This window comes from Sus scrofa, chromosome 11 (genome assembly GCF_000003025.6).
Source record: "Sus scrofa isolate TJ Tabasco breed Duroc chromosome 11, Sscrofa11.1, whole genome shotgun sequence".
Taxonomy (NCBI): domain Eukaryota; kingdom Metazoa; phylum Chordata; class Mammalia; order Artiodactyla; family Suidae; genus Sus; species Sus scrofa.
The window spans coordinates 33,585,373-33,729,551 of NC_010453.5; positions in this window are offsets into that span (position 1 = coordinate 33,585,373).

Below are 144,179 nucleotides of genomic sequence, written 5' to 3' on the forward strand. Positions count from 1 at the left end.
AACTCAGACACTAATGTAGGTGTTGCTGTTAAGATAGTTTGTAGATGTGATTCAAGTCCATAACCAGTTGATTTTAGGTAAGGGAGATTATTCTAGGTAATCTGAGTAGGCCTGATTCAATTAGTTGGAAGGACCTTAAGAGCAGAACTGAGGCTTCTTTGTTGAAGAAACATTCTTCCTGTGGACAGTAGCACTAGTCCAAGCCTGGAAGTTCCAGTCTGCTCTTCCTTACAGCCTACCCTACAGAAGAGACTTCCCTAGCCAGCCTCTATGCTCATATAAACCAAAACTTGCCATCAATTTCTTCTTATATATTTCCTACTAGTTCTGTTTCTCTGGTTCAACTCTGATTGATACACATATTAATATAGTGAATGCTTATGTATCATATGTGTTGATAAATGCTATCGAAAGCAATTTGCTTTCAATAGACAAAAACAGCAATACTCCTTCAGTGTATTACCTCAGGGTTAAAATTCTTCTCCAATTCTCTCTTATAATCTTGTCCTTAGAGACCCTGTTTACTTCCTCATTCCATAAGATACCATGCTGCTCCAGTAATTTGATGATACTCTGCTAATTGGACTAGTGAGCAGAAAGTAGCAACTGCTTTAGACATTTTGGAAAAACATTCAAAACAGAGAGTAGGAAATAATGCAACCCTCCCAGCCCAAATGTAGAGGCTTGTGAGAGTCCTAGGCATCTCATGACGCATTGATATATCCCTTCCAAATTGAAGGATACATTGATAGGGACAGACAACCACGATAGTGGCATAGCCCTTAATGAGTCTCTGGATTTTGGAAGCAAACAACATAGGCCTTATTTTGGCTTGCTGCTCAGACTCACTGATCAAATAACCCAAAAAACTGTTAGTTTGGGCACTCCAGAGCAAGAGAAACTCTGCAGCTATTTGGAAATGATGAACTGCTCTGCCACTTAGGTTGTATGACTCAAAAGATCCATTGGATGGTGCTTGAAGTAAATGTAGCAGAGAGGGATGCTCTGTGGAGCCTTTGATAGGATACTGTAGGTGACTCACACCACAGGCTTTAGAATTTTGGATCAAAGCTATGTGCCCCCTGCAGATAACTACTATCCTTTTGAGAAACAACTTCCATCTTGCTACTGGGCTCTACATTTGACTATGGATCACCAAGATAACCATCATAGCTTGTTGTATCTCAAGACAATACAATGCTGGGTATGTTGGGTGGAATTCTGTTAACAATTGTAGGTGGTATGTGTGAGATCAGGCTCCAGTGGATCTTGAGATGATACAATGTTGGGTATGTTGGATGGAATTCTGTTATCAATTGTAGGTGATATATATGAGATCAGGCTCCAGTGGGTCTTGAGAACTCAGGTAAGCTGCTCAAGATCACCCAATGCTCAGAGAGAGCATTACCTCCTCTCTCTGACTGGTACTTATGGCCTCATTGGAAGTTTCACATTAACTGATGATTGAAAAAGAAAAGTTAAGGCCAGTTTATAGACGGCTCAATACAGCATACTGACATTACCTCAAAGTAGGCATTGACAGCCGTAGAATTCCACTCTAGGGAGTCCTTGAAGAATAGTGATGAAGAGAAATCCCTTCTATAGGCAGAATTTTTGAGAACTACCCTTGTTTTTATATCTTTCTTGGAAGGTGAGATTGTCAGAGAGAGGTAGACATATACATTACGTCACGGTAAGTGGCTAAAATTGGGCTTGGTGGTCAGGGACTTCAAAGGGACGTGACTGGAAACTAGGCAACAAGGCAGAGATTTGTGGGTGGATCTCTCCAAAAGGGTAGAGGATTTTTGTGTTCCATGTGAATTGTGTTCTATATGAACTGTGTTCCATGTGAATTTTGTGTTCCATGTGAATTATGTTCTTTGCTCAACAAAGAAAAACCTGAGCAGAGAAGTATTTTATTTACTGAGCCTGTCTTATGGATGTTCCCCAGACACCCTTAATCTTCCCCAAAATTCATGAACAAATGGCCTTGGTAGCAGAGGTAGAGGTTATACATGTGCTCAGCAATGTGGACTTCTACTCAACAAGGCTGATTTGCCTACAGCCACTGCCAAGTGTCCAACGTGCCTACAGAAGAGACACACACTGAGCTCCTCATTTGTTACCACTTTTTGGGTTGATTATTTTGGACCACATCCATCCTGAAAGAGGGAGCACTTTGTTCTCATTGAAACAGATGTTTTGTGAATATATTTGCCTTCCTATTTATAATGCTTCTGACAAATCCACCATCCATGGGTTTAAAGAATACCTTATTCTCTATCTGGGCATTTCATGCAGACTCACTTTTGGTCAAGCAACTCATTTTACAGAAAATGAGCTTGTGCTCATTGAGTTCATTGGTCTTACCATCACCTCTTACCATAGAGGGGCTGGTCTGATAGGCTGGTGGAATGTCCTCAGTTATAGCATCATCTGGGTAGTAATATCTTAGAGGGGTGGGATTTGAAATATGCTCTGAATTGTTGGATGATGTCAGATGCTGCTGGCATTTGCTCCCATTTAACACTGCCCCCATTTAATATTTAATTGTTGAACAATGTTAGATGCTCCCATTCAATATTAAGAGAAGTTTGTTACTCTATTGCCAGTGTCTGGCAGCTTAGTGTTTCTCATGCCATTAAAAAACAGCCAAAAAAGGGTTCTTACTCCTTTAGGGTAATTTATCTTCACTATCAAGAAAATAGCTATTATGCAATTGGGCCAGGGAAGAGTATCTCTGGAAACATGAAGATCCATGGGCCATCTTTGAATACTCTCAGGTTCTGTAATAGAAATAATGGAAAGCCACTCCCAATCCACTGGACCTTCAGAAATGAAGGTTTGTATCACTTCATAGGCAAGGAACGATTAGCGAAGCTGAATGTACTTGGTGAGGACAAACTTAATCTAGAATAGGCAGCAGAGGAAAGATACAATAAACACCAGCATGACTATGGGGCTGGTTGTAAAATTTACACAGTTATATATTTTTCTTACTTATTTTTATATGAATATATTTGTATATACAATTAACCAATTAAATAAATTTGTTTCCCCTTCTTACCTTCTACTTGATGATAGGTTAATTACTGCAGCAACTTCTCCTTCTATTCCTATTAACTAATGTAAGATTTTCCTACTAATATAAGATTAATAGTGATTCATTTTCTATTTCAAGATACGAAAGTGAAGATATGATTCAGGTAGAAGAGAAACACATGTTATGAAAAGATGGAGTAAATATGTATTCTCTTTGCAGAAGAGGGTTGGCAGTTTTTGGATGTGTGATTGTTGCATCACATTAAGCAGAAGCATATTTATTTTTTTATTTATTCGTTCATTCATTCATTCATTTATTTTCAGCTGCACCCACAGCACATGGAAGTTCCCTAGGCCAGGAATGGAATTCATGCCACAACTGTGGCAATGCAGGATACTTAACTCACTGTATTAGGCTGGGGATCGAACTTGTGATGCCACAGAAACCACGTCAGATCCTCAACCCACTGCACTACAGTGGGAACTCCCAAAGCATGCTTTATTTATTACTTCATTTGTTATTGCCATTATCTTTATTTTTAAGTTAAGCATGGCCAAAAATGGTGTATGTGGTGGATGCTAAGTGAAATGAGGGTAAAAAGGCCTGGATTGGGCTATTATCAATTTAGCAACTACATTTTCCAGAATCTCTTGTATGGCTAGATTAGAAGTGGCCAAAAGAGGAACTTGCACAAGATTTAGTAGGCAGGAGTAAATTACAGTGGCCATGACTGTTGGAAGGCTGTAGTGCTTAGCACTGTGTTGATCAGATGTTAAGGTGTCTGCTGGGTCTCAGCTGGTCTCTGCTCTCCTCTGCTTCACATCCAGCTTTTCTTCTTAACTGCTGGCCCTGAAGACCAATAATGGCCCTAGGCTGACCACCACATGCTTGGCTGTAAACCCACACAGGTGGTAGCAACACGGAAACAGTGACTTCCCATAATTCTCTTCATGAGATCCTCCTTTGTGGTCCTCATTTGGCAGTAGAAATGCTTGGCTTCTTGGATTTCCCTGCAAGCTCCAAATTATCCACCCATGCCAACTAGGCAGGCTGACCACTCACACTTACTCTTGCTCTGGAAGTGCAAATTTCCCTTAAAGACCATCACTTCCTCAGTATCTTCTACGTAAGTGTAAGATCTAATTTCTATAATAAATTCCTTATTCCCATATTAGTCATCATATCTCTCCTTTGCTCATTGAATCTTAAATGATCCTCTTACAGAACATTGGCATTGTAATTGTATCCTCTCTTCTGCATCAAAAATTATCTTCTCTTTAGCAGATCATCCCCACCAAGCAAATAAAGTAGCTTTCTTCCATTTAAATAACAAACACTCTTAATCCCACATTTTGTTCTAGCCAATATTTAGCCAAATATTTATTTGTTCCCAGTTATTAGTGAAACTCCTCAGACATCATCAAAGTGTCTTAACTCATGTCCATCCTTTTCTATTTGGAATTCGTTTCAGTTAGTTTTCTCCCTAGCACCTTGATTTTCTCAAGTTCCCCAGTGACTCCCTCATTGCTAATTTCAATGGGCAATTATAATTCCTCATATTACTCTACCTATCTATTTTTCATTTATTCCTTCTTGCAACCCTTTCTTCATTCAGACAAAGTCTGTTTCTATCTATCTCTAAAATATAGATGGTTTCTTTTCCATCTCTTTTTCTGTTTGTTCCTTATCTTCCCAGACTTTATTGGTGGAGTGTCCCAGGTTTCCATTGTTGAATTATTTTCTGTCCTTTTTACTCCCACTTTTTTGATAAGTACATCTAGTCTCATGGCCATATTTACTTTCCATGTGCTGTTGTTGAAAAATTTAACCCCCTAGGTCAGGTCTCAACTCTATAGAATCCTTTCTCTAGGAAATAGCTTGATATCTTAATTTGGATGTCTAATAAGGGCTTGCACTTAGGTCCAAAACCAAATTGCTAATCTTCCCTCCAATCCTCCAGATTGTTCCTTCTGCAGCTTTTCCCTCTTCAGAGTTTCAGATATTTAGCCCCAGAATATGGAGTCATCCTTGACTTTACTCTTTTGAATCCCTTATCAAAGGTATCAGCAAATTCTGTCTACTCTATCTTCAAAATACATGCATAATTCAACCTATTCTTACCACTGCTTCCATGCTGGTCTAAATGGCAACAATTTCTTGCCTGAAGAATTGCCATCAACTCATAAGTATAATTATTCTTCCTGGTTCTGTCTTTCTGATCAAGTCAATATTCTGCTTCAAACTTTCCAGTAGCTTCTTATCTCATTCAGAGTAAGACCCAAGTGTGGAGAAAAGAGAACCCTCTTATACCATTGGTGGGGATTGATAAATTGATACAATCACTGTTGAGAAAAGTATGGAGGTTCTATAAAAACCAAACCTAGAGGTACCATATGATCCAGCATTCTCAATCCTAGGCGTATAACAAGAGAAAACCATAATTTAAAAATATACATGCACCTCAATATTTATTGCAATACTATTTACAGTAGTCAAGACATGGAAGCAACCTAAATGTCCATTGACAGAGGAATGGCTAAAGAAGATGTGGTACATATATAAAATGGAATACTACTCACCCATAAAAATGAATGATATAATGCCATTTGCAGCAACATGGATGGACCTGGACATTATACATTATACAAAATGAAATAAGCCAGATATTATACACAAAGTGAAACAAGCCATACAAATATCATATGATATCACTTATATATGCAAACTAAAAAATGATACAAATGAACTTACTTATAAAACAGAAACAGACTCACATACTTTGAAAACAAACTTATGGTTACCAAAGAGTAAAGGTGGGGGTGAGGTATAAATTAGGAGTTTGGGATTAACATACTTATACTATAATATATAAAATACATAATCAACAAGGACCTATTGTATAGCACAGGGAACTCATTATTCTGTAATAAATAATATTGGACAATAATCTAAAAAAGAATGGATATGCATATTATAATTGAATCAATTTTCTGTATACCTGAAACTAACATTGTATATCAACTATACTTCAATGTAATACAAAAGTTAAATTAATTTGAAAAAAATGCAAATGAATACTCTTTTTTTTTTTTTTTTTTGGTCTTTTTGCCATTTCTTGGGCCGCTCCCGCGGCATATGGAGTTCCCAGGCTAGGGGTCTAATTGGAGCTGTAGCTGCCAGCCTATGCCAGAGCCACAGCAACGCGGGATCTGAGCCGCATCTGCGACCTACACCACAGCTCATGGCAACGCCGGATCGTTAACCCACTGAGCAAGGGCAGGGAACGAACCCGCAACCTCATGGTTCCTAGTCGGATTCATTAACCACTGCGCCACGATGGGAACTCCTACTCTATTTTTAATACACACATTTATACAAAAGATGTGCTATTATGATTCATGTAGGAAATCTAGATAAATTTGTGAAAAGCCTATGACATTGTATTGTAAAAACTTAATTTAATATCTGGCTACATCAACCATTTATTTTATTTTTATTTATTTATTTTTTTGTCTTTTTAGAGTGGCACCTATGGCATATGGAAATTCCCAGGTTAGGGGTCGAATTGGAGCTTCAGCTACCGGCCTACCCACAGCCACAGCAATGCCAGATCCAAGCCACATCTGCAATTTATGCTATACCTTGTGGCAATGCCAGATTCTTAACCCACTGAGCAAGGCCAGGGATTAAACCCACATCTGCATGGATAGTGGTTGGGTTCATTATCGCTGACATGACAGAAACCCCAACATCAACTGTTTATGATCAGCTACATATTTGAAAGGAAAGTATTCATAAATAGAAAACAAAAGGAAGAGCTCTGAATATTTCCTCGGACTCTCGTCCACACATTACCCCAAGAGAAAAATGTCAATGAATACCCATTCTAATTGATATCAGCTAGTAACTTTGCTTATAAAATTATTATTTTTCTTTTAGTGTTAATATATTTATTTGTGATGGTAAGGGTAAATTTTTTTTCTTTTATAGCTACATTTGTGGCATATGGAAGTTCCTGGGCTAGGGATCAAATTGGAACTGCAACTGCTGGAATACACCACACCCCCAGCTAAAAGGATCTGAGTCACATCTGTGACCTACACCACAGCTTGTGGCAGTGCTGCATCCTTAACACAGTGAGAAAGGCCAGGGATCGAACCTGTATTCTCATGGACACTATGTCATGTTCTTAACCTGCTGAGCCACAGCGGGAACTCTGGTAACAGAAAATTTTAAAATCACTGCACATGTTAAAAACAAAAACAAACCAAAAACCAGAGGAAAGCCCAAGATCTTTACAAGATTCTCAAATCTCCTGAACAAACTACTTTGTCTACCTGTCTGTCTTAAAACCCCTGGCTCATTCCATTCTAGCAACACTGGGCTTCATGCCATTTTTTGGGAAGTGCTAAACCTACCTTGGGCTCAAAGACTTCAAACTTCTCCTTTCTTGTAAAGCTCTTTCCCAGATATCAAAGCTGCTAATGTCCCTCCTTCAGGTCTCTGTTCAAATGTTGCTGGATCAACGAGGCCTTTCATGATGACTTTATTTAAAGAGCAACCTCACCTCACTCCTCCCTGGGTTTTTTTTTTTAAGCTCTTTTTTCTACTGTATTTTTCCTCCATGTAGTGTGCATGTGTGTGTGTGTGAGACACTCATTATATATATTATAAATAATGTATCCAATATTATTATATCTGTTATTTTTATCACAAAACATAGGAGTATTAGAAGGTGACCCTTCCCTGAGGCTCTCCTGGATTCCATGTAAATGCTTCTGTTATACAACTGCCAATAGCTATTCTTGTGATAGTCACGGCCAGTCGCTCCAGCAGTAACAGCTTATCCTCCTCCTCTTCTTCCTTCTCTTCCCTCTGTTCCTCTCCTTTTTCTCTTTTAGCAGTTAGGCAATATTTTAGCTTTGTTTGTAATTTGTCTTTCTCTTCTAGACTGTAAGCTCCACCTCCTATAATGTATGCATTTTCCCTCTTACCCAAGACAGCAAGAATCTTTTTTAAATAAAAATTTTTTTAATGCATTTGTATTTTATTTTCTTCTAAATTTTATTTATTTATTTATTCATTTATTTATTTTAGTCTTTTTTCTTTTAGGGCTGCACCCGTGGCATATGGAGGTTCCAAGCTTGGGGTCGAATCCGAGATGTAGCTGCCGGCCCACACCACAGCAACAGCAATGTGGGATCCAGGCCACATCTGAGACCTACGCTATAGCTCATTTCAACGCCAGATCCCCAACCCACTGAGCAAGGCCAGAGATCGCAAATGCATCCTCATGATGCTGGTCAGATTCATTTATGCTGAGCCATGACGGAAACTCCTATTTATTCTTTTTTAATTGAGGTATAGTTGACATACAGTATTGTATTATTTTCAAGTATACAACAGGATCTGACACTTCTGTACATTAAGAATTGATCACCATAGTTCCAGTCACCACACAAATTTATTACAACCTTATTTATTATGTTTCCTATGCAGTATGTTACATCTCCATGACTTATTTATTTTATAACTGGGGATCTGTAACTCTTCATCTTCCTCATCTATTTCTTTCTCCCCCAACTCTCCTCCTATCTGGCAACCACCTGCTTATTCTTTGTATCCATGACTCCATTACAGTTTTATTATGTTTGTTCACTAGTTTTTTTTTTTTTAGATTCCGCAAATGAATGATATCATACGGTATTTATCTTTTGCTGTCTGACTTATTTCACTGAGCATAACATCTAGGTCCATCAAAATTGCTACAAATGGCAAGTTTTCATTCTTTCTCATGGCTAAATAATAGTTCATTTTATATGTATTCCACATCTTTATTCATCTACAACAGGTATTTAGATTGCTTCCACATCTTGGCTATTATAAATAATGCTGCAATGAACATAGGGGTGCAAAACCTTCTTGAATTACTGTTTTGTTTTCTTTGGAAAAATATCCAAAATTGAAATTCCTAGATCATATGGTAATTCTATTTAAAATTTTTGAGGAACTCCATATTGTTTTCCATAGTGGCTGTACCAACTTACATTCCACCAACAGCTCATGAGGGTTCCCTTTTCTCTACATTCTTACCAACACTTACTATTTATTGACTTTTTGTTAATAGCCATTCTGACGGTGTGAGGTAATATCTCATTGTGGTTTTGATTTGCATTTCCTTGATGATAAGTGATGTTGAGAATCTTTTTATGTGCTTGTTGGCCATCTGTATGTCTTCATTGGAAAAAAGCCTACCCAGGTCCTCTGGCCATTCTTAAATCAAGTTGTTTTATTTTGATATTGAATTGTATGACTACTTTATACATTTTAGATATTAATCCCTTATTGGATATACGAATGCAAAAATCTTCTATTCAGTTGGTTCCCTTTTCATTTTGTTGACAATACCCTTTTCTGTGCATAAAACACAGCTTTAGGTTCACAGAAAAATTGAGAAGTAAGTCCAGAGATTTATATTTGCAACCCATACATAGGCATAGCCCTCCCCACCAAGACATAGCCCCCCCACCCCCATTATCAACATCACTTGCAGGTGTGGTGCTCTTTTTATAACCAATGAACCTAAATTGACACATCATTATCATTCAAAGTCTATAGTTTATGTTAAGGTTTATTCCTACTGTTGTACATTCTATGGGTTTTGATAAATGTTTGATGACATGTATTCACTATTATAGTATCACAGAGAGTACTAACTTATAAAATCCTCTGTTCTCTGCCTATTCATCCCTCTCTCCCCACTAATTCCTGGCATTCCCTGGTCTTTTTGCTTTCTCATAGTTTTGTGTTTTCCAGAATGTCATATAATTGGAATTACACAGAATTTAGCTTCTTTCAAATTGTCTTATTTTACTTAGTAGTATGGGTTTATGGTTTCTCTATGTCTTGTCATGGCTTAAAATATCATTGGGGTTGAATAATCTCCATTGTCGGGATGTATCACAGTTTATTTCTCCATTCACCTATTGAAGCTGCAGTTTTGTTTAGTGCTGTAATACTAGCTCCTAAAACACCACCTAGCACATAGTAGGTGTTCAATACATGTTCTTTATTCTCTCTGTGAATGGCATTGCTCTCAAGTAAGTTACCTAATCCTATAGTCAACTGACACCATATTGTTGGGAATTTGAGATACTTCCATGTGCCGCGTCAGTCATCCTCTCAAATGTACCTCTTGATTATCTCTTAAATTCATCCTTTCCTCTTCATCTTCATTGTCAGTGACATGACTCAGCCTTCATTAATGTATCCCAAGATGATACAGTAGCCTTCTGACTTGTCTTTCTGATTCATAGGCATAATCTAGGCTCCTGGAACATATACCTTACTATATTGATCTCTTGCCCAAAATATCTAACAGCTTAAAATTTAAACTCATTTGCAGCTATTCCCAATTTCTTCACATCTGATGCTTTACAGTGTGCACAACCACCTGTTCAGTCTCTTTTCCTGAACTTCTACCTCCTACTCAGTGTGCTCTGAGTTATTTAAAATATTTAGAGCAAAATGTTAAGTCAGGAGTGCTTGGGTGAGTCATAAACTGCTCCCTGTTTTCTTCATGGCTTCTCCCTGCCTTATTTGGCTTTTTTTTTTTTTTTTCTTGGCTGTGCGCATGGCATATGGTCCTTGGTCAAGGATCAAACCCCTACCATAGAAGTAACCTGGGCTGCTGTAGTGACAATGCCAGATCCTTAACTCACTGTACAAAAAGGGAACTTCTGGCTGTTTTTGTAATAATCAATTCCACTATTAATAACATACTTAAGAGATGGATTACAACTAATTATAGAGAAAAATGTGGAGGACTTGAAATCTGAGGATAATGACGTTGGCTTCTGTATTTCTGCAAATAGTGGATGAGTGACCATTTCATTTGGTTACAGGCTAGAAGATCAAATTCCTGTAAACTCCCAGAAGTTTTATGGCTGGTACCTAGAGAAGAGCTATACAAGGAAGGACTCCAGATTTTTCTGTGGGGTAGCAGCGAATACTTAGAAACTGGGCTGATCAGTCCTTCAAATAAATCTCCATTTTAAAATGCTTATGTCATTCATCTTTCAGTATTGTAATACCCACAATTCTGATGTCAGATTTTTATCTTTGTGAAATAAATGTGAAAGTAGAAAGAAACTTTTTGAAAATATGTGTATATAAAAAGGACTGAATTTCCTGCTATGAAAACAAGAAAGAGTGGGTTTCTAAGATTCTATGAGATTCCACCTTGCTTTGAACTTTGAACATTACACACACACACACACACACACTACACACACACATACAAGTAAACACACATATCATTAAATCTGAGTTCTGGAATAATGTTAAGAGACAAGTGTATAAGTTAATGGAGCGTGAAGGGAAGAATGTCAGCCTATCTTCTGAACAGACAGGGTGGGTAATCTTTTTTTTTTTTTTTTTGTAATAGTTGCATATCCTAGTAAAAGGATCTGATGTAATGAGATACAGCTGAGCTTTGGAAAATTGCATCAACTATTTGATCTCAAGTGATTTTATTCTATCCTTAACTCACAGCATTGGACTTTGATATTGAAATAGGAATTGAACATTGAATCAGATATTTTTCCTTCTAGTACTTGCCATTTCAAAGAACTTTACGTTATTATTCCATTCCCAGGAAGCAGGTAGGATTAATGTCCTTATAAAGTGCTTTGGTTTTCTATTGTTAGAGTATGAAAAATCCTAAAGTGATAAATGACTTGAACATTAGCATAGAGCAAACGAAGGCCTGAACAATGTTTTAAAATTCAGATTTCCTAGTTTACAGGATTATAGTCACTCAACTGATCTACTTTCCTCTATAGTTTCCTGGGGTTCTGTGTGGTGAAGTCAAAGTCTAGTAAGGCTAGACTTTTTTTTTGACTTTTTTTTCCTATCAAGTCAGGAATTTTGAGTTTTCATTCTCATTACAACTCCTAATTTTCATTAACACTAATATTTCTGAAATTAAGTTGTGTAATCTGCAAGAGGATTTTTCTGAAATATTGATGGGCATTCAAAACTTTTTTCTTCTGGTTTTACTGAGCTATGAAGGACATATAGCACTGTATAAGTTTGAGATATATAGCATAATTATTCAACTTACATACATCATGAAATGATTACCACAATAAGTTGAGTGAAGATTCATCATCTCATATAGGTAGAACATGAAAGAAAGAGACAAAACATTTTCCATGTGATGAGATCTCTTAAGATACCTCTTTTAAAAGATCTCTTTTGACAAATTTCATGCATAACATAATTTGTAGCTCTAAACTACCTTCATCCAATTTCCCCCCTCCCACCTTCCTGCTTCTGGTAACCAAAAATATGGTATCTTTTTCTCTGAGTTTGTTTGTTTTTGAAATATAGTCGATCTGCAATATACTATATAAGTTCCTGTTACACAGCGTAATAGTGTAATGATAATTCTATGTTTCACTCTGATCATCATGATAAGTCTAGTTACAATATGTCACTATACAAAGATATTACATTGTTACTGACTATATTCCCCACACAATACAATTTCCAGTTGTAAAACAACTTTGTTATTTTTGTTACCTTATCATCAGAGAAGATTAAGTATCTAATTTTAGGATGCAACTATAGATTCAACTGAAAACAGAGTCATAGTTAGCACCACCAACAAACAAGAATACTCATTAATTAATCAAAGCTTTACTGCTCTAGGTGGATTATACGCATGAACTCATTTAATTCTCATAACATTTCTATGAAGGTAGTCTCCATTATAATATTCTCTCCACAGGTGAGAAAACAGAAGCATGTTGATTTAAGTAATTTTTCTATGGTCACACATCTAGTTAAGGCCAGAGCTGGGATTTGAGAAGCTCGTTCCAAATCCCAAGTTCTTGGCTACTATACTAAACTGTTGAGCCATATATCCTAAATACTACCAACATTCTAAGCCATGTTGATGTGGGCCCATAATCTATACAAAGAATAGAAATACAGGATAGAAGATTAAATGCTCAGAGGAAGATTATATATGTGGTAAATGCATATCAAGGATGGGATTCACAGTAATTTTTTTTTTTGTCTTTTGTCTTTTTTGTTGTTGTTTTGTTGTTGTTGTTGTTGTTGCTATTTCTTGGGCTGCTCCCGCGGCATATGGAGGTTCCCAGGCTAGGGGTCGAATTGGAGCTGTAGCTGCCAGCCTATGCCAGAGCCACAGCAACGCGGGATCCGAGCCGCGTCTGCAACCTACACCACAGCTCATGGCAATGCCGGATTGTTAACCCACTGAGCAAGGGCAGGGACTGAACCCGCAACCTCATGGTTCCTAGTCGGATTCGTTAACCACTGCGCCACGACGGGAACTCCGGATTCACAGTAATTTAACTTCACAATGGAGTTGATAAGAGTTTTATGTTTACTCCTGATTACCAAAAGAAAATTAAAATTCTAAGAATTGTGAAGTTAGTACTTTCCTCGCATTTTCTTCGAGTCAACTACTTTACACACATCAAGTTCTAACTTAATAGAAAAGCAACTTCAAGATTTTATTACTATTTTAATTCATTTTTTTATTTTTTATTACTCAATGAACTTATTGCATTTATAGTTGTACAATGATCATCACAATCCAATTTTATAGGATTTCCATCCCACAACCCCAGTGCATCCCCCCACCTGCCAAACTATCTCCTTTAGAGACCATAAGTTTTTCAAAGTCTGTGAGTCAGTACCTGTTCTGCAAAGAAGTTCATTCTGTCCTTTTTTCAGATTCCACATGTCAGTGAAAGAATTCGATGTTGGTGTCTCATTGTATGGCTGACTTCACTTAGCATGGTAATTTCTAGGTCCATCCATGTTGCTAAGAATGCTGGTATTTCATTCCTTTTAATGGCTGAGTAATATTCCATTGTGTAGATGTACTACATCTTCCTGATCCACTCCTCTGTCTATGGACATTTAGGTTGTTCACTTCTCGTCTATCTCCTTCACTGGTCTGAACTTTAAAGGCAAGGTTTTGGGAGTTTCTGTCATGGCTCAGCAGTTAATGAAATTGACTACCATCCCTGAGGACATGGGTTCCAATCCTGGCCTTGCTGAGAGGGTTGAGGATCCAGAATTGCTGTGAGCTGTGGTGGAGGTCACAGACGTGGCTCAGATCCAGCACTTCTGTGACTTTGGCATAGGCTTGCGGCTACAGCTCTGATTTGACCCCTAGCCAGGGAACCTCTATATGGTGAGACTGCAGCTGTAAAGTGACAAAAAGACCAAAAAAAAAAAAAAAAAAAAAAAAAAAGCAGGCTTTTTTCTTACTCATTTTGCAGCTGTCTACCTAGCAGAAACTTTGTCCATAACAGGCACTCAATGAGTGTGTATTGAAATAAAATAAAGGTGTATTGAACTTCTGGATTGAGAATCATTTATTTTCTTATTCTACATGAGTCTAGATTTTACTGTTCATATTGAGCATCTACTTTATGCCGACATAGATATGTAGGCACACCTACCTAGCATTTATACAGAGTAGACATTTATAATGTATTGTTAATTGAATTATAATGAAACTGGTTCTTCATATGCATTAAAGAATTAGAATTAGCTTAGTCAGTTTAGGCTAGGTTTGGTTGTGGTAAGAAACATATCTTTAAATGTAGATGACTTAACACAAAGTTTTATTTCTCAGTCATGCAAAATGCACCACAGACCTTTGACTCTCTAGAGCAAATCCTTTCCAAATGGTGACTCCAAGGTCCAGGCTTCTGGCATCTTGCAGCTCTACTACCTAAAACAAGAGGTTTCCAGGTCCCCATGGCAGGAAAAGAGAGAGCTGTGCACTGGCTCCCAAATATTTGGGTCTGGAATGACTCATATTACTTCTACTCGTAACCCTTTGGCAAGAACCAGTGGCTTGGCTCTGCCTACTGCACGGGGGTGAGAAAGGGCTGGGGGAGAGGTGAGAGAGAACAGCAGGAAATGCCTTTTCTTTATATCTAGAGAGAGCAAGGCAGGGTCCATTCATTGATCAGTATTTACATTTAGTTTTCAGTCTCATGCATTCATTTAAATGAAAATTTATTAATTTTTTTTGGAATAAGTAATACATTAGTTCAAAGGAATTTCTCACCTAAAGACCAGGAAATACTCTTCTTAACCCCTTCTTTCTCTTTTTTGTTTGCAGGACAAACACGGCTCAGCAGGAGTCCAGAATGTGCCTTGTGTGATTTGGGGAGTGTGAGAGGACTAAGTGTGAGTCTGGATGAAGGAACAGAGAGAGGATGGGCTGGGGTGCTCTGAGAGTCAAGGGCGGCTCAGGGAATGGCAGAATCAGGCCTGAAACACTGCAGCGTCCACCACTCTTCCCAGGGGAAACCTGATCTCACAGTACCTTGGGAGTTCTAAGGTGGTCAGTAGTGGAGCCCCAGGATGAGAAACACATCATGACCTGCGTGCTGGAGACCCTGTATTCCAGATTTGTCTCTAGGAAATCTGGCTCACACCACCCATCAGGCAAACCTCACTGCTCTTGGACTCCTCATCCCCACTACCCCTAGTCACAGTGCAGTGGTATCCCGTCCCAGAGGTCTGGCCAGGTCCATGGGAACAGGCTCTGGACCAAAGACGTGGCAGAGGAGAAACCATCCCAGACCGGACCGGGGAGTAAATTATGCATGCGCCCCAGCAAGTCTCTCGCCTCCAGGAGTGGGAAGGGCCTAAGGCGACTGCGTGGGATTCTGCCCAGAACCTTGTAGTCTTACTCCTCCATGGCCCTAGGTGCTTTACACTGCCTCCTTGGGTCCAGTTGTTTCTCCCAGCTGCTACAAGTTGTCTACAGTTTGACCTGGGAGACCATTGCCACCTGCCTATTCCTCTTTCCCTAAATAGCCTGTCTCAGGGGAGGACTCTCTCTTTCTGACACAGCCCATCCATCAACACCCTGAGAAGGGGAAGATGGCACCTTTACTCAAAACCTTCCACCAGGGGATTGTACAATGAAATTGTCAGTGAGAGGTGGCTCTCTGCAATATTAAAAAAAGGTATTGTATATTATAATTAACAGTGTTGACATTAATAGTTTTTTTTTCTTTTTTTGTCTTTTGTCTTTTTGTTGTTGTTGTTGTTGTTGCTATTTCTTGGGCCGCTCCCGCGGCATATGGAGGTTCCCAGGCTAGAGGTCCAATCGGAGCTGTAGCCACCAGTCTATGCCAGAGCCGCAGCCACTCTGGATCCGAGCCGGGTCTGCAACCTACACCACAGCTCATGGCAATGCCGGATCGTTAACCCACTGAGCAAGGGCAGAGACCGAACCCACAACCTCATGGTTCCTAGTCGGATTCGCTAACCACTGTGCCACGACGGGAACTCCGACATTAATAGTTTTTTAAATGTGTTAACAAGCGGAAAAGATAAATAAGTTAGAAGAAATTTTCAGCCTCCAAGCTTTTCTTTAAAGTCATTGATATCAGGAAATCAGTAGACATTACCTGTACTGATTCTTAGCCCCAGATGAGGTTTCTGTCCAAGCACGGATTTGTGACCTCTCTCCTATCTTCACAGTCCAGGAGAGTTGGGCAAACAGAGGCTTGTCCATGGCAAAGTGCTGTCTGTATAACTTGGTCACTATTCTCTCTCTAGGTGACCTGCATTTCCTTTTTTGTATTGGAGAAAATTGCCCATGAAAATATCTAATCACAGCTTTAAAGTTTTCATTTGGAATGCTGAGATGTGAGCTGTCTTGACTTTTAATTTAATTTAATTTAATTTATTATTATTATTATTATTATTATAGTTATTTCCCCAATACAGATTTTTTTCTACTGTACAGCATGGTGACCCAGCTACATATACATGTACACATTCTATTTTTCCACATTATCATGCTCCATCATAAGTGACTAGACATAGTTCCAAGTGCTACACAATAGGATCTCATTGCTAATCCATTCCAAAGGTAATAGTCTGCATCTATTAACCCCAAGCTCCCAATCCATCCCACTCCCTCCTCCTCCTCCATGGCAACCACAAGTCTATTCTTCAAGTCCATGATTTTCTTTTCTGTGGAAAGTTTCATTTTTGCCATATATTAAATTCCAGATATGTGATATCATATGGTATTTGTCTTTCTCTTTCTGACTTACTTCATTCAGTATTAGAGTTTCTAGTTCCATCCATGTTGCTGCAAATAGCATTATTTCATTCTTTTTTTTATAGTTGAATAGTATTCCATTGTGTATATATACACCACATCTTCCTAATCCAATGTCAGTGGACATTTGGGTTTTTTCCATGTCTTGGATATTGTGAATAGAGCTGCAATGAACATGTGGGTGCATGTGTCTTTTTTAAGGAAAGTTTTGTCTGGATATATGTCCAAGAGTGGGGTTGCTGGGTCATATGGTAGTTCTATGTATAGTTTTCTAAGGTACCTCCATACTGATCTCCATAGTGGTTGTACCAGCTTCCATTCCCACCAACAATGCAGGAGGGTTCCCTTTTCTCCACACCCCCTCCAGCATTTGTTATTTGTGGATTTCTTAATGATGGCCATTCTGACTGGTGTGAGGTGGTATCTTATGGTAGTTTTGATTTGCATTTCTATAATAATCAGGGATATTGAGCAATTTTTTCTTGTGCTTGTTGGTCATCTGTATATCTTCCTTAGGAAAATGTCTGTTCAGGTCTTTTGCCCATTTTTCAATTGGGTTGTTGGCTTTTTTGCTGTTGAGTTGTGTAAGTTGCTTGTATATTCTAGAGATTAAGCCCCTGTCAGTTGCATCATTTGAAACTATTTTCTCCCATTCTGTGAGTTGTCTTTTTGTTTTCTTTTTAGTTTCCTTTGTTGTGCAAAAGCTTTTAAGTTTGATTAGGTTCCATTGGTTTATTTTTACTCTTATTTCTGTTGCTTTGAGAGACCTACCTGAGAAAATATTAAGGTTGATGTCAGGGAATGTTTTGCCTATGTTCTCTTTCAGGAGTTCAGCGGTGTCTTGTCTTACATTTAAGTCATTAAGCCTTGACTTTTTAAATTTTTTTTTTCATCTTTTTAGGGATGCACCTGCAACATATGGAAGTTCCCAGACTATGGGTTGAATTGGATTGCAGCTGCTAGCCTATGCCACAGCCACAGCAACCCAGGATCCAAGCCTTGTTTGTAACCTACAACACAGTCATGCAATGCTGGATCCTTAACGCACCGAGCAAGGTCAGGGATTGAACCCATGTCCTCACGGATACTAGTTGGGTTTGTTATCACTGAGCCAATGAGAAATCTTCAACTCTTGAATAGAAAGGTTAAATAGAATCTTATGACACTTACGATAGAGTGTAAGATATAAAGACTGAAGAACTAAGCTCTAATACTTTTTATTTGTTGTATCTTATCAGTTATCTGATAGAACAGCCTAACCTTGAACTATCATGCTTTTGTAGAGGCAGTTTCCTAAACCTGAATATCCAGTGTTAAAGGAAACACAGTGAGATGGCAAATGGCCAAGAAAGCAACCAAAGCCTATTTCTTCCTGATTGTCTGAGGTCCCAAGGCATCATAAAGAAGCACAAATATTTATCAAGACATTTCATTTTGAGATCACGTGGCTGAACTACATTTCCCAGGTCCCAGCATCTCAGTGGGGTCATGTCCCTGAAATGTGAACAGATGATGGCAGGTAAGAGAGGGTATGACTTTTCTATCCTTCTTTCTCTCACTGGTGTAGGAGTTGGCAGCTGGAAATAGTCTGTACTCTTGAGTCACCTTGTGGAGGAGCTGCAGGCAGTAGAGTCTCCGTCAGACTCTGATGTCAATGAGAAAGGAACTGCTGATGTGTTAAAGCTCTGAGATTTCAGGGCTAATTGATCACCATGCACTACAACTAGTTTTGCTCATCAGACATGATATATGCTACAGGACATGCAGAGACACACCATTCAAGAGGTTTAAAAGGTTTCAACATCCCCTTTGCTAGAGGCAACTACTATTATTAATTTTTTATTCATCTCTAAAGAGATATGTGCTGATAACAAAAACAATAATAATTATGATAATGGAACCAAACACTGAATAAGAGCTTGCTGTAAAAATTGACCCTAAAAATTTATTCTTCAGATCCAACAGAAAGTGATCTAAAGTCAGCAATGTGTTTATGGTAGCCAAAGTCAGTCTTTAAGAGCCTCCGCTCTCCCCTCCCAAACAGAGGCTTTGTAGTCTTCAGTCTATGTCTTTGAGATTGACCTGGCCTCAGTATCCAACTGGTGAGAAGGGCAAAGAACGTAGAAGACAGCATGTAAGAGGCCTTTATAGGCAAGGTCTGTCATTCACTGGCTAGAATTCAGTCACATCCTCATCCTTGCTGCCAAAGAGTCTGGCAAATATCGTCTAATGTGTACCAGGAAGAAGAGGAAATGTGTTTGGTGATCACCTAGCACTCTTTGCCTTACTTAAATATTAATTTATTTAATTCTTAACAGCATCTTTATGATCTGGGGACTACTATTATGCCCACTTTACAGACTGATAAAGTGAGGGACTGGCAAGGTAATTCATTTGCTGAAGATCAGCTAACAATGGCAGAGTCCAGAAGTGTCTGGCATCAGAGCTGGGCCTCACCATTCTGTATCCCTTCTTTATACAATATAGTATATTATGTAGACTTTTCTTCACCTTTTACTGATTTTTTTTTTTTTGTCCATTTAGGGTATTTAGTTGAGATTATTCAATGCTAGCACATACAGGGCTGTACAGTTGACCCTTGAACAATGCAGTGGTTGGGGCACTGACCCTCACAGAGTCTAAAACTTGTGGTTGGCCTTCTGTAAATGTGGTACCTTCACATTGGCGGTTTGTACCTATGGATTCAACCAACTGTGGGTCAGGTAGTGCTGTACTATCCACTTTTGAATGAAATCTGCCTGTAAGTAGGCCCATGCAGTTCAAACCCATGTTGTTCAAAGGTCAACTGTACATATCTTTTTAGTAGCTATATGCTGTGTTGTTTAAATGAGTCATAATTTAACCACTCTTATGATAAAAGTGTTTTCATTTCTCCCTCATTTCAAATAGTGATGCTGTGAATTGCCTCAAAAGTTTGTATTTGTACACATGTACATGTATATGGAGAAGGATGATTTCTAAAAGTAAAATTGCTCAGCCAAAATGATATATGCATATTTACTTTTTATAAATGTTGGCAAATTTCCCTACAGTAAGAATCTTTTTTATGCAAAAAGTACAATTTACATGCCCTTGAACCAAGTATGAAGTGTATATTTCTCCACTCATACAACATAAAGATTATTTACCTTTTTCCGTTTTCTGAATTACAAGTAAAAATGGTTCTTGATAGTTTTAACTTTTCTTTTTATTAATAAAACAGATGTTAAACATTTCTAGATGTAATTGACATTTTAATCTCTTTTTAGCAGTGGTTCATGTCCTTTACTCGCTATTTTCTTGGAATAGATATTATCTTACTGATTTATAGAAACTCTTTATATATATTCTATTTATAGAAGATTTTTATATATACATTTATCTGTAATGTATGTTGCTATCTTGTTTTGGTCAGTTTTTTGTTTCTCTTTTGATTTAAGTCATGGTGATTTTTTTCCCCTAGGCATTATTATTTTTTTTTTTCAATTATGTAGTTGAATTTTATCATACTTTAATATCTTTGCTTTTGGTTTTCTTGGGTTGGGTATAGAAAAAGTCTTTTTTTAATTCTGTGGTTACTACATTTCTTTTGTATTTTCTTCTATTTTCTTTTTGATTTCCTTTTTATAGCTAACTCTTTGTACCATATGGGATTTATTTTGTTATGAGTGGAAAGACAGAAATTCAATTGTAGTTTTCCTTATGGCCCTCCAACTCCTAACATCATTGAATAAGTACTATATTTTTTCTCATCTTAAAATGTCACTTTACTACATATTCAATTCCATTAAGGTCTGTTTATGCATAGTCCATAGATCTCTCTATTTATATTTTCCTACACTACATTTTTACTTACTGTAGTTTTAAATATGTTTCAATATCTTATTGTAAATACCTCCACTATTTGGGATTTTCTTGGAGTGTCTTTCCCTTTTATTTTTCTGTATGAGTTTTGAACATCAGCCAAAACAGCTTTGAATAAAGAAGCCTATTATTTTTCTAGAGATCTTGTATATTTACAGATTGATATAGAGCTGACCTTTCTACTCCAGAATAGATTATACCTTTTTTAGGAGTCTTCCCTTTAGTTTCTTCAAATGCATTTTAATATTTTCTGCAACTAAACTTTTAAAGCACATTACATTTAATCTTTTTTCTTACTTTTATTTAAATTCTTCCATTATGTTTTTAATTGATTGTTGTTTTTATATAGAAAAGCTACTTATTTTTGTATGTAAATTTTGTCCCCCAGTCATATTACAATGATTATGATTAAGAGGCTGTGCATATAGTAGGTCAGATCACATAGATCTGTGCCAGATAACCTGGGTTTGAATCCCAGCTCTGCCATGTACTGGCTTTTACTGTAAGAATTAAAGATAATGGGGGGATGTGCTTGGGCTGTGGGATGGAAATTCTGTGAAATCAGATTGTTATGATCATTATACAACTACAGATGTGATAAATTCATTTGAGTAATTAAAAAATAAATAAATTAGGTTTAGATGATTAAAAAATAAAGATAATTCATGAAAATTGCCTAGAATAGTGCTTAATCAGTTTAACCATTATTCTTAAGCATGTATTGGCCCAGAAGTTTGCCTACTTCAGAAAAAAATTTTTGATGCTTTCTAGTTTCTATACTTGGGGAAAATTTGTGTAGAATACATTTTCTTTCTTGATTGGAACTCTATACTATCATTAAACTGTTCATTTGATCCTCCAGTTCTCCTTTGATGGAAGAATAATTATGCTAATTTTATAAATGTGGAATCTACTACACAGAGTGGTTAAAAAAGCATATGAGCCAAAATTTGAATCCATGCTCCCTATCAAAAAACAAAATTGAGATTTAAATGTGCCAACATAGTAAAAGAAAAGCATTAGAGACTTAGTTATTTGAAAATATATGACTTTCTAATCTCAGAATTTACTCTTGCATTTCTACATTCATTGATTCATGGAATGTTTTTTCTTTAACACACTTTAGTATAAAATGTATTTTTCACTTAAGTTCAATTTATGAGAAAGTCTTAACTATGGCTTCAAAGAAAGAAAAAAAAGTGTAAAAAGAGTACTACCAATTTTGACACTTTTATATCTTTTCCTTTTTTTTTTTTTTTTTTTTACCTTTCCTCCCCTTTATCTCTATTACTACTCATACCTCTAGCCCATATAACACCTAGACTGGGTTACTACAACAGCCTGTAAAATGGTTTCTTAGACTCTAATCCTGTCCTCTTTAAAGCTATTCTCTGCATGTCACCAGAACGATATATTGCCAATCAATCACATTTCCCCTCAACCAGAGTTAGAACTCATAAGGGTGGCCTTAGGCTCTCCCAGGTTAAATCCCTTACTTCTCCAGCCTGGAATCTTGCTAGAATGCTCTAGCAATGTGAGATTTTCAAAGTTCTTCTGGACACACTGCAGTGCCTTTTCTTCTCGGTGAATTTTACTCCTTAGTGCCTTGCTGCCTTCTTCCCCAGTAACTAGTACAGTGCCTTAAGTATGGGAGGTTCTGAAAGAATAAACAAATATCCCCACCTCCTGTTTTTTTCAACCTTTTAAGAAAGATATTTGTATTGTGGAAAGTCTTGAGATAGTTAAGTGTCAGGAGTTTTGGCATTTAGTCCATCTTCTGTCTTTGACACAGTGTGGGAAGACGTGGACATGTGTCTGTAGATTTGCGTACATAAGTCTCCAATCAGATTATTGGGGTGAAACTAGAAGAGCACCAAATAGGCAGGAAAGCTTTGCATATTATTTTATTCAATTCTGAGAACAACATATTGGGTAGGAATTAATATCCTTATTATACCAATGGAGAATGGTGACAAATAATTTGAGCATTGTGCCTAAAGGGAAGAAGAAAAACTCTTCTGATTCAGGGTCCTAGCAGAGGGAAGAGGAGAAAAGTCAGACTGAGTGTCTTCATTCCTGACTTTATTCCCCCACAATTAAATCTTTTGGAAGAAGGCAAAGGGTAGAGAGGGCCAGAGAGATTTGGAGAATCCTGGAGCATGGTGCATCCTTGTTTCTCAGGGCACATCCTGGTGAAATTGTAACCCCCTTCATAAGTCAAGCATTCTGAGTATTTGGTTTGCAGAGCTCTAAGCTGTGGTTGATTTGAAATGCCTGAAGAAGAGTCTAGGCAAATAAGCCTTTCTAGCACCTCTGATTCCCATGGCATATGTGTGTCATTTGGTAGTCCAGAATTTATGGTGGCACTTGTGGGTGGTGCACAAGTGCTGGGAGAACTGGAGGAGGCATAGGCTCAGGACAAGGAGGCTGAAGAATGTGGGGATTGTGTGATTGTGTAACTGAGCAGGATCCTATGGGGCCTTCTGGGGACAGACCCCCTCCCCAGTATCCTCTGCTATAGCTCTTCTCTGAAATACCTGGGTAATAGCATCTCATGCACATTTCCTGAGTCTTTCAGATGCTAAAAACTACCACCAAATGGAAGAAATTAACTGCTTGGTGATCATGACAGACCTTTTGGTACCTAAGTATTGATCACCATCAACCATTCAGAGAGTTGTACACGAGCTGATCACATACCCTGGGCTGCCCCTCCTTCATCTGGCCTTTAAAAATGCTTTGCTGAAACCCTTCGTTGCATTTGGGAATTTTTGAATACAAGCCAAGGGTTCTGCTTGCATGGCCCTGTAGCAAACATTTCTCTTCTCCAAATGTCGATGTTTCAGTGTTATTTGGCCTCACTGTGAGAGGGGCACATGAACTTGTGGCTGGTAACAACTGGAGTCTATGGTAGGGTCTACCCATTTCAGCAGTGAGCATGAGCTGGAAATAGGTGGACTCAGCCTCACTTTAGCAGAACATGCAGCCAGGTGGACAAGCTGGACCAGAGCACATTAATGCCAGAACATCTCTGCCTCAAGTCTGTAAGCACTTAGAAAATCCTTGGGAAGGAGGTCATCAGGAGGGAGAAAAAAAAAGATATTATTTCTGAGATTAAATCCTGAAGCAACTGAGATTGAAAAGCATTGGCTGAAACAGGAATAGACTGAGTTATATTCATTGAGGAATTAAAGATAGTTGTTTCTTTTGAGTTGGCTCAAGAGCAAGATGAAATTCCTCATAGAAAATAATTATCTTTTTTCATATTTATAAATTTTCTTTATTTAACTTTTTACTTTTTAGGGCTATATGTGTGGCATATAGGAGCTACAGGTGCTAGCCTATGCCACTTATAGCAATGCAAGATCCGAGCCATGTCTGTCACCTACCCCACAGCTCATGGCAACACCAGATCTTTAACCCACTGAGCGAGGACAGGGGTTGAACCTGCATTCTCATGGATCCTGGTTGGGTTCATTACTGCTAAGCCATGGTGGGGGGGCTGCCTATTTAACTGTTTTTTAAATTCTTATTTATTTTTAGAATGATTTTTATTTTTTCCATCATAGCTGGTTTACAGTGTTCTGTCAATTTTCTACTGTACGTCATGGTGACCCAGTCACACATACATATATACATTCTTTTTCTCACATTGTCATGCTCCATCATAAGTGACTAGTTATAGTTTCCAATGCTATACAGCAGGATCTCACTGCTTATCCATTCCAAAGGCAATAGTTTGCATGTATTAACCCCAAATTCCTAGTCCATCCCACTCCCTTCCCCCTTCCCCTTGGCAACCACAAGTCTGTTCTCTAGGTCCGTGATTTTCTTTTCTGTGGAAAGGTTCATTTGTACCATATATTAGATTCCAGATATAAGTGAGATCATATGGTATTTATCTTTCTCTTTCTTTTTTTTTTTTTAACCTATCAAAAGTAAATTTTTATTTATTTATTTATTTATTTATTTATTTTTAAATTTTATTTTCCCACTGTACAGCAAGGGGGTCAGGTTATCCTTACATGTATACATTACAATTACAGTTTTTCCCCCACCATTTCTTCTGTTGCAACATGAGCATCTAGACATAGTTCTCAATGCTATTCAGCGGGATCTCCTTGTAAATCTATTCTAGGTTGTGACTGATAAGCCCAAGCTCCCGATCCCTCCCACTCCCTCCCCCTCCCATCAGGCAACCACAAGTCTCTTCTCCAAGTCCATGATTTTCTTTTCTGAGGAGATGTTCATTTGTGCTGGATATTAGATTCCAGTTATAAGTGATATCATATGGTATTTGTCTTTGTCTTTCTGGCTCATTTCACTCAGGATGAGAGTCTCTAGTTCCATCCATGTTGCTGCAAATGGCATGATGTCATCCTTTTTTATGGCTGAGTAGTATTCCATCGTGTATATATACCACATCTTCCGAATCCAATCCTCTGTCGATGGACATTTGGATTGTTTCCATGTCCTGGCTATTGTGAATAGTGCTACAATGAACATGCGGGTGCATGTGTCTCTTTTAAGTAGAGCTTTGTCCGGATAGATGCCCAAGAGTGGGATTGCAGGGTCATATGGAAGGTCTATGTATAGATTTCGAAGGTATCTCCAAACTGTTCTCCATAGTGGCTGTACCAGTTGACATTCCCACCAGCAGTGCAGGAGGGTTCCCTTTTCTCCACAGCCCCTCCAGCACTTGTTATTTGTGGATTTATTAATGATGGCCATTCTGACTGGTGTGAGGTGGTATCTCATGGTAGTTTTGATTTGCATTTCTCTTATAATCAGCGATGTGGAGCATTTTTTCATGTGTTTGCTGGCCATCTCTATATCTTCTTTGGAGAAATGTCTATTCAGGTCTTTTGCCCATTTTTCCATTGATTGATTGGTTTTTTTGCTGTTGAGTTGTATAAGTTGCTTATATATTCTAAAGATTAAGCCCTTGTCAGTTGCATCATTTGAAACTATTTTCTCCCATTCTGTAAGTTGTCTTTTTGTTTTCTTTTGGGTTTCCTTTGCTGTGCAAAAGCTTTTCAGTTTGATGAGGTCCCATGGGTTTATTTTGCTCTAATTTCTATTGCTTTGGGAGACTGACCTGAGAAAATATTCATGATGTTGATGTCAGAGAGTGTTTTGCCTATGTTTTCTTCTAGGAGTTTGATGGGGTCCTGTCGTATATTTAAGTCTTTCAGCCATTTTGAGTGTATTTTTGTGCATGGTGTGAGGGTGTGTTCTAGTTTCATTGCTTTGCATGCAGCTGTCCAGGTTTCCCAGCAATGCTTGCTGAATAGACTTTCCTTTTCCCATTTTATGTTCTTACCTCTTTTGTCAAAGATTAATTGACCATAGGTGTCAGGGTTAATTTCCGGATTCTCTATTCTGTTCCATTGGTCTGTCTGTCTGTTTTGATACCAGTACCACACTGTTTTGATGACTGTGGCTTTGTAGTATTTCTTGAAGTCTGGGAGAGTTATGCCTCCTGCTTGGTTTTTGTTTCTCAGGATTGCTTTGGCGATTCTGGGTCTTTTGTGGTGCCATATAAATGTTTGGATTGTTTGTTCTAGTTCTGTGAACAATGTCATGGGGAATTTGATAGGGATTGCATTGAATCTGTAGATTGCTTTGGGTAGGATGGCCATTTTCACAATATTGATTTTTCCAATCCAGGAACATGGAATATCTTTCCATTTCTTTACATCTTCTTTGATTTCTTTGATTAAGGTTTTATAGTTCTCGGCATATAGGTCCTTTACCTCTTTGGTCAGGTGTATTCCGAGGTATTTGATTTTGTGTGGTACAATTTTAAAAGGTATCGTATTTTTGTATTCCTTTTCTAATGTTTCATTGCTGGTATACAGAAATGCAACTGACTTCTGAATGTTAATCTTATATCCTGCTACTTTGCTGAATTTATGAATCAGTTCAAGGAGTTTTGGGGTTGAGTCCTTAGGGTTTTCTAGGTATAGAATCATGTCATCTGCATACAGTGCCAGTTTTATCTCTTCTCTTCCTATATGGATGCCTTTGATTTCTTTTGTTTGTCTAATTGCTGTGGCTAGGACTTCCAAAACGATGTTGAAGAGCAGTGGTGAGAGTGGGCATCCCTGTCTTGTTCCAGATTTGAGTGAGAAGGCTTTCAGTTTTTCCCCATTGAGGATTATATTTGCTGTGGGTTTATCATAAATGGCTTTGATTATATTCAGGAATGTTCCCTCTATACCCACTTTGGCGAGGGTCTTGATCATGAATGGATGTTGAACTTTGTCAAATGCTTTTTCTGTGTCTATTGAGATGATCATATGATTTTTGGCTTTTTTTTTGTTAATGTGGTGTATGATGTTGATTGATTTGCGTATGTTGAACCATCCTTGTGAACCTGGGATGAACCCAACCTGGTCATGGTGTATAATTTTTTTGATATGTTGTTGGATTCGGTTGGCTAAGATTTTGTTGAGAATTTTTGCATCTATATTCATCAATGATATTGGCCGATAGTTTTCTTTTTTGGTGGTATCTCTGCCTGGTTTTGGAATGAGGGTGATGGTGGCCTCATAGAATGTCTTTGGGAGTAATTCCTTCTTCTTCAACCTTTTGAAAGAGTTTAAGGAGGATGGGCACCAATTCCTCTTTATATGTTTGATAGAATTCACCTGTGAAGCCATCTGGTCCTGGACTTTTATTTGTAGGGAGTGATTTTATGACCTCTTCAATTTCATTTCTAGTGATCGGTCTGTTCAGTTGGTCTGTTTCTGCTTGATTCAGTTTTGGCAGGCTGTAAGATTCTAGAAAATTGTCCATTCCTTCCAGATTGTCAAACTTATTGCCATATAGTTGTTCATAGTATTCTCTTATGGTTTTTTGTATTTCTGCTGTATCCGTTGTGATTTCTCCTTTTTCATTTATAATTTTGGTGATTTGGGTTCTTTCTCTCCTCTTTTTAGTGAGTCTGGCCAGGGGTTTATCAATTTTGTTCACCTTTTCAAAGAACCAGCTCTTGGTTTTATTAATTTTCTCTATTGTTTTTTGAGTCTCTATTTTATTGATTTCTTCTTTGATCTTTATAATTTCCTTCCTTCTGCTGACTTTAGGACTTTTTTGTTCTTCTTTTTCTAATTCGTTTAGGTGGAGGGTTAAGTTGTCAATTTGGGATCTTTCTTCTTTTTTGAGAAGGGCCTGGATTGCTATAAATTTCCCTCTGAGCACTGTTTTCGCAGCATCCCATAGATTTTGAGAGGTTGTGTCTTCATTATCATTTGTTTCAAGGTAGTTCTTAATTTCCTTCTTGGTGTCCTCATTGACCCATTGGTTTTTTAGTAGCATGTTGTTTAGTCTCCATGGAGTAGGTTTTTTCTCTTTCCTTTTCCCATGGTTGATTTCTAATTTCATGGCATTGTGGTCAGAGAAGATACTTGAGATAATTTCTATGCTCCTAAATTTATTGAGATTCGCTTTGTGTCCCAATATGTGGTGGATTCTTGAGAATGTTCCATGAGCATTTGAGAAGAATGTGTATTCTGCTTTTTTTGGATGTAGTGTCCTGAAGATATCAATTAAGTCTAACTTTTCTATTGTTTCCTTTAGGATCTCTGTTGCTTTATTGGTTTTCTGTCTGGAGGATCTGTCCATTGATGTGAGGGGGGTATTTAGGTCTCCTACTATGATTGTATTCTCATCAATATCTCCCTTTATGTCTGTTAATATTTGTTGTATGTATCTGGGTGCTCCTATATTTGGGGCATATATGTTGATGATAGTAACATCCTCTCCTTGGATGGATCCCTTAATCATTAAATAGTGTCCTTCTTTGTCTTTCTTTATGTCTTTTGTTTTAAAGTCTATTTTGTCTGATATGAGCGTTGCAACTCCTGCTTTTCTGTCATGTCTATTGGCATGAAATATTTTTCCCCAGCCTTTCACTTTCAATCTATATGTATCTTTTGTCCTAAGGTGAGTTTCTTGTAGGCAGCATATTGAAGGTTTTTGCCTTTTTATCCACTCAGCCATTCTGTGTCTTTTGATTGGGGCATTCAGTCCATTGACATTTAAGGTGATAATTGATAGATGATTATTTATTGCCATTTGATCCTCGTGTTCCAGTTGATTCTATGGTTCTCCATTCTTCTTTTTTTTTTTTTTTTTGGTTGGATGGTCTCCTGTTATTATCTGCTTGAGTGTTTTTTTTTTTTTTTCATTTTTTGCAAATGCAATATTTGGTTTTGGCTTGTGGTTGCTCTGTTTTTTAAGTGTGCTAACCCCTTCCCATAATTGTGTGTTTTAGCCTGATGGTCCTGTAAGTTCAAACACTTCATTATTATATTAAAATTAAGAAGAGAGACATACATACAAACAAAAAGGATTATTTACCTCCTAACATCCCTTGCCCACATTTTATGGTTTTGATGATTCTTTTATTTTTTTCTTTTTAATTTTATTTTGTTTGAAGCATGTTCATGATTAAATCTGTATGCTGGCTTATTTGAGTGACTGCTCTCTGATTGCAGTTTCCTCAGTCCTAGTTCTTCCTCTTCTTCTTCTTCTTTTTTTTTTTTTTTCTTTTCTTTTTTCTTCCCTTTCCTTCCTTTCTTTTTGGTTTAGAGAAGCCCTTTCAATATTTCCTTTAACCTGGGTTTTGTGTTGCTGTATTCTTTAAGTTTTTGTTTGTTGGAAAAAATTTTTATTTCCCCTTCTATTTTAAATGATATTCTTGCTGGATAAAGTATTCTAGGTTGCATATTTTTTCCTTTGAGCACTTTAAATATCTCTTGCCATTCTCTCCTGGCCTGTAGTGTTTCTGTAGAGAAATCAGCTGATATTCTTATGGGGGTTCCCTTGTAGGTAACATTCTATTTTTCTCTTGCTGCCTTTAGGATCCTCTCTTTATCACTAACTTTTGCCATTTTTATTATGATGTGTCTTGGTGTGGGTCTGTTTGGGTTCAGTTTGTTTGGGGCCCTCTGTGCTTCTTGTATCTTGAATCCAGTATCCTTTAGATTTGGGAAGTTTCCAGCGATAATTTCTTCAAATATATTTTCCATTCCCTTATCTTTTTCTACTCCTTCTGGAATTCCTATTATGCGTAGATTGGCCCGCTTTATATTATCCCATAGGTCTCTTATATTGCTTTCCAGTTTTTTGATTCGGTTTTCTGTCTGTTGACCAGATTGAGTGATTTCCATTATTCTATCTTCCACATCACTGATTCGTTCTTCTGCATTATTCATTCTGGTTTTTACTGCCCCTAGTTCAGTTTGCATCTCTGCAAATGAATGTTCTAGTTTTTCTTGGCTCCTCCTTATATTTTCTAGCTCCTTTCTGAGGGTATCTGCATTACTGTTCATATCTTCTCTTAATCCCTTCAGTATTTTCAGTATTTCTCTTTTGAATTCTAGGTCTGTCTGACTGCAGAGATCTGTTTCATTGTTGACTGTTTTAGGTGAGTTCTCCTGTTGGTTTGACTGGGGGTGGTTTCTCAGCTTCTTCATCTTGCTTGTTGTCTTCTTTCTCCTGAGGGAGTTGTACTCTCCGTTATCGGGTAGTGTTTGCCTTGTCACTGCCGTGGAATATTTCCTGAGGGCTGTCGTTGTTGGTCAATCTTTTTTGAGGCAGTGTGGCTTTTCTGGAGTGTTGATGGAACTAACAGTGTTTCTTTGAAGCAAAGGAGGACTTCCTGAGGGCAGACAGGATTGGGAGGTCCACCCCACGATGGTAGCAGATTTCACTTGGTTCTCAGCACCCCCTGGGGTCTTGGGCAGGTAGCAGGGCCCTTGGAGACTCAAGAAGCTCCTCCCCAGGGCAGCCCGATTCAGAAAGACCGTCTGAGATCTTTTCCCGATTCGGCCAGGCTTGTTGCAGCTTTTCTGGGCTGCAGGGGGTCCTGCCTGGAGCTGGCAGTCCTATGCAGCTGGTTCACTAGGTCTCAGCACCCCTTGGGGTCTTGGGCGGGTAGCAGGGCCCTTGGAGACTCAAGAGGCTCCTCCCCAGGGCAGCCCGACTCAGAAAGACCGTCTGAGATCTTTTCCCAAGTCGGCCAGGCTTGTTGCAGCTTTTCTGGGCTGCAGGGGGTCCTGCCTGGAGCTGGCAGTCCTATGCAGCTGGTCCACTAGGTCTCAGCACCCCTTGGGGTCTTGGGCGGGTAGCAGGGCCCTTGGAGACTCAAGAGGCTCCTCCCCAGGGCAGCCCGACTCAGAAAGACCGTCGGAGATCTTTTCCTAAGTCGGCCAGGCTTGTTGCAGCTTTTCTGGGCTGCAGGGGGTCCTGCCTGGAGCTGGCAGTCCTATGCAGCTGGTCCACTAGGTCTTAGCACCCCCTGGGGTCTTGGGCGGGTAGCAAGGCCCTTGGAGACCCAAGAGGCTCCTCCCCGGGGGAGCCCGTCTCAGAAAAACCGTCGGAGAATTAGGTCGATCTATTCACGGCCTGGCTAGGCTTGTTCTAGCTTTTCTGGGCTGCAGGCCTTTTCTAGGGGGCTGGTGGTGTTTGGTGCTGCTCTGTGGAAGTGTAGCCCCTCCAAAGGGCAAGCAGGCCTGTGCAGGGAGAGCCCCTGCGGTGGTAGGCTTCAGGCAATTGTTGAGGCCAGCCCTCCTGGATGGCAGGCAGCCCCAGGTTCCGCGAGAGCCTAGGGGGTGGCGGGGGTGGGGGGAGGGAATGCACTGGGAAGCACAGCTTTTTGCTAGCTAGCGGGCCTGTACGCTTGCTGTGGCGTGGGGGGTATTCTATGGGAACCCACCCCTTCTTCTCTCCGCTCCCCAGCACGGGCGCAGACCAGGCTCTTCTCCCAGGTTCCCTCTGAGGCGGCTTTCCACTTCCCCGCCCCTAGAGTATTGCTCCCTTCCTCTGCGACAGCTTTGTTTTCTAGTCTCCCAGGCAGTCTCTGCCCCGTCAACTGGTTTCTAGACCTCCCAAGCAGTTTCCGCTCTTCCCCGCCCCCCTAGCCCGGGGACTAATCTCTGGAGCCGAGGATTCGGTGCCCAGCCCCCACCCAGGCGTCTCAATTTTTGGTGACTGTGCCCGTAGTTCAGATGGCCCGTTGGGTTCTTGATCCGTTTTTCCGTACTCCGACTTACTGCTACACTCTTCTCTGCATCTGGGGATTCCTCCGGTTCATTTGATCTTTCACCCGGTAGGAGACTTTCCAGGGTGCAGGATCTCTTTCTCCTCCGCAGTTCCCTTTCGGGAGCGCCCGTCCCGCTCGGATTCACCTTCTCTCACTCTCCTCTTTTCTCCCGTTCTGCCCAATAATGTCACGAACTTCTTGCCATTATTGGAGTTTAGGTTCCTCTGCCAGCGATTGGTTGCTGTTCTGTGCGAGTCATTTCTTCTGTAGATGTGCTTTTTTTGTTGTGTTTGTGGGAGAGGGCGAGCGTGTCCCCCTACTCCTCCGCCATCTTGTCCTCTATCTTTCTCTTTCTTACTTCACTTCTTACTTACTTCACTTACTTACTTCTTACTTCACTCAGTATGAGAGTCTCTAGTTGCATCCATGTTGCTGCAAATGGCATTCTTTTGTTCTTTTTTATGGCTGATTAGTATTCCATTGTGTATACATACCACATCTTCTGAATCCATTTATCTGTCAATGGACATTTAGGTTGTTTCTATGTCTTGGCTATTGTGAATCATGCTGCAATGAACATGTGGGTGTATGTGTCTTTCTCAAGGGAAGTTTTATCAGGATATATGCCCAAGAGTGGGGTTACTGGGCCATATAGTAGGTTCTATATTTAGTTTTCTGAGGTTCTTCCATGCCATTTTCCATGGTAATTTTACCAATTTACATTCCCACCAACAATTTAGGAGGGTTCCCTTTTCTCCACACCCTCTCCAGCATTTACTATTTGTGGACTTATTAACTATTTATAAGCTTACGATGCTTGCTGAGGTCTTCAACATCCTGTTTGAGATCCTGTGACCATATGTTTTCTTGGAGGCTCATATAGGCCTCCTAAGATCAGCTTCTGGAAACCCAATTCTGTCTTTCCTTTCACTAGAGATTCCTTACCTTTTACAGCCCTCTTTAATATTACTGTAATAATGATTTGCATTATGATTTTCAATCTGACTTAAACAGAAGGTATGGCAGGCCTAGGTAATGTAAATGTATAGATACAATCTGAAACTTTTGTAAAGTCACATCCACACATGTTCCCTTTGCATTAGCTCAGTGTTGACCTCACTTCCTTTTTTGGATATTATGTCTAAAGCCCTTAGTGGAGGTGTTTTGTAATGTAACTCAAAGCTGAGAAGCAAAAGCTTCCCTTTTAGCAAAAGGAAGTTGTGGATGTAGGCCCACAGGAGGTTATCTTTGCTGCTACATGACTGCTTAGTGTTTTCTGGATATTCTACTCAAAGGTCAAGCCACTGTAGAGAATGCAGAGTATCACTTCAGCTAAAGCAGGGCAAGAAGCTGAGGAAGACGGGACTGATTAAAACCCTTCTCTGGAGGCTAACTTGAAGAGAACATGGCCTGGGATTGGGGTGAAAAGCGTGAGAGGTTCAAATGAGGGAGTGGTAGCAGGAGAGAGTCTGTGGAGGTGCCTGGGTGAGAGCCTTTTCTGGTCAAGGAGAGCCCACATGCTGTCCCCAAGTGCTCAGGAATGTAGTCCCAATGCTGTGACTCCTTTGCAGGATAGCTCCTGGAACTCTGCCCCCCTTGTTGACCCTGTATTGCATGATATTCAGTAAATAACTAATTGAACATTTCCAATGATTCTGGTATATGTGCTTCATGGCCCAGAGTGCTGGTAGATGCTCCTCTCTTCCTTTTCTCCAGTTGGTGTTCAGATTCCATTAGAGAGGAAGGCAGGATGGTAGAAGACCTCCATGGGACCCTGTCAGGCCATGGTAGGCTGACCGTGCTGCTGCCACCTCCAACAGAGAGACGTTCAGTTTCTAGGTGATGCTGTGGGGAGCAGCACAAAGGCCACAACCATGGCATGGTGTTTGATTCAGCACAAGAGAGTGGATTCCTTCTCTCATGTCTTCCTCTAATGTTAAGTATCTGTAGTTGCTTCAGGCTCCAAAATTGTCATTCCATCAAATTATACTTCCACATATTGTTATAGAATACATAATGATATAGTGCATACCAAAGCTTTTTTTTTTTATTGCTGTAGAAGTTAGGAATATAGGAAGTAAAAAAATAGAATAAAATCATTGAAACATTTCCAGCTTCTTGTTTTTTTGTTTTTTTGTTTTTTTTTTTTACATGAGATGATGGAGCATTCAGCCTAATTCTTTTCTTCATGTCAATCTAAAGTATAATTTTTCTAGGGCAGTTTCTATAGGTTGATTACAGAATCTATAATGAGTGCTGCAGTCCAGTCCTGCAAAAATACCATGACAAAAATATGAACACACAGAGATTTTGGGCAAACAGGGCACTTTCTACTAAACAGTAGTTGCTGGCCTCTGCTTCCATAGCCTTGAATATTTCCCTGAAGGTGGAAGGTAGAAGCTTTAGTTCAGTTGTTTTCTGATGGGGTAGACAGAACAAATCTGTTCATAATTTCTACCATCTTCCTATGGCTATGTGTCTGCAGTTGCTTTTTTTTTTTTTTCCCCATTTTTTTCTTTTAGTTGTCCTTTTCCGTTTTTTTTTTTTTTTTTTTTTTTTTTTTTTGTCTTTTTGCCTAGCATATGGAGGTTCCCAGACTAGGGGTCTAATCGGAGCTGTAGCCACCAGCCTATGCCAGAGCCACAGCAACGTGGAATCCAAGCTGAATCTGCGACCTATACCACAGCTCACGGCAATGCCGGATCCTTAACCCACTGAGCAAGGCCAGGGATGGAACCCACAACCTCATGGTTCCTAGTTGGATTCGTTAGCCACTGAGCCATGCCGGGACTCCAAGTTGTCCTTTTCTTAATATCGTTTTTCAGCTAGTGAATTATTTAAAGCCAATTCCTTTGTAACTGCCGCCCAGGCCAAGACCATTGTCAGCCACCCCAAGAACCCCTTAGTGAGGCCTGGCCCAGTTACCAAAAATCCCTAATTTTTACTCCCTCTCCCTGATTTTATAGTAATAATGGCTTTACATTTTTAAAAATAGATTTACCACCCAAGAGTACATCCTTATACACTATATCTTAGCATTTTCTGTTAAAAAATGATGTATTTAGGTTCTCTTTTAATCTACAGATCTTATCCCACCTCTACCTTAATCCCTTTCTTTTTCGTACAATTTTTTTTTGTTAAAGGACCTAGACAGTCAGAATTGTCAAGTTTCCTATTGTCCGAATTTTGCTAACAGTATATTCTTGGCTAAGTTAACACGATTTTTTCTTCTGTCTATTTCCTAAAATTGGTTTCAGGATCCAGGGAGTTTATCAGCCTCATGTATGAAATTTTAGCAAAACTATAGAAGGGGCACATAGTTGTCTGGTTGTCTCTGCTTGTCTCTGTTTTTGTTAGCAGACACTGATGTATATAAATTCATTAATTCATTGCAAATGGTGATAGTCTTATCATTTAAAAAACTAATGTTTAGGAGTTCCCATCATCACTCAGTGGAAACGAATCTAACTAGGATCCATGAGGACACAGGTTCAATCCCTGGTCTCGCTTGGTGGGTTAAGGATCCAGCATTGCCATGAGCTATGGTGTAGGTCACAGATGTGCCTCAGATTTGGTGTTGCTATGGCTGTGGTGTAGGCCAGTGGCTATAACTCCAATTCAGCCCCTAGCCTGGGAACCTCCATATGCCTCAGGTGTGGCCCTAAAAAGAAAAAAAAATATTGTTTAGAATATATTTTTTGGCTGTGCTATGGCATGTGGAAGTCCTGGCCCAGGGATCAAACTTGTGCCACATCAGTGACCTGAGCCATTGCGTGGTAATACTGGATCCTTAACTCACTGAGCCGCAAAGGAACTCCTAGAATATTCTTATAAACAAATACTTCTCTCTATTTTTGGTTACCAGTGGTATAATCATACAGAAAGGGCAGAATAAATGTTTGATTCTTTCTATTTACCATCTTTTGAAGGGATCATTTAATTTTTAATAATTAAATATTATTAATTAACAGGCTTGTGCATATTTATTTATTTTAATCCGTGGTAAATCTTTTCCTTACTGAAGCTAAATTATTCTATCTTTGGCCAGTGTAAACCTCATAAAGTTGGTTTCTGAGTCTTTTTGCCATGTTTCTAGTTGTCTTCGCTTCTTTTTTGACAAGGTATATCAGGCTCAACTTGGACATACCTGCCCTGGACATGGAATTAACCATTTATCCAAGAATCCCTGATACCTTTGTATAGGAAAAGGTAACTCAAAACCCTCTTTATTTTGTCTTATTGCTAATGATGTTCTTCTAACTTCACAGTGTTCCTTCTTTCATTATTTTTAAGTAGTATTCATAAACTGGTGGCTTCTGAGATTTCCTGCATCTTTTTCCTTCTTTCACTTTCATCTGGAGATTCACTTGCCTTCATTTCTATTTCCCTTGTTATATCAAATTTTGATTCAGTCCTCCCCCAGTTTCTTTTCAGGTTCTGTTTCAAAGGAAAATCCCATCTGGTTATTTTCATAGAGTCTAGCTAGCTTGTTTCTTCTTGCCTCTAGCTCCTTGGTTCTTCTTCTTCTTCTTCTTCTTTTTTTTTTTTTTTTTGTCTCTTTGTCTCTTTAGGGCTGCACCCACAGCATATGGAGGTTCCCAGGCTAGGGGTTGAATCAGAGCTGCAGCTGCTGGCCTACACCACAGCCTCAGCAACACTAGATCTGAACTGCATCTGTGACCTACACCACAGGCAATGCTGGACCCTTAACCCACTGAGTGAGGCCACGTCCTTATGGATACAAGTCGGGTTTGTTAACCACTGAGCCACGACAGGAACTCGCATAGCTCCTTGGTTCTTAATGCAGTTTCTTTGGACTCTCTCACTGTTAGATTAGACAAAATACCTTTCAGTTTCAGGTATTGCTTTCAGGTTTACTTGTCATGATTTCTGATGAGAATGTGTTGGCTATTATCAGCATTTCTTATGCTTACAGCCATCAGAGACCTTATTGTTTTGCTTTGCTTTGTCCTGCACACATACTGATACATGTAGATCTTATGGTTTGCTGATGCTTTGTCCCCATTTGTTTTGCACTTTAGAGTTTATGGAGATGCCTTGTTCTTTATGGCACTTGTTAGAAATGCTGTCTATGAATTTTTCTTTGCCATCTAGAGACTTTACATGAATATCTAGGATGATTCAAAAACTATGTGGCCACTATCTTCCCAGAATATTTCTTTCCTGATGGAGTAAGAATAGGAAGAGAAATAGTCCTAATATTTTTGCTCCTTTACTTCTAGGCATTTTTTTTTAGATCTTTTGCTTGAATTTACTCTGACTAGTATAACTAGTATTCAACTGATGTATAATCATAGCATGACTGATAATACAGTCACTTAAAAAAAGACTTTTTAGAATTACAGGATCATCATCAGCTGTGTCACTACTGCATGTCACCCTTTGTTTTCCTTCTATTTTCCTTTCATATATTCTTTGTCTCTCTCTTTCTAGATAGTGTCCTACTGCTTTCAGGTTGATATATACAACTTTCAATGCTCTGTAGCTTCCTTGGAGGCCACTAATGTCTTGTGTTTTTCTCTAATTCGACCCAAACCTATCTTTATATAGATGGGTAAGATGCCTCATAGTATAAAATAGTGACTTTATTTGATTAGTCTTGTCAGAGATAATTAAGGAAAATTAGTTTGGTCTATAAACATAGACATCAATTTGTTTTCCATTCTCTTCCTGTTTAAATTTTAAGTTTAGTCATTACATGTTTGGGACTAAGTTGGAGAGTTATGGCCAAAGGAAATATCTGAGGAAGGCTGTTTCTCTTGGTCCCTGTAAATAAGCTGACAAAGAGACTTGTTGCTTAACCAATGCCTAATGTGTTCATTTGGAATGCCAGGGCGCTCAGTTTTATTAGGCATTTGCAAAACAAAGGCTGCTTCCCCCCTGCATTGTAATTAGTGTAATTAGACTTTATGTGTGAAGTATCATATATCTATTGTGGAGGCTTTTCAGAATAACAAGGATACTGAATCATCTCACTAAGATTGTTGGTTTAAGTAATTTATTGGTGCGGTATATTTTTATAGTAATTCACATTAGAAAGTTAAAGTCTCTCTAATCAAAATAGGATTGAGCCATTTGCAATAGGATTATAGTCTCACTTATACTCCTGCTATTCAGGGCTGACCGGGCATGATATTTATATATGAAATGAAAAACAGACCCAAGCAAGATTATAGGATGATTTTTTTTTTTTTTTTCCTGAGAGGCTAACAAGAATAAGCAAGTGTCATGCCAGGCTAACCCAGGAATCACAATTGCAAATATAGAGAGGAGAAAGAGATTTCCGGGTTTATATTGCTGCTATCTTATGGGGATCAGCTTCCATTGGTACCATAATGTGTTATGTTGAAAAGGGCAGACAAGGTGGCAGAGCAGTTGGTTGGAGAGTTCCCAAGAGATTACCCAGGAAACTGCTACAGCACATGTGGGAACAGCCTCATAAGTGAAAATAAATCCACAGCATGTGGCTATCTGCCTGAGAGTACTTGTCATTCACTGCACAGTTCATCTGAGTGGAGCACCAGCATATTTCTCTTTCGAATCACAAAATGAAAAATAGAAAATGTTATATGTTGTGCAGACCAGCACTGTATCTCTAGCTTTCTAAACCTGATGGAAAAGTAGTCTCTAGATGATATCCAAGAGCTCTATGAGCCATCTAGAAAAATCACATTTTTTTCAAGTGTAGTTGAGGTTCATCTACAGTGCCTCCTGTTATTTCAGACCATTATTTAATTGATAGGCTCAGTCTATTTTCTCTTTACCCCAGCAGCACTATTGCTCAAAAGTTAAATTGAATCACGTTGCTATGCACAACATATTGTCAGCCCCATTAGCACACTTTTGTTTTCCCAATCTTGATGTCTTTAATTATATTTAACCAAATTACTGTTAAATTAAATTCGTGTAAAATTAGAGTTCATATGTTGATTGCTTGCTGGTGTGAATTTCAGAGAGAGAAACACTTTGCAAGAACATGCATATAGTTCAGATGACTGAATAGAAAATATTGCCGAAATGGTTAGTGATTTGTGTTTTATGGAGACCTGAGAGGTTTCCTGTATCCTTTTGTTCTGTCTGAAATGGATGTGTTGTTGCACCACATATAAAGAAATTTCAATGATTATAACTTTTAATCTCTTTCTATAAAATTTTAAATCTAACTTTTATGGTTTACCATGACAAATACTTTACCCCTAATTGCCACTCTTGGAAATTACTTTGCTCTTCAGTTTTGTTCAATAGAAGAAGCTGCTGACTAGTATCTGTATTTTTTTTTCTGTGTAAGATGATTTTCATTAAATGGGGACTGAATTTATTAGAGGATTGTAACCTAGGGCTCTCTACTCAATCTTTTTGAAATAATGATGGGCAATAATGATTTCTAACTAGTGCAATTCCTTTGGATTACCGGCCACTTGAAAATGTTCAGAATGTTTCATTAGATCTATTCAGCCCCCTTGGAATTGCCAGTAAAGAGAAGGGTCAGAGGCAGAGGCTGATGTCACTAAAGTCTTTAAAATACCTTTGTGAAACTCTTTAAATTTGGCATCTAGAACTACAAATTTCTGCCAAGATTACCATCAGACTCTTTGGGAGAAAATGAATAGGAACATGTTTATGGCACATAACCCTTCTAAGTATGAGATCTGTGTCTGTATTAAAGACCCACTTCCTCACTGATTTAAACTGGAAGTGCTATGGAAATCAGATATTATACTTGCAGAGATAAAAAGTTGATTTCTACTCTTGCTTCCTATGCATCCAAACTAGTAGTCATATGGAACTGGAAAATCATATTTGCAACTGAATTTTAACACTGGGTAGCTTCTGGGTGATGTCACAGATAACATTTACTGTCAGAATTACTTAGTGAATGAAAAAGAATTAACAGTCTTCAGTCATGTTGAGTCTCTCCACTGTTTCTGGATCAACTTGTGTCTCAAAGGTAGCTTAGAGGTCACCTGAGGTTGACAGCATCGGGCAGGAGTCAGCCACTCATAGTCCCAGGCTGCCTTGGATCGCCTGTCTTCGACGAGGAAACATGTGTGACAGAGATATAGAAATGTCTGTGCCCGCCTGCACCTTACATGTTGTAGTGCTGTCAGTGAGACATGTCAGGGACTACATTTTCCAAGACTCTTTTGCAATTAGATGCAACCATTGATTGGATTTTAGGGAGTGAAAAGTGATCAGAAGTGATGCATATCACTTTCAAGTCTGATGAATACAAGCTTTCTTCTCACAATTTTCTCCAGGCTCTTCCTTTCCATTAGCTAGTAGGAAGGTGGTAACCCCAAGATGAATATAAAAGCTCGGAGATGAAGCTGATCCTGAGTTCATGTGACCTCATGGAGGATTCAAACATATTCATTCATTCAGCCATCCATCCATTCATTCATTTACAAATCCCTACTGTGTGCAGACACTGTGCTAGACATTGTGGTAACCCAATAAGAAAGAGAGGCTGAAAATTTCAGCCTATCTCCATCTCCAACTTCTACTACTTCTACACATTATTATTATTTTTTTTAATGGCTGCTCCCATGGTATATGGAAATTCACAGGACAGAGATTGAATCTGAGCCGTGGCTGTGACCTATGCTACAGCTGCGGTAATGCCAGATCCTTTAATCCACTGTGGCAAGCCAGAGATTGAATCTGAGTCTCTGCAGCAACCCCAGCCATGGCAGTTGGAGTCTTAACCCACTGCAGCACAGCAGGAACTCCTAATTCTTGGGGTTTTTTTTTTTTTTTTTTTTTTTGGTTAATGAGGGCAGTCATCAGAATATCTTTAGTCACAGTGTCATAAGTCAGTAGAACCCTGCTGTCATTAGCTCTTATAATTTCAGTTCTTAGTGGTTGTGGTTAGGGTCCCTCCTGAAGGAGAAGGGAATACTGTACTGGTTTTCTATGGTCCTTTCTCCTGACTCTAGCCTGGTTCTGACAGCAGAATAAACGGGGATATTTATGAGGCTGTGAAACAGCTGTCATTAAAATGTGCAGGGTTCAACATTTAAAAGGAATTGCATTTCAATACATGGTAAAATTTCTAGATTACCTTGAGAATTGGGGCTGCTACTGTCAGTTATATTGAAAGAATTCCAGCACGCTAAATTACCTGACAAGTTGTGGTGTTTTATGTGCTGTATCGATATTGGAATATTTGTTTTGGTTCAGTGGGTACTTAATTATTTGTTTCTTCTTGACAATATACAAGAATTAATTCATAGCATTATGAAACTGCCTCCCCTTGAGAGCAAAGGCTGGATCTTGTAACACTGGTTATTTAGTCTACAGTTTAAATAGATTAAGTTGGGGTTATGAATCCCTTTAAAAAGGAGAGAAATGATAGCTTTTCCACCCTAAAGGCAAGATGAAAAAAGACAATGGTAGGAAATGAGAGCTGTTAGAATGCAGGTTATGACAGGCTCATTAGAACCTGGCTTTCAGTAGAGCATAGCACAACTCAAGGCACACTTTTTTCTCATTAGCAATTAAAAATTATTTCCTACACAAATAAAACAAAATTTCTGGCTGAGGTCCTTTTTTCTGAAAAACATAGATGACATAGAATGAATTGACCAAAATTTTATAAATCTCTGGTATGTTAAATCTCCATTAGTAGTAGCCTATGGGATAGGTAAATTAATTTTTTTATATATCATACTAATTATATTAATATTTATAAGCTCTTTAGCAAGTGAAAAAACCCAGAAAGCTAAATGTTGCTGTTCTTTACTTAATGCTGAAATGCCCTAGTTTTTTGTTTTCTTTTATCTGGAAGGTAAGTGAGAATATTAGAATGTAAAATAATTTCCTTTAGATATTCACGAGAGTGTTTTTTTCTCTGAAGAAAATGAACTTCTACAAATAGGGAAAATTCACTTCCACTTACAGAGCTGTGATCCTTTACTAGATAAGCAGTATTTTCTAATCAAAACAACACTGATGGGATAGATTTCATGGTCAGAAATTTGAACGCCTAAGTGAAGGTCCATTCTTTCACAGAATTGTGTTAGCAATGTTAAAAGGTAACGGTGATCTTGCTAATGTATTTTTTGATGAACTCATAAAATGCATTTCTATGTGATTCTAATAGATACTTTTTTTTTTTTTTTTTACTATGGTTCTCAGCAGAAGCTGTTTTTACGGGAAAATACCTGTATAAGTAGGTATGCTGTGATTTTCTGAAGTGATTTTTCAGGACACACTTATGGAAAGGAAAGAAGAAGAAAGAAAAGGTATTCCTACATTCATATGGAGCATGAGTGTTTTTCCCATTATAATAGCTGCAGAAACAAGCTGTTTTAAGTCAAGAAGAATAATCGAGAAAAATGTTACAAAATTGAAGCCAAAAATTCAGTCTTTTTTTTTTTTTTTTGTATTCCTTAGTGGTGATAGCACTCCATATATTTTATGACAATAACAATAGTCATGACAATAATTACACTTGGAACTGTTACCTAAGATTTCCTATGTGTGCTCTGTTTTTCCAGCTTATTCTTTTTATGAAGTGAGTTTGGACAAAATATTGATAGTATCTAAACGTAGCTCCTGCTGTGTTCGGAGGAAGTGGGTTTATATTAGTTCTGTGATTCTATGTGTAGTTGAAAAAGCACATCTTCTGAAAATGGAGAGCCCATTCAGAAGTCTGGCATTATATTTGTTTGCCAAAAAGGGCTAACCAATGCCATTTTTGGGAGTTAAAAAAAAAGGAAGCACATGGGCAGGAAATGTGAATTGACACCTCAAGTTCATGGTACTTACATGTTCCCTTCCAAGTTCAGGATTTCTTATTGTAGTGATGTAAAAAGAAGCTTGTGAAATTATATAGTATTAAAAACTAAAAAAGTAGTGCTAAAGTGAAACTAATAGAAACATTTTAGACAAAGCACTATTTTAAGACCAGTTACACTTTTCTTAGAGAAAATAATTATTTAAGTGTTCATATAAAAGCTGGTGATTTTTATATATCTCTCAATGATGTATTTGAGAAAAAAACCAAGAAATCTGTTCTAGTACTATGTAGAAATTGATGAAAAGGAGTTTAGTAAATGGAATTATTAGTTCTTTATGATAAATTTAAAAAAAAATTTTCAGATGTTCTTTCAGTTTCAGAGATTGTAAGAAAAGAAGCAGAAGAAATAAGTATGGTATAAAAATAACTGAGTCACTTATTATACTATTCTACCTGGCAGTAGCTGTAAGACTATTTTCAGAAAAAAAATTCAATATTGGAATTAGTTATTACATGCCCCTTTTGTATACTTAGTTCTTACATATTTAAGAGAAAATAAGAATGTAATATCACTTTTCTCAACACAATAACTTCTATGATATATCTTTTATGTTAATAAACAATAAATTATAATAAACAGTCTTACTATTTGGGGGATTTGGTTACAGAAATTTCTTTACAGACCTCTGTAAAGAATATTATTAACTCATAGCAAAGGAGTTTGGTTCATTTATAAGTTGGGATTGGGGTGAGCATGTGAGGATATCTCTTTTATTGTATTTACATTTCTCCAGTATTGATGTTCTTTTTCTATGGATTATTATCTTAGGAGCTGTGTAAATAGCAGGGCAGTGAAAACAATCTGTGAGTAATAAGAAGGCAAACATTTTTACTTACATAATTCTTATATCAAAAATGTTGGCAAAAAGGGAGAAGCTTTACTGTGAGGGGAACTTTTTATTAAAAGAAAGTAAACATTAGCAACAGGCAAATTATTATAGTATCCTAAAATTCCATAGCAGCTCTACTTCTTAACTTCCACCAGGGAATTTTCTCCAGTAGGCGAACTTTTCATATTGAAAACCTTATGATTTCCTTTCTAGTGTGGTCCTTTCACCTACCTTTTCTACTGGTCATCTGTCCCTTTGTCCTTTCCCCACCCTATTATTGAGCATCAGCTCTGATTGGCAGCAAATACATGGAGATAGGACATTTTTTCTTTGAATGATCTTTCCAGAATATGTATGGGATCATGCCACTCTTTAGTTTATAGTGATTTAGAGATTTCCTTGTTGTCCTGAGTTTGAATTCTCAGAGCTCTGCTCTGAGTTTGCCATCTTCCTGCTTATCAGTCATTAAATGATCCTTATTACCTATGGAGTAGAATTCGAGGAGAAAATACAGCCTGGAGCTAGGTTAAAGAGGACCCTGTTGCCAAACCAAATGTTTTATTTCATTTTATTTTATTTCTTATTTTAATCTTTAATTTTTTTCAAATTAAAGTATAGTTGATTTACAATGTTGTGCCAGTTTCTGCTGTAGAGAACAGTGACCCAGTCATAGATACATACATTCTTTTTCTCTTACTAGCTTCCATCATGGTCTATCTCAAGAGATTGGATGTAGTTCCTTGTGCTATACAGTAGGGACCCCATTGCTTACCCATTCTAAATGTAATAGTTTGCATCTACCAACCCCAAACTCCCCAGCCAAACCACAGATTTTATTTCATCCAACACATCTTGACATGAGCTCCAGCCAAAATGAATCCATTGTTTCTCTCAAATTTTGTATATTTCTGCTGTCACGATTTTACTCATGAAATGTGTAGAGTGTCACAGGGATTACCTGGGTATAAAAACTGCTTACTTAAATTCATTTGATATTGTTAAATTACTCTTCAAAAGTGTGCCAATTTACTGTCAATATGGTATATAATTTCTTATTACTCCTCTCAACACTTGGTAATATTAGACAGGTGTGAAATGTTAGCTGGTTTTAGTTTTCTTGTGTATTTCCTGGATTTCTTGTGAGGTTGAATATCTTTTCTCTAATGATTACCTTTTGATATTATGCTCATATTTTTCTATTGGCTTACTTGTCCTGGATAATGACCTCTTCTACCTTAAACTGGTTACAAGTATCTTCCTTCAGTCTCAGACTCTTTTTTGACTTTTTTTCTTTTAATTGCCATTTGGTCTAAAGAAATTCCTAATTTTAATGTAATCTAACATATTAATCTTTTCCTTTGTGATTCATTTTTTGGGTCCTTTAAAATAATATTTTTCATTTGAGTAATAAAAAAGCAATATTTTATTGTTTTTTCTTTTAAATATTCTAAAGTTTTGCTATTCATATTTAAGTATTTTTGTCTTTTATTTCTTTTATTTTTGTTTATAAGGTAAGGCAGGAAATCCATTTTTTTCTGTGTGTCTAACAAACTGTCTGAGTACAATTATTGACTTGTCCATGCTTCCTTGGCTCATCTGCAACTATACTCCTTTTCTATATCAAGTTACCAGATATGCATAGTCTGTTTCTGGGCTCGTTACTACCTTACATTGGTTTGGATTTCTGTCTCTGTTTCAGTATTGTACTGTCTTAAATAACAGAGTTTATGACAAGACTTGCTTTATGGTCAAGAGACTCCCCTCTTATTTCGATTTTTTTTTTTTTTTTTACCCTTTAATACAAATACTAGAATCAGCTTGTCAAGATCTAAAACAAGATGGACCTGTTGGGACTGTGGTTGTAATTGTGTTGAATTTACAGAGTTCTCTTTTCGAATGGCAGAAAAAATGGGTTTGATTGCACTTTATTTCCTACCTATCCTCCTAGGAATAACCTTGCATCTTGCATTCAAAGAGCCTCACAGCCACCCTGGAGGCAAGCTGCCTGCAGTCATCAAGCAGGTCTGTTCTGTTAGGATGACCAATGGGGACTTTCTTGTATCTCTTCTCTAACTAGATCAAAGGAGAAAACCCAAATGAGTTTATTCTCTGGCGAGGTACCCCATTAGGAGATCAAATGAAATTGGGAAAAAGAATAAATCAGCACAAATCAGTACATTTAGGACAGAGGTGATGTTGAGATTTCATTTGTGTTCTTTGTAAGCCTCCTGTTTCCTATCTTTACCTCCATATAACATCGTTTACCATAGGGAGAGGCTGGAAGGTTAAGAATAATGAGATGGAACTTTAAGAAGAGAAGGATGAGGTATGAAATTGACTTATAAAAGTTTATATTTAAACACTTATGTAGATATTATTCTAAAGACTGTATAATTTAATCTACTCATTTTATAGATAAGTAGAATAGTGGCCCAGAAAACTTAAGTAGCTTTTTTAAAGTGACCTAACTAGTAAATGGAGGAGTCAGGATTATCAGATTACCTGGTTCATTGTCCAGTGTTCTCAAATTGAAACATTTAAAAGTGTATGTAATTACTATTATTTTAATTGGAAGAATTACTGCTTATCATCTAAATTCACCATTTCTGCTTCTTTTGCCATCATTTCAAATGCCTTCATCTTTTTTGAACTTTGAATCTTTTACAGTGCAACACAGTGCCCTGACAGCTGACTCATTCATTCTATGTATCTATGTATGTGTGTATGTATATATGCTATCCATCTAGTCTGTTTTTGCATGAATAATACAATAACGACTATTGCTAATTTAATGTGTATGGATGTGTAGCCATTTTCCTTTTCCTGATTGGTCTACTACTATTAGGAAAGTATTCACAGGCATTTTTATTTACTAAATAAAGGCAGTATAACATATTTTTCATAATAAATGCTCATTTCTATCTACTCATTTCTACCTACTGTTTCCTGATTTAAAAAAATCTGTTACCAGTTACTCAGACATAATTTTAGCATGCAGAAAAATTATTATTATTATCAATTAATTATTTATTTTTTTAGGGCTGTACCTGTGGCATATGGAAGTTCCCAGGCTAGGGGTCAAATTGAAACTGCAGCTGCTGGCCTTCAGCACAGCCATAGTAACACTGGCTCCAAGTCACATCTTCAACTTACACTGCAGCTGTGGCAACACCGGATCCTTAACCCACTGAGCAAGGCCAGGGATTGAATCTGCATCCTCATGGATACTAGTCATGCTCTTAACCTGCTGAGCCACAGAGGGAACTCTCAGAAAAACTATTTTAGATCTCTATTTCAAAATGGGTATATTTTATTTAAATGTGCTTTAAAAATTATGCTAGGTTAAGATGGGATCATACCTGGAAATCATTTGGTCTAGGAAGGAGGAGTAAGATAGGTATGTGGGGCACATACTAAGTAGAAGGAATGAAATAGGAAAGGAAGCTGCACTTCGGAGAAGAAAGCAGTGGGCAAGATTACTCTTTTCGGGTAGAATCTTGGGAAGGTTTTTTTTTTAATCAGTTTTTTGAGTATGTAGCAGATCTATTTTTCTCCACTTTCATGAATTAATAAGTTCAGTCCCACTTGTCTAATTAAAAGTTTGTCCTCTTCTCAGGCTTGGAAGCCTGCATAGGAAGAATAGGCATCTTCATCCCTCCTAATTCCCCCTGCTGTTTCTGGGACCTTCAGGGTTTCAGAGAAAGAGAAGCAGGAACTGAAGGACAAGGATGAAGAATTAATGGATGGGCGATGTTGAGCCTTCAGAGGGACTCTCTGAGAGATGATAGCCCAAAGCCGGATCTTTCTCTTCTGAGGCACTTCTGGTTTCTAGTGGGACTTCTTAGGGGAACTGATAATTTTACAGTGTTTTTTTCTTATTCATACCCTATTAGTTGCTGTGAACCCTACCTAGCCTCTTGCTGTGGGGACCATGTACCTGACAGGTATATTTCTTTGTCAAAATCTTTCAAGATGACTTATTACTGGCCACCCTCTGCTGCACTCCTTTGGCTTGTAGGACAAATTTGACCCCTGTACCCCACCAAATTCTGGAAATTCAGGTTATCTACTGTGCATCCCCTTCTCTCTTCCTCTGCCCAGGTTACTTACTCATTTTGGTCTTTTTCAGGCACCAGGCTTTGTGCCTTTCAAGTACTAAGGTTATGTGTCAAACTTTGTAAATCATTCTCCTGGAGAAACCATTTGGCTTGAGGTAGCACTGGGAGTGGGAAAAAGTCCCCAACATCCAACATGTCCACAGCACTCCATAAAGTATTCTTGACTCAACAGTCTTTTCTCATCCATCTCCTGGTGGCCTTTTCTTTAGATAACCTGGAGGTGGGGAATAAATTAAAGGTTGCCCAACTAGCTTTGGGCTAACTCTTAGCAAATCATGCATAGGTGTTTTGGCATATCTTTTTGGAGTAACTTCTGATGTTTCTCCTTAGCTTTAGGGCTTCAGCTAAACCTTCGAGACAACAGGAAATGTTACACTAAGCATACAGTTCTGTATGCCAAGATGCTTTTGGCATTATTTCAGTATCCAGCACTAAAAGAAGTCAAAATTCATTTCTTGGATGAGGGCAAAGTCATCATTGCATAGACAACACTGTCATGTTTAGCGTTTGTGGTGTTTGCGTGTGTGTATGTGTGTGATGAATGTGTGGTGTTAGGAGAAGGAAAATGTTTTAGTGTTCTTTGGAGAGACAGAACCCTATTCTGGAATTGTCTCTAAACTGCTTGGGAAAGAATTAGCTCATGTGATCATGGGAGTTGGCAAATCCAAAATCCTTAGGGCAAGTTAGTAAGCTAAAAATTAAGGTAAGAGTTGATGTTGCCGTCTTAGGTCTGACATCTTCAGGGCAGGCCAGCAGGCTGAAAACTACTCAGGCAGGATTTCTAATTTGCAATTGGAAGGCAAAATTTATTTTTTGGGTTGTTTCCATGTCCTAGCTATTGTGAATAGTGCTGCAATGAACATGCGGGTGCATGTGTCTCTTTTAAGTAGAATTTTGTCCGGATAGATGCCCAAGAGTGGGATTGCAGGGTCATATGGAAGTTCTATGTATAGATTTCTAAGGTATCTCCAAACTGTTCTCCATAGTGGCTGTACCAGTTTACATTCCCACCAACAGTGCAGGAGGGTTCCCTTTTCTCCACAGCCCCTCCAGCACTTGTTATTTGTGGACTTATTAATGATGGCCATTCTGCCTGGTGTGAGGTGGTATCTCATGATTGTTTTGATTTGCATTTCTCTTATAATCAGTGATGTTGAGCATTTTTTCATGTGTTTGCTGGCCATCTGTATATCTTCTTTGGAGAAATGTCTATTCAGGTCTTTTGTCCATTTTTCCATTGGGTGATTGGCTTTTTTTCTGTTGAGTTGTCTAAGTTGCTTATATATTCTAGAGATTAAGCCCTTGTCTATTGCATCATTTGAAACTATTTTCTCCCATTCTGTAAGTTGTCTTTTTGTTTTCTTTTGGGTTTCCTTTGCTGTGCAAAAGCTTTTCAACAGATGATTGGATTAGGAAGATGTGGAATACTATTCAGCCATAAAAAAGAATGACGTGATGCCATTTGCAGCAACATGGATGGAACTATAGACTCTCATACTGAGTGAGATGAGTCAGAAAGACAAAGACAAATACCGTATGATATCACTTTTAACTGGAATCTAATATCCAGCACAAATGAACATCTCCACAGAAAAGAAAATCATGGACTTGGAAAATAGACTTGTGGCTGCCTGATGGGAGAGGGAGGGAGTGGGAGGGATTGGGAGCTTGGGCTTATCAGACACAACATGGAATAGATTTACAAGGAGATCCTGCTGAGTAGCATTGAGAACTATGTCTATATACTCATATTGCAACAGAACAAAGGGTGAGGGAAAAAATGTATACATGTAAGGATAACTTGATCCCCTTGCTGTACAGTGGGAAAAAAAATAAATTATTAAATAAATAAATAAATAAATAATTATTGCATAGTTTAAAAAAATTTCCTTTTTGGGGAACCTCAGTCTTTACTTTTTTTTTCTTTTTTTTCTCCACACCCATGGCTTGCAGAAGTTTCCAAGCCAGGGCTTGAACCTGAGCCACAACGGTGACATTACTGGGTCCTTAATCTGCTAGGCCACCAGGGAACTGATGGGACAGAGATTTGCCAAGTGAGAGGACACCCTTGACAAACAAGTTGCTCTAGGGCATTTTTTTTCTTTGCCTGGTCACTATATGTTAAAATAAGCAGAGAAAAATTATGATGAGGAAACAAGTGATCATATTCCTAAAATTTATAAGCTGAGGATTAAAGTTCACTTGTTAAAACCTGATGAGGAAGAATGCTTCAAAGGGCTTTTGAAGTTAAGCTGTTTTGAAACTGAGAAGTCAAGGAATCAAGAAAATGGAAAAAGCATTGTGTAAATGCCCTAAAGTGGTTGATGCACTGATCTGAGACTATTTTGTGCTTTGTGCCTCTCTGTTGCATGAGAGGAAACCATGAGATTATAGGAAATAAATCAGACTTTTCTGCCCTTTCTGTTTCTGTACATAGATTCCTTTAGTCCTACCCCATTATTTTTCTTTTAAACACCCTCTTACTGTTATCTATTATAGAAATAATAAGGAACATAGGATAGAACAAAAGTGACAGAATAGATTGGCTTGGGTTTTCTGGAATCAAAGTTTTAGGGCCTCAGACTTAGCCCCAGGCCACTCCCATCTCCTTTTTCTCCAATAGCAGGATGTGCCCATGGAGAGGAGTGCCTTCAAAGATAAGTGGTACAGGAACAGCCACCTTTACTCATTGCCTGGGTCCAAACAGCATAGTCAGTGCTCTATTGTGCAGCATCTCATTTAATCCATGGAAATTAAGCAGTATTATTTAATCAAGAAAATATCTTCAGAAAAGTTTAGTGATTTGTCAAAATTATCAAATAGAAAGTTGTGGATTCAGCATGGAAATTTATTTGATCTGATTTCAAGGCCCAGGATTTTCTTGCTTCTCCAAACTAGCTCCTGCCCTGTCATGAGACAATTTGGATTCCTTCTTAAGTAAGGAATGCTGTGTTTCATTCCAAAGGACAAAGATCCAGGAATTATAGCTGTACCATATCTCCTAGGAAAAATGCAGTCATTTCTGTGATGTAACAAGAAAGAGTATCAATGCCCAAAGTAATATATTTAGCCTTTATTACTAGAGTATTATATTAAACTTACACATCTATATGCACATGCTACACACACTTCTACTCTCATCATGTCATTAATTGGATGTGCTAAGTACTATAAATAATTTGTATGCCTTCTCACCCATAAGCCTGCCAGGATTCCTATATGGTAGGTAGTATCTTTCCTATTTTTGAAGAGGACAATGAGACTCAGAAAGGTTATTTGTCCAAGGTCACACAACAAGTACACAAGTGGAGCTGGGACAGATACCACATATCTGTGACTCTAAAGCTAAGTGCTCTTAACCAGGATATTGTCATTCATTCATTTATTCATACAACAAATATTTGTTGAGTGCCTTCTCTGTGCCTGCATTATCGTAGGTGATGTGGATACAATGAAAATCACCTAGCTTCTACACTAAAGGAGTTCAGTCAGGTGGAATAAACAGACACATAAATAGGCAATGATAAGGACATTTAGTAAAGCAACTATATATATATTCAGGGCTGTCATATGCAGACAGTTGTAGAACCTGTACATGTATACATCTCTCTATCATGGTAGCTCTGTGGAAAGACATCCAATTTGGCCATTTATTTTTTGAAGGGGGGTGGGTATTGAGGATTATATCAGGGAAGGAGGCTTCCCTCCTCTGGGAGGAGGTGACCCTCTACGAATTTTGATCAATGAAAAAGAGTTTACCAGCTAAAGACAGCTGAAAGGGAGAAAGCATATCACATAGAAAGAATCATGTGATCAAAAACACAGAAGACCAAGGGTGATGCATAGGAGGAAATAAGCTAAGTAATGGCTGACTTTTTTCGAAGACTAGTTTTCTGTGTGTCTGTCTATTTCAGTTTCCTTAGTCATCTCTGATTTTCCTCCACCTATTTCAGAAGCCATTCTGAGTCATGAATTGATTCTGAGAAAGGAAGAGTGCAGAAGGCAGAAGGAAAGGCATCACCATTTCTTTGATGCCTACAAGTACCAGGTATTGGCCAAATTTTACCTCATTGAAACCTCACAATATGTTTTTGAAGTAGAATTATCCTTATTTTAAAGAAAAGGAAATTAGGAGTTCCCATCGTGACTCAGTGGTTAACGAATCCGACTAGGAATCACAAGGTTGTGGGTTCAGTCCCTGGCCTTGCTCAGTGGGTTAAGGATCTGGCATTGCCATGAGCTGTGGTGTAGGTTGCAGATGTGGCTTGGATCCCACGTTGCTGTGGCTCTGGCGTAGGCCGGTGGCTACAGCTCCGATTAGACCCCTAGCCTGGGAAACCCCATATGCCGCTGGAGCAGCCCAAGAAATGGCAAAAAGACAAAAAAAAAAAAAGGAAATTAAAGTCAAGCTAAAAAACCTTGTCCAGCTTCTCTTAGCAAATTAAAGGAAGAGGTAGAATGTGAACTTAAGATAGTCTTTTTTTTTTAATTAATGATTTTTATTTTTTTTCTATTACAGCTTGTTTATAAGATAATCTTTTACTGAAGCCCCGTGTGTTAAAGATGTAATCTCTCTGGAATGAGAACTATATAATTGTTTATGTGACACTTCTTTTACTTAAGTAAGTTGCTTACTAGAGAAACCTCAGAAGCACTATCACTGAAAGCCAGTGTAAGAAAACAGTTCTGTACTTTAATGGTCTGTCCTCTGCATTAGGAGTTTTATTTACTGTATGAGTTTTATGTAAGTTCATAAAAGTCAATAAACTCAATATTCCAGAAATCACTTGCAATTTAATATCTAGATAATTAGGGTAAGAAAAAAGGAAGTTAATTCAGTGTGGGTTTATGATGGTGATTAACTTTGTCCCATTTCTTTTCCCGAAGAGAGGAGGGGTTCAGAAATAAAGTAATACGCGTCTACTGCATCCAAGGAGATACACACAAGAACAAAAGATTTGTTATGAAACCCTTAAAATCACAGTGCCCTTTCAGCTAATTATGGTAGCTTAATTAAAGTTATTTTAAGGAATAGTTAATTATGCGTAATTAAGGTAATCATGGAATTAACTGGGGGAATTTGAATGAACCGCAGCGCAGACATGTTTAGCCTCTGAGGAGCAAGTATACCAGTTTGCCTAGTTCCCCAAACATCTCCATGGGCACATATAGGAGATAAAATAAGGCTGAGGTTATGGTTTTGATCACACAAAATTACTACTAACAATGAATAAAGTTATATACAGGATGGCTGCAGAGTATAGCAGTATATTTTCAATAAGTAAAATGTGAGATCATATTGGATTGAATCCTTTTACTGTAGGATTACTTTTGGGAGGCAAATGAGGATTAAAGGTCTAACAGTCAATGCTGTTTATGTTTTGAGAGTATAAATATTTTTTTTCTGTCCATGCATTATTAAATTCACCAGATGCTTTAGGGACCCTGGCTGACTTTAGAAAAGATCTAGCGTTTGCATTTTTAACTTGGAGATATAATGTAGACTAAAATATCTAGGTCTGGCATTGTTACCATCCTGTTCTTGATTCAGTAAGGTGCAGTTTGATAGGCAAATATATAATCTACCCTGTGTGTTGGTAGTATTTGTTAGATACCTCCGTAATGACTTGGCTTTGCCATGGCCAGAATATATCATTCATTTTGTTGGGAAAATTCCCAGTGAATTATTAGGTCAATGGTTCTTACAGTATCCTAGAAGCTTTCAGGTGCTTTGCCTCTAGGCTAATTTTAGTCTGCTCAGGTTGAGTATTTTCCCCTAGATGAATATCTTTTCTAGATGATAGTTTTAAGAACATTTGTGCTGATTCAAGCTTCCACCTAGATTTTTTAGGCTCCCCCAGCCTCTTGTTGGGTTTTTTTCTGGGTAGTTGTTATTCTTTCTCTTGGAACAAGGAGTATTAAAAAAATACCAGTGATCTCTGCCCATAAGTGAATGTTAAATAGACAGTGAAGGTTTATTTATTTTTTCTCTTGAGGAGAATCACACTAGAATGGAGGCTCAGACAATGCAGCAGTGGAGACCTCATAGGGTTGCTTAGTTCTACTGTGAGTGCTAACATTTACTATTACTTCTCAGGGATGACACTTGTGAGAGGGGCCACAGCAGCAGGGACTCCTAACAGCATGTCTTACCTCCTCAGAGACCATCAGCCAGTTCATGAGACTCTATAAAACCCTCTATATGAGAAGTGAAAGACATCAGTGAACTTTCATAATCAACATTCTTCTCATTTAAGCACAGCATTAATTTTATTAATTACCAGTTAAGAAAAATGTATTCCAAGAGCAGTCCATTCTCATTACAAAATATCAGGAAAACCCAAAGAAGCACACATAAAAATCAGCTAAGAGTGTATAAACCATTCCACAGGCCATAGAGGTTGGATCAGCAGTGCTTCTGCAAAAAGTTAAGTAGCCAGGTAGAGTTGTTGACTGAATTGATATGTGGATACCCAGAAATGGAAATGGCCTTATCCACAGGGAGCTAGGTTGAAAGGGTGTGAATCTGGAGCTCTTGGTCAATCGTATTTCATCTCATGTGGAGGGAACCTATGGAGAATGAAATGAACACAGAGAGAAACAGAGTTGAGAGAAGAGCCTTAATGGTGTTATTTGAACTCAAAGATTTGACAGTTCTGGACAAGTTCACTCTTGACTTTCACAGTTAGGTGAGCCTATAAATTCCTTTTTTGCTTGAGCTGCTTTGAGCTGGGCTTCTATAACTTGCAGTTGAAAGAGTTCAGACAATACTTGCATGTCTTCATCTTGTTATGAGCCTCTTGAGCATGATGTGAACCCCTAGGGACCCAGGGAATGACCATTGTGAGGTTATGGTTGAGCCTCAGTGTAAAATTCACCTGGAAGTATAGGTGAAACAGAGAATTTTAACATGAGAAATAAAAAATAAGGGCAATCCAAATTAAATACCTGTTAAGTACCAGGGGAGAACTGGTAACTTTACAATGGAGAAACTTGGATGAGACCATCTTAATCAGATGACCAAGATTAACCTTACCAGTTCAGACATATTGTATCCTGCGCTGCTTGATATGAAGCACTGAGTTGGGCATGCCATCTCTCTGGTGTCATAACTGCAATATAATTATGAGAAAATGTCAGAGAAACTCTGATAGAGAGACCCAGTATAAAATAACTGACTAGTACTCTTTGCAAGTATTAAGAGGATGAAAGACAAGGGAAGACTAAGGACTGCTATGTATTAGAGGAGACTAAGGAGAGATGGCTAAGTGTAATGTAAGTTTCAATGTCAGTTACCAAATTTTTTCATTAATTATAGGAGTTCCCAACATGGCAGAGTGGATTAAGAATTCGACTGCAACAGCTGGGGTTGTTGTAAAGGTGCAGGTTAAATCCCCAGCCTAGCGCTAGCATGGTGGGTTAAAAGGATCCAGTTTTGCCGCAGCTGCAGCACAAGTCTCAGCTGCAGCTTGACATCAGTTCCTGGCTTGGGAACGTCTATATGCCGTGGGTGAAGCCATAAAATTTAAAAATATATCTATATTCAATTTAATGTAATATTAATTAGATCCTTAAGCAGAAAAAGAATATTAGTAGAAAAACTGGTAAAAACTGAACGAAATCTATAGTATAGTTCATGGTGTTGTACCAATGTTTATTTCTTAGTTTCGATATTACACAATATATCAGGCGAAGCTGATTGAACAGTGCATGGGAATTCTCTGTACTATGTAACTCGTCTGTAGATCTAAAATTATTTGAAGGTAAAAAAGTTAAGAAAAACTGTACATAGCAAGAAAAAGAGTTAGGAAGACAATGAGGGTCATAGAAGTGAGAGAGATGGCAGAGAAAGGACATTGGTGGGCCTTGAAAGGCCCTGCGTGGAGATAAAGCATCTCCCTTGCTTTCTCAGAAAGGAAGAGGTACCCAGTGGAGCTTGTTGAATGGAGTCTGCTCCTCTGCCTCCTACATTCCTTTAAGATCCTTCTTTCTGTCTCAAGACCTCATCATGGATTTGGCTAATGTCTGATAGATCACTGGTCAGTATCCTTAGTTTCTAGAAACTCTTCACTTCTATCTGTGCAGTAGTATTTAAATGGAAAGTTTTGAAAAAGAAAACTGGGCACCAGTATTTCCTCATTTCTTTATTTGGTAGGAATATTTTCAGTGTAATTCAAGCAGTCCTTTATGCAGATAATGATTTTTTGAGAACAAGTGACTTGTGCTTTTCTTTATAGTTCCTATGATTAGAATAGTATGTAGAACACAGTGGGTTCTCAATAAATGTCCATATGTCACTAAATTTTTTTTTTTGTCTTTTTGTCTTCTTAGGGATGCACCCGCGGCATATGGAGGTTCCCAGGCTAGGGGTCCAATCAGAGCTGTAGCCACTGGCCTATGCCACAGCAACAGCATCTCAGGATCTGAGCCACATCTGCGACCTACACCACAGCTCATGGCAACACGGGATCCTTAACCCACTGAGCAAGGACAGGGATTGAACCTGCATCCTCATGGATACTAGTCGGGTTTGTTAACTGCTGAGCCAAGATGGGAACTCCTAAAATATTTTTTATGCAAGCTTCACATTTGAAATCTTATTAAATAATTATAAAGATGTTGTGAACTTGAGAAATTATATCACTTTATTAAGCATGAATGTGCTTAATATAATAATAATATGTGCCAACTGTTATGTTATTTTAATATTCCTTGGAACACCAGTGTGGCAAATGTTATTGTTATTGTTTTAAAGATGAGGAAATGAGACCCAAAGAGGTTAAAATAACCTTCCCCAGTTCACAAAGTTACTAAATTGCCAGGTTAGAATCTTAACCCTTCTATATCAAACTCCCATCTTCATGTTCCTGGCTATGATACGCTACTGCCTTTCTGAAAATATGTGACACATTTTCAACCAATTGCAAGATTTACATATTTAAAATGATTAACTTAATGATTTTTATTTTAAATATAAATGGGAAATATCATATCCTAACTTTAAAATTAGAATCAATATATCAATTCTGCATACAAGTGCTTTACAGTTCTTATATTTGCTTCCAGTGCATCGGAATAAAGTATGTATTTTGTATTTACCATCTTCAGAATAAAAAGATAGAGACAAAGTATATAACTACCCTCTGGTCTTGGGTATAGTGCCAGATTCTTATCTCTACAACAGATGCACATGAACACACACCGCTAAATCAGGTATACAGGTTTTATGTAACATGCAAATATCCTCAAGTCAGTTTTTGAATGCTCTTAGACACAATTGGAAAACACAAAGCACACAGGCAAGGAAAGTTGCTACAAAACTCAAAAAGAAAGTTAAAATATCTTAGGACTTTGTCTTGGTAGTTTGTTTTCTGCATCTTTTATGTGTCATAAAATAAGCACTTAAGGAGCCAAGTAGGGTTTTTTTGTTTGTTTGTTTGTTTTTTTCCTTGCAATATGTTATTTTCTTCCTAATTGGTCAGTGCAGGGCAAACACATCATTAAACACAAAGGCGCCTCACTTCGGCATAAAATTTTGTGTCAGTCAGATCCATCTTGAGCGGTGAGAGCAACTTTAAGTGCCAAGAGGCACTTGCTATAGCTTTGCCTCACCTATTACAGAGGCCCTCAGCAAGGCAGCCTTGTGGAGCTTCTTCAGGATGCCAGTTTCTGAAAATAATGATGAGAATTCATTAACCTCCAGAAGTCTTGTATTATGCTGAAGTATTAGATTTTCTGTTGTTGCAACAGGCTGTTATCCAATTAAAGGATTCTGTAAGTCATTTTGAAATGAAAAATAAATTGTATTATTCATGACCTCCCATTTAAGAAGCCAGGGTACTTTGGTGCCATCAACATAATTAGAAGCTCTGGGTTCCTCTTGCCCGATGTAAGGTTTGAGACACCTGAGCAAAGGCTTGCAGGCATCTTGTGCTGTCTGGGACCAGTCCAATGAATTGGAGTGGCAAGCAGGAGGGAATAGCTGAAATGGAAAGGAGTCAGCTGCTGTCCCAGCCCCATGAGGCTCAGCATTATTTTGCAGAAAGTGAATTATTTCTTTTCAATGTATGACTTTCTTTGTGAATGGAGTATAGTGGCAGGGAGTGAAAGGAAGTGCTCTCTTCGGATTTGCCTGAGTTAGTTATGGGGCATGTATGTGTGTGCTTGGAAGACTTGACAGGAATGGTTGGGATAAAATATGATCACTGGTCTAAGCTAGTTCATAGCACCTCAAAGCCATGTGTTAAGGTTCAACCTAGCATGACTGTCAGGCTCCTGTAGGAAAAGACTTCAGGTAGGGGTTCAAAGTCACAGATGCATAGAGGGAGTTCAGAAGAAATAATCACTTGCAAAAAAAGAAAATTAAATTAGCTATCCCCTGGGGTTTGACAAGTTAGTATCAAAACATGGTTGTCTACAGAGAAGCAGGTCAGCAATTTTCACAACTGGACAGTTTGCAAAGAGGAAAATGACTTCATTAGAATTATGTCCTCTATCATTTTTGATCATCTTATGATGGGGACATTTGTGGAAATGAGGACCAATATTTCTTAGGTCAAACTGGATGCTCAGGTTTATGTTAAGAGCAGGTATGCCCTGCATCAGGGAGGCACTACCCAAGTGCCTGGAATATGGAGTAAGAACTCTCAAAGGCTAGCATATGGTTAGGGATGATCCAAAAGATATGGTTTAAGCCTTTTTGTTTGGTACATAGAATTCTCACTAAGAACATTCTAGATTATCTCTTAGGAGCTTTGTAGGTGTGCATGTGTTATACTCCTTCCTCCTCCCTGAGTGATCTCATCTTTTTTTCTTTTAAGGCTGTAATTACAGTATATGGAAGTTCCTGGACTTGGGGTCAAATAGGAGCTGCAGCTGCAGCCTATGCCATAGCCACAACAACACTGGATCCAAGCCACATTTGCAACCTACGCCACAGCCTAACCCACTGAGATCCTTAACCCACTGAGCCAGGCCAGGGATTGAACCTGCATTCTCACAGAGACAACGCTAGGTCCTTAACCCACTGAGCCACAACAGGAATGCCCTCATTAACTTTTTTTTTTTAATAGTAAAAGATCCCCTTGTATATTTTTCTAACTTACCCCTAATCACACCACCATATCTAAAGTATGTGTATATATATGTATATATAAAGGTGTGTGTGTGTGTGTGTGTGTGTGTGTGTGTATGTATGACAAGCACAAGGCTCAGTAAACAATATCTCAACATGTAAGAATTCGATCCTTGTGAATCTAGTGAGAAAAGGACAGGCTCATGAGTAAAACCTACAATGCTTACTTTGTGTTCCTCCCCTTTCTACCACGTGATCCTTTGCAACATATTTTATAATTCAATGAATCCTCTAAGTCTCATTTTCAGTGTTTTCTCAGGTATAGCCTTTTTTCTTCAGAGAATACATTATGTATGTATGTATGTATGTATGTATGTATTTATCTTTTTAGGCATGCACCTGCAGCATATGGAGGTTCCCAGGCTAGGGGTCAAATCAGAGCTGCAGCTGCCGGCCTGCACAACAGCCACAGCAATGCCAGATCTGAGTTGTGTCTGAGACCTACACCATAGCTCACAATAATGCCAGATCCTTAACCCACTGAATGAGGCCAGGGATCGAACCTGCATCCTCGTGGATACTAGTCTGATTCGTTTCCCCTGAGCCACGATGGGAACTCCCATTATTTTTGTAATTAGCAGTCCTTCATGAGTGATGATAGACTGCCATTAATGGTCTCTAAGGATAAGACCAAAAATCTAGAAAACTGGAGATGATCCAGGAACTTGATGCAGATGAAAGGGACTGTGGTCATCATATGAGTAAGCTGTCAGTCACAGACCTGCTGAAACCAGTCATGGCAATGTTTGAGGCAGTGTGAATTGAAGTCAGAATGTCAAAGCAAGTTGTATCAAGAATGAGATGTGCTGCAGAGAGCTGTCCATGGACTGACTTCAGTCTTTTGTAATTATTTCAATTCTCCATATCTCACCTCATGGTTTGATTGTATCCAGAGATCTCATTCAGGACAGAAGACAAACTCCACTTAAATGATGCATGCATTAAAAAGGAAAAAAGGTAAGAGCCTATGTCATCCACTGCCCTTCTGCTTCCATTTTGTTCATTAGACTTAGATATTCTCCTGGGTATAGGTGTATTTATACCCAAGGAAGTATGGCCTTGATTGCACCTTCTGAACCATAGCTTCGCTGCACAGGTGTTTTACATCATAGTTAGGGCCAAAGGAGTAGAATTGTGATATGGGGCTAGGATGAATATCTGTCCTGTTTTCCCCAGGGGATTTCCAGGCTGTAATTGAAATGATGCTGGGAAAATTGTCCTGGTCTTTCCTAGACTGATGGGTTTGGGGATTAAATGACCAGACTGTTGAGGATTATGGCAACTGACCAGGGATATGATATTATATAAGAAATTCTCACTTCACTTTTTTGGGATTATGCCCATGACATGCAAAAGGTCCCCGGCTCTGGACTGAACTTGTGCCTGGAAGTAATAGGGCCACAGTAGTGACAATGCTGGATCCTTAAGCCACTGAGCCACAAAGGGACTCCTCCCTACTTCTGTCCATCAAAGCAGGGCAGCCTCTTTCTAACTCCTTTCCCTTGAGGCTGTTCTGTTGGACCCTGTGTGGCTCATTTTGCCCTAAGACCATGGCAGAGGAAGCAGGATCTATACTAGTGGCTTAACCACTTCATCTTATTCAGGGAAGTAACATTAATGCATTAGGGCATACATCTGGCTGGATTTCATTGCCAGTACAAAATTACTCTTTGATTCATGATACATTTTGATCTAAAAGACACCCACTATCTAAATGTTGATCTGTTCTGTGCTCTCGGTCTGAATCTCTCAATAAAAGGAGAAAATATTCCTGTAGAAGAAAATTCCCACATATCTGCTTCACCTCTCTCATCTCAAATGCAAGCTTGGATCATCACCAATAGAAGAAATATCCTCTAGAGCTCTCATGTGAACAGGGGTGAATTCAGAACCAGGACTGAGAATGCAGAGGCAGGAGCAAAGGCGAGGGCAGATTGAAAGTGGCAGTCAGAGCCAATGCAAGTCACGCACAGATTCTGCTGTGCTTCACTTCTTGTGTGCCGTGGTTTTACCGCATTTTATTCCACTTGCTGTGTGAGTGGCTCTGATGCCCTTGAGGAACCTGCTGTGTGCGGAGTGGCTTTCTAGAAATACTGAATATTTTCTTGTAGAAAAAGTTGTGGTTACCATGGATTGTGCCTTAAAATTCTTTCATGCACATTTTAAATTACTGTTTCAGTAAAGATTTTAAATCATCAATAGCAGCAGAAGGAATAATTAGAATGTGGACACATCACAATTACAGTTTAAGGCTGTTACCTAATTTCTGCCCTTAGAATTTATTTAATTAGGCAGAGTTGAGGACAAAAATCAATCTTTCCCTCTGAGAAACAGTTTTGGAAGTTTATCTTTTCGATTATAAACTTTTCAAATTACCCTCAGAAGAGATTGTGTGACAAAGACATTCTTGTGCTTAGAATATCACAAGGTGGTTGTGAACGCCAGAGAGAATTTACCAATTTTTTTTGTGTGCTGACTCTACTTTACTTTCCACTCAAAGTGTGGTCTGAGGGCTGGCAGTAGCAGCAGCATCTCCTGGGATCTTGTTAGAACTGTGACTTCAGGCCTCACCTCAGACCTATTGAGTGAGAATTTTCATGTCAACATGATTCCCAGGCAATTAGTAAACACATTAAAGTTGGAAAGGTAGTGCTATAGAGATTTTGGAGGAAAAATGAGGGGATGGTTCCAGCTGTAATATACAAGTCTAAGCAATCTATCCTGCAGTCAGAGAGCCCCTCCCCCTTGCAATGTCTACCCAAGTCTCAGTATATTTGCAGCAGAACAACGGTTCCTGTTATAGAAGATAATTCTTCCAAGCATCAGTGTCCCATGTTTTATGAATGCTGGTGCCACTTTCACTATTCTTACAAACACATTACTGCATTTGGAAGTTGATTTTTGCTTTGCTCCAGAAAAATGACAGTTGAATTCATTTTCTAAGGCTTTAGGGCTTTGGGTAAAGTGCTTGCTTTGTTATATTTGGAAGAGACATGTCATATATGATCAGAGTTTGGAATGGGATTCTGCTGCAGTCTTCTCATGGGAGGTCCCAAAAAACATCCAGGAAGGAAATAGCAACCATTAAATAGGTAGTTAGGACAAAAGATGCAACACCTCAGAATTATGCTTTTAGATACTTAATAAGGCAATAGCAACTCTGCTATAGTCTGAGATTACTGAGGGGAGAATTAGAGATCAACGACTAGTTCCTTGTAAATTGGTATAATCACTATGGAGAGCAGTATGGAAGTTCTTTAAAAAACTAAATATAGGGAATTTCCATTGTGGCTCAGCAGTAATGAACCCAACTGGTATCCACGATGATGCAAATTTGTTTCCTGGACCTGCTCAGTGGGATAAGGATCTGGTGTTGCTGTGAACTCAGATCTGATGTTGCTGTGGTGTAGGCTGGCAGCTGCAGCTCTGATTCAACCGCTAAGCCTGGAAACTTCCATATACTGTGGGTGTGGCCCTAAAATGAAAAACAAACAAACAACTAAATATAGAACTACCATATGATCCAGCAATCCCACTCCTGGTCATATATCAGAGAAACCATAATTTGAAAACATACATGCACCCAAATGCTCATTGCAGCACTGTTTACAACAGTCAGGATATAGACACAACCTAAATGTCCACTGACAGGCATGGCTAAAGGAAATGTGGTACATAAATATAAGGGAATATTATTCAGCCATAAAGAAGAATGAAATGATGCCATTTGCAGCAACATGGATGGGCCTAGAGATTATCACACTAAGTGAAATAAATATCATATGATATCACTTGTATGTCATGATACAAATGAACTTATATAAAATAGAAACAGACTCACAGACTTTGAATACAAACTTATGGTTATCAAAAGGGAAATGTGGAGGGGGGAGGGATGGACTGAGAATTTGGATTGGCATATACACACTGCTGTATATGGAATGGATGGTCAGTGGGGACCTGCTGTATAGCGAAGGGGACTCTACTCAGTATTCTGTGATGATCTGTATGGGAAAAGAATATGAAAAAGGATGGATATGTATAACTGAATTACTTTGCTGTACAGCAAAAATTAAGACAGCATTGTAAAAAACTAGACTTCAATGCAATTTTATTTATTTGTTTAATTTATTTTGTCTTTTTAGGGCCATACCTGCAGCATATGGGAGTTTCCAGATTAGGGGTTGTATAGGAGATGCAGCTGCTGGCCTAAAACAGAGCCACAGCAGTGCCAGATCAGAGCCATGTCTGTGACATACACCATAGCTCAGAGTAATGGCAGATCCTTAACCCACTGAGCAAGGCCAGGGCTCGAACCCATGTCCTCATTGGTACTAGTCAGTTTCGTCACCACTGAGCCACGATGGGATCTCTGTCAATAAAATTTAAAAAATGAAAAATAAAGACCAGTGTCTTCTATTTTCCATGGAAAGTTTTCCTTTTGATCCATAAGTAAACCATATAGTACTAAGTTTTCCTTTTTTAATATATGCATTATTGTTATTTTAAAATGGAGGTGTAATTGGCATATAAAATTATATTGGTTTCAGGTGTCCAACATAATCTTTTAATATTCATATATACATGTTGCAAATGATCACCACAAAAGTCTAGTTAACATCCATCTCCACACATAGTTACATTTTTTTCTTGTGATAAGAACTTTTAAGATATACTCTTTTAGCAATTTTCAAAAATACAGTACATGTTTTTAACTATGGTCATCCTGCTTCATGTTATATCCCCAGGACTTAGTTATTTTGTAACTGGAAGTTTGTGCCTTTTGACCACTTCATCCATCTTGACCACCCTCCACCCCCCCACCTCTGGAAACCACCAATCTGTTCTTTGTATTTATGAGCTTGATTTTAAAAAAAATTACTTGATTTTTTTTTAACTAGGGTCACCCTTACAGATGAAATTTCCCTGGCTAGGGATAAAATTGGGGCTGCAGCTGTAGGCCTACACCACAGCCACAGTATTATGGGATCCGACTGAGCTGCATCTGCAATGCTGGATCCTTAACCTACTGAGTAAGTACCAGAGATCAAACCCACATCCTCATTGTGGCTCAGTGGGTCAGATACTTAACCCACTGAGCCACAATGGGAACTCCCAGGGCTTGATTTTTTTTAAACATTTCACCTATAGGTAAGATCATATGGTATTTGCTTCTCACTGTCTGACTTATATCACTTAGCATAATACCCTTAATGTCCATCCATATTGTCACAAATGGCAAGATTTCCTTCTTTTTTATGGCTGAATCATACTCCATTGTATGTATATACTTACCACATTTTAAAAATCCACTCATCCATTAATAGACACTGAGGTTGCTTCCAGGTCTTCGGTATTGTAAATAATGCTGCGGTGAATATGGTGGTGTATATATCTTTTCCAGTTAGTGTTTTCATTTCCTTCAGATGGGTAACCAGAAGTATGGTAGTGATTTCGCTAATTTCATAGTGGTTGCATTAATTTACATTCTCTAGTTGTAAGTTTTCAAAGTTGCAAAGACTGAAGACTTGGAGGCATCAGCAGATTTTTCTATATTAACATTGTGAGCCTAGGGTCTTTCTGTACATTCCAGAGCCACTTTGTCACATAACTCCAGGCAGTCCCATTCATAGTGTGGTTTATGCGTGTGGGGCCCCCTGGAGTTGTGCAATGCCAGAATTCTATTTTCATTTCCCAGTGCAGACAGTAGGTAGAAAGGATATAAATAGAGCTATTTCTTTCATTCAACATCTATTTAACATTCTCAGCTGAAAAAGACACATGCACTCTCATGTTCATTGCAGCACTATTCATAATAGCTAAGACATGGAAACAACCCAAATGTCCATCGACAGATGATTGGATTAGGAAGATGTGGTATATATACACAATGGAATACTACTCAGCCATAAAAAGAACAAAAAAATGCTATTTGCAGCAACATTGATGGAACTAGAGACTCTCATACCGAGTGAAGGAAGTCAGAAAAAGAAAGACAAATACCATATGATATCACTTATATCTGGAATCTAATATAAGGCACAGATGAAACTTTCCACAGAAAATAAAATCATGGACTTGGAGAATAGACTTGTGATTGCCAAGGGGGCGGAGGAGGGAGTGGGATAGATGGGGTGCTTGGGATTAATAGATGCAGACTATTGCCTTTGGAAAGGACAAGCAATAAGATCCTGCTGTATAGCACTGAGAATTATATCTAGTCACTTACGATGGAGCATGATAATGTGAGAAAAAAGATTGTATACTTGAATGTGTAACTGGGTCACCATGCTGTATAGTAGAAAATTGACAGAACATTGTAAACCTGCTACAATGAGAAAAAAAATTCTCAGCTAACGTTACCTGTGGAAATCATCCTTAGCGCTTTAAGAGAGAAAGCTGCCCCGGCCACATTTCTATAGACACATTAATTTACTAGGTCTGGGGTGGGACCTAGAAATCTTTATTTTTATTAAACTCTAGGTAATTCTTACATGCTGTCAACTCCTGTTTAGTGCTAAGACAGATATTTTAAAACTTAAGCCCCTGTCTATGCCTTCAAGATGTCCATAATTCTGTGAGAGAGACATGAATGTCAATGACACAAGATGCTATAATATTTTAGAGATGTGATAGGCACAAGTATCAAGAGTCCTGGAATGATTTGGTAGAGAATGGAGCTGAACTCTCACATAAGCACATTTTCATGTGTTTATGTGTAAGTGCATCTCTAAGCAAAATTGAGACCTTGTGGTTGCCTATGCTAGCTTCCCTCTTCTGGGTCCTGTACCACTTTGTTGAGCTCTGACCTCTTCCTGATAGACATCCTTATAGCTGCCTGGGGTCTCTGGTTTACCACTTTAAACCCTGCTAAAAAAAATGATGTACTTGTTCACACTGAGGTGTCTATAATTGATGATACCGTAGTGTTGCTTTTCATGGATAGTCTTCATGTTAGTAGATTGACCAAGACTATAATGAGACCTGGAGATTGATAGCCTGGGTTGGGGAGTGGTGTGTGTGTGTGTGTCTGTGTGTCTGTGAGACCCAAGGCTCCTTGTAATCCCACCAGGTGGTTAACTCTGATTATTGCATTATAGATTGACTCAAAATTTAAGAATTAAGGTAGGAAATGAGGGGCAAGAGAGGAGTATCCATTGCTTCTAGTTGCTTATGGTGGTGTTTGAAGTGAAGTCCTCATTCAGAGAAGTGATGAGCAAGAGGAGAACAGTAAAGTTAAGGAAATGAAAGTCCACTAATAGTTGACCATGTCTTAATGAGCAGTGAAAATTGATGAGGTAAAAAATGTCCACTTCTGTAGAAAGACATTTCCCTGGTTTTTCATAATAGTAAGGGGAGTTTCTGTTGTGACTCAGCAGTAACAAACCCAACTAGTATCCATAAGGATGGGGGTTCCATCCCTGGCCTTGATCAGTAGGTTAAGCATCTGGCGTTGGCATGACTGTGGTATAGGTTGCAGAGGAGGTTCAGATCTGGCATTGCTGTGGCTTGGCATAGGCTGGCAGCTGCAGCTCCTGTTTGACCCCTGGCCTGGGAACTTCTGTAAGCCATGATTGCGGCCCTAAAACAGAAAACAAGCAAGCAAACAAACAAACCAAAATAGTAAAGTGCCAAATTCAGTCTATTTTAGTAATGATTAGCATATATTTTCCTATGTTTCTTTACCATCACAATGGCTTTCATTTTATTGTATTGTTGAATTTTTGTTTTGAAAATGACAGTGCCTTATTTTTACTTCATACATGAGTGAACTGAGGGAAATTATTGTTCTAAGGGAAGCTAGGTTCTTGACCATCAAATTCAGTTTGTGGTTTTCTGGTAGCAAAGCCAGAACCTCCATATCGTGCCTCATAGCTACTCAAGCTGTAGCATTGGGGAAAGGTATTAGTACCATTTTCATGGAAGCTTTTCTGAGAGTAAATACAGCAGTGAAGAGTTCACCTCTCTTGCATGAATTGTTACAAGTTATAGAAACCTGGGTTCTTTAACTTTTAGCTTTATGTTCATTTCGATAGATTATTCATTCTGTGCCCTACCTAGAGCTTCAGAACTTGGAAATTTCCTCTGAGGTCTCTTTCCCACAGAAGATCACTTCCTGATGGTTGATGAGATGTAGAGGATGTTCACAGTGGACATTTTAAATTTTTATTTATTTTTTGACCAAAGTCTAGTTGATTTACAATGTCATGTTAGTTTCAGGAGTGCAGCAAAGGGATTCAGGTATACATACATGTATATCTGTTTTCTCAAGTTCTTTTCCCTTATAGGTTATTACAAAATATTAAATACACAGTTAATCCTTGAATTGCCTTAGCCTCACCACACCACGAATAGCCATGGGTTTCTGGGCCCTAACTTTGTGGATAACAACTGGACAAGAACACACAAGTATTCTAAAATACTTCAAAATATGTGAATCTCTAGTATGAGATGGTCATGTTGCTTGTCTTGAGATTTCATTTGCAATGATTGTCACACTTTCCTTTCTCAGAGATGCTACTGCAGGAAATGAAAAATACAACACAAATTTTATGAGCAATAATCACACATGCTTTGAATCATCTTTTTGAATTCTTTAAGATTTAAAAACATGGAACCTGCACAAGGACATTAGTAGGTCACAATATGTGTTGTTTTACCTATCAGGAAAGTCAACTGCAATTTATGTATGAGCCTGGCTGATACTGCTATTTAAAAGCTATAGGGAAAATCCTGCATGAACTTCAGATTTGTTTGTCAAATTTGTCTGAGATTACGTACATCTCTGTCTGCTTTTATGTGAGAAAATGCAACACAGCTGGAATTCAAAACACTAAGAAAAGTACTTAGGTGAAATTGTGTTTAGATTTTTTTTTTCTTCTTTGTACTTTGAAGTGAACAAAGCCATCATGTTACAGTATTGTCAAGATTTGAAAGTCCGCAAAAAGAAAGATAGAGGTGATAGTGGGGAATGCCTCTGTGCTAAGTGATTGTCTGAATTGTCTGTTGAGCAGCAGCTAATTCATCTGCAGACCACTTTATGGGAAGGACAATAGGCCTGGATCCCTTTTTCTCTCTTGCTTTCTCTCTCTCTCTCTCTCTCTCAGAATCAGGGCATGTCTTCAAAGCAAAAGCTTTAATTCCAAATCCATGGCAAAGTTTCAGGATTATACAAAACTAGGATTCATGAGGATAAGTGGAAAAATGGAACAGATGAGTCACTCAGCCATATAAATGACATACAGGATCTTTGCTGTCTATCGAGGAGAACTAACTACATACTGGTGCTCATCTCAGGAGATTAAAGCAATGACAGTCTATAGTGTGTGGAAGAGAACTCCATAAGTATACTAAAAAAACTACCTCTTCACCATTTCCCAGCAACCTGTATAATCAAGCAAATGGCATGTCCTTTAATTGCCTGTTTGCTGGCTTGGAACACTGAATCTCACAGTTCATTAATATGCATCAGTAGAGGTTGCAGTTCCCAGCCATGGTGGTATCCTGAACAGACAGCCTCAGGAGGGGCAGATAAATTATGAAACTATGGGTTTTGGAGTAACCTCTGGGCTGAGGGCCTGGGTCCTGGGTCCTGGCTCCGCAGCTCCCAGACATACAATGCTGAAGAGGTGGAGTTTGTCTTTTTCTGTGCATGGTGAGGGTGAGACCGAAATCAACACTAAGACCTATACTGGTGAGGACCCTTCCTGCTCCAAAAAACCTGCTTCAGGTTGGGTCCAGAGAGAGGACTTGCAGAGTGGGGTTGCCCCAGGCCATGGATGCTGGGATTGACTTTGGTAGCCACACTCTAACTTAACCCTTTCCTTAAACCATGCTCGACTGTCACTTGTGGTGGTTCTGTACCTCTCCCTGGCATGTCCCTTTCTGCCTGAATTGCCTCAGACCATAAAAGTAACAAGGATTTGTAATATGCCTTGATTTGCTTAAGCCTTTGTTAATAAAATTCCTAGAGTAACAGGAAAATGTTTCACTATTGAAGATTTTCAACACTGATTCCATCCATGTCTTTGCCTAACAATCAGCAGCCACTTTAATTCCAAAACCCTTCTTCTAGATCAGGGTGAAATTAGCAGTTAGTGGTCAGTTTCCATTTCATAGGAAGGTTGAATGTCATGATTGTGAGTGGAGTGTTTGTCTCGATCCTTTTTCTTGACTACTTCAGCATCTCATTGGTAAAGGAAGGCAAAACTCAGGAATCAGCAAAAACTGAGTGAGAATTGGGCAAAACTGAAATAGTTGTGGAAAGAAAGGATTTCAAACTGTCTTCTATATTGGCTGTTTACTGACACCATTATAATTCTGGAAAACTCGGTTCATAATGTCCTTAATCGTCACAAGCAGTCTTATTTCTCTTGCATCTACTATGTGCCAGACACTATTCTAAATGCTTCAGTTACATTATCATCTCTTCTCAAAATCAAACCTTCACGGTATTTATTGTAATTCTCATTTTACTAAGAGGAAAAGTGAATAGTTTGTTCAAGGTCATTGCCCATAAGTGACTTTTAAACCTATGTCAGATTGACCATAAAACCCATGAATTTCGGCTGCCATGTTCCTCCCACCCACCTACCCAAGTTTGGGAATTAGCAAAATGAGCTGGTGTCCTTTCTGAGCCCATCCTAATGCATCAAAGTTTTATTTATTTATTATTTATTTACATTTTATTTTATTTATTTTAATGTTTTTAGAGTCACACCTGTGGCATATGGAAGTTCCCAGGCTAGGAGTTGAATTGGAGCTGCAGATGCCCACCTACACCACAACCACAACAATGCCAGATCCAATCTGTGTCTGAGACCTACAACCTACACAACAGCTCACAGCAACATTGAAGTGTTAATCTACTAATCGAGGCCAGGGATCAAATCTGCCTCATGGATACTAGTTGGGTTCTTTTCCACTGAGCCACAGTGAGAACTCCCTACCAAGTAGAAGTTTGGTATTTTTGTGTGTGATAAAAAAATGCCTACCTACTTAAAACTCAGTGTCATACACTATTAGTTCTAGAATAGATGACTCACTTATATTATTACTTTAAAACAACCAAGGATACAAATGTCAGGACAAATGGTTGTTGCTTATGTGATTATTCTTAATTTGTGCAAGGTTATTTTACTACTTTGGTTGTATTTATTGATTCAAGAAAAAATTCAAGACTAGATGTGATCAGCCTGAAATATACTGATTATTTATTCTGTGAATCACACTATACATAGTAACATTGGAGGAATTTTTACCACACAATCCATCAGTCTATAGCTGTCAATCTGTCAGTGAATTACAATTAATGCAGTTAGCAGGGTGAAGCTCCAGCAGTTTGCATTCTTCGGTCAGAGCATTTGACTCATCATAGAGTGTGCCAGGAGTAAATAGTAAAAATAATGTATCCTTTTCAGCTAAATAATTTTGACACAAGGACATGTTTCTCCCTGTTTTTCTAAAGTTCTTGTATCATTTCTTTCTTCCCTCACAACCAAGTAAAGCAAAACAAAAACAAAAACAAAACAAAAACTAACAAAAAAAGAAACAACTTCTAAAAGAACTAAGAAACTACTGACTTAATTTCTAAGTGCTACATTTGACGATGTCCTCAAAGCAGCCTGGCAAAACTTCCTTGCTCTGTTTGACCTGATAAGATCAGGGGAGGAATTTTGTTTTTGTTTATAATAGGCTGAAGTTCTTATAAGGAAAGGAACTCATGGCAGACATGAATAAAGGCAAACATGATTTAAAAAATATATTTCAACAAATTTTTGCCTCTATAGGATTTTTTTTTTCTTTTGGTAATTGTGTTCATTGTAGCATTTGGAAATTTACTGCATAATTATGTGCCATCTGCAAACTGGTACAGACAAAGGTAAATGGGACTGTGAGAACTCATATTTGAGAAGTCCCGGAAATGGCCACAGTGATGTGAAAACCCTCCACAAGATTCTCTTGACCCTTTGTAAATGGACTGAGCCAAGTTCTGTAGCTTCTCATGAACTGAGCAGGAAACCTTGTCTGTAACTTCTCATAATCTCTGCTACACAAGTGGCCCAGAGACCATGGTAAGACCATATTCATACCACGCAACCTACCTTTTCCTTCTCCATTTAAAAAGAAAAAAAAAACAACATTTTTTTCTGATTTGGATTTCCAAAGGGTTGATTCTCAGAAGGAAGGTCAGAGGGAGTGATTCACTCTAAACTGCTTATGCCCTGAGAACCTCCTATTCCACAGGTACCTGAAATCCTCATCTAGGTTTGTGTGCTTTCCTGATCGTGCTCGGGGTTATTAGCAGCTGACTGTCAGTGAGCAAAAGGTCATTACATAGAAACGCTGGTTCGTATAATCGCAGCTCAAGGTTTCTGGCAGGCTTGTAGCCACTGCCTCTTGCAGCACCAGAAGCCATTGTTAGGAGGTGTACCCCTTGCCATCGAGCTGTCACTGTCTTAGTCACCTCCTAAGGAGCATGGCAGGGCTCCTCTAAGTATGTTCCAATTCTTTCCTTTCATACAGGACAGAGCAGAGCCCGATAGCAATGTTCTTTCTAGAACAGGCTGGGCTTGCCAAAGCACTCAGTTCCTATCCTTTTGCTCTTTTCTGTCTTCACCCTCTTCACTCATTATTACTATTCATTATTCACTATTATTTCAGTAATATGGTGCACATGAAAAAAATAGTATAAATGTAGGGCTAATAATTAAAGCACTATAAAACCACTGCTGTTGAAAAAAAGAAAATCACGTGTTTGATCTGTTTTCATTCATTGGTTAAATCTTTTTGAATTCTTGTAACAATGTACTCAGAAGAATTATTCTCTTTTTCCACACTAAGACTGCTTTACAGTTAAACCCATTGCATTCCACCAAGATTTCCTGTTAAGAGCTATAACTTATTATTCATGCTTCAGTATCCTTTCTGAGAATAAATTAATTTTGTTTCCATATTATCAGATGTTTTTGAAAAGACACATATACAACAAAGTAGATCAAAATACAGTAAAAATATAATGAAAGAAAATATCTTTTTGTATAGTGACTAAATTGATGGGAAAAGCTTGGATTTCTTAAGCAGAGGAAAATACTATTAAATATCACTTATCTACCTAAAAGTGATATTGAAGCTTTACTAAAACATCCCTCTGAGATATTTTTGTTTATACCACTTTCAACCATGATCCATGGAAATTGTTCTTTTCATTAAGGATAATTTGTTATTTGCCTACATGTAAAGAACAGTATTAATGGGCAATAGATTGTAGGAAGAGACCTATGTGTATGAGTTAAAGCACCTCAGATTTCTTTCACTTGTGATTTTTTCTGTGCCTTGTAACAGGATGCATTGTGGTGATCCTCTGCACCAGGTTACAACCCAGAAAGAGTACGATTACCCACAACACAGAGGCACCCACTTCCTTAATTTCTGCCTTAATCATCTATTTCTACTACTGACTTTTTTCTTTTTTTTTTTTGATAAGAATAAATTTAGAACTTGAAGGTTCAGGGCTTAGGTTTTTTTGCCTTTGTTTTAGGGTTGCACCTATGGCATATGGAATTTCCCAGGCTAGGGGTCAGATTGGAGCTACAGCTGTTGGCCTGTGCCATAGCCACAGCAACGTGGGATCTGAGCTGTGTCTGTGATCTACATAGCAGATCATGGCTACAACAGATCTCCAACTCCCTAAGTGAGGCCTGGGATCAAACCTGCATTCTCATGGATACTATTCGGATGGTAGTTTCTGCTGCACCACAATGGGAATTCCCAGGGATTAGTATTTTGATTTAAAACTATTTAGAAAACTTCAGACTGTTAGGAATTTCCTTCATTTCAGTAGAAGTGGGGGTGAAGAAACCAGTTAAGTCATGGCCACTTAGGCATTTTTCAACCAGGTAAGAAGAGGAAAACTAGCTGCTCTGAGGCTGAAGATCTATGTAATTTTTCCCACTTATTTTTCTAAAATGTTCATTCTGAATGGAAAAAAAAAAAACAAACTTGCAGTTTCGGAAATGCTTTAAAAGAACCCAGTTTGCACAAAAACAGTCACCATAGCATATGGCTAGGGAACTCTGATGTCATCATACTTCCAATGCCTTTGAAAGTCTGGAGGAATCTTGGATCCATTGCACCTTGAAACAAACCATTTTTCTTCAAGGCATGTATAGCAAATGATTCTTGTTTATTTCAGTGGAGTGTTTTGTAAATCCTTAATCTGACTTGGAGGTGAGGGAAGCAGGAAGTCCATAGTCATCCTTTAAAAGTGCTTCAAGATTTCATCCATTTGGAAAATGAATTTTGTGCTGGTATTTTTCTTTTCATTTGAGGGGAAGGCTCAGGAAAGAAAGAAAGAGGGAAAGAAAGAATAAGGAAAGAAAGAAGGAAAGAAAGAAAAAGGAAGAAAGAAAGAAAGAAAAAGAAAGAAAGAGGGAGAAAGATAGAAAGGGATAAAATGAAAAGAAAAGCAAGTCAGCCTTCTATAGAAGTTTATCTACATAGACCAGAAGATAAATAAAAGGATGGCAAATTTGTTAACATTGGGCATTTATGGTTGATAACAATCATCACTGATGAGTCCATTGCATAGCCCAGGTTGGTTAACTACTAATTCTAATGAAATGGGCAGAAGCCTTGTTCTATGGGCTCATCTTGAATGGGTAGATATGACCAAAATCTAACAGCATTTTCTTGGAAAAATGCACATGGCAATTAGGACTAGCCTAAAAATCTGTATATATGAAAAGTCATTTTACTTTAGAGCTTTAACTGACATCATAGATTGGTAAGGTGTTACTTTCTCAAGAGTTATTCATTTTTGTTCATCTTTTTCTTTGCTAATTGCTTACTATGGGAATCTGGTGACATGGCATTAACTTTCAATTTTTGTTTAGCACACTTTTCTCCCCTCAAACCTCCTGTGCATTAGCCCTGAGAAACTTGCCATCATCTTCATCACCATAGTCCACCAGAGGAGAATTAAATATGATTTTGGCTTTCAGAAAAGTGACTATAACTTTGTGCTATGACATTATAAAGTCACAGAAAGAAAGTCAGTGCAATTATCTTGTAGGCATACATGTGTGTGTAATGTCTGATCAAGCTGTAAATCAGCAAAGCATAAGCATGACAGGCCAATTTCCATTATCAAGAACTTCATGGGGCATCGCTGTTTTATTGTAGCTGAATTTTGTTATTTTCAGAATCTTGCTCAGATTGTCCAGTTTCCAGACTAAAATGTGACACCCAGTTTCTCTGTAGGTAATAAAGAGGCAGAAAAGGCCTCTCTTCTTAGGAGTAATAAAAGAGTATAGTAAGGTTGTTGGATATAAGATCAGCATATCGAAATCAATTGCTTCTCTATATCCTGGAAATAACCTATTAGAAAATGGAATAAAAGAGGATTCCATTCAAAATTGCAACAAAACCTATGCAGTATCTGGGAATAAACTTAACAAAGAGTCCCAGAACTTTAAGTAGAATTATTCAATGAGTAAGCAAACCACAAATTAATACATTCACTGTGGTATATTTATATTCACTGTGGTATAAATATATTTATATTTATATTTAAATCCTCCACAAAATATACTATTATATTTTATGTATTTATGTAAAAATATAAAAATAGACTGAAGGATATATGGCAACCTCATTGTGTCTTGGAAATTGGGGCTGAGTATTGGAGTGATAGTCAAAGGAGACATTAGTTTTATTATTGTACTAAAATAAGACTTTTGGTTTTATTTGTGACCTTCAAGTTTTTTACAGAGAATTTATATATACATTACTTCCATATTAAAAAATTTTATACATGGAGACAATATAAGAATACTAGAAACAAATAGATCAAAAATCAATTTTGCATGCAAGAATATAAGTGACTTTTATTTTCTTTTTACTTTTAAAAAACATTTCCAAATTTTGTATCCCATCATCTCAGAAAAAAATAGTTGATTTTCTATAAATTTAGTCAGGAAATATTAGATGCTAAAATGAGAATGCTAAGCAGAGGAGAGAAGAGCCAGGTATACCACAAAGTGGTAGAAGAAAACAAAACCAAACAGAATTGGGACACATTAGTTTTCAAATTCAGTGTCATGACTGGAAATTCAGGCAGAATTTCCCCAGCTGTCAACTGGAGATAGTAATACCTAATATGCACGTTTTGAAAGAAGTAGTGGTAATGAATTTAAAGAAGCTTATATAAGACTTATTATATGTGAGATTTCCAAATGAAAATCTGAAGATTAAAATATAAAATGGCATGTGAAAAATTCAACAATCTTAGTAAGTTATCAGTCTAGGGGATGCTGAATATCTAGGACAAAGATTATCCTATAATCAGATTCAGGACCATCTAGACAGGAATTGACCAAAAATGATTCAACACACATAAAGTGGTATTAGGATTACTCCAGAAGGAGAAGCAGGGCAAGTTGGAATGCCAACCAGAGGTTCATGGCCGATAATTAATAAAGGCCTCAGAGTTTCTACCTCTGTCCATTAGGGAGAGCCTAGTGTTTTGCTTTGACAGGTATTTAAAATCATCCTAGTGATGGTGGTGGTGGCATTTTATATGCATACATGATGGGTCACACTTACTGTTCACTTATAGTGTGTCAGATACTTGTTGAAGGTATTTAAAGAAAAATTTTTTATTAAAGTATAGTTGATTTACATTGTGCCAATTTCTGCTGTATAGCAAAGTGGCCCAGTCATATATATATATATGAACATTCTTTTTCTCATATTACCTCCCATCATCCCAAGAGACTGGATGTAATTCCCTATGCTATACAGTAGGACCCCCTTGCCTATCCACTCTAAATGTAAGATTTTTGTGTTCTTAGAGGATTACATTTATTCCTCACAATAATTTTTAAAGATATTTGCAGATTAGAAGCCAATCTCAGAGACGTACAGTAACCTGTCCAAGGTCACTGAGCTAGTGAATGCCATGTGCCTTATTATTGAGGTGATTCTGAGCAGTTTACTCTGCCGTCATTGAGGAAGAGTCTCTGTTTTGATGGCTCACTCCTAGAGATTATTTCTGCTCTGTTTGTTCCTCTCTTTGTTAGTGATCATTAGGATACCTCCTTTTTCTGCTATTGTACTTTTAAAGAAATTTTGTTGGAGTAGAGTTGACTTAAAATGCTGTGTTAGTTTCTGAGTTCCCATTGTGGCGCAGCGGAAACGAATCCTACTAGGAACCATGATGTTGCGGGTTCAATCCCTGGCCTTGCTCAATGGGTTAAGGATCCGGCGTTGCAGTGAGCTGTGGTGTAGGTTGCAGATGCGGCTCGGATCCCACATTGCTGTGGCTGTAGAGTAGGCCAGTGGAAACAGCTCCGATGAGACCCTAGCCTGGGAACCTCCATATGCTGTGGGTGCGGCCCTAAAAAGACAAAAAGACAACAAACAAACAAACAAAAAATGTTGTGTTAGTTTCAGGTATACACCGAAGTGAATCAGCTGCACATATACATACATCCATTCCTTTTCAGATTCTTTCCCCATATAGGTTATTATACAACATTGAGTAAATTTCCCTGTACTTTTTTTCTGCTAACTGGCAGACCAAAAACATCTTTGCTCTAAGAGTCTTAAGTCTTCCAACTACTTACCTGAAATCAAGTTTGTACATTTGTGGTTGCTTTCCTAGATAAAATAATTATGGGTAAAATCCCTTAGCTCCATTGACTCATGAATACCTAACACTAGCTGTGCTGCTTTTTCAAGTAGAGTTTCATTTCTTTGTATCTGATAGAAAGCAGAGAATATTGAGACCATGAAGGAGCCTGTACAGGGGAGGCAAAAACAGAGGGAGGGAGAGGGGAAAGGAAAGACTGTAATTCACTTGAGAAATAGCAGCAGGAGAGCGTAACTGTGGCTGGGCAACCTTGAAAAGTACAATATGTTAAGAGAAGTTAGCAGTAATCCTTTTTTTATTGGACAGCTTTATGTTGGCACTGAAGCGATTGGAATCTGGGGAAGGCAGAGATGAAGCTGAAATGCCCAGGGTTGCAAGGCCTTTTATCAGATTAGTCAAAATAGTAATGGAATTGTTTATGACACTAAAGTGAAAGAGGGTGTCATTTCCAACAGTGTGTCTCCTGTGTCAGTCTTGCCACCTTCTTCTCCTCTGCTCTGCAGCTCTCTCTTGGGTGGTCACCACATGTAATTGAATCTAGAGCTTTTCCTTTCTCCTGGTATCTCTCCTCTGCCCCAGAACCCTGGAAACTCATTTTGAATGTTCGGCAAGTTGCAATTTCCAGCTAATTTTAAATGTTCAGTGTAGAGTGGAGGTTGAATGTATTTAAAGAGAGATATCAGGGTGTTCAGCCATTACACCATCAGTCAAAAGCTTTTGATGTCACATGGTAGATTATGTCAGTTAGAAAGAAGCTATGACTATAACGAGTCAGGGTTATAGTGATTTCTGCATACCTTGTCTTCTCCTGTCTGGGTGTATTTTAAATACGAGATAGATAAATCTTTTCTATAAAGCACAGACATAAAAAAATCAATAATCAATTTACTTTTCCCCATGCTGCACAAATAATAAAGCAGAATCTCAGTTTTCTTCAGAAGAGTTTCTCTTTTCCCCAAATACAAACTTTCTCTCCAAATCTTTTCTTTTAGCACTATTGCAAGAAGTAAGCTTCCAAAAGATGCTAATATGTTGTTAATTCCCACTGTTGCTAATTCTCATTTTAACAAGTGGGACTGGTTTGAGGACATGTTATAACAGCTAGCCTGAGGCTAGGGGTTGGGCCAAGATGGCCTCAGTGGATGGAAACAGATTGTCAGTATTGAGGGTGAGCATTCAAACTGTGAATACGGAGAGCTTCAATTTATCAGTGTTTATGAATCCAACATTTATGGACTTGGTGCTTACACTTCAGAGAAAATAAAGTCTATTTCACAGGAGAACACTGTTCTAAATATCCCATATAGGACATATTTTATATAGTAGCAATGAGAAGTAGAAGTCTAGAAAATGAAATTAGCACATGGAGAAAAAAGTTTAACTGAAAATTCAGCAATGAATAGAATAATGAGCAGAAGTATTTAATTAATTTTTTCCAAAATTATTCAGTGCTGATTGGGTCTCAGTCTCTCTGAGTTTGGTAACTGGTTACCACTCCTGTGCTGTGTTGAGTAAAATCTCATCGGCTCAGCATCACTGGCTAACATATTTTGTATGTGTGCATTTCATAGGTAATTGAATACTAACCTTTTAAAGATTTGAACTTCTAAAAAATGTTTAGGTAAAAATCTTTTCATTTATAGTATTTTAAAATGGAGTCCATTGAACACTGTTTAGCATTTTCTTGGCAGCCAAGATTGATTTGGAGAATATCATTTAAAGTATTATGCCGAAATGCAATGATTTTTCTCTGGGTGTGTTGTTTTGAATGATTTATGTCTGTACTAAATGATGCTGGACTGTTCTGTTTGAGGTCTGCAGTTCTTTTTCCCCACTATTTTTTTTCTCTTTTGCCAAATTGTAATGTTATATTTACTATTCTTAGTGTGTTCTCCTTTCTGATTTGTTCATTATAATTTTGCATGCAATGAGAAACCAGATAACCAAGCATACTATAAGTAGAAAATAGTCAAGATAAATGGGTTCCTAGGGACTCTCTAATGAGTAAAGTTATGAACTTGCATGGTATATATGTTGTGCAATTTGTCTTAGACCTTTTAGGATTAACAACCATGATTCTAGAGTAATGACCTACACTTTCTACTTTTTAGCCAGTTCCTCTTACTCCTTAATCCACTGATTTTTCTCCCCTTCAGACATTGAGACTACTCTTGCTTTGATTAGCAATAACATTTTCTCTTCTGGTTGTCCATTTTCAGTTCCCTTTAGTGCCTCTCTTTCTGTGCTCTCTTATATATCATTACTGTCAGCTGTCATCTCTCTATACCATCTAGCTGAGTTTCAGAGGGTGACTGCTCAATGTCCTCTGGGTATAATGTGGAAAAAGAAGATGACTAGGGGGAGCATTAATAAACATAAGAAGGTGCTAGAGCTCAAAAGTCTAGGCAATGGACTGGCAAAAGTCCAAGCTGTGATATTGAGGGAGGGAGTAGTCCACATGATCCTATATATAACAGAATGGTAGAGCAAGGCTAGTCTGAGCAGATGGAGAAGCTAGAACCGGACCTCGGTTACCAGTCCAGGCACTGGATGTAGTGAATCAGGGAGGGGTTGCCTAGCAGCTGGCACAGTGAGGATCCTGGGCACATACTCGCCACCTCTGCATGGGCCTTCAGAAGTTACTTGTGATTTGAAAATAGAATGTAACTAACCTCTCCATGTTCAAACCCAGAGCGGTAACTAGTCCACAATTCTGCCAGCCCTTTGGTAGGCTACCCTGTTTCACTCTCAGAGATTTTTGAGATAGGATCAGTATAGCTTGTATGCCTATATAGAAGACAGATTGAAGATGGGAAGAACAAGAAGTAAATATTTTATTTATTGGGAGAAGTGTTTTAAAATGCATGATGTTAACTGCCACCGAGACACCAATGACTCTCAAGTCAATTCCAGGCCTGAGACCTATGTATAATACAAACAAGTGTCTGATGCCTGAGGCACAGTGTTTCAAAACTGACCTTCTATCAAGCTCATTTGGTGGCACCATGATCCATATAGTCATACAACCAAAAAAGCTGGGATCATTCCAGTCTTTCTGTTTCCTTTCTTTCCCCACATCAAGTGGCCATTCAGCTCAGCAGCTCTGACTTATAAATACTTTTAATTGACTTTCTCATTATCCAACTGCCACTACGCTGTACAGATTTACATAATTTCCTGTCTGTATTATTATCTTAATTTTTAAACTCATCTCTCTTTCTTTTATCTTGACCTTGAAATGTATCTTCTCTCACAGTATTTCGTCATGCTGATACACTTAAAATATCTGTTAACAAGCCTACAATACTTCATTAATTAATGAAGCTTTTAAAATTAAATGAAAGCATATAATAAATCCTGAAGTTATTAAAAGTATGGATAATTCTGTTAGTGGTCAAGGGTTAAGATTTACTATGTGACATATATGTGTTTGGTGGGTCAATAAGTATTATCATATAAATAAAAGATAGTTAGTAGTATAAATCCATAAGCTTGAATGAAGGCTACTGCAAATTCTAGAATTAAGAGTCCTAAAGTAATAAATGTAATTGAAACCATTGAAATCAATATTAGGACTAAAGTAGTTTCTCCAATAAGTTAATAATGGATAACCTGTCATAATATTTGTTGAATATTAAAAATATCACTGTACAGTAAGTGCTATTGATTAAATAAAAACCCAATACTTTTGATAATTACTTGTATAAAGATGAATGGAATTTGTGGTAAAAAGCATGTTAGTGAGACCGTAGTTTTGTGGCAGAGGCCTGTAGTTACTGTTCTTGCTTATAATGGAAATGCTAATTTCCTAATTTCATTGAAAGTTCTTTTACCTCAACCCATGATCTAGGTTCCATATTGATGGTCCTTCAGTCGTTATTGGTGCTTGCTATGTGTGGGCTAGGTACTAGGCTGGGCATCTTGTGGATGCAGTGATGGGTTAGCTGACAAACTTTTTTTTTTTTCTTTTTATGGTCACACTTGCAGCATATGGAATTTTTGGGCTAGGGGGATCTAATCAGAGCTTCAGCTGCTGGCTTATGCTGCAGCCACAGCAATGCCAGATCAAACCAAATTTGTGACCTGCACCACAGCTTGTGGCAACCCTGGATCCTTAACCTACTGAGAAAGGCCAGGGATCGAACCACATCCTCATGGATACTAGTCAGGTTCCCAATCTGCTGAACCACAGTGGGAACTCTATCAAGCTTAAACCTTCTTAAAAAACCTCTTGAAACAGAGAATTCAATCAATCATAGAAAGAGTAACAACAACATGCTCCTGCCTAATACAACTGTTCTTCATAAATGTAAAATCCTTTTTTTCAAAATGTAAAACCTCAAATCCCAGTAGTTCCTATACCATCTCAGTGATATTTATTCCTTTTTAAGTTTAGTCACAATCCTACCTTGATGTATTAAACCTGAGGGTTAAATTATAAGTTAAAATCAACAACAAATTTATGTAAATTGTTGGGAGAAAAGAGAAAGGAAGTGAGAAAGGGCTAATAAATATGATGCAAACATTGTATGTATTAAGAACAAAGAAGAATATAGCCTCTGTAGTCTTTCTTTCTGCAACTGGTCATGAGGCTATAATTGGTATTTATATCTTCTTCATTTTCTGTTTTCTGTTTCCTTTTCCCCAAAGCCAGGACCTAAGTTAGTTTTTGTTTGTTTGTTTGTTTGTTTGTTTTTGAACCTGGCTTAGTTGGATGACTTCAGACCTTCACCCTGAGGCACTGGGGACACTGATAGTCCTGCTTATGCTGTGTTGTTCTAGTCTTTCATGAATCTTTACCACTGGACATGGCATTACCAGAAAGGAGATGCACTTATCCACTTTCTTTGTGTAGCACAAAATATTGCCTGTTGATAACCAGGAGCAGTTACTCAAACATCACAATAATTCTCTTTCTTTTTTCTATTGGTTTTATGATTTAAACTACTTAAAAAGCTTATAAGGGCTGTATAATTATCTCAACCTCAAGGTTAGTGGAATCATTAGTTTGGTCCCTTCTGGAATCTTCTTCCCTTGTGTATTAAGAGAGTTAAACCAGTAAAACATAAAGTTGTGTGTTGTGAAGCAAAACTTTTATTCTGCAATTATATGTAATGATAGGAAGTGTTGCTTCTAACAGACATATGAATTTATCACTAGAAGAAACGCCACCATACACAGAGCATATAGCATATACAGTTTTCCAGTAGGAGAACACTCTGAATTTGCAGGGTGTTGCCTCCAAACTGATACTCTGAGTTTTCAAGAAACCAGAGTGTTGCTCTGTGGAATCTTCTGCTATTGCATGATGTTTCATGAAAATAACTGGAAATATCACAGGATCACAAGTGTCAGCTGATAACTTCACTCTTTTTTTGGTCATAAAATTTAGTCCTTGGTTGGAGGCAAAGCTTCTTGGCGTTTCTACTGTGTTCAGTGGGTTAAAGATCTGTCGTCTTTGTGGCAGTTCAGATTTGATCCCTGATCTGATATCTTCCATAGGGCATGGGTGCAGCTGAAAAAAGAATAAAAGCTTCTTGGAATAACATCATTACTGTAATATAGAATGCATATAAAAGCATTTCATAAGTCTATGGATAGTGTTGCTGATAGAACAGCAGTCCTTATTTCATTGAAGACCAAGTGATCTTCATGATGAGAGGAGTTTAATACAATTATCTTATCAGCAGATGGCTAGAGAATACTAGATATCTCATCATTGTTATCTATTTTTGCTATAAAGTATTCTCATAGTACCAGATAAATAGTAATAAGGAAGCTGTGTTCTACCATGACCAAGTGGGATTGATCCCTGGAATGAAAGGATTCATCAATATCTGCAAATCAATCAGTGATACACCACATTAACAAACTGAAGAATAAAATCAATATCATTTCAGTAGATGCAGAAACAGCTTTTGACAAAATTCAACCATTTATGATAAAAAAAACTGCTCCAGAAAGTGGGTGTAGAAGAAATATGGGGAAACACAGAAGACCCTGAAGAGCCAAAGCAATCCTTAGAAAGAAAATAGGTGCTGGAGGAATCAAACTCCCTGAATTCAACTATACCACAAAGCCATAGTCATCAAAACAGTATGGTACTGACACAAAAACAGAAATATAGATCAATATATAGGAGAGAAAGCCCAGAAATAAACCCATGCACCTGTTGTCAAATGATCTATGACAAATGAGGCAAGAATATACAATGGAGAAAAGACAGTCTCTTCAATAAATGATGCTTATTATGTAAAAAAATGAAATTAGAACATTCTTTAACACCAGATACAAAATAAACTCAAAATGGATTAAAGACCTAAATATAAGGCCAGATACTATAAAACTCTTAGAGGAAAACATAGGAAAACACTCTTTGCCATAAATTGCAGCAATATTTGTTTGTATTCACCTTCTAGAGTAATGAAAATAAAAACAGAGACAAACCAATGGGGCCTAATTAAACTTAAAAGCTTTTTCACAGCAAAGGGAACCTTAAAAGATCAAAAAGACAAACTCACAATGGGAGAAAATATTTGTAAATGCAGGTATTGGCAAGGGATTAATTTCCAAAATATACAGACAGTTCATGCAGATTGCCATTAAAAAAAACCTCAATCAAAAAATGGGCAGAAGACCCAAATAGACATTTCTCCAGAGAAGACCTTCAGATGGCTGGGGATTAAGATAGCGGAATAGAAGGACTGGAGCTCAACTTCTCTCCTAAAAACAACAAAATTCACAACTAAAGACTGAGCACTCTTCAGCAAAATGGACCAGAAACCTTAAAAAAGATACCCTACTCCAGAAGAAAAAGAGGAGGCCAAATCAAGAGGTAGGAGGGGAGATTTCACGATATAAACAACCCCATACTTCCTGGATGGGAAGCTCCACAGATTGGAAACTAACTGGTTCACAGAGACTCACCTAAGGAGTGAGAGTTCTGAGCCACACATCAAACTCTCACGTGTGGGGACCTGGCAGAGGGAGAAAGAGCCCCGGAGCAAAGCAAAGTCTCCAAGGGAATCTGGGTCAAACCTGACCACAGTTCTTGGAGGACATCCTGGGAAAACAGGGGTGAACATGGCTTGTTGTGTGGAAGGACATTGGAAGCGAAGCTCTCAGGAATATTCAGCAGCAGTGCCTTTCTCTGGAGGTGGCCATTTTGGAAAAATCGGGCCCCACCCATCAGCCAGCTGCTGAGATACCCCAGGGCAAACAACAACCCAGGTGGGATCACAGCCCTGCCTTCAGTAAACAGGCTGCCTAAAGACCTCTCAGGCACACAGCTGCCTCTAATCCCATCCAGAGACTAAGCCCCACCCACCAGAGGGATTAGAATCAGCTCCTCCTACCAGGGGGCAGGAATAAGCCCCTCCCATCAGGAAGCCTACACCAAGCCCCCATACTGACTTCAGCCACAAGGGGGGAAGACCCAGAAGGAAGAGAGACTACAACTCTGTTATCTATAAAAAGGTCACCACACCAAAAACCTATAAAAATGAAAAGACAGGACTATAACTCAGATGAGGGAGAAAGGAAAAACCCAGAAAAACAGCTAAGTGAGGAGGAGATTCTCAGGCTCCAGGAAAAAGACTTTAGACTGTTGATGCTGAAGATGATGCAAGACATTGGAAATAAACTGGAGGCAAAGATGGATAACTTACAGGAAACACTGAGCAAAGAGATACAAGATATCAAATTTAAACAAGAAGAGATGCAAAATACAATAACTGAAATAAAAAATTCACTAGAAGCAGCTAACAGCAGAATAAAGGAGGAAGAAGAACGAATAAGCGAGGTGGAGGACAGATGAGTGGAAATTACGGATGCAGAACAAAAAAGAGAAAAAAGACTGAAAACAAATGAAGAGAGTCTCAGAGAACTCTAGGAGCACGTGAAATTCACCAACATCCGTATTGTAGTGGTGCCAGAAAGAGAAAAGAGAGAGAAGGAGACAGAAAACATATTCCGAGAGATAATAGCCGAAGACTTCCCTAACATGGGGAAAGAATCACTCACTCAAATCCAGGAAGAACAACGAGTACCACATAAAATAAACCCAAGGAGGAACACCCTGAGACACATGTTAATCGAACTGACCAAAATTAAAGACAAAGAGAAAATCTTGAAAGCAGCTAGGAAAAAGAAACAAATAATGTACAAGGGAACCCCAATAAGGTTATCAGCAGATTTTTCAACAGAAACTCTGCAGGCCAGAAGGGAGTGGCATGATATAATTACAGTGATGAAAGGAAAAAACCTCCAACCAAGATTACTCTACCCAGAAAGGCTCTCATTCAGATTTGAAGGAGAAATCAAAACCTTCACAGAAAAGCAAAAGCTGAGAGAATTCAGCAACACTAAACCAGCCTTACGACAAATACTAAAGGAACTTCTCTAGGCAGAAAAGAACAAGAGAAGAAGGAAAGGAAAAAGAGCAGCAAAAACAAATCCAAAGTAATTAATACAATGGCAATAAGAACATACATATCAATAATTACCTTAAATGTGAATGGACTAAATGCCCCAACCAAAAGACATAGACTGGCTGAATGCATACAAAAACAAGATGCGTATATATGCTGTCTTCAAGAGACCCACTTCACTTCTAGGGACACATACAAATTGAAAGTGAGAACACGGAAGAAAATATTTCATGCAAATGGGGATCAAAAGAAAGCTGGAGTAGCAATATTCATATCAGACAAAATAGACTTTAAAATGAAGAATATTTCAGGGACAAAGAAGGACATTACATAATGATCAAAGGACCAATCCAAGAAGATGATATAACAATTTTAAATATCTATGCACCCAACACAGGTTCACCACCATATATCAGGCAACTGCTAACAACCTTAAAAGGACAAATTGACAATAACACAATCATTGTGGGAGACTTTAACACTCCACTTAAAGCAATGGACAGATCAACCAGACAGAAAATCAATAAGGAAACACAGGCCCTGAATGAAGCATTAAACTAGATGGACTTAATAGATATTTATAGGACATTCCATTCAAAAGCAACAGAATACACATTCTTCTCAAGTGCACATGGGACATCCTCTAAGATTGATCACATCTGGGCTACAAATCCAACCTCACTAACTTTAAGAAAATTGAAATCATATCAAGCATCTTTTCGACCACAATGCTATATGACTGGAAATCAACAACAAGAAAAAATCTGCAAAAAACACAAACAGGTGGAGACTCAACAACATGCTACTAAACAACCAATGGATCACTGAAGAAATCAAAGAGGAAATTAAAAAATAGCTGGCAGCAAATGACAATGAAGATACGACACTCCAAAACCTATGGGATGCAGCAAAAGCTGTTCTAAAAGGAAAGTTTATAGCAATACAAGCACACCTCAGGAAACAAGAAAAACTCAAATAAACAAGCTAACTTTACATCTAAAGCAGCTCGAGAGAGAAGAACAGACAAAACCTAAAGTTAGCAGAGGGAAAGAAATCATAAAGATCAGAGCAGAAATCAATGAAATAGAAACAAAGAAAACCATAGCAAAGATCAATGAAACGAAAAGCTGGTTCTTTGAAAAGATCAACAAAATTGATAAACCCTTAGCTAGGCTTATCAAGCAAAAAAGAGAGAAGACTCAAATCAATAAAATTAGAAATGAAAAAAGACCGACATCACAGAAATACAAAGGATTATGCAACTATCTGCCAATAAAATGGAAAACCTAGAAGAAATGGAAAAATTCTTTGAAAAATACAATCTTCCAAGACTAATCCAAGATGAAATAGAAAAGATGAATGGACCCATCACAAGAACTGAAATTGAAACTGTGATTAAAAAACTTCCAACAAACAAAAGTCCAGGACCAGATGGCTTCACAGGCAAATTCTATCAAACATTTAGAGAAGAGCTAACACCTATCCTTCTGAAACGATTTCAAAAAATTGCAGAGGAAGGGATACTCCCAAACTCATTCTATGAGGCCACCATCACCATGATATCAAAACCAGACAAAGACTCCACAAAAAAAAGAAAACTACTGGCCAATTTCACTGATGAACATTGATGCAAAAATCCTCCACAAAATACTAGCAAATCGCATCCAACAATACATTAAAAGGATTGTACATCATGATCAAGTGGGATTTATCCCAGGGATGCAAGGGTTCTTCAATATCTTCAAATCCATCAGTGTGATACACCACATGAACAAATTGAAGAATAAAAACCATATGATCCTCTCAATAGACATGGAAAAAGCCTTTGACAAAATCCAACACCCATTTCTGATAAAAACCATTCAGAGAGTGGGCATAATGGGAACCTACCTCAACATGATAAAGGCCATATATGACAAACCCACAGCAAATATCATTCTCAATGGTGAAAAGCTGAAAGAATTCCCACTGAGATTAGGAACAAGACAAGGATGTGTGCTCTCACCACTACTTTTCAACATAGTGCTGGAAGTCCTAGCCATGGCAATCAGAGAAGTAAAAGAAATAAACGGAATCCAAATTGGAAAGGAAGAAGTAAAACTATTGCTATTTCCAGATGACATGACACTATACCTAGAGAATCCTAAAGACTCTACCAGAAAACTGTTTGAGCTCATCCACGAATTTGGCAAAATCGCAGGATACAAAATCAATACACAGAAATTGACAGCGTTTCTATATTCTAACAATGAAAGAGCAGAAAGAGAAATTAGGGAAGCAATCCCATTTACCATCACATCCGAAATAATAAAATACCTAGGAGTAAACCTACCTAAAGAAACAAAAGACCCATACTCTGAAAACTACAAGCCACTGATGAAAGAAATCAAAGATGACACAAATAGATGGAAAGGTATACCATGCTCGTGGATTGGAAGAGTCAATATTATCAAAATTACTATACTACCCAAGGCAATGTACAGATTCAATGCAATCCCTCACAAATTACCAAAGACATTTTTCACAGAACTTGAACAAAATATTTTAAATTTTGTTTGGAAGCACAAAAGACCCAGCACAGCCAAAGACATCCTGAAAAAGAAAAATGGAGCTGGAGGGATCAGGCTCCCCCACTTCAGACTATACTACAAAGCAACAGTCATCAAAACCATATGGTACTGGCACAAAGACAGACATATAGATCAGTGGAACAGGATAGAAAGCCCAGAATTAAACCCATGCACCTACAGCCAACTCATCTATGACAACAAAGGAGGCAAGAATATACAATGGAGAAAGGACAGCTTGTTCAAGAAGTGGTGCTGGGAAAACTGGACAGCCATATGGATCAGAATGAAAGTAGAACACTCCCTAACACTGTACACAAAAATAAACTCCAAATGGATTAAAGACCTAGATATAAGACCAGACACTACAAAACTCCTAGAGGAAAACATAGGCCAATAACTCCAGTATAAATGGCAACAACATCTTTTCAGATCCACCTCTCAGAGTATTGACAACAAAAAGAAAAATAAACAAATGGGACCTAATCAAACTTCAAAGTTTCTGCACAGAAAAGGAAACCCTAAACAACACAAAAAGACTACCCACAGAATGGGAGAAAATCTTTGCAATTGAATCGACTGACAAGGGATTGATCTCCAAAATTTACAAACACCTTCTGCACCTCCATACCAAAAAAAGAAACAACCCCATCAAAAAATGGGCAGAAGGTCTAAAGAGACAATTCTCCAAAGAAGACATACAGATGGCCAAGAAACACATGAAAAGATGTTCAACATCACTCATTATTGGAGAGATGCAAATCAAAACCACTTATGAGGAACCACCTTACACCAGGCAGAATGGCCATCATCCAAACATCTACAAACAATAAGTGCTGGAGAGGGTGTGGATAAAAAGGAATACTAGTACACTGTTGGTGGGATTGTAAACTGGTGCAACCACTGTGGAAAGCAGTATGGAGATGCCTCAGAAAACTCAACATAGAACTCCCATTTGATCCACCAACCCCACTCCTGGGCATCTATCCGGAAAAATCCACGACTCGCAAAGACACATGTACTCCAATGTTCTTTGCAGCACTATTTGCAATAGCCAAAACATGGAAACAACCTAAATGTCCATCGACAGAGGAGTGGATCAAGAAAGTGGTACATATACACAATGGAACATTACTCAGCCATTAAAAAGAACGAAATACCAGCATTTTTGGTAACATGGATGGACCTAGAAACTATCATGCTAAGTGAAGTCAGCCATACAATGAGACACCAACATCAAATGCTTTCACTGACATGTGGAATCTGAAAAAAGGACAGACTGAAATTCTTTGCAAAACAGATGCTGACTCACAGATATTGAAAAACTTATGGTCTCTGGAGGAGACAGTTTGGGGGGTGGGGGGATGTGCTTGGGCTGTGGGATGGAAATCCTGTGATTTCAGATTGTTATGATCATTATACAACTACAGATGTGATAAATTCATTTGAGTAATAATAAAAAAATAAATAAAATATTTAATCCCCCCCCAAAAAAAGACCTTCAGATGGCTAAAACACACATGAAAAGATGCTCAACATCACTAATTATTAGGTAAGTGCAAGTCAAAACTACAATGAGGTAGTTTTGAATGGAATGGCAATGAAAATATGAGGACTGACATTCACAGATGACTCCCACTGCCCATTTGCTTTGTAGTGACCATGTTGAGTATATATGTACACACAAATACAACAAAAGTATTTTCCCACTTTGGATCCCTTCTGTGATGTTCATTTACGTCCCTCTTTCTCAGGCTTTCTTGTCATTAATCTACTCTTGTTCCTTCTAAGACCCTTACCACCTAGGCAGCTTTTCCCCCTCAGTCAATGTGTCAGTCAATATGTCAGACCACCTGTCCTTCCATGAGGAGTTGATGATTGGATGTACCACTCAAAGTTCTTGCCTTTTGATGGTTCCCCTTCACATTGTCTTTCAGAGCCATCAGGAGTGTGGGATTTGGATCTATAATGCTTTTATTCACATTGTCATTGTTTTCAAAGATTATTAGTTTGGTAACTATTGTTATTTGTAGGTTGTTTTAGATGTTTCTATTGTTATTTTGGCTGTTGAATATAGAGGAGTTTTAATTTGCTATCTTGTAAATTGTCACGTATATATGCAATATTAAGAAAATTTGTTTAATATATATTGTGCTAAAAGAAGAGTGAAATATATTGATTTCATTTTAGAATCCATTGTACTTTGCCTTATTTGAAAAAAAATTTTGAGAAAATTAAGTTTCCTTTTTGAAGACCTCATGAAAAGGAATTCCATTTTAGAATATTTCACAAATGTCCGAAGAATAAGCACGGCAAAATGCCCTCAATTTTCGTCAAAGATAAGTCATACGTCAGGTAAAGTGTCTGAGCATGTGACAATGTCTTGTAGAAAGGTATTGACCTCCAGTGTGTGCAGCACTCTGCTCATGGGAATATGTTTTAGTTGGTGTGATTTTTCTTATTTGTCAACTACATGACAGCTTCAAATTGTAAAACACTTCAGTTAGACTCAGTTTTTAACATATGATATTACCTTGAAGATTCTGGGTTATAAATTGCATGAAATCAAAATGGGATCTTGTATTCTGTAATACAGATTATTTTACCTTAATATGTGTGTTTTACATTTATTGAGTTGTGTATGTAGCCTTCAGAAAACAACACTGAACTTTTAAAGAGAAAAAAAAAGACATCTTCTCTTTTGATGAAGACTTTTACTTGACTGTTATTTATGAAACACCTTGATAAGAAAGATCTGCCATTGATAGACTATACATTTCTTTGTACAAACAGTAGTAAATTGAAGAAACACACCTTCACTAATGAGATAAAATTTCAGTATTGAAATGAGCTTGACAATTCCATTTATATCAGAGGTGTAGTAAATGAAATGAATATTGTACAGTTTGTTCTGCTGAAATGCATGTTTCTTTAATGTGGATTAGCTCATATGAAGTTAGCAAATAGGGAGGTAATGTAGGCATAAAGTGGAGGGTGTGTCATTTTATGTCCCAGCATGTTAATATTTTATAGATATCAGATGTAAACTTTTACACAATTGAGGAGAAAGCTTTAGCATTTAGGAAGACCTTTAGAAAATAGCTGAAAAATACTTCATCTAAGAAAGTGCCTTTCTGGCATTGTGGCTTTAAGAAATGGGATGATTTATGCCATGAGAAGACTTTTAGGAAAAGCTGCAAATACAGGAGCAGCAGCCGAGAACACATTGCTCCTGTGTTAAAAAAAATGATGTGGGGAAATAACTACTAAAAAAACAATAACAAAAAATAAAAAAATGATGGAGAAGAATATTCCTGGATTGAATTTTTAATTTTAGGTAATTTACTTCTATTAGAAATGAATACAATAAGAATCTACATTTCAGAGTAGGAAGAGCAAGCCCAGGGTATAAGGTGCATGAGGATGATGTTAGGTGCACATGCCAGCAAAGGCTTAACTGTGCTCATGGATTTAAAAGGATTGTGATTGTTTTTGTTTGTCTTCTGTTTATAGTCTCATAGGTTTTTACTGGTCTGCCACAACCCTGTTCTTCTCACAAACACATGAGCTTTCTCAGGAAGGCATATTTGGCCATAGAGCAGAAATGTCTGTACTTGGACCAGGAAGACTAGAATGAATGAACCTCTAATAGTGTAAAGGGGCAGTGCTTTGTCAAGAAGCAAAGCATTGTAAGCAGTTCATCTAATAGGCTATTGTGTAGATAAAATGACATTATGTGTGTGAAAGTGCTTTAAAATTTTAAATCATTTTACGTTTTATTGGAGAACCTCTCAAGAATAAAAGACTCTATAAACCCTTTTTGGCCACTTTTTTTCTTCAACGAACCTTTAGAAAGTGCCTCCTGTGTGTGAGGCACTATGCTAGAAGCTGAGGATAAAAGGAACAACACTATCTTGGTCCTGCCTTTGTGGAACTTAAGATCCAGGAGAAAAGATGAAGTTAAATAAGATAATCACAGAAATGATTGTTTAATTAAAACCTATGAAGGAAATGAACATTCAATATGAGACTGTATGGCAAAGCATTTTGATTTTGACTGTGGTACTGAGGAAGGCTCCTCTAAGGAAGAGATAACCATGAATTGGATTAACCTGAGTTAATTAGCTGAGTGTGTGCACATACATGCATGTGTGTATGTCTATTTATGTGTGCGTACATGTGCGCCAGCTCATTCCTGATGGGTCCAGACTTATTCCAGACAAGGAAACAGAGTGTGCAGAGGCCCTATGGCAGAAGAGAGGGTTGATGCTTGCAGACTTGGGAGAAGGCCAATATGCCTGGTCTTGGGAAGGAACGAGTATGATAGGCATGCTGCAGACCTGGCAAAATGTCATGGTTGGTAGGAATGATGTTGGACTTAAACCTAAGAACCATGGGACTAACTGAGGAATTTTAAATTGTAAAACCAGACTTGCATTCTGAAAAGATATTTCCTGTTGCTAAGAAGAACAGATTATAAAGAGGTAACAAGAGCTCGTAGAGCCTAATTAGTTTTGCCATTGTTCAAGAATTTTCTTTAAGGAATCCCTGTCATTTTGGAAGAGGATGGCAGCAGTGGAAATACACAGATGTGGGAACTCAAAAGCTGAATAAACTGGATAAGCTCCCTTGGATGTCAGGGGTCAGGGGAAGACAATAAAAATTACTTCTCACATTATCATGCTCCATCATAAGTGACTAGACATAGTTCCTAGTGCTGCACAGCAGGATCTCATTGCTAATCCATTCCAAAGGCAATAGTCTGCGTCTATTAACCCCAAGCTCCCCAAAATTCTCACTCCCTCCCTTTTTCAACCACAAGTCTATTCTCTAAGTCCATGATTTTCTTTTCTGTGCAAAGTTTCATTTGTGCCGTATATTAGATTCCAGAAAAAAATAACGTATTGGGGAAATAAAAATTAAAGAAATAAAAACTTAAAAAAAAAGATTACTTCTGGGTTTCTGCCCTGAGAAACTGAATGATAGCAGTGCCACTATCATTGATAGTGAGTTGAGCACTAGATTTTGGGGAAAATATAGTGAATTTGAGCTTTGATGTATTGTGTCTGATACCCCTTTCCAGCCAAAGATGTTGAATAGGTCTTGGATTGGATGTATAGGTGTAGAGCTCAGAGGAAAAGTTTTGATTGATTTAAGGTATTAATTTGTGAAAACATGCATTAGTTTCTAATTGAATTCATGGGTGCTGATGGAGATTGCTGATGGAGAGAGTACAGACTGAAAGAAAAAGAAGGCTGAGATTCAAAGTACAACTAAGAACCATGCAGAGGAAGATGAGGCAACAGAGGAGAATTTGAATGAATGTAGAAATAGAAGGAAGGTAAGGTGTGGTTGGAGCCAAGCAAAGTGAATGTTTCAGGAGCACTCTCTGTCTTTTCATGCTGATGGAATGAATGTATCAAATAGGCAGAGAAGAGAATTATTGTGTAGGTTTCCTCTGTCTTGAACTCTGTGGACAGAAATTGGAAATTTTTTTTTTTTGTCTTTTTGCTTTTTCTAGGGCCGCTCCCACAACATATGGAGGTTCCCAGGCTAGAGGTCTAGTCAGAGCTGTAGCTACTGGCCTATGCCAGATCCACAGAAATGTGGGATCCGAGCTGCATCTGCAAACTACACCACAGCTCATGGCAATGCTAGATCCTTAACCCACTGAGCAAGGCCAGGGATGGAACCCACAACCTCATGGTTCCTAGTCAGATTCGTTAATTACTGAGCCATGACATGAGCTCTGGAAATTGGCAATTTTTAAGTCATATGAGCTCAATATAGACTTGGTTTCTGATACATGTATGAAATGTACATTTCAGTTCTGGTGCTCAGTAGGATAGTAATCAATAGGATTACTCTTTCTGGCATTTTATAGATAACAGGGCTACATACTAGCTGTATGCCTTTCTGGATGTTCATGGTTTTCCTATGTTAGTTGTAATTCCTATTTGATATTTTAGAACTTAAAGAATGAATTATGAAGTCCCCGTTGAGGTTCAACAGGTTTGGAACCTGACATAGTGTCCATGAGGATGTAGGTTTGGTCCCTGGCCTTACTCAATGGGCTTGGGATCTAGTGTTGCTGCAAGCTGTGGTGTGGGTCACAGATGCAGCTCGGATCTGATGTTGCCATGACTGTGGTGTTGCCATGGCTATGGTATAAGCTTGCAGTTGCAGCTCTGATTCAACCTCTAGCCTGGGAACTTACATATGCCATAGGAGCAGCCATTAAAAAAAAAAAAAAAAGAAAAAAAGGATTGAATTATAAGGCTAACCACTATGAACATACATAGCATTACATATAGAAAGGGAAAAAGCAGTCAATTAATAGAGATATGTTCTGAAAGCAAGGAAGAAAAACTGTATGGCCACTTTTGTCCTTGTCTCTAACTAGTCATGTGGCTGTACTTGGTATTTATGATTTTGTTCTTCCAATATCCATTCCATGCTCTCTTTTCTTTTGCCAGCTCTTTTCTCAGCTGGTTAGGTTTTTTTTTTTACCTGGTAGAGTGACTCAAAACCTTAATTCCTGAATGGTTGTGCTGTAGTAGCCCTTCTTGCCTTGGGTTACTGGAGTATTCCATTGAACTGACCAGGCTTTTATTTTTTGGATTTTATATATACCTCTCTCTCTTCATTGTATAGCAACTCAATTTCTCCTTGATAATCAGAATCAATTAACCTGGAAATACAGAAACTTTATTCTTTACCAACTCAATGGCATGACGAATAAAACATTGTGGGTAGCAGTCTCAGTCTCTAGTTAAAAGCATGTCTGTTTCCTGGTGGAAGTATTCTTTCTTGGAAACCAAGACAACGAAAACAGCAGAGCATAGAGATATTAGGACATGGGGAGCAAACACTTTGCAGGTAGGTTATTAGGGATAATAATGAAGGAAATCACCTCCACTTCCACCATCTAATTCCCAGAAACCATGTGTTGTGCTGGTTTAGAGCACATATTGCATTTTTAGGACGGGACTTGTGGTAGACAATGTGATGCATTATCCAGGCCCCCTCTTGGGAAACAAAATACTCATTCCTAGCCACTGGGGGCGCTATTGGAAGAGAGCTCTTAGCTTTCCGGCTCCTTTCAGGGATGCTTCAGCTGAAGTGGTGATTCCCAGGACCTGCTACATTGAATGACTGGTTAACATAGGGCTATAAAAGCCCAATCCTCCTGCCCCAGCTCTGGACAGTCTCCCTCAGCATGCTCTGCAGGATTATCTGGGGTTCTATTTGGCCTCCATCGCAGCTTATCTCTGGTCAGTCCTGCTTCCTTCTATCTCTTCCACAGAAATTAATCCCAAGTCTTTCTTATGCTGATCACCTCATCAGAGTCAGTTTCCTGACACACCTAACCAATAACAGACTGTCACCCACAAGGTAACCCAGCTGGCCGTGTGACCTAGTCTTCAACAAGCTAGTCCACTCTTCTGACAGGCCAGCTGTTTGGGTTGTCAAGGTAAGACCAATGAATCCTGTGGCTATGAGCTTATTTCATTTCTCCTTTTGCTGAGGAATTTGTTCCTTTGTCAGAAGCAACCGTATGTGGGCTAACATAAGGGAATAAGACATTCCCTAAATCTAAATTGCCAGTGCTGGCAAAGACACGTGGGCAAGGAAGGCACAGTCAGGTGCTGAATCGTCACACTGAGTCAATGCCTCTTCCATAGAGGAAGAGATCCAGTGTAAGCAAGCTGTGACCAAGGGGCTGGCTGTTTTCCCTAGGGAACAGAGCCACACTGAGGGCTTTGGATCTCCTGGGAAAGATATGCAAAGCATTCCAATTAATGCCAAGACTTTCTAATGCTAATCACCTTGCCATGTGCATTGCTCAAGATATGTTTACAATATTTATCTAGAATTGTCTTCAAAGAACTCATAGGTGCATGTATTTTTTCTTTTGCCCCACACAATGTTACCTATTCTAGGTATATAGTATCTATGTAGATATTACATATAGTACCTTTTATATTCTGTGTAAATCTTCCTTCTGGTTTTAGATTATCCTGTCACCAGCTTCAACAGTCTTGGGTGATTACCAATCACTTTGGACATTCTTTAATTTTGATTGATCTCCATGTGATCAGAATGATGTAAAAGAACTATACACTGCCCCAAACAGGAAATATACCAAAATTGTACACCAAAATAGTGGATTTGTGAGAGGAAATCTTTCCTTCTCTATACTTTTCTGGATTTTTGAAATTTCTTTTATGAGCTGGTGTCTCTTTTGGAATGACAAAAAAAAAAGATTATCCCCTCCCTGCACCAAACACAAGAAAGCTCTTCATATATATTTATGAATGAACATGTTCCATGTTCTAAAATGTTTAAATGATACTTTGAAAAGATGGTTTTCCTTTTTCTTTTTTTTCCAATTTGTGCTTCTGGTGGCAGTTTACCATCTGTGTGTGCAGGTGTGTTTGAGAACAGCACAGGAACAACAATTCTTTCCACATTCTGCAGTAGTGACATTTAGATGCTTTTATGTTTTTATTATGTTGCTGACTATTCCTATCAGCTGATAGAAGGTGAAATATGTTCATTATATTTATTAATGACCAAAGCAATGTTTTAAGAATATATTCATACCTTTTCCATTCTTTTCATGAAATGATATATGATTTTTATCTTGCCTTAGCACAAGGCAATTTCTCGTTACGTTGTTACCTCGATTACTGAAATCAATATTCATTTCCCTTATAATTTAATAAATGATAACAGGGCTATATGCTAGGTATTCTATGCACTCCCCTCCTGGGTTGTGTAATTTCAATATGACGTCTTTCCTTTTCCCCACAGTGGTTTTGGATCAATCAGCCATCGATGGATATTCATCAGTAGGCATTCCTAGGAAATTGACAGGTCAAACTTTTCATAAATTTCAGTTTTAAATAACTAAAGTACAAATTAAATGAATTTTCTCCAGTCTTAAGCTTAGAGTGAGGGGGAAGAGTCCATCCTTATGGTTAAAAGCTGGATAGGCTAAGGTTTCCTGCAAAATATTATTTGATTCTGAATCGTTCCACTAATTGATCAAGGCTGACGTTTTCTTTACTTGATCTTTTAGAGTGGTTTTAGTAACATAAATGTTTCATTAGCACACTGTATTTTTAAACTAATAATTTAACAGTCACTAACTTCAAGTAATTCAGGCGATGACGGAGATTTCTTCTTGCTTCCAAATGCCTTGATTTGGGAAATTTTGATTGCCAACAAAACCTTGCTGTGTAATCAAGGATTACCTATGGTTACAAAAGAGAACATCTTTTTGATCTATCCTATTCACCGCAGGGTACTTGATCTCTTTGAAAATTCTGTGTGGAATATAGCAACTCCAACACCCCATTGTATTTTTAAAAGACACAATTGGCTAAACCCCTACTGTAGCAATTGTATTTTCCATTTGAAAGTACTGAAGCTTCTGGGACTTGATAGGCTTTAGTAACCAAAAAATAAATGATTCCTCCCAGACTGAGATTCCTTTTATGAAACGTGAAATTTCATTAACTCCTCCTTGTTCTGTTGAGCTCTGCTGGCACAAAGACATCTGAATCCCATCATCCAGCTGAAACTAGCATTTTTGTCCTTGCCTGGGGTAATGGGCTTGACGAAGAGTTGTTTTGTCTCTCCAGAAAGCAGAGAACTGCTTTGGTGCACTGGTGCATAGAAACATACAATGCACTGCAACATTTCTTTAGGTGGGAAGGATTTATGCTTGGTTCAAAAAAGGGTTCATATCTGTTATTAACCTACATTCTTCACAAGGTCTTTAATCAAACTATACCAGGTATGTAACAGAAAATTTAAGCAGCTTGCTTTTGAATGGATAGAAAGGATTTTAAATGCTGAAATCAAGTAAGAATTAGAGTCAAGATAGGCTGTTCCAGATTTTTACCTAAATAGAACTCCTGGCATAAGCTCCACTGGCTTAAACTGTGTTTGTGTGGTTGAAAATGAAAAGCAAATCAGAAGACATCAAATGGGATCCTGTTTTTGGATATACCAACTCTCTGGTGCTTTGCTAGGGCCACTCTGAAGAAATGATAAATTAAAGGGGAGAATATGTAATTATGTCTCTGTGGGCTTGTGAGCCTGTTAAGTTAGTGAAATTTTTGCTTTTCTAAAGTAAGCCTTCCTATAAGGCAGGCTTTTAGAAATTCCCACTCTAGTAAATTGCAGCAGAATTCTATTCTTGTGAAAAATTATATCACTGCTTTTCTTCTCCCCCTTTTTAAAGGGAAGATTTTTCTTCAATTGGCGAGCAGACACACGAGTTTCAGTTAATGTTCGTTTTCATTATGCCTTTAAAATTTTGAACAATACCTTTTATCACAAGGTTATGAATGGTGGGAAGGCATTTAAATTGAGTGATTCACTGACAATGTGCTAATAAAAGTTGAAATTCAAAAAAATGTAATATAATAAGGAGGCTTATTTTACGACATTCACATGTAAGAGGGTGTGGGGGATTGTGTGTGGTAATTATAGTGGTCGATCCAACTAGACAACCACAGAGTTGCAAACATTGTTTCTCAACAGGAAAGCACAAAATTTGACTTTGACTATTGCTTCCAAATGTGAACCACTATAGTGATGTGGGGGTGGGGGCATTGGGAGGTTTCTTTGTGGAGCGAGCAAAGTCATAAAGAAACCCAACAAGAGCAATTAACCTTCGAAATAGCTTTAAAAATGCCGTATAATTCAACCTTCAACCTTGCTTTGTGCTGTTAGATATCACATAAAGAAAAATACCTTAAAACAATTGGCATGGGTAAGTGAAAGAAAAGGATACAAAAAGGAAAGAAAATGAGTTGTGGGTACAAAGGTTTTTGAATGAAATTTTTAAGAAATTGAATGAAGAAGGTGGCAGAAGGAAACTACATCCAGAGCAAAGCTTTGCGTTCACTTCAGATACAGGAGAAAGAAATGTTTTGGGTCTTAGGCTCAAAAGCCTAACAAATATGAAACCACCCAGAGAGTCATGACAGAATTGTTGTCTCTGTCACCCTGACTGATTCCACAGTTGCGGAAATCTTAGCTGGTCTTATAAGGGCAGCCAAAAATCAATCTGAATATTATGTGAGGATTTCATAAGGCTGTACTGAGGAAATGAAAATAGTTGAATAGATGGAATTGAAGATTATTTCCAAAGTCATTTACAATGTCACATGTGCAAACAGAAAAGATAGAAGAAAAGAAATAGTGCCTAACAAATCAGATAATTATGTATGTGTATACATATATTTTAAACCCACATTCCTTTAAATAATCTCACTATGATTTTAGTTCTAGTGATCATTTATGAAGTGAAGTTTTGGAAATAGAATTAGGCAAGCCTGGCACTGGGTAAGACTGAATGTTAGTAAAAAATCTTTGCTCTCTAGCCTCTCTTGTCTGGTCGTATGTCTTCCACTTTTTTTAATCACCCAGAATCCTCATGGTGTCCAGGTCAGCTACAGCTCTCCGTTGTAGGGCTTATGTGTCTCTCCACTCTCCTTATATTTAAGTCTTCTCTCTCTCTCATTTGTTCAGTTTTTTTTCACACATAAAATGAATATATATATATATATTTTTTTTCTTTTCTTCTATTTCCCTCATTCTCAAATGTACCAGTATTTAACACCTCCCTTTATTTTTGCTTCATGGCAATTAGCTAATTATCACACTAATTCTTCAAAATGCATTATTGCATATTGATGAACTAATGTTTTGTCCCTCCCAGGGAGTTCTTGAAGATACACTTTATTCCCTAATGACAAAACTTTGGTAACTGCTTCAATAGAAGAGGAGCTGTTTTTGAGCAATAAACCCACCTTAAGTCATAAGACAGTCAACCCTTCTGAAATGTGAAATAGCCTTAAAATTAGGCTAAAGAAGATTCTTATGGGAATCTAGACCTTGGAACTTTCTCATTGACTTTATTGTTACTGTTGTTATTCTGTTGGATGGAATAAAGTTAGTTCCAAAACTTCCATTATGATTATGGTATATACCTAGGTTCTATTTACTTTAATCTAAATGTGTACAGTTTGAGCTATGTTTTTTAGCCTGAAAATTTAAGAAAATACAATTAAAAATCTCTGAGAAAAAATTATTTGGAAAAAAATTACATAGGACTGGATAAGCAGATGACATGATGGATGAAATGTCAGTTATCAAGAAAGCTGAGTTGTGACTCTAGCTCATTTACCACAAATCTGGTCCATCCTTTACCCTCTCTGGGTGAGACTCCTCAATTGTAAGGTCAGGTGGTCATTGGTGCTTCTCTATTGACCCCTGGAGGCTCCATCAACCAACTTGAAACTACTAGATTCCATGGTCTCATGCTTTCTCCGGCTGTTCCAAACCTCATAGGTTTTGATTATACTTTCCTGTTAGGAATTAAGGCTGGGATCCAACAGAGCAGCTATGCTTTATTAATGAGAGATTCTTTGGGATCAAAGAAACTCTTGTTTTCTGTGACAAATCCTTTACTAGGAATCTTATGGCTGAACTCCTGCCAGTACTTCTGGAATTTAAAATCCTTCAAAGTATTTAATGGTGTATATTTAGTATTTTATCTCTCCAAGGGACAAACTCCTTTCTCCTTAAATGCACATAAACCTAACATTTTCTATGTTCTATAAAGTGAGATTGAGGCCTTTAGACACTAAGGCCCTTCTTAGCTGAAACCCTTCTCTCATGTCTCCCTATGACAAGCCTTGATGGGCCAGTGGACATTTCCTTGGGGTTTCTCTTTATTTGGGGGCAGCATCAGATATCTTGTTGTTGAGCTGCACCCCACAGGTCTGCAAGGTCTGTACTTGCTCATCTTTAAGACCTGAGATAGAGCATGCAGTCAGCAACAGAGACATCAGTGGTTTAATGGTTGGGAGGGGGGGCTTACATGTCTGAAGCAAGGTCTGGAGTGACACCCCAATGTGTGTGGTGGATGATGGGCAGACCATGGTGGCAGTCTCTGCCCCAGGGGGTAGGAGAGGTTTTCGGTAATAGGGGCTTCTTGGGTAAGCTGTCATAGTGGCCAGTTAGCCCAGGTGGGGCCTGGGGCATTTGTAGAAAGGTCAGTCAGGTGAGTAGGGTATAGGTGGAGCTGGCACTAGTCGAGCAGGGATGTACAGAGAACAAGCAAACGCTGCCTTAAGTGGCCTGACCACACACTTGTGTTTGTCATCTCCTCAGACTGTGGCACTCTTTCAGGCCCTTCTTTTATTTCCCGTGTCTGTCAGCCCTTCACACCCTCTCATCCCCTATCACTTTCCCAAAGGACAGTTTATGGTAGGGTCTCAGTCATATTCTCTAAGATAACCTGTTTTTTTCACAGCTCTTCTAGGTTATGGTTATTCCAAGTCACAGCCCTTTTTGTATTCTTTTTCTGCTCCCCCCCTCCACCATGCTATATGGAAGTTTCTAGGCCAGGGGTCAAATCCAAGTCAGAACTATGACCTATGCCATATCTCCAGCAACACCAGAACCTTAACCCACTGTGCCACAAAGGGAACTCCCTCAAGTAATAGCTCTTTTAAGGACACTACTCAGAGTCCTCTGGGTAAACTTTAGGAAAACAAATCTGTATAAAGACTCACTGTCATAATCTTAACCACCCCCTTAGCAACTTCCTTTCTTTCTCTGAGGCAGAGAAATTATCTGTTGATTTCTCCTTTGACTCAGAGTGTATTCTCAGATACTCCAACAGATTCCAGGATGCTATGCTTCTCTCTCTGTGGTAGATAATTCAGGAATCTAGGGAGCTTGGCAAAACCCTCCAATTTATATTTACTTCCTTCGGCAAAGCAACACACAATGAATCAAGGCTCAGAAAACAGCTCTGGGCTTATCAGAGTTCCCTGAGGTAATTATGCAAAGTAAACTCTAATAAAGATCATGGGTTATATACACATAAAAGCAGCTTAAATCCATGCTTCATTTAAGCTCATTGTGATGAGCGGATATTTGGTTGTTTGTTGCCTTTTCCCTGTGGACCAAAGGATTAGCATTCATTTCAGGGTAGCATAATTTGTTCTTCAAGGGAAGACAGTTATATGATGAAGAAAATCACATCCTGAGGAATGACAGGTGACTTGGACCTTGGACTTTTTGAGCGTGTGTGTGTGTGTGTGTGTGTGTGTGTGTGTGTGTGTGTGTAGTTTTCATTGCTAATCCATCAAAGCCGAGTGGTGGGAGGGATTATAATTAGGGGCCTCTCAATGGAAAGGCACCATGAGTCCCAGAGATGGATGTTTCCTCCATGGTTGGGATTTTCTGACATCTTTAGACCAATACCTGGTTTTCTTTGGAAGGAAGAATAATTCAGAACTCATAGCACTGATGAAAGGGTTGGGAAATTGTCTTAGTTTGGGCTGCTGTAACAAAATGCCAGGGTGGAATTCTCAGTTCTGGAGGCCGTGAAGCCCAAGATCAAGGCATGGGCAGATTTGGTGACTGATTAGGGCCCACTTTCTGATTCACAGATGGAGGTGTTTTTGCATAACCGCACATGGTGGAAGGGACCAAGGGTGTCTCTGGGGTCTCTTTTTGTAAGGGCACTAACCCCATTTATGAGGGTTCTACCTATCTCCCAAAGGCCCCAGTTCCTGTATCATCACCTTGCAGGTTTTGCTTTCAACATATGAACTTTGGGAGATATAAATGTTCAGTCCATTAGGGAAATAATACACTTTGACGTCATTTTCCAATTTTGTGGGCATATAAAATGCATTAAAGGACTTCACATTTTTGTCCTTGAAGGTTCATTGATGTCAAGCATTGTGTTCCCTAATTCCATTCATTTTTAGGCCCTAATGTCTGGGAGATAGAGGCCAGTTCTGTCCAGGTTAATCCTCGGTAAGGCAGGAATTGAGCATTAGAAACCTGGAACATTGCCGCATGTACGTGGGGGCATGGAATAGACTCTGCTTCTGACATGCCACAGAGCAGCTCTGGGCGATGACATCTGATTGACACCCACCTCCTAATCTTTCCCAGGTGTCAGGCTATGTCAGGTAGGATCTGGGTTTCTTTATTCTAATACTTCAGAGATTTGGAACTCATTATCATTTCTAATAGCCAGCCTTATGGTTTAAATAAATACTGATATGGATGATGGCTTCGGCTTTATTTAGCACATTCATTGAGCATTATGTAGAGTGAACTTTTCAAGCATTTTACGTGGATTATTTTTGTTTTATTCTCACAACAATCCTATGAAATATTTTATCCTCACTTTACAGTTCAGAAAATGGAAGCTTTGAAAGGTTAGTTAACTTGCCTGAATAAGCCCATCAGCTCAGAGCCAGTATTGGAAGCCAAACTTCCTGACTCTAGAACATGCAATTTAATCAATCCTCTAGTTGTTCATTACATCACAGGCTCCCCTTTATGAGGAGCCTGTTGGAACACTTGAAACCAGGTCTATCTTGTTCTGGCATCGGTTTGTTTACATCTGATAGAAACCCTACCAATCTCAGACACATGTTTTTGTGTACTAACAAGAAGTTTTGGCTTTATACATTTTCCCTTTGCCTCAATTTTCTCCTTTACTGATTTTCATTGTGTGGCATGTATTTCAGTGTATTGATTAGTGTAACACTTGCAGCTGCTCCATCTTTCACTGGCTCTGTTGATATTTTGCTCACAGAATTGTTCAGCGCTGATGTTCCTGGATGGTGGGCTACCTTCCTTATGCCGATTCAGGGACATAGGCTGCCTTCACAGTGTGGCTCACCCTTCAGCCTTCAGTATATGGCAACAGCTATATACTGTGAATGGGTGACCCAGATTCTTTGGTGGACAATCACCAGCCTTGCCATGTAGATGTCCTTTTGTAAAAGTCTGGGTATAAGTAAGTGGTAAAGTGAAGATTCTGGAAATAACTTAACAGTTGCAAACCTGGAACCAGTATGACTGCAGGAGTCCTGGAAAGCTTGTGCCTGTTGGGCCAGTCTCTGGATGCATTTGCACAGTTTATGTGACTGGGCTTCTATCTTGATATGTGATTAAGTTCAACCTTCCAAATCCTGCCAAATAATCTGACTATGACTTGATGCCCTATACTGGGGTGCCAGAGCACTGTCATTGTCTTCACATCTGCTGGCTGGGCTCCTCCTCCAAAGCTGGTAGATCATCTATAGCCATAAATCTGACATCCACCTGATTTTGAGCATAGCCAGTGCCTGGATACTTGAGGCTGGCAAGCAGTTGGATCCTGGGATGGGGTTTCCTTTGATAGTTCCTGGTTTCTAGTAAGTTCTTACTAATTTTTTTTCTAAAGCCCTGGCTTAGAAAACCAAATAGTAACCCACAGCAGTGGGATATCTCCCTCCTATCTCTAACTAGCTCATAGATTGCTGTCTGCATCTCATTTAGCAGATGATCACCAGTAGGATTCAACTTCATTTCCTATGTACCTTCTCCTCTCCTCTGACTATTGATGAGTTCCAAACAGAGAATATATATTTATAAGCTTGACTCAGTCATTTTCTACTGCGTGTGCTTTTTTCTCCCATTATTCATACTTTGTCAAATTCCCTATACCCCTGGATGATCATGAAACTGCCACTTCACTAACTCCAGGGCTGCTTCATTCCTTATGAATGTTCATATCCTCCAGCCTTTAGTTTCTATCCTACTCAAATTCAGTCAGCTATTGACAGAAGAGTGATGCATGTCATAAATCAGATCACTCAGGACAGGGAGGTGGCCCAGATGAGCTGAGGAATGAGGCTTACATTTCACCTTCCCATAGACCTCAGTATTCCCAACATGACAGGCACAGAGAGTGGATGAATCAAATTCACTTAACCTTTTCACATATTTGGACTCCCCAGTTAGGTGGCATTAACAGTCATGTGTGACTGGATTCATGATTTATATTTGCCCCATCTCCCAAAAAAAGGAGACAAAATGAATGAGAGCACCTAAACCATATTATAAAAATTGCTTTTAGGCAGGATGTTTGAGCCAACAAATTGAAAATTCATGTTTTAGTGAAACAGCACACAGGAAATATTCACTGAAGAGGACTTTCCTTTCTGGACACTCATCCTGCAGTGCCGGGCACAGCTTGGGGGATATTCGAGCTTCTGGGTAGGAGACAAGTTGATAGAAGTTGCTCCTTTGTGCTGATTGAGTTTCATTTTTTTATTGCTTTGCCCTTTCTGCATGTAGAGCAGTGTCATGAAAGGGAATGCCATTAGTCAAAGAAGTAGAACTGTGTTCTAGGGTTCAATGCAGTGTACACTCATGTGAACCCTGAGGAAATTTCTTTAATCCAAACTTGAATTGGTTCAACAATTAAAAACAATGGAAACAAATTACCATTGTGGCTCAGTGGGTTAAGAATGTGACTACTATCCATGAGGATGTGGGTTTGATCCCTGGCCTTGTTCAGTGGGTTAAGGATCCGACGTTGCTATGAGCCATGGTGTGGGTCACAGAGGCAGCTTGTTGCTGTGTCTGTGGTTGTGGTGTAGGCTGGCAGCTGCAGCTTTGATTTGAGCCCTAGCCTGGGAACTTCCATATGTCATACATGTGGCCCTAAAAAATAATAATAATGGAAACCGTGATATCACAAATAGACTAGCTAGCACTGGGTCATGCCACCTGTTTAGGAAGCTTTAAGACCCTTCCCCACCAAAGAAGAAGACTTCATGGCTGAGAAATTTATTTTCCCCGAGCACATCTTATCATTTTAGCTGGATTGCAAATGAGACTGAATTCTGGTTTTTTGGTGATTTATTTGGCCCATATAAACATTCTTTAACATTTGGAATTTGTATGTTGTTAGCCAGGATCATGTTCTCCAGTTCACCCTACTATTCCACAGAGTGATTTCACCCTCTTCCATGACATGGGGGCATTTTATTTGGTAAACTTTCATGTAAAGGGTTTGAGTAGAATAAGTGTATCCTTGAACATTATGCCTCATGATCCTATGAGACATCATTTAAAGGGGGAAGAGATAGTGGAATTGATATTTTTTGAGCTGCTACTTTCTGCCAGGTAATTTACTTGTGTATTATTTCATTTAATACCCACAGAAACTTTTTGGGTGAGGCAATACTTTCCATTTTACAAATGGATAGATGAATATTGTATAAATGGCCCCTGTATACTTGGCAGAACAGTGCATGGAGAAAGACCTCTGGATCTTATTTCTAGAACTTTCCTTCCATCAGTGTCTGTCTCACAAAATTTATGGAGACTACAGGCAGCTGCAAGCCTATGCTTGTTAAATGAAACTGGCAATAAATACTAATAATATGAGGAACAAAAAATCATTTTGAAACTAGGGCACAATACTATGTGCCTTTCCTTCTTTTCTTGAACAAAACACCCACTGATTTCAAGGGCACTTGTGTTGATGAAAATATTGAGGTAATCTGCTAGTTCTTGGTTATGAGTTAGGTATATATACACTTATGCATATATATATATAATATCATGTTTTCCATTTTCCACATATCTGCAGTATAATAGGAGTAGGTGGTAATTTTGTTTTTTAATGTGGTCATATTTATGCAGTGCATAGGAGTGCATGCTGAGTTTTGCAATTGAAAACCTCTAAGGCTGATATAAATACCGGAAACATGGATATATACCTATTACTATACTCTACCAAAACTGTCATTTCCTTCTTGCACAAAAAATGTATTATATATATATCTTCCACACCTGACATATATTCCATTCATCACTTCTACCTTTTTTGAAGCTATGGAAATAATAATACCACACAATAGAACTAAATATCATTGTAAGACATGAAAAAGTAGCAAGAAATAAATGGTATTGTTACTGACTGAAGTAAAGTGGAATGACCCTGTGATTCAGATCTGATTGACTTAATGACTTCATTGTGTATAGATAGTGTCAGAAGGCCATTGTGAAACAAATTATTTGCCTTAAGTTTGTTGTTCCTTTCAAATGTATGGCTCCAACCTTATCAGAATGTCAGAGCAGCAGTCCTGGCAACTGCATTTATTGACTGGCAGGAAACCCATCTGTACACCAGTGATATGAGGATCTGGCATCTATGGAATGTGATTTTATTTTACCGAGAATAAAGAAGCCGTATCCTTGGAAATGATGAGCACTGAATTTGTTAGGGGATTGTGACTGTTATGCCTTTTCTCTTAATCAGCTTCCTCCAGAACTAAGAAAGGACCTAACCTGATCCCTATAATTTACATGAGGAGAATTGGGGGTGAGAGCCTGACAAAAGCATTCAAAACAGGATTCTTAACCTTTTTGATACCATAGCCCTCTTTCAGGCAGTTGAAGCTTATGGATGTCTTCTTAGTAGGTTCTAAATGCATAATATAAAATGTTTAAGTTTATAAGAAAAATCAATTATATATAAAAAAATTTATAAAAATATATTTAAAATTTTGTGCTGAAAAAATATGTACTCTTTGATTAATGAAGCATTGATAGCTATAAACACTATTTTAAGATCTTCCTGAATAGTAATATGGAAATATAAGTGATTTTTATCAGTGATAAAATAGATAACACTAACACCACTGGAATTTGTTACCTATGTAAGTTCATAATTGAGGAGAATTCTCAATTTCAGTTAAAGGCTCTGAAAAAAATCTAAATTTCCCCTTACACATTCACAAACCCCTGATTTCTATTCTTCTCTGTGTGTGTGTGTGTGGGGGGGGTGTCTATGGACACCGAGTAAGGAAATCTGTTTCTGAATGGTCACAGAGGAAGTAAAGGGATGGGGGCTGTTACAATTACTCATGTGGGAATTTGAAGATAAAAACGAGATAATCCACTTGTGTACATCAGCAGCATTTGTAAAATAAGGACAGAGGTCTCACTGTTCTTCATGATGCCTCTATATAGGCATCTTTTAGGATCTAATATTGATGTTATGAAGAAGTATTTAACTCAAGTTGAGCCATTATGATTGTTTCACTTTGGTTTCTTAAGAAGGTTGAAATCTGGAAAAAGTAACTTTGATCATTGTTATTAAACACCACATCTGACACTATTCTAATTAAAAACACTTTTACTATTCATAGGCCCATCTATGTAGCTATTTATCTGCCACATGCACAGAAACATGTCTGGACTGTTGTTCACCAATACCTGGAAATTTAGACATTTATTTCTGTCTTCCAAGGTGAGTGAATTCAGTCCATTATTTAAACATTTGGTATTGATGGGAATGAGCTTTTATTGAAAAGGGGAGATGGAAGTGCATTCATGTATACAGAAGGAAAGCAGCAGTGGAGCAGAGATATTGGGATTACAAGTAAAGAAAGTACAAGTGGTAGAGTAAATGTTGCAAGCAGGTAGAGCAATGTTATCAAAAGAATGGATGCTAAGGAGAGAGAACAGTCATTTCTTGAGATGAGATCTAAGGCAGTATTGTCCTTAGAGTCAGGAACCAGAAACCCCTGCCTTGGGCCCAGTGCTGAGGGTTCTATTTGGCTTTCGTCAGGATATACCCTTTCCCACAGGACTAGGAGTTCATCAGATCAAGGGGCATGTTGCTCAATTTGTGCATATAGATACTTGACCTTGCTCCATTTTTCCAGGACTTGGAAAGGCTCCGGGCTGAGCCCAGGGTTTCTGTGGACTCTTTGCTCAGTTCTATCATTGTAAGGTGGGGCCCACTGCTGGTCTGCATACATCTAAGCTTGAGAGGTCTCCAAGAGATTTTGTTTTAGGAGTGTGTGGATGAACCTGCAGATTAGCATTCCAGAAGTACATGCACAAAGCTTTTTCAAGTTCAGGATAGAGCTAGGAGTGAAGAGTAGAACAAGGAAGGCTCTGGCCTCCTGTCTTCCTGCTGCCAGTTTCCATTAAAAAAACCCTGCACTAGTCACTTCTAAATTTCAGCTTGGCCTGTTGAACCATTATGATTGTATAATTGTTAAGGTTGGAGGGTAGAATATATTCATTTTAGTAATTTGATAGGTTAATTTATACCTTTTAAATATTCAAAATATGGGAAATAGGTCTCCATTTTTACTTTTGCCCCAGGCCCACAAATGCAGTCTTGATCTAGGCTGTGTGGAAGACAAAGGTTTGAAGAGAGAAGACCTCATGTTGGGTGGCTCAATGCAATCAGTAATTTTGGAGTCAAGCTTTTCTGGGGATGATGAGAGGAGAGGGATGGGGAAGTGCAGAGGACATGGGATGAAGGGAATTCATTAGAAACAGGCATGGCAAGGAGTCAGGGATTAGAGGAGCAGTCAGGGCAAACACATGAGGCCACAGGTACCTCCTTGTGACCTCCTCTGATGACCTCTAGGGATGCAGTAAAGTTATTCACTCCTTTGTCTATCCCTTCAGTACAGGTTTACTGAGAATCTATGGATAACACACACTGTTCTATGTACTGGGAATACCTTAATGGACACAGTTGACAATGCCTTGCTCTTCCAAGGCTAAAGTTTGCCCTTTTCAGAACTGTTAGGAACAACTCAGTTCCTCTATGGGGGCATGGTAAGGATAGAGATTAAAACCCATGTATCTCTGACTCAGTAAATAATCACCCTATGCAAACATTACATGCAACTAGCAGTGTCATAAGTGACTAAACACTGCTTTGCAGCATAGTGATATAGATGCCACTTATTGTCTTTATTTATTTATGGCCACACCTGCAGCACATGGAAGTTCCTAGGCTAGGAGTTGAATTGGAGCTGCAGCTGCTGAATTGCACCACAGCAATGCCAGATCCCAGCCCCATCTGTGATCTGTGCCACAGCTTGTGGCAGCACCAGGTTCTTAACCCCCTGAGTGAAACCCGGGTAGAACCTTCATCCTCAAGGACGCTATGTACGGTTCTTAACCCTCTGAGCAACAAGGGGAACTTTTATTGTCCCTTTTAAAAAGAACTTTACTCAAGCCACCTTTCAGCATCTTGCTTTCCACAATTTTCTTCTCTTTTCTTTTGGGATTGACAGAAAAGCAAGTTAAAGAAAATCCTCCTACGCATTTCCACCACTGGCCTCATAACTAACATTCATCTCACAATCTGGCTGGCTAAATGTTTTGGTGTGTTGCACTACTTGCTCACTTGTAAAAAGGCAAACTTACACCCAGCCTGTTTTCCCCTTTGTTGTGAATTACTCACATTCCAAACTCAAGTATGAGAGAAACCCAGGGTTACAGAATTTCCTGCTGTGGTCTGATTAAGGTGGCTTGTCTTTACTTGTGTCATGTTGACATGATGATGATAATGTTGAGTTAGTGTGGTTCACTGACTTCTTAGATGGGGCTTTTCAGACAGAATGTACTATCAAGTACAGTCAAATCAAAAAATTACATTAAAATGTTTTTTTTTAAACTTAATTTTAAAATACAAACTGTTTAGGAAGACATTGGGCTTTGACAGTAGTTATGTAATCTCGGTGTCTCAATTTCCTCATTTGTAAAATGGTGGTAATAATGTCTATCCCATAGAGTTTTTTGTGAAGATTAAAATTAGTGGTGTATTTAAAGAACCTAGTATGTTGCCTGACTGATTTTTCTTGTTACATTACATATGTTATAATTATCACTGCTATTATTGAATCAAAAGCTTTTATTGAGAATTTACTATATGATAGCTACTGCTTTATATCTGACAAGACAATAGTAAAGAAAGGCTTCCATCTCACTGAGCCTGTGTTGCAACTACATGTATCAATTCTAGTGTTATTGTTTTTAGTACAATGATACCGCTATATTTTCTAGTGTTTCTTTTTTTTTAATTCTCTGCCCCTATTAAAACATTGAAAGATATTATCAGAGTGCTTCCTATACAATAGATGTATAATAAATGTTTTTCAAATGAACAAGTAGTTGCCACAGCCATGGTGTGAATTTTAAAAAGCCAGAATGTATAATAACTACCTATATTTAGGAGGACAGAAGTATTTGCTAAGTATTTACTTATTTGTGAGCTCATGGTGGCAATTTTTCTGGGCCATTAAAGAAATTATTTATTTATTTATCTATCTATCTATTTATTTATTTATTTACTTTCCCAACTTTGTTGATATAAAATTGACATGTATATGTCAAACTATAATTGTATAGCTTAATGTGTACAACCTGTTTATTTGATACATTTATTTCTATATTGCAAAATGATTACCACTATAGTGTTAGCTCACACTCCCATCATGTCACATAATTACCACTTCCTTTTTGGTGGTGAGAACATTTAAGATTTACATTTAAGATTTAGGTTATGAACCCGACTAGGACCCATGAAGATGCAGGTTCAATCCTTGGCCTCGCTCACTGGGTTAAGGATCTGAGTTCCCAACCTCAGTAATCACCATTCTACTTGTTCTTCTCTTGGTTTCTATCAGTTTGTCTTTTTTAGGTTCCACATATAAGTGATATCATATAGGATTTTTTGTCTGACTTATTTTACTTAGCACAGTGTCCTCAAGGACCATCTTTGTTTCTGCAAATGGCAACAATTCCTTTTTTCGTGGCTGAATAATATTCCATCATGCAAGTGTTTTTGTGTGTGTGTTTGTGTGTGTGTATGTGTATTACATCTTCTTTTTTTTTTTTTCTTTTTAGAGCCATACCTTTGGTATCTGGAAAGTTCCCAGCCTAGGGGTCGAATCTGAGCTACAGCTGCCAGCCTATGGCACAGCCACAGCAACACCAGAACAGAGCCATATCTGAAACCTATGCTGCAGCTTGTGGCAACGCTGGATCCTTAACCTGCTGAGGGAGGCCAGGTATCAAACTCGCATCCTCATGGATACTAGTCAGGTTCTTAACAGCTGAGCCACAGCAGGAACTCCCTATCACATCTTCTTTATCCATTCATCTTTTTGTAGGCATTTAGATTGTTTCCATATCTTGACTATTATGAATAATGCTGTAATAAACACAAAGGTGCAGATAGCTCCTTAAGATCCTTTTTTAAAAATTTCTTTTGGATATATTCCCATAGTGTATTACTGGATCATATTGTTCTATTTTTAATTTTTTTAGAGAATGTCCATACTGTTTTCCATAGTGGCTGCACCAATTTACATTCCCATCAATAATGTACAAAGGTCTTTTTTATCCACATCCTCATCAACACTTGTTATTTTTTATCTTTTTTATGCTAGTTATTCTAGTACATGTGAGGTGATACCTCATTATGGTTTTGATTTGTATTTTCCTGATGATTAGTGATACTCAGCATCTTTTCATGTACCAGTTGGCCATTTGTATGTCTTTGAAAAAATATCTGTTCAGATTCTCTTTCTCCACTCAACTGTCTTTATATTGTTTTCAAAAATCCTGGAGAGGGTATGGAGAAAAGGGAACCCTCCTGCACTGTTGGTGGGAATGTAAGCTGGTACAACCACTGTGGAGAACAGTATGGAGGTACCTTAGAAAACTATGCATAGAACTACCATATGACCCAGCAATCCCACTCTTGGGTATATAGCCAGACAAAACTTTCCTTAAAAAAGACACATGCACCCTCCTGTTCATTGCAGCACTATTCACAATAGTGAAGACATGGAAACAACCCAACTGTCCATCGACAGATGATTGGATTAGGAAGAAGTGATATATATATATATATATATAATATATATATATATATATATATATAAAGTGGAATACTACTCAGGCATAAAAAAGAGTAAAATAATGCCATTTGCAGCACTATGGATGGAACTAGGGATTCTCATATTGAATGAAGCAAGTTGGAAAGAGAAGACAAATACCATACGATGTCACTTATGTCTGGAATCTAATGTATGGCATAAACGAACCTTTCCACAGAAAAGAAAATCATGGTCTTGGAGAATAGACTTGTGGTTGCCAAGGGGGATGGGGAGGGAGTGGGATGGATTGGGAGCTTGGTGTTAATAGATGCAGACTATCGCCTTTGGAATGGGTTAGCAATGAGATCCTGCTGTGTAGCACTGGGAACTATGTCTAGTCACTTATGATGGAGACTGATAATGTGAGAAAAAAGAACGTGTACATGTATGTGTGATTGGATCACCATGCTGTTCAGTAGAAAATTGACAGAACACTGTAAACCAAGTATAAAGAGAAAAAAATAAAAATCATTATATTTCAAAAATAAATAAATAAACAGAAAGACATTAACAAAATCAGTTCCCCTTATATGTATGGGTCTATATCTGGTTTCTAACTTGTTTTATTGATCTATATGCCTATTATAACCATACCACGTTATACTAAGTCTTAAAGTCAGAAAGTGTTAGCCCTCTAAAATTTTTTTTGCTTTTTATGAGGTTATTTAGGACAGTTTAGGTCCTTTGCATTGGCATATGAATTTCGGAATCAATTACTAATTTATTTTTAAAAACCTGCTGGTTTTGAAAGATTTTGCATTGAATCTTTTGATCTATTTGGGGAGAATTGATGTCTTAACAATATTTAGTGTTTTGACCCATACACAAGTTATCTATCCCTGTTTATTTAGGGTTCCTTCAATTTCTCTCAGCAATGTTTTTTAGTTTTTAGTGTGCTAGTCTTATTTATCTCTTGTCATATTTATTTCTAAATGTTTAATAATTCTTGGCTTTTGAAAGTGGGCATTTTTAAAGTTTAAATTTCTGATTCTTCTTTGCAAGTATATAGCAAGTACATTTCATATATGCAATTGATATTTGTATGTTGATCTTGTATTCTGTAAATTTATAAACTGAATAGCTATGTTAACTTATAAAAATGGATTCTGTAAATTTTGTTGATTCCGTATAATCCTTATATTGACAACTGCGTTGTCTCTGAAAGAGAGAAAATTTTACCTCTTTCCAATCTAGATGACTTTTTTTTTTTTTTTTTTTTTGTCTTTTGTCTTTTTGTTGTTGTTGTTGTTGTTGCTATTTCTTGGGCCGCTCCCGCGGCATATGGAGGTTCCCAGGCTAGGGGTTGAATCGGAGCTGTAGCCACCGGCCTACACCAGAGCCACAGCAACGCGGGATCCGAGCCGCGTCTGCAACCTACACCACAGCTCACGGCAACGCCGGATCCCTAACCCACTGAGCAAGGGCAGGGACCGAACCCGCAACCTCATGGTTCCTAGTCGGATTCGTTAACCACTGCGCCATGACGGGAACTCCTAGATGACTTTTTGTTGTTGTTTTTCATACCTTATTGCATTGGTTAGAACCTCAAATATAATGTTTTTTTAAAATTTTTTATTTTATTTATTTTTTCTGCTGTACAGCATGGGGACCAAGTTACACTTACATGTATACTTTTTTTCCTCCCTTTGTTCTGTTGTGATATAAGTATCTAGACATAGTTCTCAATGCTACACAGCAGGATCTCATTGTAGATCCATTCCAAGAGCAATAGTTTGCATCTGTTAACCCCATGCTCCCAATCCCTCCCACTCCCTACAGGCAGCCACAAGTCTATTCTCCAAGTCCATGATTTTCTTTTCTGTGGAGATGTTCATTTGTGCTGGATATTAGATTCCAGTTATAAGTGATATCATATGGTATTTGTCTTTGTCTTTCTGGCTCATTTCACTCAGGATGAGATTCTTTGGTTCCATCCATAGTGCTGCAAATGGCATTATTTTACTCTTTTTTATGCCTGAGTAGTATTCCCTTGTGTATATATGCCACATCTTCCTAATCCAATCATCTGTTGATGGACAGTTGGGTTGTTTCCATGTCTTTGCTACTGTGAATAGTGCTGCAATGAACATGCGGGTGCGTGTATCTTTTTTAAGGAAAGTTTTGTCTGGCTATATGCCCAAGAGTAGGGTTGCTGGGTCATATCGTAGTTCTATGTATAGACTTCTAGAGTATCTACAAACTGTTCTCCACAGTGGCTGTACCAGTTTACATTCCCACCAACAGTGCAGGAGGGTTCGCTTTTCTCCAAAACCCCTCCAGCAGTTGTTATTTGTGGCCTTATTAATGATGGCCATTCAGACTGGTGTGAGGTGGTATCTTGTGGTAGTTTTGATTTGCATTTTTCTTAAAATCAGCGATGTTGAGCATTTTTTCATGTGTTTGCTGGCCATCTATATATCTTCCTTGGAGAAATGTCTATTCAGGTCTTTTGCCCATTTTTCCATTGGGTGATTGGCTTTTTTGCTGTTGAGTTGTGTAAATTGCTTGTATATTCTAGAGGTTAAGCCTTTGTCCGTTGCATCATTTGAAACTATTTTCTCCCATTCTGAAAGTTGTCTTTTTGTTTTCTTTTTGGTTTCCTTTGCTGTGCAAAAGCTTTTCAGTTTAATTAGGTCCCATTGGTTTATTTTTGCTCTTATTTCTGTTGCTTTGGGAGACTGACCTGAGAAAATATTCATAAGGTTTATGTCAGAGAATGTTTTGCCTATGTTCTCTTCCAGGAGTTTGATGGTGTCTTGTCTTGTATTTAAGTCTTTCAGCCATTTTGAGTGTATTTTTGTGCATGGTGTGAGGGTGTGTTCTAATTTCATTGCTTTGCATGCAGCTGTCCAGGTTTTCCAGCAATGTTTGCTGAATAGACTTTCTTTTTCCCATATTATGCTCTTACCTCTTTTGTCAAAGATTAATTGACCATAGGTGTCAGGGTTTATTTCTGGGTCCTCTATTCTGTTCCATTGGTTTGTCTTTCTGTTTTGATACCAGTACCACACTGTTTTGATGATTGTGGCTTTGTAACATTGCTTGAGGTCTGGGAGAGTTATGCCCCCTGCTAGGTTTTTGTTCCTCAGCATTGCTTTGGCAATTCTGGGTCATTTGTGGTTCCATATAAATTTTTGGATTGATTGTTCTAGTTCTGTGAAAAATGTCATGGGAAATTTGATAGGGATTGCATTGAATCTCTAGATTGCTTTGGGTAGTATGGCCATTTTTACAATATTGATTTTTTGAATCCATGAACATGGAATATCTTTCCATTTCTTTACATCTTCTTTAATTTCCTCAGTTAAAATTTTATAGTTCTTGGCATATAAGTCCTTTACCTCCTTGGTCAGGTATATTCTGAGGTATTTGATTTTGTGAGGTGCAATTTTAAAAGGTATTGTATTTTTGTATTCCTTTTCTAATATTTCATTTTTAGTGCACAGAAATGTGACTGATTTCTGAATGTTAATCTTGTATCCTGCTACTCTGCTGAATTTGTTGATCAGTTCAAGTAGTTTTTGGGTTGAGTCCATAGGGTTTTCTATGTATAGTATCTTGTTGTCTGCATACAGTGACAGTTTTATCTCTTCTCTTCCTATATGGATGCCTTTTATTTCTTTTGTTTGTCTAATTGCTGTGGCTAGGACTTCCAAAACTATGTTGAAGAGCAGTGGTGAGAGTGGGCATTCCTGTCTTGTTCCAGATTGGAGTGAGGCGGCTTTCAGTTTTTCTCCATTGAGTAGTATATTTGTTGTTGGTTTGCCATAAATGGCTTTGATTATGTTAAGGTATATTCCCTCTCTACCCACTTGGGTAAGAGTTTTGATCATGAGTGGATGTTAGACTTTGTCAAATGCTTTTTATGCATCTATTGAGTTGATCATATGGTTTTTGACTTTTCTTTTGTTAATGTGGTGTATGATGTTGATTGATTTGTGTATGTTGAACCATCCTTGTGAACCTGGGATGAACCCTACTTGGTCATGGTCAATGATCTTTTTTATATGTTGTTGGATTCTGTTGGCTAAAATTTTATTGAGAATTTTTGCGTCTGTATTCATCAAAGATATTGGCCAATAGTTTTCTTTTTTGGTGGTATCTTTGGTTTTGGAATTAGGGGGATGGTGGTGTCATAGAATGTCTTTGGGAGTGTTCCTTCTTCAACCTTTTGAAAAGGTTTAAGGAGGATGGGTATAAGTTCCTCTTTGTATGGTTGGTAGAATTCATCTGTGAAGCCATCTGGTCCTGGACTTTTATTTGTAGGGAGTGTTTTTATGACATATTCCATTTCATTTCTAGTGATCGGTCTGTTCAGTTGGTCTGTTTCTGCTTGATTCAGTTTTGGCAGGCTGTAAGATTCTAGAAAGTTGTCCATTTCTTCCAGGTTATCAAATTTGCTGGCATATAGTTGTTCATAGTATTCTCTTATGGTTTTTTGTATTTCTGCAGTATTCATTGTGATTTCTCCTTTTTCATTTCTAATTTTGTTTATTTGGGTTTTTTCTGTCCTCTTCTTAGTGAGTCTAGCCAGGGGTTTGTCAATTTTGTTTACCCTTTCAAAGAAGCAGATCTTGGTTTTATTAATTTTCTCTATTGTTTTTTGAATCTCTATTTTATTGATTTCTTCTTTGATCTTTGTAATTTCCTTCCTTCTGCTGACTTTAGGTCTTTTTTGTTCTTCTTTTTCTAATGCGTTTAGGTGGAGGTTTAAGTTGTCAGTTTGAGATCTTTCTTTTTTGAGGAAAGCCTGTATCACTATGAATTTCCCACTGAGCACTGCTTTTGCAGTGTCCCATAGATTTTGAGAGGTTGTGTGTTCATTATCATTTTTCTCAAGGTATTTTTTAATTTCCTTCTTGATTTCCTCATTGACCCATTGGTTTTTTAGTAGCATGCTGTTTAGTCTCCATGTAGTAGGTTTTTTCTCATTTCTTTTACTGTGGTTGATTCCTAGTTTCATGCCTTGTGGTCAGAGAAGATACTTGAAATAATTTCTGTGCTCCTAAATTTGTTGAGGTTAGATTTGTGTCCCAATATGTGATCAATTCTTGAGAATGTTCCATGCACACTTGAGAAGAATGTGTATTCTGATTTTTTTGGATGTAGTGTCCTGAAGATGTCATTTAAGTCTGACTTTTCTTTCGTTTCCTTTCGAATCTCTGTTGTTTTATTTGCTTTCTAGAGGATCTGCCCATTGATGTGAGTGGGGTATTTAAATCTCCTAATATGATTGTATTCCCATCAATTTCTCCTTTTATGTCTGTTAATATTTGTTGTATGTATCTGGGTGCTCCTATATTTGCGGCATATATGTTGATGATAGTAATATCCTCTTCTTGACGGATCCCTTCATCATTAAATAGTGTCCTTCTTTGTCTTTCTTTATGTCTTTTGTTTTAAAGTCTATTTTGTCTGTTATGAATAATGCAACTCCTGCTTTCCTGTCATGTCATGAAATATTTTTTCCCACCCCCTCACTTTCAATCTATATGTGTCCTTTTGTCCTAAGGTGAGTTTCTTGTAAACAGCAGATTGAAGGTTTTTGCTTTTTTATCCTCTCAGCTACTCTGTGTCTTTTGATTGGAGCATTCAATCCATTGACGTTTAAGGTAATAATTGATGATTATTTTTTGCCATTTTAAACATCGTGTTCCAGTTGATTCTATGATTCTCCATTCTTTCTTTCTTTTTTTGGTTGGATGGTCTCCAATTATTTTCTGCTTGAGTGTTTTTCTTTTCATTTTTTTGTGAATGCAATGTTTGGTTTTGATTTGTGGTTGCCCTGTTTTTTAAGTATGCTAACCCCTTGTTAGAATTGTGTGTTTTAGCCTGATAGTCCTGTAGGTTCAAACACTTCATTACTATGCTAAAATTAAGAAGATTTTAAAAAAAAGAAAAAAAGAGAAAAAAGAAAAAGAATTTTAAAAAGGGTCTTTTTATTTCCTTACTTCCCTTGCCCACATTTTATGATTTTGATGTCTTTTTTTCTTTTTAATTTTATTTTGTTTTAAACATGTTCATGATTAAATCTGTATGCTGGCTTATTTGAGTGACTGCTCTCTGTGGTTTCCTCAATCCTAGTTCTTCCCCTGCTTTCTTTTTCCTTTCTTTCCTTCCTTTCTTCTTGGTTTAGAGAAACCCTTTCAATATTTCTTTTAGCCTGGGTTTTGTATTGCTGTATTCTTTTAGCTTTTGTTTGTTGGAAAAAAATTTTTATTTCCCCTTCTATTTTAAATGATATTCTTGCTGGATAGAGTATTCTAGGTTGCATATTTTTTCCTTTTAGCACTTGAAATATCTCTTGCCATTCCCTCCTGGCCTGCAAAGTTTCTGTAGAGAAATCAGCTGATAACCCTATGGGGGTTCCCTTATAGTTTACATTTTGATCCTCTCTTTATCACTAACTTTTGCCATTTTTACTGTAATGTGTCTTGGTGTGGGTCTATTTGGTTTAACTTGTTTGGGGTCCTCTGTGATTCCTGAATCTTGAAATCAGTATCCTTTAGATTTGGGAAGTTTCCAATGATAATTTCTTCAAATATATTTTCCATCCCCTTATCTTTTTCTACTGCTTCTGGAATTCCTATTATGTGTAAATTGGCCCGCTTTATATTATCCCATAGGTCTCTTATATTGCTTTCATGTTTTTTTCATTTGGTTTTCTGTCTGCTGTCCTGTTTGGGTGATTTCCGTTATTCTATCTTCCACATCGCTAATTCGTTCCTCTGCATTCTGGTTTTTACTGCCCTTAGCTCAGTCTGTATCTCTGCAAATGAATGTTCTAGTTTTTCTTGGCTCCTCCTTATATTTTCTAGTTCCTTTCTGAGGGCATTTGCATTACTGTTCATATCTTTTCTCAATTCCTTCAATATTTTCACTATTTCTCTTTTGAATTCCAGGTCTGTCAGACTGCAGAAGTCTGTTTCATTGTTGACTGCTTTAGGTGAGTTCTCCTGTTGGTTTAACTGGGGGTGTTTTCTCAGCTTCTTCATCTTGCTTGTTATTTTCTTTTTCTTGGTGGAGTTGTACTCCCTGTGGCTGGGCAGGGTTTGACTTGGCACTGCTGTGGAATGTTTCTCGAGGGCTGGCAGTGTTGGTCAGTCTTCTTTGAGGCAGCCTGGCTTTTCCTGAGGGTGGGCAGGATTGGCAGGGCCTTTCTGGAGCCAAGGAGGGCTTCTTGAGAGCAAGCAGGACTGGGAGGTCTGCACTACAATGGAAGCAGATTTCACACAGCCAAGCAGAGCTCGCTCTGGTGTTTCTGGGCTGTGGGGCTCTTCCAGGGGGCTGGCAGTATTGGGAAGCTGTTCCATGGGAGTGCTGCACCCCCTGAGGGTGGGAGCAGCTAGCTGGGCCACTGAGAAACCAAGGGGCTCTTCCCCAGGGCAGCCGGAACTGGCAGGACTGCCCTGCAATGAAAACAGATATTGCATGGCCGGGCAGAGCTTGCTCTAGCTTTTCTGGGCTGTGGGACTTTTCCAGGGGGCTGGTGGTACTGGGCACTACTCTGCCAGGGTGTAGCCCCTACAGAGGGCAGGCAGGCCAGGGCAGGGAAAGCCCCTGAGGTGGTTGGCTTCCCACACATGGTGAGGCCAGCCCTCTGGGATGGCAGGCAGCCTCAGGTCAGGCCCATGCGGGTGGAGTAGGGGGAGGGGGGATGCACTGAGAGGTATTGCTTTGTGCTAGCTGGCAGGCAAGTGAGCTCCCTGTGGCTCAAGGAGTATTCTATGGTGGCCCACCCCTCCTCCTCTCCCCTCCCCAACACTGGCCCCTTGTCTCTCCTGCAGATCCAGCTCTTCTCCCAGGTTCCCTCTGATGTGGCTTTCTACTCCCCAGCCCTTAGAGTATTGCTCCCTCCACCCACGAAGCTCTGCTTCCTAGTCCCCCAGACAGTCTCCGCACTGCCCCCCCCCGAGCCCTCTCCCAGGAACTAACCTCCAGAGCCAAGGTCTCAGTGCCCAGCCCCCACCCAAGCACCTTGGTTTTTGGTGACTGTGCCAGTAGTTCAGATGATCTGTTCGGCTCTCACTCTGCTTTTCAGATCTCCTACCTACTGCTGTACTCCTCCCGGCATCTGGAGATCCCTCCGATTCAGTTGATCTTTCCATCGATTAGGTGACTTTCCAGGGTTTGGGATCCCTTTCTCCTCCACAGTTCCCTTTAGGGGGGGCCTGTCCAGCCCCGATTCTCCTGCTCTCACTCTCCTCTTTTCTCCTGTTTTACCCAGTTATGTCATGAGATTCTTGCCGTTATTAGAATTTAGGTTCTTCTGCCAGCAATTAATTGCTGTTCTGTGCAAATCTTTTAACCTGTAGATGTGTTTTTTGTGTGTGTGTGTTTGTGGGAGAGGGCGAGCACATCCCCCTATTCTTCTGCCATCTTGCCTTCTGTCAAATATGTTGAATAGAATTTAGACAGCAGACATTTTTGTTGTATTTCCTGTTTTAGGAGGGAAAGCAATGTCTTTCAAAATTAAGTTTGATGTTAGATGTAATTTTTTTTTTTTTTTTTTTAGGGCCATGCCCACTACATACGGAGGTTCCCAGGCTAAAGGTTGAATTAGAAATGCAGCTGATAGCCTACACCACAGCCATATCAACCCCAGATCTGAGCCACATCTGAGACCTACACTGAAGCTACTGGCAGCATCACTAATTTGCTCTTTTTTCTAGTTTCTTAAGGTGGAAGTTGAGGTCATTGCTTTGAAATTTTAATTTTAATTTTTAAAAATATAGACATTTAAAGCTATAAATTTCTAATTCCTGTTTCATCAGCATCCCTTACATTTTGATATGTTGTTTTAAATTTTTTCATTTACCTCAAACCAAACTTTTCCTTTTGCTATCTTCTTTGATGAATGCTCATTTAAAATTGTACTCTTTAGTTTTTGAACATTTGTAGATTTTCAGATATCTTTGTTATTGATTTGTAATTCATTTTATTAGTGGTCAGGAAACATATTTTATATGAAGAAATCATTTTAAGTGCATTGACATTTGTTTTATAGCTCAGAATACAGTTTATCTTGGTAAACATTTTACATGTGCTTAAAAACTGTGTATTCTGCTGTTGATGGGTGTTCCATAAATATGAATTAGGCTAAGTTCATAATAATATGTATTATTGAGGTTTAATGGATGTAAAATATTATATAAGTTTCAGATTCACAATTTTTAAAGTTTATATTCCATTTATAGTTATTATAAATATTGGCTGTATTCCCCTGCTGCACTATATATCCCTATAGCTTATTTATTTTATACATAATAGTTTGTACCTCTTAATCCTTTACTCCTAACTTCCTCCTCCCCTCTTCCCTGCCCCCATTGGTAACAACTAGTTTTTTCTCTGTATCTCTGAATCTGTTTCTTTTTTTTTTTTAAGATTCTTTTTAAATTAAAAAAATATTTATTTTTATTTTTTATTTTTTGTTATTATTGTTATTTTTTAATAGTTATTTCCATAATACAATTTCTTTTCTACTGTACAGCATGGTGACCCAGTTACACATACATGTACACATTCTATTTTTGCACATTATCATGCTCCATCATAAGTGACTAGACAGTTCCCAGTGCTACAAAGCAGGACCTCATTGGTAATCCATTCCAAAGGCAATAGTTTGTATCTATTAATCCCAAGCTCCCCAACCACCCCACTCCCTCCCCTTCCCCCTGGCAACCACAAGTCTGTTCTCCAAGTCCATGATTTTCTTTTCTGTGGAAAGATTTTTTTGTGCCTTATATTAGATTCCAGATATAAGAGATATCATACGGTATTCGCCTTTCTCTTTCCAACTTACTTCATTCAGTATGAGAGTCTCTAGTTTTTGTTGTTGTTGTTGTTGTTAAATTCATTACTTTTTTTGTTTTTTAGATCCCACATGTAAATTATATCATATAGTATTTATCTTTCTATGTCTGACTTATTTCACCTAGAATAATATTCTCTAGGTCCATCCATGTTGTTGAAAATGGCAAGATTTCATTCTTTTTTATCTCTTTGTGGTATTCCAGTGCATGTGTGTGTGTCTGTGTGTAGCTAAACAAGTATTTATTTTGCTTATATTTTTGAGATATTGCTTGTTGAGTATAAAATTACAGGTTTTCTTTCAGAGGTTTGAGGATGTTGCTTTATTGTCTTCTTGCTTGTATTTTCCCACAAAGTCAAATTTTCTATCATACTTATTTTTTTGTTCTTACTTTCCCCTCCCCAGGGCTCTTTTAAAGATTTACTCTTTATCCCTAATTTTTGACAGCCTTATTGTGTAGATATTCAGAACTCTCTCCATGCAGGTCTCCTCTACCCATTACTTTGTCCTGTAAACTCCTGCTGCCTTGTTGGACCCCTGACTCTTTCTTGTCAACTGGTGGAACCTCCTAGTGAAGTGACCTGGAAACTCTCTCAAGGCTGTAGGCTGGGTAGCCACAGGGCTCATTGAATTTAAAATTTTGTCTTTCACAGACTATTATTCTTCAGGGCCTGATGCCCAGTTTTTTTTTTTGTTGTTGTTGTTGTTTTTGCTGTTGTTTGTTTATTTGTTTTTTAGGTGCTAGGATAAATCTAGTTACAGATAACTCCATCTTGGCCAGAAATGGAAGTACATCTGTGACATTTTGTAATCAGCTGGCAGACTTGAAAAGCTGAAGTTATTACTGGGATGTTGTTTCCTCTTGGACAGAAAGAGGGGAAACTTCTTAAGTTCGGACTTCTCTGATATATTAAGGCTAACTGAAAACTGAGAAATCTGGGAATTATAGAAAAACCTTGGTACAAGTATTGGTATTTTTTAAACCCCCCCCAAAGAATTCTTGTGGCTGAAAGTAAATGGAAGTCCTGATTTGCATTTTGTTTGATAACAAGTATAGCCATAAATTATTCTGAAACATGCTTCTTAGAATGTATGCATCTATATTTCATTGTTACTTCAAAATTGTCTTTGGTAACTTATTTCAACAATGTTTCTATTGTTATATTTCTTAAAGCATATTGGGATTATTTTTCGGATGCATCTTGTTTCAGAAAGGCAAGAAATCTGCCTCAATATTCTATAGTTTATTACCTATTTGAAAGTTGTTTCCCTGAATACACTTAAAATGACATTATAACCATATTTATTTAGTATAACCATATTATAACCATAATTTTATACATTATATTTCATACTTAGCCATCCTATTTTAATTACCTGAATTTATAGAATACTTAGTTATTACAGGATTTAAGGATTATGTCTTCATAATGACAAATAACACAGTTTCCCTTTATTTTTAGTTTTCACAGTTATTTTGCAGTATCCATGCTGAGACCACCATCTGATTTTTCTAGTGTTATAGTGAGTTTTGCTTTACATATATCTCCAAGATTACTGAAGCTTGATTTTATTTTTAAGAAATTTGAGGAGGGCATAAATCTAGGGTACACTTGCTTTCATTTATTAACAGACCTATACTACATCCAGTTAATGAGAATATTGGCTAAATTTAGTTATCAGAACCAGTAACGAGTTTACAAATTTATAATATGGTGATGCTCCCAGGAGTTATTGAGATATGTAAGATTGTTTTTTTCCAACACTATGTTGAGTAGTATTTCTATGTTTTTATAATTTTCTGCTTTAAACAGTTTTGTTTCTTCTATTTGACAGGTGTCAATGTTAATTTTTAACAAATATATCACACAATTACAGTATAAATGATTTTGGAAATACTTTAATAAACATTTCTACATTGATGAGTGTGTTAAAAGTTTTTCCTTTATAAATATAATTTTATTGTATTTTGAATTTAACATTGTTATATTAATAAAGGTAGTCATCCATATTTATTTAATTTTCACAGAAGAATCCTTTAATGTTCATTCAAATGATTGATAGAAATACCATTTCTGGAGAAAATAATATTTTCCAATTTTATGCATAATAGATCTTAGGGTTACAGATATACTATCCAAGCTTCATCTCTTCTAGTACTTCTAGAGGAGCCAATGGAGGCAATTTCAGTAACTTCCTGTAATGTAGTTAAATTATATTGTTGTTTCAGTGTAACTTTTTACATTAGAACACTTATAGAAATATGGCTATTTCTATTTCCTAATCACTTTCTGTTGCAGTTACAAATGAATTCTAAAGACTCGTTGGAAATTTTAAAGAATGACTAGAAAAATAGGCTGGGCTACCTGGTTATTGATAAACGATACTTTGATAACTTAAAAAAATAATCATCCTGCTGTTGAATATTATCTTTAAGGAATGAAAGTAAAAGCTTTTTTTTTTTTTTTTTTTTTTTTTTTAGCTGAAAATTTAGCCTAGTAGTAAATAACAATAGCTTATTTGGGAAAAAATACTATCATTCTATTTAAAAGGAAGAAAAATTCTGTTGTTTTATACCATCTTATGAAAAAATCAGTGTTCTTAGTGCTATCTTTGCAGAAGTTATTGGTTTAACAAAATCCACTTCAGAGATAACGATGACATCAGAGATACTGATAGCAAGTAAAGACAATTTGTCATACAAAGGTGCAGTGTGTGGTAAGTTGTTACTTCAGCTCCTATCAAACAAATAGGGAAGAAAACATACAGTATCTTAGGAGAAAAATACATTTCCCAACCTTATCATAAGATAAGATTTAGCCGAGTCAAAATTAATATGCTTTGGAAATTCACCCTTGAAACTAGGATCCTAGTTTTTGGCTCCTTTATATATCTAATAATTTGTTTAATGAGGTGCTAGGACCTTTCCTCTCAGGGTTAAATATGTCAACTTGAAAAACTTTCTAATAAAAATTCAATTTAATTAGACCTGCTATAACATTTGAGTTTAAACTGAAAATGTTTTTAAAATTATGGGTGTCAGAACATATTCCATTACAGGTTTAAAAATCTTGATTGTGCTTTATTCATTCAAGAAGACTCTACTGAGTACTTGGTAAATGTCAAGTACTGGGCTAGGTAGGCACTTCTCAAAGTGATTAAAGAAGTGTAAGTTCTATTTCTTGCCCTAGAAGCCCTCATTATTTAGTAGGTGGGGGAGGAGGAACAACATGAGACAGTTGTAAGACAGAAGATAATTGTGTCAAATGCACTATATAGGAAAAACATGATATGGAAGGTCCAGAAGAAAGCAATGCTGTATCCATGAAAGAATATTTTCTGAAATCTTTATGAAAAAGTGTATGACTTAACACAAGTCTTGAAGGTAGAATAGGAACTAGATATGAATACAACTTCACCTAACAAAAAATACTACGTTGAAGTCACTTGAGTCATAGTGATGGTGTAGAAAACACATTGACTTAGGAGGCATGAGGGCATGTTTATCAATATTCTGTACTGAACTTGCTATGGGTCCAAATCAGCCTCTTCATATTCTATAAAATCCATGGTACTCAACCAGCAGTATGGCATTGCGTTCATACTGACAATCAGACTTGTAAAATACCATAGGCTTTACCCATCACCAAATGTGTTTATTTTTAAGAAAGGATACAGAATAGGCAACAATGTAACATGCATTGTGGCAGCATAGTGGAGATCTTGTATCTTCAATGCACAGTTTACAAATGTCCCAGGCTCCTGGAATGCATGTAGTTACAAAAAATGAGTGAGTGAGGACAGACCATGTCAGTTTAGAGAAGCCCCAGCTCTCGAGGTCTCTCAAGAAATATCCAATCAAGAATCAAATCTTTAGGTGTCCTTGATGCAAGAACAAAGATTACAGGTCAGTTATTGAACTTTTCCTTCCAGCTGCATCTTCTTTACCTGTAATGTAAGAGACTGGTCTATACAGACTTGATTTAAAAAATACTTAAAAAATACTTTACTAGTGTGTGAATTTGGGGGAGTTATTTAACCTCTCTGATGGCAAAATAGGTATAAAGATACCTATCACTTAGTTTTGCAACATTGTTTAAGTGGTCTAAAATGCCTAATTTTGTACTTTTCCTTCTTTGCTGCACTCACAGGGATTCTACTTTCTTTCTTTCTTTCTTTTTTTTTCTTTTTAGGGACACACCTGTGGCATATGAAAGTTCCCTGGACTAGGGGTCAAATCAGAGCTGCAGCTGCCAGTCCATCTTATAGCCACAGCAACACCAGATCCAAACCACATTTGCTACCTACACCACAGCTTGTGGCAACACCAGATCCTTAACCTGCTGAGAGAGGCCAGGTATCAAACCCACATCCTCATGGATACTATGTTGGGTTCTTAACCCACTGAGCCATAACAGGAACTGCACAACGATTATTCCTGGCTTTATTCTTACACTGAATCTAATGGATCACTAGGATCTGTTGTCAAAATTAGAAGGGCAATGGGTTTTTAAGGTAAGCTAGAGACAAAGATTGTCTTTGGAATGGGCAGATTTTCCTGAGACAAAAAAGAGGTCAGAGGAAGTAGAGAATGAGGACTCTAGGTTATATAGGTTGCTCATCTTCGTAAGATCCTGGAAGTTGATGTTGGGAAAGTGATTTGAGTAGGTGGGTGCTCATGATCAGTGAAGAGCTGAATAATGTCTGTCATTCTCCCAGGACATAGCTTGTCCCTGTCTGGTAAACTCTTGGGAAAGCTCATCTGCAGGGTCCCAGGAAATGGGAGATGGAGCTTGGCTCCTTGAACTTGAAAGGCTTGGTGCACAGTGGAGAAAGAGTAGTACTTCTTCCTTTGTTTTTTTCAGCCCCAGGAATCTGTGATCAATCCATGATCTGGCCAATTTGGATATCTTGACATTCAGTATTGTTTTCTATCACTGAATTTACTGTAGAGAATTTCCCATTGATTACTGACCTGTCTAAAAAGATTTAATTGGCCATTTTAGAGATGTTAACTTGGTAACTTATTAGATTTTCTTGAGGTGAAAAAGTTCTGAGTAACTTATAAGACAGAGATAAGGATTACTTTCTGTCTTTATCCCTCCATTAAAACATCTACCATCACAATTATAAAAACTAAATACATTTTTTGGTAAGTGGTAATATTTTCCATTAAAAAATTTCCTAAAGAAATCAGGAAACATTGACTGGCTTTAAGGAAACGATTGGGTTTTTAGTAAGAGGCTTTTTATAAAAATAGAGTCTAGTATTTTCAGTCAATATTATTAGTGGCCTGACTAGAGAACCTAGGGTTTACTTTCCATTTTTGATTTTCTTTCATATTTTAATCTATTTTCCTATTGAGAGAAATATGTAAAATAAAAAACATGTAAATAATTGAATTGACTACTTAGGTTCAGGTAGTTTATTCAGACAATATAAAAGATCATTTCTGTCTTATTGTTTGTGTGGAAGTGTATATCTTTTGAATTTAAATGTCGTAGCATGCTTTATCAGTAGCATTAATTTTAATTCTGTAGGATCTTGTATATTAGTCAGTTATTGCAGCAATAAAGCTGTATAACAAATAACTTTTAAAAAGCTTACAAGCTGTTAGCAGTTTACAACAATAGACATTTATTTTTGTGACTCATGAGTCTACAGGTTGGCTAGACTCCTGCTGGGTTTGGCTCTGGGTTGTAAGTTGGCTTTGGTTCTGCTCCATATAACTCATTCTGGGATGAATAACTACTAGGGGCATGCTTTTCTCATCATGAGATGGCAGATATGCTAGAAGCCAAATCAAGTTATGCAAACATATTTAAATCCTCTGCTCACATTGCATTTACTCATGTAATGGCTAAGCAAATCACATGGCCAAGTCACACTGGCTGACTCTCATGGGAGGTTCAGCAAAGTCAAATGGCAAAAAGACTGTTCAGTGTTATTCCCTAGCTAAGAAGGAATGAAGAATGGGAAACAATAATCCACTCTACCACTTTTTGGATAGAGGGAGCTAGTGTTCCCTAAGGAACTTTCAGCTAAACTTAATCCTTGTGAACTGAATTGGGTATTGCCTGGGGTAGGCTTAGAAACAACTTGATATTTTTTTTCCTCAGAAATGAAGCAAATCCTGTTTATAATGTTTAGTGTGTGTATATGCGCGCGTGCGCATGCACGCGCACACACACACACACACACATTAGCATGGGTCCTTTCTTTTAAACACCTAGGTTCTTACTCTGATTTTATAATTATGAAATTGGCCCTGGTTTTCAATCCAAAGAAATTTTAGAAAAATATATTTGTAAAATAATAATTAAAAAAAAACCAACAGAGATGTCCTGTTTTCCCCAAATGCTTCAACTTTCAGGTTCTGAACTTCTTAACTTCTTGTGTTCAGTGCCTAATTGTGATTATGAACAATATTACAATGGTAATGGTCTGTTCCAGACTGAATCCCCACCAGCAGCAACCTCCTTCAACCACCTCCCAGTGTGCTCTTTGTTGGAGGAGCAATCATATCATGTGCTTAGACCAGCCAATGAATAAATAGCCTGGAATCATTTTGAGTGTCATCATTTTATTCCTATAAAAACTATAAAATTGGTCAAGTAAACTCTGGGAACTGTGGGAGTCAGGGACTATAGATGCGTTTGTTATTGACTATTAAAGCGCTAGTCTCTGGAACTCTTATCTTGGATGCATCCTTAGGCTTAAATGCTGAACCTAATAATGACCGTGAATAAATTCTTTGGGTTTTGAATTAAAAATTTACTGATATTTACAATGCAAAGCCACCACAAGCTGAGAACCTCCTCTGATGATGTATTTAGTATTTCTGTCATGATAGTCCTTTAGTTAAAGATAATGTCTTCCTGTGTATCTGACAAGTGTTTGGGATTGTTTTGTATTTTGATATTCTCTGAAGAGGAAACCCAAAACTGCATGGTCTGCAGAGGAGTGAAATCATTGAATTTGGACCTATTCCTTTGACATTCAGGCCTCAAAGAGACTCATTTGCTGCAGTGATGTGTAGGAGCTTTGAGCTCAGGGTATTTGTGAATCCCAACCAAGCCTCAAATTGAATGCAGTTCTAGAATTCATGAGAATTGTTTGCATCACTCTGTCACCATCACACTAATTGTGTCCTGGACACAGTAGACCAATGGTACAGGAGACCTTGGCTGCTCAAGGTACTACCCATTGCCTGGAAGACTTCAGAGAGCCAGGGTTGCAGTGGAGCAGGCCCTGGGTTGGCTGTCACTGCTTTGTGATTCTAGACCTTTCTGAATGTGTTTCTTGGAACTCTGGGGCATTTAATGCTTTTGCTGTCCATCTCTCTCTCTCTCTTTCTCTTTTATTTTTTGTCTTTTTAGGGCCTCACATGCGGCATATGGAGGTTCCAGGCTAGGGGTTGAATTGGAGCTCTAGAGACTGACCCATGCCACAGCTACAGCAACGCCAAATCTGAGCTATGTCTGTGACCTACACCATAGCTCTTGGCAACACTGGATCCTTAACTCATTGAGCAAGGCCAGGGATCAAACCTGCGTCTCATGGATGCTAGTCAGATTCGTTTACACTGAGACATGACAGGAACTCCCTCAATCCTTAAATATAGTCTCTTTCAGAGAACTGGGCTATTTTGAATAAATTTTTTCCCCAAAGTGAATCTGAATTAACTGAGCTCGTTTGCTAAACCCAGGCTTGACCCCAATGTTTTTTTAATTGAACTGGAAGATGAGCCAAGACTTCCTTTCAGAATCTCTAGAGAGCAGTGCTTTCTTATTTCCTTCCTATTTATTTACAAGATGTCTTTGAAGGAGCTTGGAAGAAATCGTACCAGTGAGAAGAAATTACAGGTAGGAAGATTTTAGTTTAATATATTTTCCCCCTAACCACTGGGACTACTTAACAATTAGATTGTTGAGAGCAATTGGCTACTCATTACAGTTTTCCATGAATGTACTATTAGACATGTTTTTCATACTGAACTGAACCGTATTAATTACTGAGATTTAATCTTAACTAATTTTAGCTGAGAATTTCCCAAAAGGGGAAAGAGTCTTTTTAGGACAGGCTCAGGATTCTGGGCCTTTCAGTCTCCTAGTGACCGCTGTGGTTCTGCCTTCATTCTGGGGTTTATTCCAGGATGATGCAGTGGAGGGCACGGGGTGGCAGGTTAAATCTGAGGTTTAGTTCTGACTCTGCCATTTAGTAGAAGCTGAGCAAGACATGTTGCCTCTCTACATAATCCAAAGGTTCGTTTTTTTAAGATCACTTCTCACTTTAGCAATCTGTGATCTATAGGAAATGGGTTGAAGATGTCTTATGGAGAGCAAGAATAGTGTTAGCCTATTTTTCTCATTCCATTTTTTTTCTCTTTTTATTACAGTGATGACATTCAAAAGAACAAAGGATTTTAAAATAGAAGACCTAATTTTCTTCATTGCAACAGTCTCTCAAATGATCTCCCTGACTCTCATCTTTCTGTATCCAGTCTCCTCTTTTGCCATTTTTAGAAAGATCCTCCAACAATGAAAATCTATTTTCTTCAACAGCTATTCCTGGAGCATGTGTAAGTTCTTGAACTAGGGGTTGAATGAGAGCTGTGGCTGCATAGACCCCGCAGCCACAGCAACACCAGATCCCAGCTACATCTGCAACCTACACTGCAGCTTGCAGCAATGCTGGATCCTTAATCCACTGAGCAAGGCATCCTTGCAGAGATTGTGTTGGGTTCTTAACCTGCTGAACCATAATAGGAATTGACTATCTGCTTAAAAGATTATATAGTTTTCTTTACCTTTAAGATTCAGCCCAAATTTCTTTCTATTGTTTACAACTGAAGAATCTTACCCTGTGTTTCTTAACCTGCTGAACCACAATAGGAATTGACTATCTGCTTAAAAGATTATATAGTTTTCTTTACCTTTAAGATTCAGCCCAAATTCCTTCCATAGTTTACAACTGAAGAATCTTACCCTGTCTATTTCTACTTCTGTTCACTCTTCTCTTTGCACTCTTTGCTAAAATATAGTAAATTTGTATCAGCTCCTTGAACAAGTGTTCTTTCTCACCTCTGAGACCACTTACTTAGCTCTCCCTTGTCCTTAGGTACTGTATGTAACCCCACCACTTCTTTCATCTAACTCTGGCTCTTCATATAGATGTTAACTTCAAGTCACTTTCTTTAAAAAACTTGCTTGGCTCCTAGGAATATAGCACCATGTATTTCTCCTATTGTAATATAGCACTGTCCTTCCAGCTATATTTCCTGATATTCCGTCAGCTCTATAAGGTAGGGCCTGGGTGTGCTTTGCATACTGCTGTATTTTCAAATGTAGCACAGTACCTGGCACATTGAACAAATGATGATCTGAGTTTGAATACTAGTTCTGAGATTTATTAGCTCTATAACTGCTATCTGACCTATCTAAATATCATTCTCCTTGTGTCCTTCCTTCCTTCCTTCCCTCCTTCTTTTTCTTTCTTTCTTCTTTTGTCTTTGCCTGCAGCATGTGGAAATTCCTGGGCCAGGGATTGAACCCACACCACAGCAGCAACTTGAGCCACTGCAGTGACAATGCTGGATCCTTAATCCATTGCACCACGAGAGAGCTCCTCCTTACTTTAAAAATAAGTCTTAAACAAAATAATCTTTAATTCTATTTCTTCTCTAAAATTCTATAATAATATTTTGCTGTAGCATTTACACACTTAACATGCACAAACTTGTTGAGGAAAAACTATTTAAAAGTAATTTCTAGCTTTAGCACCCATTCTATCTGATGAACAATAATAAAAAAATAACATATATATTTATATATACATATTTATATGGCACTTGCCATAGGTAATTTTTATTTTATTTTATTATTATTATTGGATTAGGAAGATGTGGTATATATACACAATGGACTACTTCTCAGCCATAAAAAAGAACGAAATAATGCCATTTGCAGCAACATGGATGGAACTAGAGAATCTCATACTGAGTGAAGTAAGTCAGAAAAAGAAAGACAAATACCATATGATATCACTTATATCTGGAATCTAATATAAGGCACGAGTGAACCTTTCCACAGAAAAGAAAATCATGGACTTGGAGAATAGACTTGTGGTTGCCAAAGGGGAGGGGGAGGGAATGGGGCTGTTGGGGAGCTTGGGGCCATAGGTAATTTTAAAAGCACATTATATATGTCAACTCATTTAATTCTCACAATAGTATAAATAAATTGCTATTATTTTCCCCAATTTATGTGACTTGCCTAAAGTCAAATTCTAGGCAAAGCTAGGATTTGAACCCAGCAGATCTGGTTTCTGAGTCAGTGCTCTTAATAGTATATGGCAGCACATGCACTATAGTTAATAAAACTTCATTTAGCCAATTTCAGTTAAACTTAATGGAATGATTTCATCTGTTATTTAAGTTTAAATTCAGTCAAAGTGGAAAGGAAGAAAATGTGAAAATTCATCGTCTTTGTGAAGAAAAATGTCTTCTTGTAGATTTTGATTTAAGTCCTGTGGTAGGGTCTAGTTCCTTCTGGGTGGTGGTGTTCTTTTAGGCTATGACATATAGTTTCTTCCTTCTTCTAACCTCTGACAGAGGGTCCACACTAGATCACCCAAATGCTTGGTGCAGTGGACCTCCTCTTAACCTGAAGGTTCTGTCTTGGAGCAACCTTTCACAATATTTTGGGGAGTCCAAGGAAACTTTCAAATGCTCTTCTATCCATTGTGGTGCTACAGCACTCTCACTTCTGCCATCCTGTGTGGGCTTGAGTGGCTTCCGTGAGCAACATGAAGCATCCTTGGGACTGTCCTAGGAGGCAAGGTGCAGGTCCACCCTACCTTCAGTTTCTCAACATTAAAAAAAGCTCAGTGGTTCCATCTCATGATAACTTGGCTTGAGATTGAGAGTTCTCCCATGAAAATTTCTCAGACTAAATTCCTATCCTTTTAAATCTCTCCTTTTTCCTTCCTTAACTAACCTTTTAATTTGGAGGAGATGACCATGGAAAACACATTGGCCTAATTAGAAATTCTCTAATATTTTTGTCTAGCTAAAGTACTGTGGTTTTTAATGTGAAGCCAAGACTCTACTATACTAAAAATCAAGATTGAATCAGCCACCTGCTTAGAATAATGTTAGCCTTTGGTTTATTGCACTTATAACTGAGATTCAGAACTAGAAATTAAATAGATGGATTGTTAAACCAAATCTGGGGTATATTATCCCTGGGGTGCCATACATTCAAAGTCAATCTTGGTATCTAGTGTATATGTTTGTTTTCCATATCATACAAAAGCCACTCTGTCTGAATCAGTAAGAAAAACATTTTTGAGCACTTGTTCAAATTGGTTCTGCTAAGTAAATGGGGAAGGTGAATCCCAAAGCCTCAACCCTTTGACTCCCTTCCAGCACATCTTAAATGTAAAAACATCCAATAAGACTATAAAATCAAAACATTGTATAAGAGCACATTGCCAATTCCATGCAATATTTAAAGTAAGGTCTAAAATATATTTTATGCATAAAAGTAAATAGATTACACAAAACAGAGTAGTTCATGTTACAGAGAGGCCTGAGGCTGAAAAGAACTGGATGTCTGATCTCTGAAATGATATAATCTGATGTGTTTTGGGATGACTTCAGTCTATAAAAGATGAAATTGTGAAGACAAATGAGAAAGTCTGTTACAAATCAATATGCAAGACAGCAAGTGCATCAATCAGAGGTGCCGGTAACTTAGTGCTGTAGAAAAAAAAAATCACATAAGCAATGCAAATGAAAAACAAAGCCATGCTTGTTTCCTAATATGCTGATCTTAAGACAAGAGAATTGAAGTCCAAGGCTTTTTATAAAGGCAGTTAGTCTTCAGAATATACACCCTAACTAAAAAGGAGAAAAAAAATATATAGAGAGTGTGTCTATGTGTCTCTGTGTGTACAAAAGGCCAAACATTTTTCAAACCAAAAAGAATGCCAAACAGTAATAACTTTATTTTTGAAACATGAAGGCCTAGTGATTTGCATTCATCCATTGTGAATGAAAATAGAATTTGTCAACCATTCATGGAGAGGACATAAATCTTTATGCCACCTACATGGCAATGATATACAATTCCATGTCAAGTAATAATATCTGGTGGTGGGCAGATGTAAATAGAAGGTTAGACAAGGCAGAAGAGAAGTCTTTATGGACCTCAAGGTATAAAACTTGGAAAAAGAGTTACTGTTATGTGACCAATATTCTACTTAGTACAAAATATAGTTTGGAGTAATAGTTTGCAACCAGGCATAAGGTCAAGAATATTGAATTATTTTTAAGAAGAGATGAGAAGAGATAAACAAACTGTATTGAAACTTTTTTTTTTCTTTTTCTAGGGCCATACCACGGAATATAGAGCTTCCCAGGCTAGGGGTTGAATCAGAGCTACGGCTGCTGGCCTAAGCCACAGCCACAGCAACGTGGGATCTGAGCTATGTCTGCAACCTACACCTCGGCTCACTGTAATGCCGGATCCTTAACCCACTGAGCAAGGCCAGGGATCAAACCTGCAATCTCATGGTTCCTAGTTGGATTTTTTAACCACTGAGCCACGACAGGAACTCCTCAAACTTATTTTTAAAAAGCCCACACCAACTAGTGAAAGCATCTGAGTAACAATGTTTCATTCCTGATAAATATTTTAGAAATAAATACTAAGATTATATCACTGCCATAACACTTAAGGGAATATTATCTATATTCCTGTGGAGAAAAACTGTGATTCTCAAATGTCAAACATCCTGTGTATTTCACTGAAATAGTTTCCTGCAATATTCCCTGTTTATGACAGAGAAAAATAAAGTCTATATATCCTCGAATAAGTTATTACTGCTCACCGGGCTCACAATTCGTGTAAATAGCAGGCAGACTACACCATTATTTAACTTCCCCAGCCAAGGAACATCTGCTGGCAAAGGGGAAACTGATTTGAACAGATTAAAATAGACAAAGAATGTTAAGGCCAGACCTATCTTGTCATCATCACATTTATTTTGTTTTCTTCTTGTAAACCAAACGTGGACAAATTGCCTTAATGATGAGAATGGCAACATGTTCTATTTTTTAGGTCACAGACATTAGGGATTCTCATGGCCCCATTGTCGTTTAAGTTGAACTGCTTTTCTGTTCTGGTTTCCTGTCCTTTAGCCCCTCTGACTGGAGGCTAATATAGCTGTATCACTTCATTGGTATAGCTGGAGCTTGAAAACAGTGGCCTAAGGCCATACATGTGAGGCCTCACAATGTCACGTACTGTAGTACAGTAATTAGTAATCACTTAGCATCTCAGTGTTATATTTCACACAAATTAAAATTATATTTACATTATTAGATTTCCATGTGATTCAATGGAATCTTTTAAGTGAGTTAAAGTGTCAGTTATGGCTATTGCTCGGAAAGCTCTCTTTTTAGTTAGCTTTCTATTATTTCCACATTATTTTTTAATTTAATTTTATTTTTTTGATTCTAGTGACCTCTGAAGTTGATCTTGAGAGCTAAGTTTCCTGCTATCTACATTCAGTGGAGTACCGTTAAGACTGTTCTTTTTCTAACCTCTGTTAAGTAGGAGTAGGTTAGGATCTTTGCAGTTCTACTGAACTTAAACCCTATGGTCTTTACTATATTTTATGAAACTGATAAAAATTATATTCATGGCTTCTGATAAGCTAGACTTTAAAGAACTTTTATGGGCATATCAAACTCTGACATTTATTACATCCTTTCCTCCTTCGGTTTTCTGTGAAATTATTTAGGAACCAATTCATAAGACACAAATCCATTATATTACACTCACTGTGGGACAAGGGGAAATCAAAAAGTTATGTTTAAACCTACATATCCCTTTGGAAAAAATGTGGTGTGCAGTTTGGTGCTGTCAGGCCAGCTTGCCAGACCAGAGCCTCTGGACGCCAGTGCTTTGTTTTCTGGAGGATGGTTGTCTGTTTCTTTCTTGTCTCTCTACTCTGTCTGCTTTTCTCTAAGTTTCTTTCTTAAATAAGTATAATGTCAAGATCCACAAATGGAAAAATATAAAAACTGAAGTAAATCCTCTCCTTGAGTTTATCCCTGTTAGAACCTTTTAAAAATTAAAATCTTAAACTAAGGACCACAGATGAGACTTCATGGGATCTAGACATTGTATGCAAAATTGTATATGGTGTGGGTGGATATATCTACATCTGTTTCTTGTAGAGGTTTTTTTTTTCAGTTTTTAAAGTTTTGTTGAAGTATAGTTGATTTGCAATGTTGTAATAATTTCTGTGAGGGTTTGTTTATTTATTCTTTCATTCCCAAATATTTATTTACTATCTATTCTCGTCAAGTACTGTTCCAGTCACTGGAAATAGAGCACTGATCAGCTTAATTAAGTTCATTCCTTGAGGGAGTTTGCCCTTCAGTGGAGGATATGGCTTCCATTAGATATCAAAGAGAGTTTTTGACCCTCCTTACCTCAAGGTAAATACTAAGGTTTTATAGCATGATGCTCATTCTAAGCTTAGAAAGAATAAATAATGGTTAACATAACAATTCTTTGGAATTTTTGCCTTCTCGTATGATATTTTTAGGCTAAAAAGTGCACTCAATAATCCAAGGCATGTTTTCAGTGTATAAACCATCTCAGAAAGATCACAAATTCAACATGTCTGGAACTGAATTCATCCTATTCACCTTATTGTCAGAGTTCTTTAGAACCAAGAGGCTCTCTCTCTGCTTTGAAGGTATCTATTACATATATCTACTAATATATAATACATCTATTGTATATTATGTATATATATATAATTGGCTCAAGCAATTAGGCCTGGCAAGCTCAAAATTTTCAGAGCTGATGTCCCAGTTTGATTCTCAAGGCCAGCAGGTTGCCACAGTACCAAGAAGAGCTGATATCCCATGTCAAAGGGTGAAAGGCAGGAGAATTCTCACATAGTCAAGGGGAGGTCAACTTTTGTTCTCTTCAGGCCTTCGGTTGATAAGATGAGTCTACTCATGTTAGGAGGGGCAATATACTTTACTCAGTCTATGAATTTAAATGTTAATCTCATCCAAAAACATCTTCAAAAAAATGTGCAGAATCATGTTTGACCAAATATCTAGGCACCCTGTGGCTTTTGTAGACACACAAAATTAACCATCACTCTTATAAATCTGGTCCTTAAGGTTCAACCCAGATTTTGTGACAATTAAGGATTTTTAATGTTTAGGGTACCTGAAGGAGACTGTGGAAAGATGAAACAGTTATTTTTCTAGGATGGTTTCATTGTGGATTAACTCTGTGGCCAGGAATTTGCCTATTAAGTATCCTTGAGATTTTTTCCCCCAGCTTATACAGAAGTATAAGAACAATTCTGTAGCATTGAATAATTTTGATTTCTTTAAAAAGCATATTTTGTGAAATAATTGGAAGTCTAGAATCAAAAATAGATTTATTATAATCCATTCTGAATTGCTGTTAGGTGAAGGAAAAAAAAAAGAAAATCACATTAAATTATTTTGGGATTTCTTACAAGGACTGCAGCTTTCTAAAACCCCTATGGGTTTATTGACAAAAGATAGTATGGTTGTCACTCATGAGCAAAAACTTTAGAGAAATCAGAGGACTTGAGTTTTACTTTAAGTAGTCTTGGAATAAATGTTCTCTTTCTTTCACTACATTTGAACTGAATGAGAAAGAAATATATTTTAATGCTTTTCAAATCCTCTCTGAGTTTCAGCTACTATGACTCCTTCAGGGAGCTTCAAGGAAGAAGGAAATTCCCCATCCTGTCATTATTACTTGGGCAGCTGTCAAGGGTGAACAATTTGTCTTGAAGTGGTCTAGAGAGAAAAAAAAAGCCACCTATTAGAATGGGTATAGCAATCCTGTCCTGAATCAGGTGTCATTATTTGGGAAATACCAGGAGGAAGAAAGACATGAAAACAACATGCAGTATTCAGGATCTAAGGTCTGTCTGTCAGGTCTGTAACAAGACTAATCTGAGTAGAGGTGTGTTGTGGACCAAGCTTTCTAAAGGTTAATGATCACAGAGGCATGTCCTGAACACCATTCCAAGGAGAGAAGATATTCAGGGAACAAAGTGTTCTTGGGAAATCTTCAGGGCAGAATTGGGTTTGGGGGTTGAAAAGACAAATATATCAGGCTGAGAGGGAAGAAAAGATCAGACTCAAGGAATTTCCAATGTGTTCCACCTAAATTGAGTGTAGCTTAACTTATACAGTTCGTCCTTATTATATTGTCCTTGCTTTGGGCACTCAGAAATACCTACATAGTGTCAGTAATGAAAAAATACTCAACATCACTAATTATTAGAGAAATGCAAATCAAAACTACAATGACATACCACCTGACACTGCTGAGAATGGCTATCTTTAGTAAGTCTACAAATAACAAATGTTGGAGAGGATGTGGAGAAAAGGGAACCTTCCTACACTGTTGTGGGAATGTAAACTGGAACAACCATTGTAGAAAACTCTGTGGAGGTACCTCAGAAAATCCAGCAATACATTAGAAGGATTATATATCAGAATCAAGTGTGATTTATCCCAGGGATGCAATATCTTTCAATATCCACAAATCAATCAGTTTGATACATCACATTAACAACTTGATCATCTCAATAGATACAGGAAAAGCTTTTTGAAAATTGACACCCATTTATAATAATAAAAAAAAACCTCCAGAAAGTGGGCTTAGAGGGAACCTACCACCACATAATAAAAGCCATATATGACAAGCCCACAGCTAACATCATTCTCAATGGTGAAATGCTGAAAACATTTCTGCTAAGACTAGGAAAAGACAAGTATGTCCACCCTTCCCTTTGCTATTCAGCATAGTTTTGGAAGTTCTAGCCACAGTAATCAGAGAAGAAAAAGAAATAAAAGGAATCCAAATTGGAAAAGTATAAGTAAAACTGTTGCATTTTGCAGATGACATGATACTATACACAGAAAATCCCAAAGATGCTATCAGAAAGCTACTAAAATTCATCAATGAGTTCAATAAAACTGCAGAATACAAAGTTAATACACAGAAATCTCTTGCATTCATTTACCTAAAAATGAAAAATCAGAAAGAGAAATTAAGGAAAAATTCCCCTTTACCTTGCCAACAAAAAGAATTAAATACTTAGGAATAAGTGTACCCGAGGAAGTAGAAGACTTGTACTTTGAAAACTATAAGGCATTGTTGAAAGAAATTAAAAATGACACAAATAGAAAGATATAGCATGTTCTTGGATTGGAAGAATCAATATTATCAAAATGATTATACTACCCAAGGCAATCTATAGATTCAATGCCATCCCTATCAAATTACAAATGGCATTTTTTTTTTCACAAAACTAGAACAAAGTATTTTAAAATTTGTATGGAAACACAAAAGACCCCAAATAGCTAAAGCAATACTGAGAAAGAAAAATGAAGCTGGAGGAATCAGGATCTCTGAATTCATGCTATACTACAAAGCTACAGCAACCAGTAAAACAGTATGATACTGGCACAAAAACAGAAATATAGACCAATGTAACAGGATAGAAAGCCCAGAAATAAATCCACCCAGGCGCTTAAGGTCAATTAAATATGACAGAAGAGGCAAGAATACAAAATGGAGAAAAGACAATCTCTTCAATAAGTGATGCTGGAAAACTGGATGGTTACATGTAAAAGAATGAAATTAAAAGTCTCTAACACAATACACAAAAATAAACTCAAAATCGATTAAAGACTTAAATGTAAGTCTGGATACAATAAAACTCTTAGAGGAAGACATAGACAGAACATTCTTAGACATAAATTGCAGTGCTATATTTTTGGGTCCACCTACTAGAGAAATGGAAATAAAAACAAAAAGGGATCTAAGTAAACTTAAAAGCTTTTGCACAGCAAAGGAAACCGTTAACAAAAACAAAAGATAACCCATAGAATGGGAGAAAATATTTGCAAACAAAGTGACTAACAAGGGATTAATTTCCAAATATGCAAATGACTCCTGCAGCTCTCTCTCAAAAGATAAAAATCAACCCAGTCAAAAAATGGGCAGAAGATCTAAAATAGACACTTCTCCAAGGAAGAAACACAGATGGCCAATATACACATGGAAAGATGCTCAACATCACAAATTATTAGAGAAATGCAAATGAAAACTACAATGAGGTATCACCTCACACCAGTCAGAACAGTCATCATCAAAAAGTCTGCAAACCACAAATGTGGAAGAGATTACAGAGAAAAAGGGTCTCTCCTACACTTTTGGTGGGAACATAAATTAGTATAACCATTATGGAGAACAGCATAGAAGTTCCTTAAAAAACTAAAAATAGAACTACCATATGATTCAGCAATCCCACTCCTGGGCATATATCAGGAGAAAACTAATTCAAAAAGATATATACACCCCAATATTCATTGCAGCATTATTTATAATAGCCAAGACATGGAAACAACCTAAATCTCCATTGACAGAGGAGTATATAAAGAAGATGTGGTGCATATATACAATGGAATATTACTCAGCCATATGAAGAATGAAATGAAACCATTTGCAGCAACATGGATGGACCTAGAGATTATCATACTATGAAATTAAGTTAGAGAAAGACAAATATCATGAGATGACTGATATGTGGAATCTAAAGAAATTATATAGAAGTACTTATTAACAGAATAGAAATAAACTCAGTCATAGAATACAAACTTATGGTTACCAAAGGGAAAGGAGGGGGGAGGGATAAATTAGGAATTTGGGATTAACATATACACAGTACTGTATAGAAAATAGATAAGCGACAAGGACTTCTGTATAGCACAGGGAACTCTACTCATATTCTGTAAAACCTATATAGGAAAAGAATATGAAAAAGAATGGGTATATGTAGATGTATAAATGAATCACTTTGCTGTACACCTGAAGCTAACACAACATTGTAAATCAATGATACTCCAATAGTGTTTAAAAAGTAAATAAATAAGCATTATGATGGTTACCCTTTCAGTAGGATTATTACATAAAATTTTTTTTCACATGAAAACAATACAGAGGCTGTATTCTCCTTTTATTTTTCCCATTTGGGATAGCTAAGCTTTTTTATATCAACAGTTAGCATTATTATTAATCAAATTCCCATATGCATTAAATCTCTTTGCTACAAAACCAGAAGGCTTTGGCACCAACTGTTGTTGTTATCTTGGAATTTCTAACAGATGCTTTTGAATAATTCCCTTTGGCACTGCGTGGATATGCTTTCTGATAGCTTTATTCAAAATTATTCACATTTCTACAGAAGCACTCACTTTATCTTATATGGACTGAAGAGCCAAAAATATTGTCTTTGGGGACTATGATGAGTTATTGACCTCATTTGATCAGCCTCAGAGGGGCTTATTTACCTTTTAATGTGCGAAAATGTTATGTCCAGACGTATGAGATATACAAAGAGAAAAAGCACCCTATAATACTTTCATAGTCTCACTTTCCAGTCCTGCATTCCCCTTGCTATGCCCACAAAGTTAGCAGGTGCTCTAACCAAAAGAACTAAGTCCCCAAGCCTCAATGATGTTGGGCAGGAGAACATTCTCAGGGACTAATGACACTGATCATTTTAGGTCTCCTCTGATAGGAATGGGGTCAGAGCAAGGCTCTGTACTTTGTAGTTCTTATTTCTCCCTATGTTCTGCATTTGTTTTCCTATGTGGTGTGCATCTATATGGTCCCCAGCTTTGAGAATGCACATAGCCTGTGACGAAAGTTCAGAAAAGCTAGTCATATGCTGTTTAGGGAGAGGGAAAGACATTTTCAGAAGGTTAGAACTGAATTTTTATTATTCAGCTCTCACTCTGCAATTCTTATTGACTCTTATCCCCTCTTGTCTCTGTGACTAGGTTGGTGTGGGCAGAGATTAGAACTGTGGAGTTTTGTATTCAAATAGACATAGGCTCCAACCATGCCCCTCCACTTACAAACTTCATGACCTTGGAAAATGTACTTAACTGAGCCCAAGTTTCCTCATGTGTACAACTGGTAGTTATTAATGCATATTTAATAGAATAAAAGTGAGACTTAATTATGATGTTATGAATAAGATTCTTAACCTAAGCCCCTATTAAACGGTAGTTCTTACTGTTGTCTTACAGGGTCTGAATAAAGGGGTATCTGCATTAAAATCTGCCTCTGAAGGTAGAAATTCCATACCTGACAGGTGCACTCACATTATATTTCCTTCTTGAGTGTCCAGGTTAACCTTGTTGACTTTCTTTCATTTCTCATTTTCTTTACTTTGACATTTTCCCATTGACTTTGTCCTGTGATCTATATGTATCTGCTTGCCCCCCTGCTGCAGATGACAGGGTCTGGACTAGGGGCTAGGGGAGGTGAGGGAAGTGCTGGCCTTAGGCGAAAATTAAAGGGGAACCAAAAACCTCAGCAGTCAAGAGAAACAATTTTTAAGGAGGCAAGAACATACAATGGAGAAAATATAGTCTTTTTGAAAAGTGGTGCTCGGAAAACTAGGCAGCTACATACAAAAGAATGAAATTAGAGCGTTCTCTCACATCATATACACAAATAAATTCAAAATGGATTAAAGACCCAAACTAAATGTAAGATTGGATACTGTAAAACTAGAGGAAAACATAGGCAGAACACTTTTGACATAAATAGCAGCAACATTTTTTTTTTTTGGATCCATCTCCTAGAGTAATGAAAACAAAAACAAAAATGAACAAATGGGACCTAATTAAACTTAAAAGCATTTGCACAGCAAAGAAAACCTCACAAGCAAAATGAAAAGATGACCCACAGAATGGGAGAAAATATTTGCAAATGAAGCGACTAACAAGGGGCTAATTTACAAAATACACAAACAGCTCATTCAGCTCAACATCAAAAATATAAGCCAATCAAAAATGGACAGAAGATCTAAAACAGACATTTCTCCAAAGACACACGGATGGCCAATAAGCACATGAGAAGAGGCTCAACATCACTAATTATTAGAGAAATGCCAATGAAAACTACAATGAGGTATCGCTTCACACAGGTCAGAATGGCCATCATCAAAATGTTTCCTATTTTGATGATGGCCATTCCTCCAGTTTCCTATCCATGGTAAGAATGGTTTCTGAGATGCACTGCTGCTTGCTCTCAGGTTACCATCCCTGGCACCTCTCTGAAATATTTTTAGAAAAGTCCACTTGTCCCTTAAATACCTCTACTGTATCTGTATCCCACTAGAGGCAGAGGAGAGAAAGTACAAAAAGCTCGTATAACTTTAAGAGACATATCTATACCAGGATATGTGCATACATTCTCTGTGCTTGGATTTTTACTCTCAAACATATCCATTCAACATGCTTTTCTTTGGAGCAATCTTGCTGGAGGAGTAGCTTGCCTACCTCTTTTTCTGACTTGAGTTTCTCCTGATTTCTTTCTTTTTCCAGCTATAAGGTCCCCCCTTTAGTTTCTAGTACTTAGAAATGCAGTTGTTTTTGTAGCTTATCTTGTGTTTTGTGACCCTAACTGAATTTGCTTTTTACCTCCAGGAGGTTTCTTTAGATTCCTTGTAATTTTCTACTCAGATAACTACGGCATTTCCAAAGAGGGACGGTTTTATTTCTTCCCTTCTAAGCTGTATGCATTTTGTTACTTTTCTTGCCTCATTGTACTGGCTAGAACTTCCTGTACTATACTGAATAAGAATAGTGAGAGAGACATCATTCCTTGTCTTTTTAAATTAAAAAAAAATTTTTTTTATGGCCGCACCTATGGCATATGGAAGTACCTGGGCCAGGGACTGAATCTGAGCTGGAGCTGTGACCTTTGCAGCAGCTGCAGCAATGCCAGATCCTTTAAGCCACTGTGCTAGGCTGGGGAATCAAATCTGTGCCTCCTCATTGACCTTAGCCATTGTAGTTGGATCCTCAACCCATTGTACTATAGCAGGAACTCTCCTTGTCATCTTCTTGATCTTAGGGGGAAAGCATTCAATCCTTTACCGTTAAGAATGTTAGCTATAGGAGTTCCCGTCGTGGCGCAGTGGTTAACGAATCCGACTAGGAACCATGAG